The 122,548-nt window shown below is 55.9% G+C and overlaps 12 protein-coding genes, 1 long non-coding RNA gene and 1 other non-coding gene across 37 annotated transcripts; 9 read left to right on the forward strand and 5 right to left on the reverse strand.

Annotated features, from left to right (window-relative positions):
• Positions 1–1,740: 1,740 nt before the first annotated feature.
• On the reverse strand, positions 1,741–3,633 carry JUNB (JunB proto-oncogene, AP-1 transcription factor subunit). The gene has a single exon (XM_036422838.2). The coding sequence runs from the start codon at positions 3,323–3,325 to the stop codon at positions 2,276–2,278; it is 1,050 nt and encodes a 349-aa protein (XP_036278731.1). The 5' UTR covers positions 3,326–3,633; the 3' UTR covers positions 1,741–2,275.
• Positions 3,634–15,308: 11,675 nt separating this feature from the next.
• HOOK2 (hook microtubule tethering protein 2) lies at positions 15,309–27,970 on the forward strand. Of its 7 annotated transcripts, none has more exons than XM_036422777.2 (23): positions 15,309–15,485; positions 16,024–16,109; positions 16,183–16,255; positions 17,181–17,231; positions 17,329–17,461; positions 17,563–17,630; positions 17,962–18,024; positions 18,233–18,313; positions 18,410–18,570; positions 18,656–18,796; positions 20,160–20,361; positions 21,433–21,543; positions 21,642–21,729; positions 23,063–23,132; positions 23,721–23,858; positions 23,936–24,023; positions 24,112–24,117; positions 24,216–24,250; positions 26,707–26,789; positions 26,886–26,989; positions 27,183–27,293; positions 27,362–27,433; positions 27,513–27,970. In XM_036422777.2, the coding sequence occupies exons 1-23, from the start codon at positions 15,441–15,443 to the stop codon at positions 27,660–27,662; spliced, it is 2,160 nt and encodes a 719-aa protein (XP_036278670.1). In that variant the 5' UTR covers positions 15,309–15,440; the 3' UTR covers positions 27,663–27,970. The 7 variants fall into 7 exon arrangements, with proteins under 7 accessions (XP_036278670.1, XP_036278671.1, XP_036278674.1 ...); XM_036422778.2 differs by having other exon boundaries at positions 26,889–26,989; XM_036422779.2 differs by lacking the exon at positions 24,112–24,117 and having other exon boundaries at positions 15,310–15,485.
• Positions 27,971–31,008: 3,038 nt separating this feature from the next.
• On the reverse strand, positions 31,009–35,458 carry BEST2 (bestrophin 2). Its single transcript, XM_036422783.2, has 9 exons — positions 35,206–35,458; positions 34,980–35,074; positions 33,995–34,228; positions 33,734–33,888; positions 33,361–33,438; positions 33,058–33,210; positions 32,893–32,973; positions 32,551–32,705; positions 31,009–31,835 (listed from the first exon to the last, which is right to left on the reverse strand). Exons 1-9 carry the CDS (start codon positions 35,355–35,357, stop codon positions 31,412–31,414), a joined length of 1,527 nt encoding a protein of 508 aa, XP_036278676.1. The 5' UTR covers positions 35,358–35,458; the 3' UTR covers positions 31,009–31,411.
• Positions 35,459–38,851: 3,393 nt separating this feature from the next.
• GET3 (guided entry of tail-anchored proteins factor 3, ATPase) lies at positions 38,852–46,385 on the reverse strand. 2 transcript variants are annotated; one of them, XM_036422785.2, is made up of 7 exons: positions 46,193–46,385; positions 45,243–45,390; positions 40,903–41,051; positions 40,672–40,822; positions 39,885–39,992; positions 39,610–39,807; positions 38,852–39,244 (listed from the first exon to the last, which is right to left on the reverse strand). In XM_036422785.2, the coding sequence occupies exons 1-7, from the start codon at positions 46,351–46,353 to the stop codon at positions 39,185–39,187; spliced, it is 975 nt and encodes a 324-aa protein (XP_036278678.1). In that variant the 5' UTR covers positions 46,354–46,385; the 3' UTR covers positions 38,852–39,184. The 2 variants fall into 2 exon arrangements, with proteins under 2 accessions (XP_036278678.1, XP_036278677.1); XM_036422784.2 differs by having other exon boundaries at positions 38,852–39,201; positions 46,193–46,383.
• A 1,847-nt stretch (positions 46,386–48,232) lies between these two features.
• On the forward strand, positions 48,233–51,445 carry TRIR (telomerase RNA component interacting RNase). Of its 3 annotated transcripts, XM_036422786.2 has the most exons (3): positions 48,245–48,664; positions 50,646–50,723; positions 51,028–51,445. In XM_036422786.2, exons 1-3 carry the CDS (start codon positions 48,326–48,328, stop codon positions 51,133–51,135), a joined length of 525 nt encoding a protein of 174 aa, XP_036278679.1. In that variant the 5' UTR covers positions 48,245–48,325; the 3' UTR covers positions 51,136–51,445. The 3 variants fall into 3 exon arrangements, with proteins under 3 accessions (XP_045432023.1, XP_045432022.1, XP_036278679.1); XM_045576067.1 differs by lacking the exon at positions 51,028–51,445 and having other exon boundaries at positions 48,233–48,641; positions 50,646–50,722; XM_045576066.1 differs by lacking the exon at positions 51,028–51,445 and having other exon boundaries at positions 48,236–48,664; positions 50,510–50,665.
• A 3,489-nt stretch (positions 51,446–54,934) lies between these two features.
• Positions 54,935–72,128, forward strand: TNPO2 (transportin 2). 7 transcript variants are annotated; one of them, XM_036422879.2, is made up of 25 exons: positions 54,935–55,316; positions 56,774–56,885; positions 58,769–58,844; positions 58,930–59,079; positions 61,305–61,411; positions 61,503–61,636; positions 61,716–61,797; positions 61,871–61,993; positions 62,098–62,216; positions 63,212–63,272; positions 63,372–63,537; positions 63,734–63,886; positions 66,055–66,280; positions 66,472–66,643; positions 66,960–67,046; positions 67,123–67,230; positions 67,316–67,474; positions 67,961–68,048; positions 68,230–68,328; positions 68,828–68,923; positions 69,211–69,316; positions 69,584–69,683; positions 69,763–69,837; positions 69,947–70,073; positions 70,153–72,128. In XM_036422879.2, exons 2-24 carry the CDS (start codon positions 56,787–56,789, stop codon positions 70,052–70,054), a joined length of 2,694 nt encoding a protein of 897 aa, XP_036278772.1. In that variant the 5' UTR covers positions 54,935–55,316; positions 56,774–56,786; the 3' UTR covers positions 70,055–70,073; positions 70,153–72,128. The 7 variants fall into 7 exon arrangements, with proteins under 7 accessions (XP_036278772.1, XP_036278770.1, XP_036278773.1 ...); XM_036422877.2 differs by having other exon boundaries at positions 55,278–55,450; XM_036422880.2 differs by having other exon boundaries at positions 55,278–55,450; positions 69,241–69,316.
• LOC118710410 lies at positions 66,336–66,404 on the forward strand. Its single transcript, XR_004985403.1, has one exon. It is a non-coding gene; the product is annotated as a small nucleolar RNA SNORD41 (small nucleolar RNA).
• A 2,201-nt stretch (positions 72,129–74,329) lies between the features above and the next one.
• FBXW9 (F-box and WD repeat domain containing 9) lies at positions 74,330–79,486 on the forward strand. The gene is made up of 10 exons (XM_036422886.2): positions 74,330–74,887; positions 76,041–76,180; positions 76,259–76,384; positions 77,234–77,346; positions 77,448–77,539; positions 78,351–78,499; positions 78,580–78,693; positions 78,845–78,934; positions 79,021–79,086; positions 79,169–79,486. The coding sequence occupies exons 1-10, from the start codon at positions 74,479–74,481 to the stop codon at positions 79,241–79,243; spliced, it is 1,374 nt and encodes a 457-aa protein (XP_036278779.1). The 5' UTR covers positions 74,330–74,478; the 3' UTR covers positions 79,244–79,486.
• Positions 79,487–80,288: 802 nt separating this feature from the next.
• GNG14 (G protein subunit gamma 14) lies at positions 80,289–81,716 on the reverse strand. 2 transcript variants are annotated; one of them, XM_036422896.1, is made up of 3 exons: positions 81,672–81,716; positions 80,536–80,628; positions 80,289–80,454 (listed from the first exon to the last, which is right to left on the reverse strand). In XM_036422896.1, the coding sequence occupies exons 1-3, from the start codon at positions 81,702–81,704 to the stop codon at positions 80,329–80,331; spliced, it is 252 nt and encodes an 83-aa protein (XP_036278789.1). In that variant the 5' UTR covers positions 81,705–81,716; the 3' UTR covers positions 80,289–80,328. The 2 variants fall into 2 exon arrangements, with proteins under 2 accessions (XP_036278789.1, XP_045432029.1); XM_045576073.1 differs by lacking the exon at positions 81,672–81,716 and adding an exon at positions 80,773–81,652.
• Positions 81,717–87,152: 5,436 nt separating this feature from the next.
• DHPS (deoxyhypusine synthase) lies at positions 87,153–91,046 on the forward strand. Of its 7 annotated transcripts, none has more exons than XR_006740590.1 (9): positions 87,153–87,502; positions 88,067–88,231; positions 88,475–88,596; positions 88,680–88,776; positions 88,857–88,943; positions 89,411–89,556; positions 89,633–89,736; positions 90,643–90,726; positions 90,852–90,929. XR_006740590.1 is itself a non-coding variant. In XM_036422889.2 (9 exons), exons 1-8 carry the CDS (start codon positions 87,296–87,298, stop codon positions 90,754–90,756), a joined length of 1,044 nt encoding a protein of 347 aa, XP_036278782.1. In that variant the 5' UTR covers positions 87,156–87,295; the 3' UTR covers positions 90,757–90,787; positions 90,825–91,046. The 7 variants fall into 7 exon arrangements, 5 of the variants coding, with proteins under 5 accessions (XP_036278782.1, XP_036278781.1, XP_036278783.1 ...); XR_004985399.2 differs by having other exon boundaries at positions 87,155–87,502; positions 90,601–90,726; XM_036422889.2 differs by having other exon boundaries at positions 87,156–87,502; positions 89,451–89,556; positions 90,601–90,787; positions 90,825–91,046.
• Positions 90,954–95,248, reverse strand: WDR83 (WD repeat domain 83). The gene is made up of 9 exons (XM_036422894.2): positions 94,991–95,248; positions 94,787–94,907; positions 94,601–94,706; positions 94,271–94,319; positions 94,073–94,199; positions 92,938–93,005; positions 92,729–92,837; positions 92,531–92,645; positions 90,954–91,236 (listed from the first exon to the last, which is right to left on the reverse strand). Exons 1-9 carry the CDS (start codon positions 95,091–95,093, stop codon positions 91,087–91,089), a joined length of 948 nt encoding a protein of 315 aa, XP_036278787.1. The 5' UTR covers positions 95,094–95,248; the 3' UTR covers positions 90,954–91,086.
• An 82-nt stretch (positions 95,249–95,330) lies between these two features.
• Positions 95,331–96,741, forward strand: WDR83OS (WD repeat domain 83 opposite strand). The gene is made up of 4 exons (XM_036422895.2): positions 95,331–95,508; positions 95,623–95,728; positions 96,201–96,298; positions 96,374–96,741. The coding sequence occupies exons 1-4, from the start codon at positions 95,459–95,461 to the stop codon at positions 96,438–96,440; spliced, it is 321 nt and encodes a 106-aa protein (XP_036278788.1). The 5' UTR covers positions 95,331–95,458; the 3' UTR covers positions 96,441–96,741.
• A 4,977-nt stretch (positions 96,742–101,718) lies between these two features.
• MAN2B1 (mannosidase alpha class 2B member 1) lies at positions 101,719–117,030 on the forward strand. 2 transcript variants are annotated; one of them, XM_036422876.2, is made up of 24 exons: positions 101,719–101,926; positions 102,620–102,722; positions 102,897–103,070; positions 103,691–103,884; positions 104,311–104,443; positions 104,666–104,811; positions 105,228–105,344; positions 107,682–107,767; positions 107,852–107,972; positions 108,052–108,130; positions 108,333–108,442; positions 108,806–108,913; positions 109,170–109,286; positions 110,403–110,627; positions 112,075–112,172; positions 112,250–112,367; positions 113,440–113,558; positions 113,647–113,748; positions 113,927–114,014; positions 114,203–114,283; positions 114,965–115,198; positions 115,932–116,087; positions 116,195–116,297; positions 116,794–117,030. In XM_036422876.2, the coding sequence occupies exons 1-24, from the start codon at positions 101,768–101,770 to the stop codon at positions 116,901–116,903; spliced, it is 3,081 nt and encodes a 1,026-aa protein (XP_036278769.1). In that variant the 5' UTR covers positions 101,719–101,767; the 3' UTR covers positions 116,904–117,030. The 2 variants fall into 2 exon arrangements, with proteins under 2 accessions (XP_036278769.1, XP_036278768.1); XM_036422875.2 differs by having other exon boundaries at positions 101,720–101,926; positions 107,685–107,767.
• A 3,288-nt stretch (positions 117,031–120,318) lies between these two features.
• LOC118710406 lies at positions 120,319–121,322 on the forward strand. Its single transcript, XR_004985401.2, has 3 exons — positions 120,319–120,738; positions 120,835–120,838; positions 121,119–121,322. It is a non-coding gene; the product is annotated as an uncharacterized LOC118710406 (long non-coding RNA).
• The last annotated feature ends 1,226 nt before the right edge of the window (positions 121,323–122,548 follow it).

Raw genomic sequence — 122,548 nt, forward strand, 5'->3', positions numbered from 1 at the left:
AAACAACCACTGAATACACAAGTGGAACAGCACATCGGTGTTTCTTTCCCTTCCTAAAACTAAATTTAAAAACATTTTTTAAAGAAGTGGGAACTTGAGCTACGTGCTTGGTGAGCATGCTCTGCCCCACCCCCCCACCCCCTCTGAAGTTTGAAAGAGCTGCCTGTCAGCCCCTAGGGTGGAAGGTGAGGGTTCGGCTGGAAGGCAGGAGGCAGGAGCGAGGCAATTTTCCCAGGAGTGCAGTCTGATTCTGTATGTGTCCAGGCAAGTGACTTGGCCACCCTGAGCCCATATTTACTTCCACAGAACAGGACTGACAAGCTCGTTTAATCCAGACCCATTATTAATATTGCTGCCCAGCCCAATACCCACCAAAGTCACTAATCTCAGCCTTGGAATTTTATCTCCACTTCTCCCCAAGGCCCTGTGTGGTCTTCCCTGACCCCAGCTCCACCCTCCTGTTTATTCTATTCCAGGCGTACTGACTTCTTATTGTTCTTTAACAGGCTGGTCTTGTTCTGGCCGCAGGAACTGCATGTGTTCCTTCGACCCGGAATGCTGTTACCCAGGTTTTCTCAGGGCTGGGCTTCTTCAAATGCGGTCTCCTCAGAGGTCTATGTCCCCCGCCTGTCCTCCAAAGCAGCTCACCTACCCTGCTCCGCTTTCACCTGTGTCTTCTTTTCCTAGCACCTACCACCATCTGGGAATCATGTTTCCTTGTTTATTGTCCATCTGCCTGCTGTGGTCTAGACTGTGCCTCCAGGGCTGGGTTGTTCGGTACTTGAGATATGAATCAAGTGTCTGTTCTGTCCATCCAGCCCCTGTGGGCTGGTTTCTTTGCTGTCCTGAGTGCTTCCAGCTCCGAGGCTGGACCCACTCGTTACCCACATGCCCATCACAGCTGCGGGGTGGGGGGGTGGGGGGGGGTGGGGGACAGGAGCCCCGCGCCAGACCGATGGGGGCGCGCCGCGGCCTGGCCAGCCACCCTGGCAGGACCAGACTTGGCAGCCGCGCCGATCCTGGCCTGGCACCGAGAGGGGAAACTGGCAGGCGGGCGCCGCCCTTCCTGGCGGAGGTGAGGGGGGACCAGTGGCGGGGACGCGCGGGCAGGAGCACACCCCCACCCGGGTCAGGTCAGACAGCGTGGGCGCGGCGGGGCCCGGGCGCCGAGCCGGGGGAGGGAGGCTGCGGGGCGGCTCCCCGGACCCTGGAGCGCGGCCCACCCACCGCGGACGCCCTGGACTCAAGCCTGGGGCTTTCCGGGCCCGGGCAGCCGCCCGCCTGGGAAAATCCCGGCCTCCTTCCGGGCGCCGCGGCCCCTGCCCGGCAGAGCGGGGGAGGGGATTCCCGGAATCTGCCCGGAGACCGCGGGCGCGTCACTGGACAGAATGCGCCCAAATAAGGGCAGCGCTTCCGTTGCGTCAGCAGGGAAAGCCCCGGCGCGCGCGATTGGGTGGGGCCGCGCCTGCGCACTGCGGCGCCGCCCCGGGCATCCTGCCCCCAGGTGTCAGGCTGGACCGCGTCCTCGCCCTGGACCCTCCAGCCCACCCTCCCGGGGTCTGGGGCCGCGAACAGGGCAGGGCACCCTGGCTGGGCTGGGGTCCCCGAGATGCTGGGGCAGAGCTGGCGAGGTGACAGATGCCCAAGCGAACCACAAACAGCAGCAGCGGGGCGGGGGCATCCCAGTACTCTTCCTCCCTCCGCCCGCCCGGCTTGGAAAAAAAAAAAAGACAACAGAAATTAATAAAGAACCTCTTTTTTTCTTTTTTTACTTAAATAGATTCAATAAAAAGTCAGGACAACAAACACACACACACACACACACACAAACACATCTTAAAATAAACTCTTTAGAGATTAAGTGCGTGTTTCTTTCCCACAGTACAGTGCAGAGGGGGAGGGTGGGGGGCAGGGGTCCCCTCCCCAGTGTCCCCGCGGGCTTGAGTACCGGGCGGCGGCGGGGCCAGCTCCGCCGCGATCGCCCCCTCCTCCCCTCCCTGTTAAATACACAAATATATTATATTCAATATGAATCGAGTTCGTTTCCAGCAGAAAAAAAAATACAAAAAAAAAGTGGAAGGGGGGTTTGTAAACGTTGAGGTGGAAGGACTGGGCGCAGAGCGGGCAGGCAGGAGTCCAGTGTGATTTTCGGCGTTCCCATGGCCCGGGGCGGGTGCCCACCGCCTGCACCCTCACCCTCACCCCGTGGAAGGCTTTCGCCCAGCCGTCCAGGCTGGGAGGTGGGGGGTGGGATGTCCGTAGGGGGAAGGAATGCTCAGAAGGCGTGTCCCTTGACCCCTAAGAGCAGCTGGCAGCCGTTGCTGACATGGGTCATGACCTTCTGTTTGAGCTGAGCCACCTGCTCCCGGAGGAGGCCCGCGGTGCTCGAGAGCCCCGCGTTCTCGGCCTTGAGCGTCTTCACCTTGTCCTCCAGGCGCGCGATGCGCTCCAGCTTCCGCTTCCGGCACTTGGTGGCCGCCAGCCGGTTCCGCAGCCGCTTGCGCTCCACTTTGATGCGCTCCTGGTCTTCCATGTTGATGGGCGACACAGGCGGCGTGGCGTCGCGGCTGCGCGCCTCGGGCACGGTCTGCGGCTCCTCCTTGAAGGCGGAGGCGCCGCGGCCCAGGCCCAGCTGCGCCGGGTGGCCGCCGGCGAAGGGTGGCGCGTGGGGGAGGTAGCTGATGGTGGCCGTCGGGTACGAGCTGCTGGTCCCCACGGCGGCCCCGGCGGCCCCGGCGGGCGCAGAGGCGGGGGAGTAGCTGCTGAGGTTGGTGTAGACGGGAGGAGGCTCCGGGCCGGCGTAGACACCCCCGGGCCCCGCCGGGGCCCCTCCGCTGGCGCCCAGGGACACGTTGGGGGGCGTCACGTGGTTCATCTTGTGCAGGTCGTCCAGGGCTTTGACAAAACCGTCGGCGAAGCCCTCCTGCTCCTCGGTGACGCCGCCCCCGGCGCCTCCCGCGCCTCCGCCGCTGCCGCCCCCGCGGGGGTAGAAGTACTGTCCCGGGGGCGTGGGCGTCGTCGTGATCACGCCGTTGCTGTTGGGCACGATCAGGCGCTCCAGCTCGGAAGAGGCGAGCTTGAGGGACGCGCCCGAGTCCGCGCCCTGGCTGGAGAAGTAGCCGCCCCCGCCGCTGCCCTCCGGGCCCGGGCCCCGCGCCCCGGGCGCTTTCAGACCTCGGTAAGGGTCGGCCAGGTTGAGCGCCAGGCTGGGTTTCAGGAGTTTGTAGTCGTGGAGAGAGAGGCCGCCCGGGGCCCGGCCGTATCCCGCCGCCGCCGCTGCGTATGAGTCGTCGTGGTAGAAGGGCTGTTCCATTTTAGTGCACATCCGGGCGGCCCGGGCGGTGTAGGGAGGTCCCTGCGGGGCCGCCCCGGGCCTCGCCGCTGCAAGCGAGCGGCGCGCAGTCCTCGGCGGCGGGCTGGACCGGGTGTGGGGCAGCGCGCTCCGGGGCCGGCGCGGATCGGGGGAGGCCAGCCGGCTGCCGTGCGCGGGAGCTCCGTGCGGCTGGCTTCGCGAGCCCCTGCTCCTCTCCTCGTCCGGTGCGCTCGCCTCCTCGGTGTGGCTTCCCCCGGCTCCCGGTCTCCGCTGGCTCCGCCGCTGGCCCGCCGCGCTCCAGGTCCAGGCCGCCCCGGCAGCCCCGCGCCTTTATACGGCGATTGGCAGCCGCGGAAGCGCGCGCTGATTGGCCGCCGCGCGGCCCGCGCCCCCTCCCGCAGCGGAGCGTGGGGAAGGGGAGGAGGCGGCTCGCGTCACTGTCAGGAAGCGCGTGTCCTTGTAAACAGCGGCCACGGGCTGGGCGGTTTGGCGAGGCTGCAGGGGGAGGGGTTCAGGGGTCCTTGGGCGCCCAAGGAAGGGGTTGCTGGGAGGGTCTGAGGTACACAGGGAAGGGATCCGGGGAGGGTGATGAGGGACACGAGGAACTGATACAGAGCAAGTGTGTGTGTGTGTGTGTGTGTGTGTGTGTGTGTGTGTGTGTGTAGGGAGGACCCCAAGTTGGACACAGAAGGCCTGAGGGGCCGGTAGTATCCGAGAGGGGGTGGAGGGCTGTGACTACTACTCCGGGAGACCCCATAAAAGAGAGGGAAGGGTTAAGCAGGGGAAATGGGAGAGCGGTAAGGAGCCACCTGACTCAGGAATGAAGTGGGGGGTCCTGAGCACAGAGGGGCTGAAGGGCTGGCATTTTCACGGGAGGCACTGAACCGGGAAAAGTGCTGAGTGTGGGGAGGGGGAGATGGAGTCCACGGGAGAGGCAGAGGGTCTCCCGGAAATGGGAAGGATAATCTAGATGTGCTGAAAGTGAATGAGGGTCCTGGGGTGCACTGAGGGAAACATGTGGGGGACAAGGAGACACTGTCCCAGGTCAGGGTCCCTGGGGTCATTTGCGATGCCCGAAGGAGGGAGAATTAGGGGGGTCGGCGCACAGCTTCCGAGCTGAGATGACAATGACAGGAGGTCAGTCCCTGATGGAGACACCGTGAGGGAAGGAGGGTGGTTGAGGATCCTGAGGAATCCGACTACTGGGTCTTCCAGGACGGACGCCCACCGTGTGGGTGACCTCCAGGCGCCCGTATACTCGGTCCCCATCCCAAAGTCAATCCCCAGGAACCTTGGGCGTCAGCTCCTGGAGCCCGGACCCAGCCCGGAGGCCGGGGCGCGGCCGCCCTGCCCCACTCCTTCCTTAGAAACAGACCGGGAAGAGCTCCGGCAGGAAGTGTGGCAACAGCCCTGGGGGAAGGAGCCCGGCCCAGCCTCCGTCACTGGGTTCCTACGGGACCTGCACCCCGCCCTGGGCCGGGCGGGTTCCGCGCCTCGGAAGAGGAACCTGGGCTCGGACCCCAGCGCAGCTCGGGGTGTGCCGAACTGCCGGCCTCCGAGGCCTCCAGTCACCTTCCCCCGTCGGCAGTGGTTCAGCCCGCGGTGCCCACAGGGATCTCCGAGGCAGGCAGTTTGGGAACGATTCCATTAGCCTCACGGAGGGGCACGCACCGGGGAGCAGGTCCTCGTCGCCGTGGCAACACGCTGGGAGTCCGCACTCGGCTGGGGGGGCGGGGCGCTCCCCGGAGTCTCCCCACGACGCCCATATAAGGGCACAGGAAGGGGTGTGGCCAGCGCTGTCCCTGGGCCCCGAGCTGGGAGCTGGGAGCTGGGAGCCCGGGCATCTGCCAGGTCCCAGGGCGCGCCCGGGCCCCCGACGGCTAGTCCCAACCAGCCCCAGCCTCCGCCCCCGGGCCCAGCCACGGCCGCCTGGCCTGGCCCCACCTAGTCGCTATGGGGCTGTGTGTTGCCAGGCCCAGCCCGGCCCGACCTAGCCTGGCAGGTCCCCGCCTGCCCGCAGGCCTGGATCGGACTTCGCCCCTAGCCCGACTGGGCGCGGAGGGGCGGACCAACGCCTCCAGGCGTCCCTGGCGCCTGAGCGGGCTGGCGAGGCTGTCCCCTCCCTTGGGTGGGGTACCCATCCTTTCTGCCTGGAGATCTGGGGCCCCTCCACACAAGCACCCGTAAGGTCCGGGGTGCCCTCTCTCACACTCATGAACAAGGGCTCCTACTCCTGTTTAAGTCTGGGGGTTCAGTCAACTATCCAGCATACCTTGTGGGATCCATCTCTCCCCAGGTACCTCCTTCATCCGAAAGGATCTGAAAAGCCAAGGGAAGAATCTTGGTGAATGCAGAGGCCCTCTCCCAGTAAGGACTGGGAGAAGGTTTAGATGGTGAGGCTTCTAGTTAGAATTTAAGGTGGGACTTCACAACAGGTCAGACGTGACAGCCACTAGAACAAGAGGTGAGACGCTGAGTCTCTCTCTGAGAGAGACCTCTGTCTTCCTGAAGGATGGCAGTTTCTTTAGAGTGGAGAGATGCTGAGGGATGGGGCTCGCCAGCCTTTGAAGGGGAGGCACAGAACTCACCAAGGGTGGAGGAGAGAAGGAAAATGAAAGAGGCGAAAGAGAAACCGAGCTGTGTGGGGGCAGGGGGAAGTCCGACAGAGCCCTGGCTTTGGAGAGGAAGGTCCCCTAGAAGCTGGGGGCATCCCTGTCTTTGGTCTTTGGAGGCACTTGTGACCCCTGGGTGCCCCCACCCGCCTTCCCCCAGCTTGAGCGGCTCCCCTCCCCCGCCCCAGGCTCAAGGGAGATTCCAGTGGCCGCTGAGTCTGGCAGGCTGGCTGCCAAGGCCTGTGTCTCCCGCCCATGCTAATAACTGCAGCTGACATCTGGCCGGGGCCTGTGGGGGCGGCGCAGTGGGCAGGGTTAGGGGGCTGGGCAGGTCTGGCCAGAGGGTCTATCTCAGGAAGCCAACCTGCAGGTCCCACGGGCCAGGAGGCCACAGTGAGTCACGGCTGGCCAGTGCTGCGGCTGGCCAGGCCTGGGGAGGAATGGAGAGCCATGATCCTGGCCCAGATGGGGTCGCGATGAAAGGAAAGGCCCAGCAAAGAAAAGGGGGGGTGAACGGGGGTGGGGGTAAGGGCAAGGAGAGATGGCCAGAGAGACAAGCTGGGGGCAGGGTTAGCGCCGTGCAGGCAGACAGCAATGACACTTAAAACAGGCAGACAAGAGAAATAATAATTATCATTTTAATAGCTAACACTTACATGGCCCTTACCATGGGCCACTCTTCTAAGGGATTTAAGTAGAGTAACTAATTGTCTGCTTCCAGCCACCCAGCAAAATGCATGCTATGTACCCCCATTTAACAGATGAGAAGACTGAGGTACGGGATGGAAAAGAACTTGCCTCCTATTCCACAGCTAAAAGTGCTGGCGACGAGACATAACCTGAGCTGTCTGGCTCCAGAGCATTAGCCACTCTACTGTGGATAATCAGACCAACTGTATGCCAAGCTTTTCAGGCCCTTTCACGTAGGGTCTTCTTTATTCTGGACAGAAATGGGGGCGGGGGGTGCTGGTGGGAGGGGAGACAGGCCAGCATGTGGAGTGGGGTTGGGTGGCTCCATGCACTCTGCAAGGGTGTTTGAGCAGGGGGTGGGGAATGGGCCAGCCAGGGAGGGCGGGACCCAGCCCAGCTGGTACAGCCGGTTCCAGGCCCCTGCCAGTCTCACCCTTGTGGCCTGGGCACCGCCCCCTCATGCCGCCCCACTGGCGCCAAGGCCCCCAGGAGGAGGATAGCCCCCTCCCCCTCCTGCCTGGGTGCCCAGATGCAGCAGGGGACTGCCCAGCCCTTGGGCTCCAGACCAGCATCTGGAGGAGGACTCTGTGCCCAAGTTTCCCCCACACCCAGGGGCCCAGGGCCTGGGGTGGGGACAGGACAAGGGGGAAGTTCACATACCCCCACCCACGAGTCTCTGTGGGGCTTTCGACTTTGACACAAAGGACTTCTCCTTCCTATAAATAGTCTGGTGACCCCCGCCTCCCTTGACCCCGCTGACCAGTGGGGCCCTCACCAGGAAACTGGTCTGGGGGCTGCAAGTGAGTCAGCCCTGGGCAAACCAGGGCGAGAACCCACAAGTCATGGCACCCAACCTCCGGAGTCCCTGCCCCTGGGTGTGGACAGGCGGCCGGGCAGGAAGAGGCTGAGAATCACGAAGTCCTCCCCCAGGAACCCCTGGCCTGCCAGCTACCTCCCTCCCCACCTCTGGTGTGGGGGTCCCTCACCCCCTCTGCTGGAGAGGAAGCGGCTGGGTTTTCTTGGAAGCAGGAAGGAGAGGCTGTCTCCTCGGGCTGACTCAGCTGGGCATGAGGGGAGTTTCCCATAAAACTAAGTCTGTCTCTCCCCCCGGCACACACACACTGCTGGTGAGGTCTTTGGGGGCCTGGGCCTGGCTGAGACTCGGGGTGCCCCCTTTATAGGGGGTGTGCGAAGAAAAAAGGCCTCCGGCCCACCAGGAACGGGGCAGCTGAGCCAGGCCTCCCAGGAAGTGACAAATAGCAGGGAGGGAGGGAAGTAGGGGGTAACGTGTGGAGAGAGGAAGTTCAGGGATATCTGGGGGGAGGGGAGACAGACACAGACTGGGAAGCCCAGAGCTCCCGAGAGCCTCAGATGGTCCAAGATCATGTGTGTCGGCTGGTTGGCTGTGGGGCTGCATATGGCTGGCTTGTCAGGGTGTATGAGGCCTGTCTCCCCAGTGCATGTGTGTGTGTGTGTGTGTGTGTGTGTGTGTGTGTGTGTGTTGGCCCAACCCTGCAGGGCTGTGTAGGGCTGTCTGCTTTGGGGGTGGGGGGATTGTGGGGATGTGCGTATGGTCTATGGCAGAGGTTGCCAGCCTTTCAGACTTCACAGACCACCAGTGGCCCCTGGTCTATGGAATCAATTGCATATGGCTGGCCTGTACACAGAGTGGCCAGATTATTATGGCCTCTGAACGCATAATAATCTGGCCACTCAGTGTATAGCCTGTATAATAAAAGGCTAATATGCAAATTGCTCTCTCGACCAGGAGTTGGACCAGCAGGCAGGCCGGCCAACCGCCCATGTCCCCTCCCCCTGGCCAGGCTGGCCGGACCCCACCCATGCACTGGGCCTCTAATATATATACTGAGTGGCCAGATTATTAAGCGTTCAGAGATCATAATAATCTGGCCACTCACTGTATGCATGTGTTGTTTGGAGTTCATATAGCTAACTTATTCCTGTCTGGTGTGTATGTGTGTTTGTGTGTGTGAGGTCAATGGCTTGCCTGTGTGAGGTCTATGTGTGTGTGAGGTCTGTGGCTGGTGTGTGTGTGTGTGTGTGTGTGTGTGTGTGTGTTTGTCAGGGTGTCTCTGTGCCATTGTTTTTATGAATCTCATTGTAGCCTGTCTGGGGTGTGTGTGTGTGTGTGTGAGAGAGAGAGAGAGAGTTCTGTGGCTGGTCTGTGTGTGTTTCTATGTGAACTCTATGGCTGGTGTGTATGTATGTGTGCTAGCCAACAGGTTCTGTCAGGGTGTTTCTGTGCCAACATGTTTATGAATGTCTGACAGTGGCCTGTCTGCCTCTCTTTGCTTCATGTGTCTGTCCCGATCATATGTATAAATGTCAGTTTGTCTTCTCCCAATTGTCCCATCTGTCAGTGGGTCTGATTGAAAGATCAGTCAGAGGCCGAAAACCAGCTGACACAGAGGATCTATCACTGACATGTGCGTGTCACCAGTGAGGTAGTGTCTGTAAATTCTGGTGTCTTTTGGAGCCTTCCGAGTGTCAGTACACATTGCACAGGGGCTCTCTGTCAGTGTACATGTGTGTCCTCTCCATCCATCTCAACACAGGTTTATGTTTTTCCCTTTTGCTTCTGAGTATCTTTTTGGTGATCTTGCTAGTGTGTGAGTGCAGTGCACATGTGGCATTGTCTTGTGTGTCAGGTCTGCCTGTATCTGAACACCCCTTGTACAGCTGGTGCTGAAAGCGGCTGTCCCTCTCTCCCAGTCAGCATGCATGCATTGCCTGCTTATGTCTGACACACAGCCCTGTGTGTGTCTGTCCTGTGGGTCTCTGGCCTGTCACATTTGTCTCAGCGTGTGTGGGGACCATGCCACTGGATCAGCCAGGCTGAGTGCTCACCGGAATGTCTGTGCTTATGGTTAGTTATGCCCGTTTGCCTGTACGCCAAGTGGATTTATCCTTGTCACACATACCCTGCCTGCGTGCTTTCTGGCCTGTGGATGGCTCTGTGTGTTTGGCAGCATTTTAGTCTTGCTCCTGAGTCTGCCCTGCCACTGTGTCTGTGGGAGACAGCCGTTGCTAGGTCATCTTGCCCAGATGTGTGTCTGACCCTGTCACTGTGTCCCAGGTTGGCAGTCTCTCTGTGGCCAGGGGGATGTGTGTCTGGACTGGCTCTCTCAGGGTGACTGTATGTGGACACTCCTTGCCACCCCCCACAAGTCTGGCCTCCCTGGGCCATGTTTACTCTGCCCCTAGCTGACTTCTGCCCTGCCCTGGGAGGGACTGACCCTCCTGTCTGGTCTGTCCAGCCAGCAGTCCACAGGATGTTCCCTAGACGCTGCCTCCGCCAACATCCCTTCCCTCGGGCCACCCCTGGGTCAAGACCCAGGCGTCCAGGGCAGCGGGGGGGTGGGGCTGCAGCGTGGGGGCCTTGTGAAGGCACCAGAATGAGGGTGGGGGTAGGGAGGCGACAGGCCCAACAGGTTCTGCTTCATTCCTGTCCCGCCTCTCACTTCCTGGGTGCCTGCCCAGGGCAGGGGTGGACAGGATGAACCCCAAGGCCTCGGAGTGCCTGGGTGGGGCAAGGCCTGCCTGGCAAGGCCTTGCTCCTGCTACATACCCTGACACTCAGGCCTGAGGGACAAGAGGAGCCTGCGTCCTTCTGAGGGCCAAGACCCCTTCCTGCTCCGGTGCCCAGGTGCCCAGCTCTGGGTGCAAAATCTCCTCCATGGTTCGCCTCATCTCCATAACGCCGCTATGAGCTGGGCATAACTCTCCCCCGTTTCCAGGTGGGGAAACAGCCCTAGACAGCAACGAGCGCAGAGGCAGGATCTGAACCCAGTTCTCGGTATGCCAGCCAAGACTTCCAGCCAGCTCACCAACCGCCTTCCTTTTTTCTCTCTAAAAATGGTTCATACACGTCGAGCGAAGTATGAACCTGGGCCCCCAGGAGGCTCGGCTCAAGGGGGCATGCGCCCAGCTTGCTCTGAGTCAAAAGGGGCCCCTGGATGAAATGAATAAGAAAACGGCTTTAACCGTTTCAGCGCCATGAGAAGCTCTGCCAAAACTTCCTGTGGGCTGTGGGGGAAGGGCCCAGTGCTGGGTTCCCGGAGGCCTGGGGGGGTGGGTGGCTGCCAATTCAAGGGGGGGGGGGGGGAACATCTCTAGTGACCTTGGCTAGTGCCAGGCAGGGGATGGCATCGCCTCCCACCCCCATTAGAGGGGAACCCCCTTCCCCAGAACACGAGGTCCCCAGCATTTGGTTCTCAGCCCCCTTCCCTTTGAGGGGTCTCCGAGTCCACAGCCCCCCTCCCCAGGGGCCTGAGTCACACAAGGGGAAAGCCGAGAGGGATGAGTCATGGGGGCAGAAAAGGGGTAGCAAGGCCCGCTGCTGCGGCCAGGGGACCACCAGACTGGCCTGAGTCAGCAGGCCTGGGCCTCACTGACCCCAACCACCCCCTTCCCTGGAGGCTGGGAGCGGGAAGCGCGTGATCTGCAGGCAAGGGAGCTGGAGGAAGAGCAGGACTGGGGCTAGCGCCCATCTCGAGGAAAGCTCGGGTTCCCATGGCAACCGGAGGGGGGGGTCTCGGATCGACAGGGGTTCCTCCCCTCTCCCCCCTGGCAGGGACGGCCCCAGGCGCGGGGGGAGCCCCTGCGCGCTCGCCGAGGGGCCTCCGGTTTCAGGTCGGGCAGGAAGGGGTTAACGGCGGCCCCCTCCCGGACTTCACCGGCGCCCTGAGCCCCGAGGCCCGGGCGGGGCGGGCTGTGCCCCGCGCGCCCCGGCAGCCGCCCCCGCACGCGCACACTCAGCCGGCCCATCCCTGCTCCCCGCGCTCGCACGCACGCACGACCGCGTCGGGCTCCACGCACGCAGATCCCCGTGGTGTCTCACGTCACGCACGACGCACGCGCCCCCGCAGCCGGGGCGGGAGCCTTCCCAGCAGAGCGAGGCAGGATGCGGCGCGCCTGCCCCTGCGTGCGCACATCGCTCCCCACGGAGCGCTCGGGCCCGGTGACTTCAGCGCGGCGCGCTCCCCGCCAAGGTCACAGGCTTTCCGGGGGCCCCGCGTGGCGCAGGGGTACGGGGTCCACCCGCCAAAGCCTTTCCTGGCCCAGCCAGCCCTGCAGCGAACCGGATAGGGTCACACAGACGCAGGCGGAGACCCCGATAATGACACAGACATACCTGCCACCCACCGCTTGTGATGGGCACAGACAGGGCCATCTTCACACACAGGTGGCATATACAGGCACTCTGGCAAAGCCCCGCCATCACCATCAAACAACGTAAGGCATGTCCTAATTGTTTTGGTTCAGTGGATAGAGAGGCAGCCGGCGGACTGGAGGGTCCCTGGTTGGATTCCAGTCGGGGCACATGTCTGGGCTGCAGGCTTGATCCCCGCGGGGGGGGGGGGGGGGGGGGGCGGCGCGTGCGTGAGGCAGCCCATCAATGATTCTCTCTCATTATTGATGTTTCTATCTCTCTGAAATCAATAAAAATATATTTTAGCCGAAACTGGTTTTGCTTAGTGGAAGAGCGTCAGCCTGAGGGTTTGATTCTGGTCAAGGGCATGTACCTTGGTTGCCAGCACATCCCCAGTGGGGGGTGTGCAGGAAGCAGCTGATCAATGATTCTCTTTCATCGATGTTTCTAACTCTCTATCCCTCTCCTTTTCTGTAAAAAAAAAAAAATCAATAAAATATATTAAAAATAAAATTAAAATATATTTTAAAATATATTTTATTTGATTTTTTACAGAGAGGAAGGGAGAGGGATACAGAGTGAGAAACATCGATGAGAGAAACATCCATCAGCTGCCTCCTGCACACTCTCCACTGGGGATGTGCCCGCAACCAAGGTACATGCCTTTGACCAGAATTAAATCTGGGACCTTTCATTCCGCAGGCCGATGCTCCATCCACTGAGGCAAACCAGTCAGGGTAATAAAAATATATTTTTCAAAAAAGACAAGACAGCTCTGACTGTCACATACTTCTCACACAAAGGAAGACACAGGTATATAGACACAAAGCAAGGTCTCATTAGAGAGCATGTACCCCAGCCCCTGAGAGCCCCCCAATCCCACACACCACCAGATCACACACAGATAGCCTGTTGCATAAAATTCCCAGGGCTCCAAGACATACCAAGACACAGGCGGATTCAGACACACACCTATATGTACATACAGTCACAAACCCACCATCTCATACCTACAAAACGTGAGCATGCTTTCCATGGACTCAGACAGACAGACAGACATGCGGAGGGGGACAAGATGGAAGTTTCTGGAGGGATGTGCCTGGAGTGCAGAGGGCCAGTCAGAGTCCCCCATGGCATGTGGCATGATGTCCACCCCATAGCTGTAGTCAGCCTTGGGGGAGGGCACCATCCTCCAACGGTATGATCCCAGGGTCCCCATCCCAGCCTTGAAGGCTGGGTCTCTGCCCAGATGTGAAGGCTGGACGGTGCGGGCGGGGGTCCAGCTGTGGCCGCAGGGAGGGGTTGAGTCACCGGCTTCCCAGCAGTACTTCACAGGCTGGGCCCAGCTGTTCCTGGAAACAGGAGGGGGTGGGGTCCCCAAGAGTCCCTACCACGAAATGAGGGCTTTTGACTTCTTTCATTGATCCCCAACAGTACGACTCCCTGCATCCCTTTACTGCTCTTCTCTGACAACACTGGAGCGCTCCCTTTCACTCCAAACACGAGATTGCTGCTGCCCCAACATGGAGGGTTGTGGCTCCTCTCCCAAACGGATGGCACAGGGACCAGACCTTCCTTTAAATATGGGGACTCAGGTCACGTGGTATCTAGACCGCCCATACTATCACATCAGCATCAGGACAGTTCAAGATCATGCTCCAAATATCTGGATCCCCAGATTCCTCATACACGTCAAGATCTCTGTGGCTTTTGTGAACATTGGGGACCCCAGCCTACAGATATGGTGATTCTAGTTTGTCCCCAAACATCAGGCAACCAGGTCCTCTCACCAGTACGCCCACCCTCCGGCCCCCCTCCTAGTGCAGGAACAGCCCTAGTTCCTGACTCACCTTCCACTTCTACCCCCGGGGCCAGGACGGGCCCGTTTCCCCCATGGGTAGCATTCTCCCCTCCGGTGGGTGCGGGAAGCCGGAGCCCGCGGCGGCGGCGGTTCCCACGCCCGCCCGAAGGCCGCTCAGCCGGAAGCCAGCACAGCCTGCCGGCCCCTGTCCCCTTCCCCCTTCTCCCCCTCCCACCCCGCTCCCAGGGGCTGGAGGCTGAAAGCAACGTGGGAAGGGGATGCGGGGGTGCAGACGGGCCTCCGGGTGGGTGGGTGCGTGCGGCTGCGCACCCAGCGGCTGTGCCCGCGTGTCTGGGCGGAGGGGCTGTGGGTGCGAGGCGGCGTGGGGGCTGCGGTCAGCCCGCCGGACCCGCCCCGGCTGGGCTGGCGGAGCCGGACTCTGCGTCGGAGAGGCCAGGGTCCCTCCCCTCCGACCCGGACCCACCCCGCAGCAGAGCCCGCCCTCCCCTCCGGGCACAGCTAATGACCTCTAATTACTGCTCGCTAGGTCGCCGCCCTGCGGGAGGGGCTTTCGGAGAACTCGGGCGTCGGCGGGCGGCGCGGGCTTCGCCGCTCCCCCTGAAACCGGGTCCCCCCGGAGCCTCGGCTTCCTCGCCCGTGAACCGAGAATGAACACGCCGCTTTGCCATCTAGAGTGCTGGGGAGATTCCAGCCCCTCACATCTTCACAGCGCGAAGCGCAGGAAGCGTACACTGCAGGCGCTCAATGAACGGTGCTGCGATCTCATTGTTCCCTTTCCTTCCGTCCCCTCCCGCGGCCGCCTTCCTGGGGCCTGAGCGCCCCCTGGTGGGCGCGCGGACAGGGCGGCGCGGCCGGGGCTTTGAGGCCGGAGGACCCTGCGCGGAGCTCGGAGCTGGGGAGGCGAAGGCGCGGGGAGAGCTCCGGGGAGGACGGTTCCAGGCTGCGCCGGGGTGGTTGTCCACCACCGGGACACCCGTCTGGCTAAATCACCCTGTCCTCGACCCAGGACCACGTCCACGTGTCCTTACCTACCCCGGGGCAAGACTCCCGGGTCACCTCCACCGGGAAGACGGATCCCTTTAAGATGCTTTCCCAGTCCTAGCCGGTTTGGCTCAGTGGATAGAGCGTTCGCCTGCGGACTGAGGGGTCTCAGGTTTGATTCCCGTCAAGGGCATGTACCTTGGTTGCGGGCACATCCCCAGTGGGGGGTGTGCAGGAGGCAGCTGTTGGATGTTTCTCTCCCATCGATATTTCTAACTCTCTATCCCTCTCCCTTCCTCTCTGTGAAAAATCAATAATATATATTTTAAAGATGCTTTCCCAGCCCCCCTTTCCCTTTAACACCCCCCCCCTCCAAGTCCAAAGAATGGTAATGGCCTGCCCCTTCCCCGCGCAGAGAAAGGCTCGGATCGGAAGGGATTTAGAGAGAATTTCTTCCAGCCGAAGGAAGGGAGGGGGCGTGAGCCGCCTGGATGACAGGGTGCGTGGTTCTGCCTCCATGCTGAGGAGCGATCCTGAGGTCTCCGCTCCTCCTCGCTCCCCTAAGGAGCAGCGTGAGGCGGGAAGCGCAAGGTTGGCACAGACTGACCCCTAGTGGCGGGGCGGGCGCCCGACCGCTGCCCGGAACCAAGATGGCCGCCCCGGAGGCCTGAAAGGGCGCGGGAGGCGGTCACGTGCCGGGGGCGGGGCCTGGCGCCCAGGGGGCGGGGCGGGGCGGCGCTCTAGGCCGAGCGGGAGGTCGAGGTTGCGGGCTCTCGCTGGTGGCGGACCTGGCGGAGGCTGCGGTGGCCGGGCTCCGCGGCCGGCCGGGGTCGGATCCGATCGGGAGCCATGAGCGTGGACAAGGCCGAGCTATGTGTGCCTCTGTTCACCTGGGTGAGTCGGGGGTGGGGCCGGGGACAGGTGAGCGCCCGCTCTTCTCGCCCGGGGCCCGGCCTTGGTTCGGCTCACCTTGTCGTCCTGGGGCTGGGAGGAGGAGGGGGGTCGTCGGCTGGCTGGGCCGATGGACTCTGGCCTGAGCACCCGCCCCTGTCACGTGGAAGGTCTGCGTGGATCGAACAGGTGAAGTCCCGCCCCTTCACTACTGGGTCACGTGGGGCCAGGGCACAGGTGAGCTGGCCTCGTGACCCGTCGCCTGCGGGGAGCAGGTGATTTGATTCCGCCTTGGCCTCTGGGCCTGGTCCCGGGAGGTTGGAGGTTCTGAGGTGAAGTGAGGCCACGCCCCCTCCGGCCCCAGGTGAGCAGAGGCCACTCCTCCGAGGACCGTGCTTGCTGGAGCCACAGGCCAGCCCCTGTTCTACCGTTCAAGTTCAACTGTGTTTAGTTCCTGTTGACTGGAAAAGTCTGCAGAAGGGGATTGGTTCAGTGATCCCAGGTCCTGACGCTGCCTGTTGCGCTTTGCTCTTCCCCGCAGTTGCAAACGTTCCCGGTCCCATCCCCCTGTACCAGCCCGGAGGACCTGAGCAGTGGCCAGGCCATAGCCTATGTGCTGAACCAGATGTGAGTGAGGCCGAGGGGGAGGGAGGGTCCCAGAAAGGTCTCCCAGCAGCTCATTGCGCCTCCTCACCTCCAGAGACCCTACCTGGTTCAGCGAGGCCTGGCTCCAGCGCATCTCAGAAGACCCAGATCCCAGCTGGAGGCTGAAGGTGATCGGTGGACTCAACTGGGTTCAGACTGGTGAAGAGATAATCAGAGGAGGGTCAGCTAGACATATTTCCTGGGTGACGGACAGACAGACCTGGTTAGGAAGAGGAATAGATGTCTGGTGATGGGCCAACTTTATTCCACTCATCTATCCAGCAGGCCTGGGCATGCAGCAAGGAATAACAAAAACCTGCGTGCACAAACATAAATGTTGGCTTCCAACGGCAATGTGTTGTAGGAAGAGTGAGTGAGTGTTCTCAGGCCAGGAGTGAGAGCAGCTGGGGGTTGGTGGACAGTTACTCCAGGTAGGCTGATCTCCGTGTAACATTTGGAGGAATGGCATTCCAGGCTAGGGAACAGCCAACGCAAAGGCTCTGAGTTGGGACTAAGGTTGGTGTGATCGAGGAATGGTAGAGGAGACTGAACAGAAAGCAAAGGAACGGCATATGAGACCTTCGGGGGCCTGGAGGGCTGGGGCAGGGAGGCAGGATTCTAAGCACTGTGCACAGTCAAGGAAGGGTTTTTAGGAAAGGAAAGACACAACCTGGCTTGGGCTGGAAAAAGCTCCCCCTGACTGCTTCGAGAGGAATGGAAAATGGAAGCGGGGCTGGGGCTGATGCAGCAGTTCAGGGAAGAGATGACAGCGGCCAGGGCCTAAGGGTGGCGGGACGGATGGTGACGAGTGAGTGGATTCTGGGGACGTGTGAACAAGATGAGCAGGTGGTTAAAAAAGGCAGGCGGACCGACAGATCGGGCCTAGGAGAAGGGACATTCAGGCAGAGGACGAGGCCAAACGGGGTGAGATGACCAGGGATTGGCAGGGGAGGTGGGGAAAAAAGGACGGGGTAGATATATTCAGGGTGAGGACTGCCTGGCCCCTTCTGGGGGGCTCTGGAACCCTGGACACAATTCCCCATCTCTCCTCAGGTCAGCAACCTGAAGATAATCTTACAGAGCCTGATGGGGTACTCCCAGGATGTGAGTAACTGTAAAGGGATGCAGGGGGTGTATGGGGAGGAGGAGGAGAATCTGTGAGCCCCTGACACCCACCCACCCACCCTCCCGCTGTCCTCAGGTCCTAGGACATCCCATTTTGGAGCAGCACCTCCCAGATGTGAGCCTCATTGGCCAGTTCTCAGACCCTGGAGAGCTCGGCAAGCTGCTTCAGCTGGTGCTGGGCTGTGCCATCAGTTGCGAGAAAAAGCAGGGTATGGGGGTTAGGGGGTCCCTAGGGGAAAACCCAAGGAAGTCCTTCTTCCCCTCCCCCCAATCTCAGTCTCCTCAACCTTGACACCCCCCTCCCCCCCAGAGTACATCCAGAGAATCATGACACTGGAGGAATCGGTTCAGCATGTGGTGATGGAAGCCATCCAGGAGGTAGGAGGGGGTGCCCAGCGTGGCAAGGAGCTGCAGGGGAGGGGGCATCTTCAGGGCAGAGGCAGCTGGCCACGGGCTCTGCCCTGATGAGTCTGGCCTTTGCCTGTAAACTCAGCCGGCCAGATGTCCCTGTCTCCTCTCTTAAGTCTCCATCAAAGGGCCAGTCTTCTCTGTGTGCTGGACCATGGCAAGGGGCCTTCAGGGTGGGACCATAGGGAGAAATGGCTTTGGGGAGAGGAAGATGGAGAGGTTCTCAGGATGGGTCATGGAGGCCTTGAAGGCTGCCCTCGGAGGGCCCAGCTCATCTCAGTGCCACCCCATTTCCCTCCAGCTCATGACCAAAGACACCCCTGATGCCTTGTCACAGGAGACATACGGGAACTTTGACAACCAGGTAAGGGGCGGGGCACCTGGTTAGGTACCAACCCCATTACTATTCTCTGAGGGGTTTGTGTTTTAGCCCGAAAACCACCCCCATCCCTCAGGGCCCTAGCCTCTTTTCCTGGGTTCTTGAAACCCTCCTCTCGGCCCCTGCAGATCCCGGCCTCCTCCCCCCAGCCTCCTCCCCTCCATTCCTGAGTTCCCTGCGCCCCCCCCATCAGTCCCGCAGGTACTACTTCCTGAGCGAGGAGGCCGACGAGGGGGATGAGCTTCGGCAGCGCTGTCTGGACCTGGAGCGGCAGGTGGGGCTGAGGTGGGGACGGGTGCTCCTAGGGCGGGGTTCTCTGGCACAGCCCCCTTCTCCGCTCCAGCTCACTGCGCCTACCCCCTGCCCACAGCTGGTGCTCCTGTCGGAGGAGAAGCAGAGCCTGGCGCAGGAGAACGCAGTGCTGCGGCAGCGGGCCGGCCAGCCAGAGGGCGGAGTCCCCGTGGGCCTCACCGCCAAGAAGCTGCTGCTGCTGCAGTCCCAGCTGGAGCAGCTGCAGGAGGAGAACTTCAGGTGGGGCTGCTGGGGTTGGGGCCAGGCGGGTCAGGGGATTGGGGTGGATGCGGTCCCCTCACGTGCTCCTCCCCCCCCCCCCCAGGCTGGAGAGCAGCAGGGAGGAGGATCAGCTGCGACGTGTGGAGCTGGAGCGGGAGGTCACTGAGCTGCAGCAGCGGAACCAGGCCCTGACCAGCCTGGCCCAGGAGGCGCAGGCCCTGAAGGATGAGATGGATGAGCTGCGGTGAGTGGTGGGTCTCTGGGTCCCGGGGTCCCCACCCCACACCCCCATTGCCAGAGTGCCCCTCTGATGCCACAGCACCTCTGCAACCCTGAAATGCCCTGTGGACGCCCATAATGCCCTCTACACGCCATGCCATCCTAAGCCCCTCTGCACTCTGCATTGTTCTGGACTCCACCACGTCCTCTGGGTATCATCGAGCCCCCTGGACCCATGGTGTCTCCCAGGACCCGCCCAGGGTCCCCTGTTATCCCATGCCCTAGCACCCAGACCTCAAAGCATCCCTGTGATCACAGCAAGCTCAGGGCCCCCACAGTGCTCCCCAGATCCCACTACCTCATTCTAGGTCTTACCTTATTTTTAAATCAAAACATCAATTTTGAGAGAGAGAGAGAGAGAAAGAACATTGAAACATCAGTGTGTGTTTTTTAATTTAAATTTATTTTTATTTTATTTTATCTCTTTATTGATTATGTTATCACGTAATTGTCCTCATCCCCCAATTCCCATCCCAAACCCCTCCCCATGTATGCTCCCAGCTCCCTGTTGTCCATGACCACTGGTTAGGCTTATATGTATGCATACAAATCCTTTGGTAGATCTCTCCCTGAAACATCAGGTTTTGTTGTTCCACTCATTCATGCACTCACTGGTTGTCCTGCTGGGGATCAAACCCGAAACCTTGGCACATCGGGACGATGCTCTGCTTACTGAGCAGGGTTCCCCACCCAGGCCTCAGGATCCCATGGGGCCCTCCAGGACCCCACAGTGCAGTCATCTAGCCGCCCCTTGTAATTCCCGTTGTGCCCCGGTGACACGACTCTGTGTGACTCCGCAGCACCCTGGCAACCCCACAGCACTCCCCCCCTCCCTCAGCCTCACTGTGCCTTCTGTAACTCAAAGGGCTGCCCTGTGGCCCCAGGGCACTTCTGTGATATTCAAGTTCAAGGACCTTATAGTGCTCTGGTCCCAAGCTCTCCCATGGCCCCACCATCACCCCTGCGCCCCCAGCCTCCACATCAACCCCACAGTCACCTTCTGACTCCGGAGTATCGTTGGGGCTCCTGTCCCTCTGGGCCCCATCATTTTCCCTGTCACCCCACAGCCACTCTGTGTCCCCACACAGCGCCACCACTGAGCTTCCCTGATTATGACCCTGGCTAGCATTGACTCGTAGGCTCCCTTTACGTCCCCTAGCAACTCCCCACGGCACCAGGCGTGGGCTGACCATGATCTTCAAGACCCACCACCTCCAACTCAAATGCCCCCAGGCCTACACGATCCCTTCTGCCTCGAGGGCGTTGCACCCAAGCTAAAGCCTGACTTCAGATCCCAGCCACCTCTCCCGCTCGCCCCCTCCCCCCAGACAGTCCTCGGAGCGTGCGGGGCAGCTGGAGGCTACACTGAGCAGCTGCCGCAGCCGCCTGGGAGAGCTGCGGGAGCTGCGGAGGCAGGTGCGGCAGCTGGAGGAGCGCAACGCCGGCCACGCGGAGCGCACGCGGCAGCTGGAGGAGGAGCTGCGCCGAGCCGGCTCCCTGCGCGCGCAGCTGGAGGCGCAGCGACTGCAGGTGCGGCAGGGGCTGGGGTGCCCTGGAGCCCGTACCTGTATGTGGGCCCTCCCGGCTCACTTCATTCACTTTGGGGACCCTCTGGTGGTGCTGAGCCCCTGGAGATGAGTGGTCTCTATAGTTTATATACACCGAGCGGCCAGATTATGATGATCTCTGAACGCATAATAATCTGGCTGCTCAGTGTACATATGTATATATATTAGAGGCCCGGTGCATGAATTCATGCATGGGTAGGGGGGTCTGGCCAGCCTGGGGGGGCGGACATGGTCAGTTGGCTGGCCTGCCTGCTGATCGAACTCCTGGTCAAGGGGACAATTTGCATATTAGCCTTTTATTATATAGGCTATACACTGAATGGCCAGATTATTATACGTTCAGAGATCATAATAATCTGGCCACTCGGTGTATATGGTCATGCCCTTTAGGCAAGCCAGCTGATCTCTGGGTTTTAGTTAGGCCTTGCTCCTTATCCTAAGCTCAGCCCCTCCAGTTCTTTGAGGCTGGGTCCTCTGGCCCTGCCCCTTCACCTTAACACCTTAATTTTTTTTTTTTTTTTTAATTTCAGAGGGGAAGGGAGAGGGAGAGATAGAAACATCAATGATGAAAGAGAATCATTGATTGGCTGCCTGCTGCATGTCCCCACTGGGGATTGAGCTCAAAACCCAGGCATGTGCCCTGACTGGGAATCGAACTGTGGCCTCCTGGTTCAAAGGTTGACAATCAACCACTGAGCCAAACCGGGCACTTTTTTTTTTAATCCTCACCTGAGGACATTTTTTCTATTGCTTTTCAGATATAGTGGAAGGGAAGAAGGGAGCTGGGGAGAGAAACAGTGATGTGAGAGAGACACATTGACCAATTGCCTCCTGCACATGCCCCCGTGGGAGGCAGGGAGCAAATCGCAACCCGGTTAAGTGCCCTTGGCTGGGAGTCAAACCTGAGCCCCTTTAGTGCTGGGGCTGGTGCTCTAACCACTGAGCACACCAGCCAGGGCACTGCCCTTTTACCTTGAACTCAGTCCCTGCCCCTCTTCCCACTCTGCCATCCTCACACCTCCCCCCTGTGCAGGTTCAGGAATTGCAGAGCCAGCAGCAGGAGGAGGCCATGAAGGCTGAAAAGTGGCTCTTTGAGTGTCGCAACCTGGAGGAAAAGTATGAGTCGGTAACAAAGGAGAAAGAGGTGAGGCTGGGGTCCCACCACACAAGCCCCACCCTGCCCCTCAGGGGGTGGCCCACTAGAGTGGGCCCCAAGCGGTGTCTTGCACCCCTTCCCTCCAGCGGCTGTTGGCTGAGCGGGACTCGCTGCGGGAGGCCAATGAGGAGCTGCGATGCGCCCAGCTGCAGCCCCGGGGACCGAGCCAGGCTGGTGAGTTTGGGGCCCATCCCGGGATCCTGGGGTAGGTGTGGCCTGGCGTGCCGTCAGGGCAGCAGAAAAGGCAGAGCCTCAGGACCGGTGTAGGCTGGGAGCAGAGTTAGGTCCTGCTGGAGAGACACCGGAGAGGCAGGGGAGAAGGGCCGACAGGAGGAGGGAGCTGTCCTCCTGAGCTCAGGGTGGGCCACACATCATGGCTCCTTGTCAGCTGGAGGTACTGGTGGGGGCTTATGTCAAGCCAGGCTTGTGTCTGCACTTGAGCCCTCAAAGGTGATTCTCAGCCCAGCTGGTCTGGGTCAATGAATAGAGCACTGGCCTGTGGACCGGAGGGTCCCAGGTTCAGTTCTGGTCACGGGCACGTATCTCGGTTGCAGGCTCCTCCCCAGCCCAGGCCCTGGTTGGGGCTCCTGCAGGAGGCAACCGATCCTAATTGATGTGTTTCTCTCACATCAGTATTTCTCTGTCTCCCCCTCTCTTTTTTCACTCTCTAAAAATCAACGGGAAAATATCCTTAAGTTAGGATTTAAAAAACCAACAAAAAAAGATGATTCTTGGCCCTAACCGGTTTGGCTCAGTGGCTAGAGTAGGGGTGTCGAACTCAATCAGAGAAGGGGCCAAAATCTAAAATCCAGCCTAAATCGCGGGCCGAATGGTTTACTTAACAGTCATAAACTGTCATTGTGATGGAAACACAGCGGAGTGCAGTGATGACAGCGCGGTGCGGGCCACATTGCAAGGCCTGGCGGGACGGATTTGGCCCGCGGGCCTTGTGTTTGACACATGTGGGCTAGAGCATCAGCCTGTGGACTGAAGGGTCCCAGATTTGATTCCAGTCAAGGACATGTACCTTGGTTGCGGGCACTTCCCCAGTAGGGGGTGTGCAGGAGGCAGCTGATCGATGTTTCTCTCCCTTCGATGTTTCTAGCTCTCTATCCTTCTCCCTCTCTGTAAAAAAGCAATAAAATATATTAAAAAAAAAAAAAAAAAAAAGAGAGAGACTGGTTTGGCTCAATGGATAGAGCGTCGGCTTGGGGACTGAAGAGACCCGGGTTCGATTCCGGTCGGGGCATGTGCCTTGGTTGCGGGCATATCCCCGGTGGGGGGTGTGCGGGAGGCAGCTGATCGGTGACTCTCTCCCATCGATGTTTCTGGCTTTCTGTCTCTCTCCCTTCCTCTCTGTACAAAATCAATAAAATATATTTTATATATATATATATATATATATATATATATATATATATATATATATATATATATATAAAGATGATTCTTGGAAAGAGGAGTGGAGGCTGTCCAGCTCCTTGAAAACCTTTCTCACATCCTCCAGACCCCTCGCTGGATCCCACCTCACCGGCCGTGGAAAACTTGGCAGCAGAGATCCTTCCTGCAGAGCTCAGGTATCCTGGAGTCACTCAGAATTCTGGCCACACCCTGGCCTGCCAGGGCCTGCCCACAGCCCCGTCCCCAGTGCAGGCACCTGCCATAACCCCGCCAGCTCAGTTCCCAAGTCCTACCTGGACTCCTAGGCCCACCCAATCCTACTTCTGCCCTTACCTTTCTGGGGCTCTGGCGTGTCTCCCCAGGATCCATCCTCGGTGCACAGAGTAGGTCCAACCCACCTGGCTCCACTAGCCACACAAAGATCCTGTGCCCCTGCCCTGCCCATATTGGGTTCTGCTCCCAGGGCACAGTCCTGTCCTCAATGTAGCTCCTGCTAATTCAGTGCCCTGTGCCTGTCCAGGTGCGCTCTCCCATCCCAGCTCTTTCCATTCCCGCCTCTGCCTTCCTCACAGCCCCTTCCCTAAGTGTACAGACCAGTTCCTGGATCCCCTCCCTCACCCGCATCGCCCCTAGGCCCAGCTCCTGGCCCAGCCCACTTTGGTCTAGGCCTGCGCTAGGGTCTGATTGGGCTCCTCCCCAGGGCCCTGTCCCTTTCCTGGTCCCCTCCAGCAGCATTCACTCCCTGGGGTCTGTCTGGTCTGCAGGGAGGCGCTCCTGCAGCTTCAAGGAGAGAACAGGCGCCTGTGCCAGCAGGAGGCGGCCGACCGGGAGCGGCAGGAGGAGCTGCAGCGCCACCTGGAGGAGGCCAACCGTGCGCGCCACCAGCTGGAGACGCAGAACCGGTGAGGACGCGGTGGAAGGGGCGGAGGCGGCGGCGGAGACCTGCAGCGCAGGCACTGAGCCACCACCTTCCCCGCAGGCTAAACCAGCAGCAGTTGTTGGACCTGCGGGTCCAGGTGGAGGGCCTACAGAAGGCCCTGAAGGAGCAGGAGGCCAAGACCGAGAACGTGAGCGCCCACCTTCCTGCCTGGCCCTCCCTCCTATCCCCTAATAACCCTCTTTTCTTTCCCACCTGCTGCCCGATGCCCCATGCAGTCCATTGTGAGTACCATGGGCCCCGGGGTGACACCTCTATCCTCACCCCAGAAAAGCGTTGGGACTTCTGGACCCCACTCACCCCTGCCTCTTCTCTTCCGCAGCCCGCCCTGCTGAAGAGGAAGCTGGAGGAACACCTGTGAGTCCCAAAGGGAGGGCTCTCCCAGTGGTGGGGGAGCGGGGCAACGGTGTGGAGGGAGGGGAGGTGTCGTGGAGAGTCATTTGTGAGGCGAACCAGTCAGCGGGAACACAGATTGAAAGTTCAGGTCTAGCGGGGCAGCAGTAAAGACTGTTTTGGGGGAGCAGTGGAGAAACCACAGAGAGAATTTCACCAAAGTAGTCTCACTTTGCTGGAAGTGATTGTCTTCTTTTACTTTTTTTTTTTTTAAATATATATTTTATTGATTTTGTACAGAGAGGAAGGGAGAGAGATAGAGAGCTAGAAACATCGATGAGAGAGAGTCATCGATCAGCTGCCTCTTGCACACCCCCCACTGGGGATATGCCCGCAACCAAGGTACATGCCCTTGACCAGAATCGAACCCGGGTCCCTTCAGTCCCCAAGCCGACGCTCTATCCATTGAGCCAAACCGGTCTCAGCTTCTTTTACTTTTTACAGCATTTAAAAAACTATTTTAAATAATGATCACATTTATAGTTTAAAAACCAAAATGTATACCTCCAGTGTCCCCTCCTCCCCGCTCCCTCCACCATTGACTCAGTTTCCACCCCATTCTACGCCCATTCCTATTAGTTTATTATGGAAATCCCTCCAGAGAATCTTTTCCTTTTTCTTCAGTTACAATTTGCATTCAGTATTATTGTGTATTAGTTTTAGGCGTACAGGATAGTGGTTAGACAATCATTTATTTTATAAAGTGTTTCCCCCTCAAGACTTTTTTTAAAAAAAGTATATTTTATTGATTTTTTACAGAGAGGAAGGGAGAGAGATAGAGAGTTGGAAACATCGATGAGAGAGAATCATCGATCAGCTGCCTCTTGCACACCCCCAACTGGGTGTGTGCTCACAACCAAGATACATGCCCTTGACCGGAATCAAACCCGGTACCCCTCAGTCCGCAGACCGATGCTCTAGCCACTGAGCCAAACTGGTTTCGGCCCCCTCAAGACTTTTAAAGCAAATATAAACAATATGAATATTGATTTTAATTCTCAGTCCGTATTTACACAAAGGTAGTATTAATATAATATGTGCTAGTCTATACTTGCTTTTCCTATTTACGATGACAGAGAAATTTCTCCAAATAAATAATCATTATTTTTTATAAATATAGCAGCCTGGTCCTGGCCAGGTGGCTCAGTTGATCGGAATGTCATCCTGTGCACCAACAGGTTTTGGGTTCGGTTCCTGGTCAGGACATGTATGGGAGGCAGCTAAATCTCCCTTCTCTCTCTCTCTCTCCCACTTCCCCTCTTCTTTCTCTCTTTCTGAACTCAACAAGCATATCCTTGGATAGGGATAAATATATATATGGCGGCCTGTGTAAGCGGGGGTCCATGGGAAACCTGGCCTTACTGAAAATGACTTGGGTGGTGGCTTTCTCAGCTCTGACCAAGGATAGAAGGTAGCTGAGGCTCGCCCGGAGCACAGAAAAAGTTATTTCCTTACCGAGTCTGGATACTTGGAGGCATTAGAGCTTAATTCTCCTATAAAATTCTGGGTCAGAAGGGCTGGTCTGTAGCATTTTTTGTGAATATCAGAGTGTATTTAATTTGTTCTTTCTAGGTATTTACAATTTCAAGCAAAGCAACAAGTGTGAAACCTTGCATAGACATTGTTCCACCTGTGTGCAGCTATATCACAGAAGTGGAACTGAGACTCAGAGGGCACACACCTTTGTGATTTTAGTAGATGTAACTGTTAGATGTGCACGTCCAGTGCACAATAACAGTGTTACCTACAGGGAATGCTATTAAGTCTTTTGTGTTTTTGCTACTGGTGGAAATTAACCTAGGTACAACTTATAGTTAGCATTTCATTTTCTTACAAGAGATTTGCATTGTAGAAAGATCTTTGGCTGTTGGGTGGAGAATGGAACTGAGGGGTTGAGAGTAGAACAGACTGGCAATGGGTAGTGGTGGCTGGATCAGAATGTGAACTGTGGCCGAAACCGGTTTGGCTCAGTGGATAGAGCATCAGCCTGCGGACTGAAAGGTCCCAGGTTCGATTCCAGTCAAGGGCATGTACCTTGGTTTCGGGCACATCCCCGGGGGGGGGGGGGGGTAATGCAGGAGGCAGCTGATTGATGATTCTCTCTCATCAATGTTTCTGACTCTCTATCCCTCTCTCTTCCTCTCTGTGAAAAATCAATAAAATATATTAAAAAAAGAAAAAGAAAAGAATGTGAGCTGTGACATAGGAGAAGTGGACCGATGGGGGGGGCTGGTCTACGGGCTACCTGACTAGGGGTCTGGGGGGTTGTGGTTCTGGTGGCAGAGGAGGCCCTGGGGCCAGAGCACACAGCCGCTGTGCTCGGGAGGCAGGCAGAGAGGCCTCTGCAGCGAGGCAGGGACACCGCCAGCCAGCTGGGAATGCCTCGGCCACCACCACTGCCGCTTGTCCCCCGCCCACAGGCAGAAGCTGCACGAAGCGGATCTGGAGCTGCAGCGGAAGCGCGAGTACATCGAGGAGCTGGAGCCGCCCGCCGACGGCAGCAGTGAGCCGCGCTCCGCAGCCGGGCGGGCGGGCGGGCGGGCGGGCGGGGGGAGACCTGGGCTTGGCGGGGATCTCAGGGGCCACTTTGTTCCCCCAGCAGGCCGGCGAATCGAGGAGCTTCAGGACAGCCTGCAGAAGAAGGAGGCGGACCTGCGGGCCATGGAGGAGCGGTACCGCCGCTATGTGGACAAGGCGCGCACGGTGAGGGTGCTGAGTGGTGTCCAGCCTGCTGCCTCCCACAGTCTGCACATCTCTGCCCCCACCCCCATGCCTGTCATACCCCATTGTGGCACAGACTTACACCACAGCCATGAGCTGTCACACTCAACACTCCAATGGGTCCAACAACCTGTGAAGCCAAGGTCACCTTGGCTGTATCTGTCCCAACCCCTAGGTCATACAGACTCTGGAACCAAAGCAGCGGCCACCAGGGGGCGTGCTTCCGGAACTCCATTCCTTGAGGACACAGCTCCGGGAGCGGGAAGTCCGAATCAGGCACCTGGAGGTGGGTGCCCTCATCCCTCGTCACTGCCCCCAGCATAGCCAGGCCCTTGACTGTTGCCTCCTTGGCAGATGGACTTTGAGAAGAATCGAAGTCAGCGGGAGCAGGAAGAGAAGTTGCTCATCAGCGCCTGGTATAACATGGTGAGTGCACCGCACCAGCGCTGGAGTGTCGGGGGCATCCCCTGGGCTCATCGAATGCCAACCACACCCCTCTCTCCAGGGCATGGCCTTACAGCAGCGAGCAGGGGAAGAGCGGGCACCTGCACATGCTCAGTCGTTCCTGGCACAGCAGCGGCTGGCTACCAATGCTCGCCGTGGACCCCTGGGCCGCCTAGCGTACTTGAACATGCGCCCCATTGACAAGCATTGATGAACCTCGGGATCCTGCCCACCTGCCCACCCGCCCAGCCAGTCAGGGCTTAATCCTAGATCCCCCAATTCCCCCAGGGCTCAGCATCATGCCTGGGTCAGCTGCTTGAGAGCCTTGAGGCCATGACCTGTGCCTTTTGTTCTCGTTGGTGAGACAAGAGTACAGGCCAGGGTGGGAGGCAGGTATGGGTGTGTTCTTTCTAGCAATGTGATTCTTACCCTTAATATTCTCCCTGAAATTAATGAGCTGCCAGGGTACAGAGAGTGATTTTATATTTGAGAAGAAAAATAATAAAGACTTTCAATCTGTCCCGGCTGGACTCTGGGCACTGAGGTGAGGGAGAGACTATGGGCCCAGGACTCAGAGCACTGCTTTTAAGAAAGGCCTGGCTGTGGTCTCACTAAAGTGTGAATGACTGACAGTACCCAGTGAGAGGTGAGAGTCATATTTGCGTTTGTGTAACTGTGCACGTGTGGTGGGTTTTAAAGAAGCTTCAGACAAAAATCCCTGCTTTATGAAGCCATTATTTCCAATGAAATAAAGAAAGCAGACAATAAAGGAAATAGATAAAAGCTTTTTAAAATATATAATTTATTAATGTTTTACAGAGAGGAAGGGAGAGGGATAGAGAGTTAAACACATCAATGAGAGAGAAACTTCCATCAGCTGCCTCCTGTACATCCCTACTGGGGATGTGCCTGCAACCAAGATATATGCCCCTGACCAGAATTGAGCTTGGGACCCTTCAGTCCACAGGCCGACACTCTATCCACTGAGCCAAACCGGTTTCAGCTAGATAAAGGTTTTATGTGAGAAGTGTGATAGAGAAAAATAAAGCAGACAGAAGTGATAAGGATACAGGAGGTAGATTGCCATTAAAAGTTTTTTTTATAAGTATTTATTTGAGCCCTAGCTGATTTGGCTCAGTGGATAGAGAGTCAGCCTGCAGATGGAAGGATCCAGGGTTCCATTCCAGTCTAGAGCACATACTTTGGTGGCAGGTTCCCTGGTCCTGGAAGGGATGCATGCAAGAGGCAACCAATCGATGTGTCTTTCACATCATTGCTTTCTCTATCTCTCCCTCTCCCTTTCAATGGAAAAATATCCGTGGGTAAGGATTAACAACAACAGCAGTAATAATAATTTTTTAAAAATATATATTTTATTGATTTTTTTACAGAGAGGAAGAGAGAGGGATAGAAAGTTAGAAACATCGATGAGAGAGAATCATCAATCAGCTGCCTCTTGCACACCCCTACTGGGGATGTGCCCGCAACCAAGGTACATGCCCTTGACCGGAATCGAACCTGGGACCTTTCAGTCCGCAGACCGATGCTCTATTCATTGAGCCAAATCGGCTTCAGCAATAATAAATTATTTGAGGCAAATTGACAGTACGATGGGAAGCAAGATCTCAAATGCTCCAGGAAGTGGGGATTTTTAAAAAATATACTTCTTTTTAAAAAAATATCGTTTATTAATTTTTTTACAGAGAGGAAGAGAGAGGGATAGAGAGCTAGAAACATCAATGAGAGAGAATCATCAATCAGCTGCCTCTTGCACACCCCCTACTGGGGATGTGCCCGAAACCAAGGTACATGCCCTCAACCGGAATCGAACCCCGGGACCCTTTAGTCCGCAGGCCAATGCTCTATCCACTGAGCCAAACAAGCCAGGGCAAAAAAATATACTTCTTTTATTGATTTCAGAGAGGAAGGGAGAGGGAGAGATAGATAGGGAACATCAATGATGAGAGAGAACCATTGATTGGCTGCCTCCTGCACGCCCCCTTCTGGGGATCAAGCCTGCAACTCGGGCGTGTGCCCTTGGCCGGAATCCAACCCGGGACCCTTCAGTCCACAGGCTGATGCTCTATCCACCGAGCCAAACCGACTAGGGCAGGAAGTGGGGATTTTTAATTAAAGGCCAGCAAAAGAAGTCTGGCCAAAGAATTGATATAGTGTAAGCAGAAACCTGAAGGAGAGTAAAGAAGGGGCCATGTATTATAGGTCTCTGGGGAAGAGCAATCGAGCCAGAGCAAACACCATGTCCGAGGCCCTGAGATGAGGCCGTGCTGGATGGGATAGAGGGAGAGTGTGGAGTGAGTGAGGGAAGGGAGGAGACCAGGGCAGGGAGATTGTTCAGGGCCTGGTGAGCTGTGGAGAAGACTAGCTTTTATCCTAAGTGTGGTGGGAGTCGTGGAAGCGTGCTGTCTAATTTGGGCGTCCCTACGCTCCCCGGAGCTGCTGTAGGAGGAACTGACTGGGGAGGGTTAAGGCCAGAGCTGGGAGGCGAGGGCAGAGGTCGCTAGTCCAGCCGGGTGGGTGCATACCAGGGGTGGGGGCCCAGAGGAAGGAGAAATGGCTGGACTCTGGATACAGTTTGAAGACCAAGCCGATGAGATTTGCTGCTGGGCTAGTGTGGAGGAGGGTAAGAGAAAAGAGTTGAAGATGACTTCCGGTTCCAGCCTCATCGTCTGGAACAGGGGTCTTCAAACTACGGCCCGCGGGCCACATGCGGCCTGCAGAGGAGTCTGATCCAGCCCGCCAGGTTTTTTGGGCAGTGAGCGCAGCCGAGGTGTTACAGTAGGAATTAGTAGTTCATATAGTCCGGCCCTCCAGCTCTCTGAGGGACCGTGATCTGGCCCCACTTTAAAAAGTTTGAGGACCCCTGGGAAGGACAGAGCCAACGGAGAGAGGCTGGGAGCCAAAGGGGCGCTGGCTCTGGGACATGTTATGTCCTATTGTGTCCAAGATGCCCGAGAGACCCCTGACCTACGTGGAGACATTGAGCAGACAGTTGGACCTATGGGTCTGGACCAGTGGTCGGCAAACCGCAGCTCGAGAGCCACATGCGGCTCTTTGGCCCCTTGAGTGTGGCTCTTCCACAAAATACCACAGCCTGGGCGATTCTATTTTGAAGAAATGGCGTTAGAAGAAGTTTAAGTTTAAAAAATTTGGCTCTCCAAAGAAATTGCAATTGTTGTACTGTTGCTATTTGGCTCTGTTGACTAATGAGTTTGCTGACCCCTGGTCTGTGTGGACATTTAAATACAGAGGTCATCAGCACATGATTGAATTAAGACCAGGAGCACTAAAAGGGTCTCTGAGAATTTAGGGACGTGGCATAGAAAGGTTGCTTGTAGAGTCATAAGTCAAGGCTGGCAGTGGGAAGCTGTGGCCCTGGGACTGTGGCCGGTACTCAAATGGGTGAGTAAAGTCCTGTGCTCTGGTGGGGCCATTTCAGAGAGCAGACTTTGGAAAGATGTGGGCAGGGCATTTGAAATAACCTGGAAAATTGCTGAAAACAGACTTAGCATAACGCGTGGCAGGAGAAGACTAATACATTTGAGTAGAAACCACTGACATTTTATTGAGCACCTATTATGTACAAAGGCTTTAAGGCTGTTCTTTCATTCCCATCCTCGCCACTCAAAGAGGGAGGCACTCATATCTCCATTTTGTGGAAACAACACACAGAAAGAACCTTTCCAGGCAGTTGCGGGCGAGGGCACCGGCAGAAAGAATGAGCTGCTCTAAGCTGGAAAAATGCCTTTCCCCTTAGCCCAGGGCCTGCCCACAGGAGACACAGGCCAGACGAGAAGGCAGGCGCACAGGTAGCGGGAGCGGGTCTAAAGCCGGCAGATGACATTCTCGAGGGGCTTATGCAGACCCAGATGTCTGCATGGGTGCCCTGTGGGTCTTGCTTCCTGGTTCTTGGGGATCTGGGGCCCAAGGGTCTCAAGCGTCTCAAGCCAGATTCTCCTCTTCCTCGCCAATGGGGCTGGGCAGCCAGGGCGGAGCCGGCCCTCGGGGTGCGGTCATGGGCACTGCGGTGAAGGGCTCAGCGTCCGGCCCCGGGGCTGGCGGCTCCGGCCCGGCGTGGGGCTCGGGCTCCGGCTCTCGAAGCCCGGAGTCCAACAGCAGGTCCCCACAGTCACACTCCGGGGCTACGCCGTCGAGGGCGCTGGTGCCCGCGCAGCTGGCGGCTGTGGACGCCTCGGACACGCAGCTGTTCTTGCGGCGCATCAAGGACAGGCGCCGGCCCAGCAGGCTTCCCGCAGCCGTGCCCGGACCCACCGGCAGGAGGCGCTGCAAGAAGTCGCCATGCGCCTCGCCCAGCGGCACGTCCGCGCCGTCGGGCCGCTCAAACTGCATGTCCTCCTTGGCCAGCCTGTGGGACGGAGAGAGGGTCAGCACTGCTGCCTCGCCCCTCTCCGTGGTTGACAGAGGTGGGACCGAGGCCCACTGCCTTTCCTGGCTCCACTCACCCACATGACTCACTTGTCCCAAGAGATCGTGGCTGCTCACCCAAGTGCCAGGCCTTTTCCCCTGGCTCTGGCTCTGCTTCAGATTTAGGCCTCCAAGTGTGGCATCATACTGCTTCTGACCACCCACCCAATCCTCACACCTCTTAGCCCTTAGCTCTGACTTCAATTTAGTGGCCTGATCCCAGACCTCCCAATCACTATCCTCGTAGACTTTATTATTATTTTTTTTTTAAAGAAGCAATGGTTTATTTCTATCTCACTTTATATGTGTCTAGAAATTTGTGTGTGTGTGTTTTTAAGTATATTTTTATTTCAGAGAGGAAGAGAGAGGTAGAAACATCAGTGATGAGGGAATCATTGATGGGCTATCTCCTGCACACTGGACAGAGCCTGAAACCGGGTAATGTGCCCTTGGCCAGAATCGAACCTGGGACCCTTTGGTCCGCAGGCCGACACTCTATCTACTGAGCCAAACCAGCTAGGGCTATCCTCTTAGACTTTAGCTCTTAGCCCCAAATTTCCAGTTTAGCCATCCCACAGATCCCTGCCCCCTTCAATTAGTCCCCACAGTGCCCTAAGCCTAGCGTCCAGCAGGCCCCGCCCACCCCGCTGGCTCACGTGATGTCGAAGGTGGAGCCCTGGAAGGAGGGCTGCAGCCTCAGGAAGGCGGTGGCTGCGGTGTAGGGGGCCCGGGCCTCCGCTGCGTCCCAGTACAAGTCCCTCTCCAGCATGGCCAGGTCATCGTACATCTCGTCCACGGCCAGCATGGACACCTGCAGCCGGGGACACCGCGCTGGGTGGGGGAGCAGAGCACGGGCGCCCCCCGAGGCCTGGGCCCGCAGGAGTGTGATGCCAAGGAGAGAAGGATGGGTCAGAGGTGAGGCCTGGGCAAGCCGTGGCAGGGTGGACTGAGGCCAGGGCCACTTTGGGAGCCTGGGCATGGGCTCAAGGGAGTCTCACCTGGAAGTTGCGGTCGATCAGGAAATTGGTCTCAAAATCGTCGTCGTCCTCTCCAAAGGGGTTGATGAGCTGCTCTGCTACCTTAGCGGGGAGCAGGGAGGTAAGCAGAGACCTGAGAAGCCCTGCCCACCCCGCTCCCGGCGCCCAGGCTCAGGGCCCGGCCACCTTGAGCCAGCCGGCGTAGAAGAAGAACTGCAGCAGAGTGAAGACCGGCACGAACAGGTCAAGGTTGTGGTCTTTGTAGCCCTGCGCGGGGTCTAGGAACTGGCGACCGATGACGCAGGCCAGGAAGTAACTGTACACAGCGATGGTCACCACCTGGGGGCAGGCAGGGGCCAGGTCAGGGCTCCCCTGGCCTCGGGTTCTCGGAGATCAGGAGTCACCGGGATGGGGCCCTAGCTGGCCCTCCATCTCCCCTTGAGACCAGGTATCTGACGGAGGATCTACGCGGAGGCGCTGCGGGGTTACCTGGGTGTAGACCAGGGGTATGCTGATCCAGTCGTAGTGAAAGAGCATCGCACACTTGCCCCGAAACACGGTCAGCTCCTGGGGGCAGATGCAAGTTACGGGAGGCCTGATGCATGAGCTCACGCGTGGGGATGAGGTGTGGGTCCTTGGGATGGAGGTGAGTGGTCACTGTGTGCTTCTGGGAGCGCCAGGGAGAGTATTTGGTGGTGAGTATACCCCTGGGGTGCCACCCCCCTCCCCGTGAGATAGCTGTGCACCTGGGGGCTGCTAGGTCAGGGTGTTTGGAGTCAGCCCCGTGGGGAGGCGAGTACCACTCCGGGACGGGGTACCACTTCTCTGGCCTTTTGTATGAATGACCAGCCGGCCAGCCCACCTCCAGCAGCAGTTTGAGGGCGCCGTTGTCGCGGATGCGGCCCTCCCGCCGGGCCTGGGCCGCCAGGTTGGAGAACCAGACGCAGGGCACCCAGTACTTGTTGTAGGATGAGTTCAAGTTCTCAAACTTCTTGCGCTCCTCGCGGGTCATAAACCCTGGAGGGGAGAGACGGAGGAGGGGGTGGGGCGGGTCACTCATCCTTACCGGGTCACTGGCCCCGCCCTCCCTGGCCCCGCCCCGCCCCGCCCCGCCCCGCCTCACCCGCCTCCACCACGTGGTCCATGGTGGGGAAGCGCTTGAAGACGGCGGTGCTGACGGAGCGCAGGATGAGCACGGCCGAGAGCCCCGCGTAGCGCATGAGCGTGCGCCGGTAGAGGCGGCCGCGCTCGTCGCGCCCGTGCACCGTGCCGGACACGATGCACATGAGCGCGTCGGGCAGCGGCATGCACAGGTACTGGCTCCACCAGCGGTTCACCACCAGGTTCACGTAGAAGCCTGCGCAGAGCCGGGAGGGACGCTCGTGGGGACGCGGGCCAGGGGGGTGCGGGCCCAGGGTGTGGGGGGAGGAGGGACATGGAACCTGCATCGGCAACACCCCCGGCAGGCGGTCACCCTGGCCCCGCGGGGCCTCCTGGGTTCGGGGTCCAGCTCTGGGGTCACTCTGGCTACTCACTGGGAGTCCCCTGGATGGGGCCTGGGGTCTTAGTGTGCAGGCAGAGGCAAAGGGCCCACGGGCAGCCTGCACCGAGGTCACAGGTCGCCCCTGAGCCAGACCTATGAAGGGGGTGGGCACAGGGTCTATGTCCTGGCATAGGCTGGTAACCCCACCGTGTGGGCAGAGAACACGGAGAGGAGGCTGGGAGCCAGGCTTGCCAGAGAAATACCGCCGAGGCTGGACTGGAGAGGACAGATTGCTGCGATGTCCCTGGAGGAGGTTCCTGGGGCTGGACACGGGGAGGGAGGGGCACAGGTGTCTTATGCAGACACAGGCCAAGGCCCCGGGTGACCAGGGCTGAGCATGTGGGTGACATGAAATTTTCAAGGGGCACTGTGGCCAGGAGATACCCAAAGACGTAGATATCTAAAGGATGGGGAGGCGGGGCTGTGGGGCTGGATTGGAGGGGGGTCTCAGAGAGGCAGGAATGGGGGGGTCTGTGGGGCTGGGTTGGAGGGGGAGTCTCAGAGAGGCAGGAATGGTCTCTCGGGATGGGGGATCGGCACCGGGGACTCTGGAGCGCGGACGCACCGAGCACGAAGGAGACGGGGATGAGGCTGGCGTACTGGTCGCAGTAGATGACGAGCTTCTCGAAGTAGCGCTTGTGCCCCTCGGCCAGCACGAAGCTGCGGGCAGGGCACGGGGTCAGGGCGCGCTCCCTCCCCGGCGCACTCTCTCCCCGCTCCGGTCCCGCCCCGCCCCGCCTGCACCCCGGTCCCCGCACCCCGGCCCTTCCTCAGCCCAGCCGGCCCCTCACCGGTAGGCCGCGCTCAGCGCCATGTAGAGCCCCAGGAAGCAGAGCAGCTCCCGCCACAGCAGCTTGTAGATGCTGCCGCGCCACAGCAGCAGCAGCTGCGAGAAGCCGCCGAAGCGCGCGTTGGCCACGCGGGCCGTGTACGTGACGGTCATCGGGGCCGCCGGTCTGGCCGGAGGAGGTGGGACCGGACCGAACGCCCACCTGTGGCGGAGGAACCGGAGCGGGGGGTTGGGGGGACCGGAGGGAGGCTGGGGTCTACAGGGGGGGGAGAGGGGGAAAGTGTTCCTATGACTCAGTTCAACGTGTCCTCCCTGCCCAGCCACCTCCTGGTCCACCCTCCTCCTGGCCTTGCTCAGGCCCGTCGCTCGCTGCCCGTCCTCCCCAAGCTTCTCCGGCTGCCCACCCCCTTCTGGACTCCTGTTCCCCATCTTGTGCCCACCCCCTGAGGCTGTCTCCCCAGCCTCCAGTCTCAAACTTGAGTTAAGCGAGGTGCCTTCTATCCCATCTCATCCCATCCTCTTACCTGGGCTCCACCTACGGCTTCCCCTTCTCCCCGAGTCCCCAGTGCCTCCGTTTCTGGGTTCTCAGACTGCCCCACCCCATTTCTCTTTCTCAGATCCCACCTGGCCCACCCCCTCCCCCAGCTCCCAGTCTCTGCCCTTCCCCTGCACTGCACTCCCTTTCGGAGCCCTAGGAAGCCATCCAAGTTCCCTCCTGCTGCAGCCCCAACCCCCCCTCAAGCTGGCCTCTTCTCCCCACAGCTGCCCCAACTCTCACCCTACCCCCTTAATGATCTTTCCCCTCTTCTGGGTCTCCTTGATCTTCCCTCCCTTCATTCTCCAGCCTTCCAAGCTCTCCACTCCACACTTGGAGGATTCTGATGGGTTGCTGCCTGATTCCTGCCCACAAGCCCACCTGTCCTCGGGTCCCCTGTTCCCCTGGGCCCTTCTCACCTGGCGGCAGCGCAGGACTCACAGACGGGCAGGTGGCTTCAACGTTGGGTGTAGCTTAAGCCAGACCCTGGAGTGGGAAGGGGCTGAGCAATGGGCGTGGACAGTCCCTCCCTGGCCCACACCCCTGGGCTGCAGCCTCAGAAATTTGTAGAAGTCTGGCCAGTTTGTTACCTGGAGCAAGGGGAGAACAACCAGGCCTCCCGGCTCCTCCCTGGCTCTCTCCCTGGCAGTCACTGGCAGGTCCAAGGGATCTTGGACCCAGAGCTGGAGGAGGGGGCGGGGACTGTGTCCTTCCCCGTCTCTCTCTCTCTCTCTCTCTCTCTCTCTCTCTCTCTCTCTCTCTCTCTCACACACACACACACACACACAAACACACACTGCTCAGTGGTGTCGGTTCACTCCATAGTCACAACGATGTACCGTACTTAGAAACATACATCATAGACCCAGGCACAAATCAGCTTCCCTCAACACAGACACACCAGCTGAGTGCAGACCCCACACAGCCGCACACCAGCCCACAGAGGGTGGTAGCACACGCTTATTCCTGATTTTCCCTGCACCAAGATACACTTGTGGTCACACACGGATGTGGGAATGCCTGCCCTCTGCGCAGGTACACATTCTCCTGGGGCCTTAGATCCATCAGTGTTGCAAGGACACACTCACACAAGTCACCCCTCCTCAACAGTCCCAGACCCTCCACAGTCCCACCCAGACAGTCGTACCCATAACCCATGAAACACGCCTGCATTTGCACATGGATGGGACGCCCTCTCTGATGCCCCCTCAGTGTGGTGTGCACACACCCCTGTCCCCGCCACACGCACCTCAGATCTCAGACCCACTCAGCACTGTCGTGAACACACGAGCTTCGGGACAAGGATTTGTCCCCACATCTGGCGTGGGTGCAGGAGAGATGTTCCCCCTTCACAGACACACCTGCAAAGTGGACACTCCCAGCCTGGCGCAGCCGGCCTCCCATCCCTCTCCGCAAACACGCAGCCTGGCATGGGAGGGGCAAGAGCTCAGGTCCAGACCCCGGGCCCCTCCAGTCTACCTTGTGCGCTAGGAATGTGGACAGCTTTACGCGGCTCCACCCGGAAGCCCTGCCAGCCAGGACACCTTGTTCCAAGCCTGGCATATGCCTGCCCCGCCTGGGGTAATTAGGAACTGGCCCAGGCTGGCTACCCTCAAACCAGCTTCTCGCTGTCCAGCTGCCGGACAGCCCATAAAAGTGGATGCAGGTTGGCACTGCTAGCTGTTGGCTCCGGGTGGGTGGGGTGGGGGGCGGGGGACAGGCTCCAGGTTGGTGCAGCTCCATTCCTGACCAGAGGATGTATATTTATACAAACTGCAGCCAGCTTCTCCCCTCCCCGTGCACATCTCCCTCCTCCGGTTCACAGGGTCCCCACACACTTCTGACTGCTGGACACCCGCTGGGCTAGGGGCAGGTTGCCCAAGCTAGTTCACAGGCAATGTTGTAACAACGAATAGTAACATTTGTAAAGAGCTACTTATTTCACCTGAGTCCTTACAAGCAGGCTTATGAAGTCGGTCTTCGTCATTCCCACTATCTGGTAGGGAAACTGAGGCTCAAATGACGCCGCCCTTTGACGGCACAGCTGGGATTTGAACTCAGGTGGTTCAGCTGGGAGCCAGGGGTCTCTGCCACAGGCTGCAATACTGTTTGTTTACAAATGCCACCCCATCATGCCCACACCCGCTTGCGCACACCCAGTACAATGGAGCCCAGGTCACGTTTGGGCTTGTGGCTGGGCTCCCCTTACGTGCAAGCACACCCTCACACACCCAGACCCTGGGTGTGCACAATTTGAACACTTCCTGACTCATGCGTGGCCTCAGGTACCTCTTGTCCATCTCCTCCACCCCCACCCAGCGCTGGCTTGGAACCTGCAAACACGAGGTCATGCCAGCGCTGGGCCCCCAGGTGGGGATGAACGTGGCTGTCCAGGCAGCGGCAGAGTGAAGGGGTAAGGGGCCCACTGGATGCCTTCCAGGGAGCTGCGCCAGCTAACTCTTCAGGGGAACTTGTCCCGTGGCTCGGTGCCTGGCCACACTTGCCTCCGTTTTAGAGATGAAGCTCAAACTATAGGAAAACGTGAGGCCACCCAGTGAGATGGCTCCAAGTTAGGATAGGACTTTAGGGATGCCTTCGGCTCGAGTCCTCTACCATCATGTCACGTAACCTGTTCCTGGTTGTAGCTGTGCTGGGTGGAGCGGATTCCATCCCATGGGCGGGCGGGAAGGGGGTGGGGGGACATGCCAGGAATTGGGGGGTGGAGACTGTTAATCCCTAGTCTGGCCAGCCCAGCCTCTGCCCAGGGTGCCCACTAATTTCCAAACCAAACAGCAGGCAGTACTGGGCTGCTGCCTGCCTAATCCGCTCCCCCCACCCAAGGTTCTCCAATGGGCCTCCTGGTTCTCACACGTTGAGCCTCAAAGGAAGGGGGTATATGCCAATTCAGGCATTATGGCAGGGACACCCCTCCCCGTACAGGGCTTGAAAAAGCATCTCCTTATTGAAGACACCCACCTCCCAAAATTGCCATAATAAACATAATTTGTTAGTCTGTCGTGACTGCATCCCTCTAGCTGTGACGTGTCTGTGCAGTGTATACAACTGTTCATGGTGGCGCTGACTCTGAAATCCTTGTATCAATAACCACAGTAGTTTAAGATCATTTTATTGAGAAGTGAGAGGCGGGGAGAGGTGAGGGGTAGCTACAGCCACCCCAGCCCCACCAGGGGGAACAGACCCCCTCCCCGCCTCCCACCTCAAGTGGCTCCCCCTGGACCATGGGGGAGGGGGGCGGGGACTTTGTGCAAACTCTACCCCGGAGGGGTGGAGAGTGGGTGGAAATGGTAGCAGCTGGGGCTGGCAGCAGTGCTACTGGGTGCTGGGTGGCTTGTAGGGCTCCAGGAGGAGGGCAGAGAAGGTGTTGACCTTGTCTGCCCCCCGCACTTCATGAGGAAGCAGAGGCAGCTTCACAATGTGGAAGTCTTCATACAGGTCCTCCATCTGTGGCCGGGGCAGGGAGCAGAGGACATTGGTCAGGGGCTGGCTGCAGGCAGGGACAGAATGTGGGCAGATCCAAGGGGTTGAGACGGGGGCCTCCCAGGGTCAGTCTTCATAAGGTCACCGGTGGGAGTGGTGCCAGTGAGGTCAGAGTTCCCAGGGTTGGACCTCTGGCTCCGCAGGGTCAGGGTATCCAGGCCAGGCCAGCCATATTCCTTCATGGCCAGAATTAGGGGAAAGGGACTGAAGGAGGGGGGAAGAGCAGGAGGCCCGGGCAGAGGTCAGAGGGAGGACGGAGCAAAGGTTCGGAGCGCAGAATAAATGACTGGGGGTGCCATGGTTAGGATGGGCCGGGTCCCCCCTGCCAAGACCAGAGGTTTGAGGGCTGGGTGGACGGCTGGGCATGCACACCTGGTCCAGGTACTTGGCCTGGATCTTGTGGCGGGCCTCACACATCTTGCAGGGCTTCTCAGGGTCGGGGAAGACGAGCTGGTTGACAATGATGTTGTGCGTGTCTATCTTGCATTTGGCCAGCTCTTGGATCAGCCGCTCTGTCTCGTACAGAGACAGGAACTCGGCGATGCACACACAGATGAAAGTCGTCTGTTCCTGCAGGATGCGAGAGGACAGTGAGGGCCAGGCGCTGGCCCCGGAGCCTCTCCCTGTCTACGTGCACCGTGACTCACAGGATCCTTGAACTGCTCGCTGACAGAGCGGATGACAGGCAGCGTCTCTTCCAGCTTGGAGGCCAGCTGGTCTGCGTTCATATCCCCTAGGCCCAGCATGTTGCACATCTGGGGGGAGGACATGGGAGGGCTTGAGGCTTACCTGGGGCCATTATACCTGCTAACCACCTCCCAGTGGTTAAAAGCCTGGGCCCTTGAACAGATCACAGGGGCAAATCCCAGCTCTGCCTCCTTTGGGGGACGATAGCCAGGCGGCTTAACTGGAATGCTTAGTTTCCCCTTGGAGACTTTACCTCCAAGGGCTGGCATGCTAGATGAACTGAAACATGTCATGCTCAGAACAGTGCCTGGCACAAAGCGAGCGCTCTGCAAATGTGACTAATCTGGGACACAGGTACCCAAAGGGGGATCACACACACCACCGTGGAGGTGGGATGTGTGTAGAAGTGGGGCTGTCATGTGATCATGCCAATAACAACAGGGACACGTGCATGCTCTCCATTTGACAGACAAGGAAGGTGAGGCCCAGAGAGATGAAGTGACCTGCCTTAGGTCACATTAGAGGGCAAAACATTTGAACCTGGGCCGTCTGGCTCTGGAATATGTGCTTTTAAGCTGTCTGGGGTACAGAGGCAGGGACACCAAGTCCCCCATAATGAAGACCCCTCCCCCCAGTTGGGAACGGTGGACCCAGAGGGGTTGTGTGTGAGAAATGTCACTGCACATCTGGGGGCCTGGGGCCTGGCTCCCACTCAGGGGACACTGGATGCCCTGGGGCCCTGCCTGCCTGTGAGATGAAGGGGCTGATCTGGTTCTTGATCTGCATGAGGCGGCCTAGGCCCCGCTCCACGATGGTGGGGAAGTTGAGCAGCCTCAGCGTGTGACCCGTGGGCGCCGTGTCAAACACCACCACTGAGAAGTTCATGCCCTTCACCAGCCTGCGGGGAGATGAAGGTCAGGCCCACGCTGCTCCCTCTTCCACCCCGCTCCCAGGCAGCACTAGCCTGCTGGGCCTGACCTCATGACCTCTGCGTAGCTCATGGCCTCGTCAATGCCTGGGAAAGCGCTCATGGCCTCCTGCATCATCTTCTTGCCCATGCTCAACATGTTGTCCTCCTCGAAGAACTCGTCAGGCAGCTCTGCCACGCCGAGGCTGGGGTCAATCTCCTGGGGGAGGGCACACAAGGGATGGAGACTCAGGCTGCAGTATGCTACCCCGGGGCCTTCTCACCTGGGTGGGCACCAGAGCCAGGGCAGCCCTGCATCAGGTCCCATCAGGGAAGAGGCTGGGGAGACCCCCAAGGTGCCATGGCCCTCCCTCAGGCATTAAGGCCTTCCAATTGCACAAAGGATCACACAATTGTAAAAAACAGACGGAAAAGTGCAAACTGGGATCAGTGTCCACAGAGGAAAGCCAAAGCCCTCCGCAGGGCTTTCACCAGCTATTTCCCTACCCAGCCCGACTGCTTCCAGATTTTCTCTAACGTGTCTTCCTCACCATCTCACCTAACAGGGCAGACACAGTCCTTACTGTCCCGCCTTCCTTTCTGCTTAACAGCCAGCCTCCCTTCACATGATATGCTTATCACATTGCTCATCTGTCTCCCCACCCAGAATGTCGGCCCCACGAGGACACCAGGAGCTGCCCGCACACAGGATGTCCTCAGCACACATGTGGAATCCACAAAGATATGTATGACCATCCTTGGGGCCTCTGGCCAGCCCTGGACTCCATGCCTCCTTCTCTATCCTCCGCCTATGTCACCTCTGCTTGGTGACTTCACAGGTCCTGTGAAGAAGCCCCCTCGCTGGCCTCCGGGGTCCACCTCCCTGCCCAGAGCTTGTGTATCCACTGCCCCGCCTATCGCACCCAGTTACACCCTGGACGGGTTATTCACACTGGGTCACCTCTGAGCTCACATACCCCGCTCTCTGACCTGGGCCTTCTTGCCTCCCGCTCCAGTAATTATTATTTTATTTTATTTATTATTATTTTTTAAAATATATTTTATTGAGTTTTTATAGAGAGGAAAAGAGAGGGATAGAAAGCTAGAAACATCAATCAGCTGTCTCTTGCACACCTCCTACTGGGGATGTGCCCACAACCAAGGTACATGCCCTTGACCGGAATCGAACCTGGGACCCTTCAGTCTGCAGGTCGATGCTCTATCCACTGAGCCAAACCGGTTTCGGCAATTATTATTATTACTTTAGAATGTCTTTTTATTTATTTCAGATAGGAGGGAAAGGGAGAGAGATAGGAACACCAATGATGTGAGAGAATCATTGATCGGCTGCCTCCTGCATGCCCCACACTGGGGATGGAGTCTGCAACCCATGCATATGCCCTGACTGGGAATGAAACTGACTTCCTGGTTCATAGATGGTTGCTTAACCTCTAAGCTATGCCAGTCGGGCTATTATTTTTTAAATATGTTTTTAGTGATTTCAGAGAGGAAGGGAGAGATAGAGGAAACATTAATTAAGAGAATCATCTATTGGCTATCTCCTGCAAGCCCCCTACTGGGAATCAAGCTCGAAATCAGGGCATGTGCCCTGCCTGGCAATCAAACTGTGACCTCCTGGTTCATGGGTGAATGCTCCACCACTGAGCCATGCCAGCTGGGCCTGCTTCAGTTATTTAAACCTCTTTGGGCCCCTCATTCCCTCTCCCCTGGCCCCCGTTCACTGTCAGTGTCCCTCCTGCCCAGACTCCATAGGCTGTGTCTACAAACACTCCCCTTCCCTCTGTGGTTGGCAAAATCCTCATCCTGGTTATTCCTGGGTCTCTGGTGGCTACACAGAGGTGAACACGAGAGCACACCTCACAAATAACTCCCACACTGCTCCCCATTCCTAATCACAAACTCCAATGGGCACTCAACCGCCGGACAACCCACTGTTGCGAGTGTTTATGTCACATCTTATGCCTCCTCAACCCCCTTCTGTCCCATTTGCTCCTTGTTCTCTGCTGAGACTTTTGCCTCACCTGGGCCTCAGAGAGAAAGAAAAGCTGTTGGCTGTCAACGCCCTTATCCCCTCCCCCCAGGAAATGCCCCCGTCCCTCCACCTTGCCTCCGCAACCCTGGCCCTGGAGGAGCCCATGCAATAGGTCTATGTGCTGTGTGTAGCTCACTCCCACCCGAGGACAGTCCTCTGTCAGCATCCTCACTCCTTCCAACATTACTTGTCCCTCCCTGGTGAGGTATTTGCACTGACAAACATGCTCTAGCATCTCCTTTCTCAAAACAGCTCTCCTCAGCCCCCCTGTGTCTCCCTCTAGTGATGGCCCCATTTCTCAGCGGTCACTGTCTCCATTTCCTCAGCTCACTCATTCCAGACAGGCTTTGGCCCCCACTCACCAGTGGTCTCTCTAAAACTGATATACCTGCTGGAGCAGACCACCGCTTTCTGCCCAAATTCCTTAGTCCTCCCGGCACTCAGGAGACTATAACCTCCGGCTCTCCTCCCACCTCCCTGGTGACTCCTTCTTAGCCTCCTTTACTTCTGGACCCTAAATGCTGACCTGCCCCCAGGTTGTCTCCGGGCCTCTCTGTTCTCTCACATTCTCCTTTACTCACACAGCTTTAAATACCACCTTTGGGACAGTGACCCCCAAATCGTTATCAACTTCCTCTGAGCTCCAGGCTCACAGAGTTAAGCCACTGTCCTGGATTCACTGTGGTCAAAATAGAATTCTCGACTTGTCCCTTCTAAACCTGCTTCTCTCTAGTCTTCCTCATCCCAGCTGCTCAGGGGCCAACCAAGAGATGTATTTAGCCTTAGACAGTTTGGCTCAGTGGATAGAGTGTCAGCCTGTGGACTGAAGGGTGCCAGGTTCATTTCCGGTCAAAGGCACGTACCTCAATCACAGGCTTGATCCTCAGCCCCAATCAGGGAGTTTATGGGGGGCAACCAATTTATGAGAGAGCAACACATTAATGTTTCTCTTGTCACTCCCCCTCCCTCCCACCCTCTTTTAAAGTAAAAACTTATTTCTTTCTCTCACCCATTATAACCAAGCAGCTGTATTGCTTTATTTCCAAGAGACATCCCCAAACCAATCTTTCTCCCCCAACACGCTGCCTCCTTATCATTTCTTGTCTGGTCACTGCCCCAGGCTCCCTGTTAATTCCTTACTTCCAAACTCAATTTATAACCCACTAGAGGCCCGGTGGACTATATTTATTAGAAGGTATTCTTATTTATTTCAGAGAGGAAGGGAAAGGGAGAGAGATAGAAACATCAATGATGTGAGAGAATCATTGATCGGCTGCCTCCTGCATGCCCCACACTGGAGATGGAGTCCACAACTCATGCACATGCCCTGCCCAGGAATGGTACCATGACTTCCTGGTTCATAGGTGGGTTTGTGCATGGGAATGGGAAGGGGGGGTTGTTCTGTGCATGGGGGCGGGTAGGGGGGCGTGCACCCTCTCCAATCTGGGACCCTTTGGGTATGTCCAATAGCCGGTTTTAACTGGGCCCGATCTAATCTGGCAGTCAGACATCTCTCTCACAATCCAGGACTGCTGGCTCCTAGCCGCTCCCCTGTCTGTCTGCCTGCCTGCCTGATAGCCCTCTAACTTCTCCCCTGCCGGCCTGATTGATGCCTAACTTCTCCCCTGCCAGCCTGATCACTCCCAACTGCCCTCCCCTGCCAGAATGATGGACCCCAACTGCCCTCCCCTGCCAGACTGATGGCTCCCAATTGCCCTCCCATGCAGGCCTGGTCCCCACCAACTGCCCTTCCCTGCCGGCATGGTCCCCGTCCCCCCACATCTGCCCTCCCCTGCTGGCTTGTTCACCCCCAACTGTCCTTCCCTGCAGGCCATCCTGTGGAGGCCATCTTGTGACAACGTGAGGGCAGCCATCTTATGGCAGCGTCACCCGAGGGTGTTGTGCGAGGGCGTAAAGCCACCTAGGCTTTTATTATATGGGATTCTCCGCATGGCAGCCACAGGGACCTTGTCAAGGCTATGACATTGACCTGCTCAAAATGAACAGCTTCCTATTAAACTTGGATTCAAGGCCAAACTGCTCCCAGTCAGTGACCTACAAAATCCTACACCACATGGCTCTGATTGACCACTCCGATGTCTCCCTCCCCTTGCTCACTAAGCTCCAGTCACTCTGGCTTCCTTTCTGCTCCAAAGCATTCTTCAGTTGTTCCCCTGTGGGCATGTTGAAGGAGGAGTGAAACTGGAATGACAAAGGATGTAGACGGGGTGGTGGTGGGGTGAGGGTGGGATGGAGGGGGTGGGGGACGGACACTGTAGCCAATAGTACATACATGTCCACAGGAAAGGCCTGAATGGGCCTTGGCCAGAATGGGGAGCTGAGTCTTGCTCTACTCACCATGGCAAAGAGGTTGTCATAGCCTTTGACCTTGGTGGGCACCTTGGAGAACTTCTGGTCAAAAGCATCGGAAATGTTGTGGGCTGGGTCCGTGGAAATGATAAGAACACTCTCCCGTCCCTTGGATAGCTGGACTGCTAAGCTGCAGCTGGGCAAGGAAAAGGTCAAAAGGTAGGGAGAAAGGGGTCAGAGACTGCCCCCTAGGTCTGCATGGGGAGATGTGAGGCTCAGAAGCAGCAGCCCTGAGAATAGGGCTAAATGTGGGATCAATCCTCAATTTCTGAACAGGCACCTTCTCAGACCTTATCTAAGACCACGCTAGCTGGCTAGAGCGGCGAGGTTCAGTCTGGCCTGATGCCTGCTTCTTGTCTGCTGGCACAGAATGGCATGGTCCAGCTGCCCAGCCAGCATAACTACGGGGTCCCTTGCACCCCCTCAACGCTAAGCTAAGGGGTCCGTTGAACCTCCTACTACAATCGGAATGGTTCAGTCCCTGAATAATTTGCCCCAGGAACCCCTCCCTCTTCTACTGATCAGGTACCCTCTTTCCCTACGTTCACCACAACCCCAGCCCCACGTGGACACGGAATGGCAAGTTTCACCGGACTAGGGCCGTTTGTTCCGGTGCCCCTCCCCGGACTCTGAGCTCAGTGGGGTACGGCCCGGCAGACGGGGTCCTGTAAGTGCTCTCCCGGCCCCTGCGCGCTGGGTTCGGTGTGACTCGGCCCTGGAGCCCCTAACGGGAATGGTCCCACTCAGAGGGTGCCAGGCCTGCATTCAGGAGGCAGCTTCCACTTGCTCCCGGTAACTTCTGGAGAGGACCCCCCGGAGGACCCCGGCGCCCCTCCCGTGCCCGGCTCGGGGTGAGAGAACCGGCGCCTGGCCGTCCCCTTCGCCCAGTGGTTGGTACATCCCACCCGTCTGCCCGGCCCCCGCCGCGGCCTCCTCACCTGCAGGTGGTCTTGCCGACGCCGCCTTTGCCCCCGACGAAGATCCACTTCAGGCTGCGCTGCTCGATGATGTTGCTGAGCGTGGGTTCCAGCGGCTCCACATCAGGCGCATCCTCGAACTCCTCCGCTTCAGCCCCCCACCCGGCCACCCCTGCCGCCATCTTGAAACCGGCTCATGTGACCCGGCGGAGCGCACCACGCCACGCACCTGCGGGGGAAGTGCTCTGTCATGTCTCCGTCAGGACCAGCAGCCCCGAGAGAAGTCCCTCATACCCTGACATGTAGGCGCCATATTAGAAGCTCTGTGTCCAATGTCCTCCTTTTCCAAGGTTTACCCTGTGGACCTCTCCATTAGGTTTTCCCACAGATGCCCCTGCTTAATTAGCATATTGGTACGTCCCAGGGTACTCCCCTTCGCTGATTGGTCCCTGAGTCTTGCGGCGCTCTTCTCATTGGCTACTCTTTTCTGTTACTTTCACCAATCACTCGCAGGGGCCGGCCGTCTCCAACCTCTCCTTAGCAACCAGCCAAACACCCGGTCCGTACCCTTTCCCTGAGTTAGATCCCAGGTTCGCCCGCCCCGGGCTGACTCTTATCTATAGGCTCAACCTCATGCCGATCATTTCCCCCCAGTTCTCTAAACTGGGTCCCCAGATCGTCTCACACCTGGGCCCCTCACGCCAAGCAATCAGACACATTGATCAATTTGACTGAAGACGTGTCCTGAGGCTGCGAATGGGTTAGAGCACATGTGTCAAACACAAGGCCCGCGGGCCAAATCCGTCCCGCCAGGCCTTGCAATGTGGCCCGCACCTCGCTGTCATCACTGCACTCCGCTGCGTTTCCATCACAATGACAGTTTATGACTGTTCAGTAAACCATTCGGCCCGCGATTTAGGCTGGATTTTAGATTTTGGCCCCTTCTCTGATTGAGTTCGACACCCCTAGGTTAGAGAGAGAAGCCCTCCAGTTGTGTGCCAGGTCCGCAGATCCTCGCCCAGTGCCCCCAGAACCCCCATGCTGGGCAGATCAGAGCAGGGATCACACGTGTGCAACTGCGCCCCTTGTGTTTCCTATTCCCGAAAACCTTTTTGCAGTTTGCTCCCCATGGGAGGGGAGAGAGACCCCAGTTTAGCGAATTCCTAAACCTGTTGGATCTTGGCAATGGATAGGAATACAAGCTGTCCTTGGCAGACACGTGTGTGTGTGTGTTTAAGATATTTTATTCCTCCGGCCGGTGTGGTTCAGTTGGTTGAGACTCGTTCCATGTACTAAAAGGTCGCCGGTTCCATTCCCAGTCAGGGCACATGCCCAGGTAACGGGCTCTATCCCTGGTTGGATAGAGCTGGAGGCAGCTGATCATATCGATGTTTTTTCTCTCTCGCTTTTTCTCTAAAATTCATTTTAAAACATTTAACAATATTTTTATTGGTTTTTAGAGAGAGAGAGGGGAAGAAACATCGATGGCTTGCCTCCTGCAAGCCCCCTACCTACCGGAGGCTCCAGCCCCGCAATCCGGGTATGGGCCCTGACGGGAATGGACCTAACAACCTTTCCGGGGACGGGACTACGCTCAACCATCTGAGCCACACTGGCCAGGTCTTGGCAGACATTCTTGATAATAAGGACTCCCGTTTAGAAATCCCAAATTATACCGTGATTCTGAGATGGGAGCTCTATCCCAGGGACAGGTAATCAACCCAGCACAACCTCATTTCTAGTCCCGGATTTCCAGGCTAGATATGCTCTCTAGACTTAGATAGGGGCCTATGTTCCAAGGTGTCAGTTGAGCACCCAGCCTCAAAAGGGATCCCTCTCCTGAGATGATCTCTGGAGCCAAGAAGGGGATTCTAGCCACGGAAAGCTATACCCCTCAGTCTCAAGCGGAAACCTCATTCCTGAGAGCCGGCTACAACCATGACTCTGAAACACCCGCCCCAGCCTGAACGTACAAGCCCGCCGGCCAGTTCTTACCCCTCCTCCACTCCGCCCCCCAGGTTCCGCCCCCGCCGCTGACGCCTTTAAGGCCAGACCGCTCTTCCCGGCATGCACTGCGGGGACCCGACTAGCCCGGCGCCGAGCGCGGGCCGGAGCGGCCTTCCCGGGATCCTTCGCGCGGCACCTGGCGACAAAATGGCTGCCCGAGGGAGACGGGCGGAGCCTCCAGGCCGGGAGGCACCGGGCCCCGCGGCGGGCAGCGGCGGCGGGAGCCGATGGGCTGAGTCGGGGCCGGGGACATCGCCCGAGAGCGGGGACGAGGAGATGTCGGGCCCGGTGTCGGGCGGCGTGAACTTGTTCGCCAACGACGGCAGCTTCCTCGAACTGTTCAAGCGGAAGATGGAGGAGGAGCAGCGGCAGCGGCAGGAGGAGCCGCCTCCGGGCCCGCCGCGACCCGATCAGCCGGCCTCCGCCGCCGCCGGGGGTCCCGGGGATCCGAAGAGGAAGGGCGGCCCGGGCCCCACGCTCAGCTTCGTAAGGAGCCGCGGGGGCGGGGGAGGGCGCCAGGGCCTGCCTCGGCTGGGGGAATCGGGCCCGAGAAAGGGAATCGGCCCCGAGGAGGAGGGTTACATCCAGGTCTCTCGCTGAAGATGGGGAACCCGGATTCCCCACGAGAGAGGTTTGGGGGCGAAGGTAGAGCTTCCCCGTAGACTGCCCGTGAGAACCGGGAGCCGGGAGCGGGGAGACCAGGAGACCAGGATTCCTCTTCGAGGGGTGCCATAACTGTGGATACCAGGACCATCTCCCACTACTCGGAAAGGGAGCAAATGCAGATCTGGAGCCTAAGATGTGTGGAATAGAAACTCAAACCCTTACTGTGTGACCTTAGGAAATTTGCTTAGTTTCCCCGAGTTTCATTCGCCCAGTGTCCGTTTATTGAGCACCTTACCTCGTGATGGGCATTGTGCTAGGTGTTGGAACATGACAGACAAGATCGCTGCCTTCCTGGAGCGTCTGCGATGACCTGCCTTTATTGTTTGTGTTTGGAAAATGGACATCTCTTCTGATGTGATGAGAATTCAATGAGGCCATCCGGGAAAAGCATCAAGGGGCTTGTCCGATAGGAAGGGCTAAACCAGTTGTTCTCTTTTTACTTTTTAAAATAAAAAATAAAAAAAGATGTTTTTTTAAATTAGGAAAGGAGAGAGTTAGACAGACAGTGATTTGTTCCACTTATTTATGCATTCATTGGTTGATTCTTGTATGTGCCCTGACCCAAGATCAAACCCTAACCAATGAGTGACCCAGCCATGCTTAGCCCTCAATTGGAGATGATCTTCCTATTTAGGGAAGTGTGGAGACATTTTTGGTGTCAGAACTGGGGCAGAGGGAGCTGCTGACATCTGAGTCGAGACCAGGGACAGGGATGTTTCTCAACCTTGTTCAGACCCCGTCCTTGAACCCTCACTCCAAATTCCCCAGCAAAGAATGACCCAGCTCCAAAAGTCGTTAGTGCGAGATGAAGAAACTTTGGGTTAATTAAATGGCATCTCTATTGATGGTTCATTCTGAGCTTGCTTTGTCTCCGGTGTTGAGATCAAATCCCTATGGTGTGGGGAAAAAATACCAACACTTGAGAATAACGGACTGGGGGTCAAGTTTCTTCATCCACCCCACATGGGTGTGAGACTAGTCCCAGCTATGCAGGTCACTTAATGCCTGGCTGATGGGCGGAGAGATAGGATAATGGCTTTCAAGCATGTTGCTGTCTGGGGCACAGGGAGTATCCGTCAATGGGAGAAGATGGAGGACCAGGACAAGAGTCCGGAGTGAGGCTTCTGTTTGAGGAAGGGGAAATGTCAGGAGCTGGGTTGGTGTGAGAATTGCGGGAGCTGAGTGGGAGGAGCAGTCCCTGCCTTTGCATTCATTCATTGAGGGGCTGGTTCAGAGCACCCTCAAAGAGGCCGGGCAGGATGAGGTTCAGGGGAGGCAGTGTTGCTTGGTGGTTAGGATGCTGCTGTGTGGCTTGGACCCGCTGGACCCTAAGTCGGTCCCATTGTTTGCTGCCAACATGACCAAGGGTACAGGCCTCTCCTTCTCCAAAGTGTGTCCTTGTGTATAAAATTGGTGTGGCGGTAACTGTGAAAGTGACAGGAGGTGATACATGGCACAGGGCTTGGCATGCAGTGAGTGCTTAATGAAAGGAGCTGTTGTTGCCTGCGCGGTCACTGCTAGGGGAGGGTGAGGCTTCAGCATGGAGAGTGAGGACAGAGCCTGTCCCCACTGGGGTGGGGGTTCTTCTCGCCCCCTGGGATGGCATCCTGGGGGCCCAGGACAGGCGCTAAGAGTCGCGTGTGCTCCTTTCTGATTGCTGCGCAGGTTGGCCGGCTGGCGGAGCTGGGCGCGGCGTCAGGACGGGCCACCGGGCCGGGCTAGGAAGGTGTAGTGGGCCTCAGCGCCGCCAAGGGCGGGCCCGACTCCTGTAACCGTTGCAGTCTTCTGTCCCTTCACCCAGGTGGGCAAGCGCAGAGGCGGGAACAAACTAGCCCTCAAGACGGGAATAGTAGCCAAGAAGCAGAAGACGGAGGATGAGGTGAGCAGGCCGGGTTTGGGGGCGACCCATGCGGCCTTTCCTTAACAGCCTCAGCCCTGGCTAACCAGCCCTGTCCCTCCCTATCTAGCATCTGGACCTTGGATGTGGGGGTGCTGGGTGGGGGAGGAGGGCTTTCAACAAGGTCTCCAGATAACGTTTGACTCTGAATGTCTCTACCTCAAATCCAGGACCTCTGGGTGGTGACGCTGGGGTGGGTCAGCTGTCTCAGGACAGTCCTGACCCGTTCCTGGCCTCCCTGGTGTCCCCTTCCCAACTCCTGTGTGCCCCTGCCCCCTCCCCACAGGTATTAACAAGTAAAGGTGATGCGTGGGCCAAGTACATGGCAGAAGTGAAAAAGTACAAAGCCCACCAGTGCGGCGATGACGATAAAACTCGGCCCCTGGTGAAATGACCCCCTTCCCGTCTGCCTGGGACTCTGCGATGTACATAACTATTTAATGTGGCAGCAGCGGCGGCGGCAGCCCTCCCCCCAGGGACTTAAACACAGAAGGAAACCAAGATGCTTCCCGCAGCCGCGGGAGACCCTCCGGACTCTTTTTTACCTGAGCACTTGCCTCGTAAGACTTCATAGAACAGTGGTTTACTGTCCCCTGCCCCACCTCCTGGCTCTCTGGCTCTCTCTGTCTTCCTTTTCTCACCCTCTCCTTCCCCTTCCCCTAGCCATCACTTCTGGGAAGTAAAGAACTTGACTTAGTGCCGGAGCTGTGTGCTTGGTTTGCCTTCTTTGCTCCTTCCCCTGCTACACGTTACAGAGTCTGGGTCTAGCCTGGCAAGAGGGACTTTGGGGTCTGGGGAGGATGGGGGTAAGCCCCGTCAGTGGGCCTGGACGCTTCCCTAGACCCCTTTCCCCCCAGCCCTGACTGTATCCCCCACAGTGCTCCTGATGTCCAGTCCCATATGGCTGGGCCAAAGCTGTTACTCAGCAGACATTGAGGACCTATTCTGGGCCTGGGCTGGGGCCACAGCAATGGACAGAGCAGATGATGCTTGCCCTGCCCTCATGGGAGGAAACAGACAAAAAGGGGGAGCCATTTGGGGAGGTGCCTGTGACCTACGGGTAGAGGCTGGGGGAGGGTGTCTATTTTCATTGACATCTGATCAGGGACCTGAGCGAGGGAGGAAGTGAGTTCTAGGTGGAGGGATCAGCCAGTAAAGAGTGTAGAGACAGGCCAGAGAGTGCCTGGCCCTTATGGGGAGCTTTGAAGAGGCCCATATGACAAGCCAGGTGAGTGAGAAAGGTAAGTGGATTACATAGAGAGCCTTGTGTGTGAGGGTGGAAACTTGGGGCTTCATTCTTAGTGAGAAGAAGCCTTGGGGGGTTTTGAGCCAAGGAGTAACACTGTTTTATATTAACAGGAGACCCCGCCCGGGTGTATATATGATCAGGAAAAGGAGTACAGAGTAAAGGAGCACATGGGCTTGTTTGTCCCATCTTGCAGGCATGACTATTGACATGTTAGGGGACAGGGTGTCCTAAAGGAAGTCTTATTTCCCCAGTGCCCCTCTAATGCCTGCTGGCCCCTTTGTTAATACTGGTGGGTGATTTTTATGATGCCCTTGCCTTCAAACCTCACAGACCTGGGGTTCCCCAACATGGCCCAGATACTGAGCAGCTCAGCACTCCAGTCTATCTATCCATGGCCAGGTTCCCGTAACCCTTCCATCAGGGGAAGACCAGGACTTGGAGGATCATGGTGGTCACTGTGAGGCAGAGGGAGGAAGGACATAGCTGTGGTCTTTCCTGGGAGAGGGCAGAGGTGGCACTTGCTGGCTTCAGACTGCCAGAATCCAGCCTGTGGGAGTTGAGGTGGAGCACCAGAACAGACAAAAGTCCCTGTCCTAGTGGAGCTAACATTCTAGTTGGGGAAAACTGATGAGAAACAAACATAGGACACATCAGATAGTAACACATTTGGGGTGGGATATGAAAGGGGGACTGATAAGAGTGGCAGAGATGGCGATTTCAAGTAGGTCATGGGTGGCCTGCCTCCCCGAGGTGGCGGCATTTGTCCCGAGTTCTGAAGAAGGTGGGACTGACCGTGGAGTCTTCAGAAGTATTCCAGGTGGAAGGAATGCAGGTACAAAAACTCAAGCTGAAACCACCCCTGACTTGAAGGGAGCAAGCAAACTTGGACCAGGAGACATGCCCTCTCTCATTTTCTGCTAACACACAGTAAAGTCATTTTTTATTTTGTTTATAATCCTCACCTAAGGATATTTTGCCATTGATTTGTAGAGTGGGAGGGGGACATGAAGTGAGTGCCTCCTGTAGGTGACTGATCAGGGCCTGGTCTGGGAAGGAGCCTGCAATTGAGCTACATGCCCTTGACCAAAACCGAACCCAGACCCTTCAGTCTACAGGCCAACACTCTATCCCCTGAGCCAAACCATGTGGGGCTGGTTTATTTTTTACATTGACACACTGATTTCCTTCCTACTTTGGGATGCTGAGCTGACCTAGGTGTGACTAGAGCAGGGAGGGGACATAGCCCATGGAGCCACCCCTACAGCCATGGGCATTGGTTGGATCTTTAAAAAGAAACACGTGGGAGAAGTAGGTCGCCTCTGCAGCAGCTCTATTCCCAAGTGTCCAGCGGCAGGAGAAGCTGATGGAGTCCTGGCACCTCCCTTACCGGTGCTCACCAGCTCTGACCTGGGGAAAGTCTGAAGGGGGAGGACAATAAAATTGCAGGTTATGGTGAGTCAAATAGTTTGGCTTCAAACTACTCTGATGCCTGTTAGCTGTTTGATCTTGGGTAAGTCACAGCCTTTCTGTGGTTCAGGTTTTTCATCAATAAAATAGGTGTAAAATGCAGAACCATCTCTAGAGTCAGGTTCTAATGTTCGTGTAGTCAATGATAACCCTGACGTTTCCAGCAGCTGTCATTGCTTTCCTGGGTGAAGCAACTGGCTTGTGTCTGGTGGTCGTGTTTGAGAAATGCTGACCTTTATTTTTATTTTTAATATATTTTATTGATTTTTTTACAGAGAGGAAGGGAGAGAGGTAGAGAGCTAGAAACATCGATGAGAGAGAAACATCGATCAGCTGCCTCCTGCACACTCCCCACTGGGGATGTGTCTGCAACCAAGGTACATGCCCTTGACCGGAATCAAACCTGGGACCCTTAAGTCTGCAGGCTGACGCTTTATCCACTGAGCCAAACCGGTTTTGGCGAAATGCTGATCTTTAAATGCTGGCTCTGATGAGATGCACAGGCAGAGAGGCTATTGTAAAGTGATAGGCGTTTGCCATCTCAGATTCATGGTTGGACATCCGCTCCTTGAGTGTCTTTTTGCCCTAGAGCTGCTAGATGAAGTAAGTTTGTCATGCACATGGCTGTGGTGAGAATTACACTTAGAAACTGCCTGACTGTAGTAGGTGCTTAAGAAATGGGGTGGGTAGTCCCAGTTCAGCACCCAAATCCACCAGTTGGGGAGAGGAAACTTACCAGTACTGCGGACCATACAGGTAGCAGGGGCCACTTTATTCTGCCCCAATCCCCTCTCCCCCGAGGCTTGTGCAGAGTCTCTGGAAACTACGTGTTAAAAAGGAGGTGAAACCCTAACAAAATTCCTGCATCTCTTAACTCGCTCCCCACCTGACCCTTTTTCTGGGGCAATCCCCAACCCCGAGCAGAAAATTCCACCGGTCGTATTCTCTCCGGTAACCTATACCCACCGTGCCAGCCCCTCAACCTCACTCTTCTGTTTAATGCCCATCTCCAGGGCTCCACAGACCCCCAGGTGTTGAGTCTCAGCTGGAGCCACCAGCCGCGGGTGCCGGGAGGGAATCGCAGTTCCAGAAACTTGCCGGCGCTGTGGGAGGCCACTGAGCACGCGTAGACAGCGGCTCCTCGCACGTGTCTCTCAGCCGGGTATCGGTCCAGCTTAGCCCGCTGGGGTGGGAGCCCAGGCTGCTTCCCCAAGCCAGTGTTTATTTTATTAATTTATTCGTTAAAATTTTTATATCCTTATTTTTTTCATATCCCTGTAAAAACTGTTACACTGTAATTTAATCTGGGGAGTATATAATGTAGCAGAGTAGCAGAGGCGTCTAAGGGAACTCAGCCTGTCTCCGGCACTCCCTTTGTCTGGCTTTCTTCCCCCCCCCCCCCCCCGCTCTGGCCCCCCCCGCCCGGGGTATAAAGTCCACCCCCGGCTGTTCCCTCTCTAGTCTACTCTCAACTTGAGCACATTGTCCTCCTACCAAGCACCCTGTGGATGGGGAGAGGGAGGCACAGTTACATTCTTAGAGGAGGGGGTGACAGGCACAGCAGCTGGCTCTGGCGGAGCGGCCCCGGTGCCTACCACACAGCCAAGGTCCCCGGGTTCCACCAAACTTAGCCGGAGCGTCCACGTGAGAGCCGCTGAGGAGAACGAGACGATGGGAGGACCGGCCGGCCAGAGAGGCCCAGAGAGGCGCTCGATCTTTGGTCACGTGACCCGGCTCGGCGGGGCCTGGGTCTCCCGGGTGCCAGGCCACGTGCGACAGCTGCTCCTCCCGATTGGCTTGGTTGGGCCGATTTGAACGGCTTACGGGAGCCGCCGCGGCTCATGTAGGGCTGCGATTGTGTATGTACGAGTGTGTGGTTCTTTTTTTTTTTTTTTTTTTTTTTTTTTTAATTCCCTCGCTTTGGTTCCCTCCTTCCGCGCGAGTCTCACGAGAAGCCACAGCACAAGGCGCCGCCGCCGCTGCCTCGGGCCGGGTAAGTGGGCCTCACCCGGAACCGGACCTGCTCGGCTCCAGCCGCTGCTGACCCGCGTCAGGGTCTGTGCCTGCGCCGCGTGCTGCCCGGGCGTCAGCCCCGCGCCTGACCCGTAGAGGCCGCGAACCTTGGGGTCCTCGGGGTGGGCCCGATTCTCGAGGCAGCAGGAACGGGTTGTGGGGGGAGGGGGAAACCGAGCCGGGCTCAGGGGGTGGGGCCTCGGAGCCCGGTGCGCTCTCGGTGCCGAGAATCCGGCCAGTGGGGCGCCTAGGGTCGGGCTGGAGATCCTCTGATTGGGGGACGCCGCGAGGATCGGGTGTGTGCGGGGTGGGGGTGCTCTTTCGGTGGGGCTTGGTTGGGTCTGGTTGGGAGAGGCCGCATGGAAAAGCTGGGGGCTCTTTTTGGGCTCTGATACGGGGGAGCGGGCGTGTCGTCAGACTTCGGCCTGGAGGGCTTTTCTGGGTCTGACTACCAGGCGTCTCTAGGATCCGTTGCGGGTAGTGCCCCGGGGGTTGTTCGGCCAGGCCTAAGTGGGGGGAATCCGCGGGGATCCGACCGACCAAGGGGGTTTCCGGCTCGAGATGGTGTGGGGGCTTGTCCAAACTTGATTGGGGGAAGCCGCAGAGATCCGTCGGCAGGAGATACTGCTGACTGGGGCGGAGGGCGGGAATGGGGGAAAGGCTTGGCCAGACTCGACTGGGGGAAAGGGACAGGAACCTGCCTGCTTCTGTCGCAGGGTGGGCATACTTGACTGGCTCTCTTTCGGAGAGGCAAGCGGGCCTGGTTAAGGGGAATCGCAGGTCCTTCTAGGCCTGAAACGGGAGTCTGGTATCCGGCTGAGCTTGGATTAGGGGAGGCGGCAGGGATCGTGAGTATCGGAGCGCCTGGGGATGGTGCACCCAGGGAGGCTCAGGGACCAGACCTCAGCAGAGGAGGCGTCAGGATGTGGCGGAGCTTGAGGTCTCAATTTCGGGAGAAGGGAGCTCTGCTTGCACTGGGGAGACCACGGGGCCGGAGGTTATGGAGGTCTGGGGCAGGATACCTGGTTGGAGAAGTGGCTGGACCCTCCAAACTTAAGGGCCTGCATTGGGGGCAGCAGCATCCGCTGCCCCCTGCCCCCAAGGTTCTGTCTGTCAGACACACACACACACTTAGGTTGACTGTATTGGCAGCAGCATCTTCTACACTTGATCTTAGCCAAAAGGCCGAGAAGCGATGGCAGCAGCATCTTCTGATTACACTTCTGCTGCCAACCCTTCGGGTCCCAGTCCGGTGTCACACAGCTCCGGTGGCCAGCCCTGACCCTATCCCCTGTCCCCGCAGCTTGCCTTGCACCATGGACTGGCAGCCAGACGAGCAGGGTCTGCAGCAGGTCCTACAGCTGCTTAAAGACTCGCAGTCACCCAATACAGCCACGCAGCGAATCGTGCAGGATGTATCCTTCCTTCTGGGCCTGGGGGAACTGGGCAGACATCTCTGCATCCCCTGAAGGCCGCAGGGGATGGGCCCCATCCTAGTCCCCAGACTTTCTGCTGGCCTTGGCAGAGAATTAAGGGTTAGAATTTTTGGGTCCCATTTCCAGAAGAAATGTGACTCTGGGGTTGGGGGGATGACACACCTCTAGTTGGGATTCAACTTTTGTTTAGGTTTATGATTAAAATTTTTGTTTCGATTGGTTGTTTAAAATACTTTTTTAAAAAGTTAAACTTGAGCCGAAACCCGTTTGGCTCAGTGGATAGAGCGTTGGCCTGCAGACTAAAAGGTCCCGGGTTTAATTCCGGTCAAGGGCATGTACATTGGTTGCGGGCACATCCCCGGTGGGGGGTGTGCAAGAGGCACCTGATCGATGATTCTCTCTCATCGATGTTTCTAGCTCTCTATCTCTCTCTCTTCCTCTCTGTAAAAAGTCAATAAAATATATTTAAAAAAGAAGTTAGCTGAAACTGGTTTGGCTCAGTGGTAGAGCGTCGGTCTGCGGACTGAAAGGTCCCAGGTTCGATTCCTGTCAAGGGCATGTACATTGGTTGTGGGCACATCCCCGGTGGGGGGTGTGCAAGAGGCAGCTGATCGATGATTCTCTCTCATCGATGTTTCTAGCTCTCTATCTCTCTCCCTTCTCTGTAAAAAATCAATAAAATATATTTTAAAAAAATAAATAAAAAAAGAAGTTAAATTTGAAAAAAAAATATTTTTTTGTTGATTTCAGAGAGGAAGGGAGAGAGAAACATCAATGATGAGAGAGAATCATTGATCACCTACCTCCTGCACATCCCCCACTGGGGAGAGCCTATAACCCAGGCATATGCCCTGACTGGGAATCAAACTGTGACCTGGTTTATAGGTCAACACTCAACCACTGAGCCATGCCTGCCGGGCCTATAAACTAAAATACTTAAACCATTGGCAAGTTTCCCTTTTTGCTGTTGTTGTTAATACTGACCTGTGGGTATTTTTCCATTCATTTTTGGAGAGAGTGAAAGGAGGGAAGGGAGGAGGCTGAGGAAGAGGTTGATTGGCTGCCTCCCTCACCAGGGTAGGGATCGAACCTTGCAACCCATGTGTGTGCCCTTGACTGGGAATCAAACCTGTCTGTGTGCTGGCCAACACACTCTTCTTTTCTTAACATGTTTTTATTGATTTCACAGAGAGAGAGAGAAGCATTAGTGATGAGAAAAATCATTGGTTGGCTGCCTGCTGCATGCCTCCTAGTGTGGATCAAGCCTGGAACCCAGGCATGTGCCATTGATAGGAACTGAACCCGACCCTTCTCCACAGGCCGATTCTATCCACTGAGCCAAACCTGCCAGGCAGTGCTCTCACTTCTGAGCCACACTGGCCAGGGGTTGGATCTCGGATTCCTCCTCCTTCTTCTTTTTTCTTTCTTTTTTTTTTTTTTTTTTTAAGCAGACAACATTGGATTGCTAGTAAGCAGAGCTGCGTAGCAGCTGCCATCTTCACACACAGCCAGGTCTGCTAATCCTTTCCTGCTCTGGCCATAAGCATGGTGGGGAGCTCAGGGATGCTCCCTCACCTCCAGGATGAACTTGACATGCCTGAAATACTGCGTTGTTCTAGGCCTGGGGATTGACAAATGGCTGCCTGGTCCCAGAAGTCAGAGGCTCTGTCAGCTACATAGTTGTAATTAAGGTGACCAGATCGTCCCTCTTTTGGCGGGACAGTCCTGATTTCTAACAATTTTTCCTGCGTCCCTTGGCATTTTAAAAAAAGTCCCGATTTTTGGAATCTTTCCAAAAATAATGTAAGGGGACCCCACCCTGGGAAGGCCCTCATCTCCCAAGTTCCTTAACAACCTGACAGAAACTCAAACAACTGAACCAGTTTCCCGACTTCAACAACTACCTGATCTTCGTCCTGACCAGACTCAAGTCCGAAGGTATGATGCCCTGGATGCCCCTCCGTGCAGGCTAGACCCCTACTCTCTCCCCTGTGGTCCCTGAGCTGCAGCTCTCATCCCCCAGATGAGCCTACTCGCTCTCTCAGCGGCCTCATCCTCAAGAACAATGTGAAGGCGCATTACCAGAGCTTCCCGCCGCCCGTGGCGGACTTCATCAAACAGGAGTGTCTCAACAACATCGGAGACGCCTCGTCCCTCATCCGAGCCACCATAGGTAAGGGGATGGGGGGTAGCAGGAGTCAGTCTGTGATGCTCTCAGCCAAGAAGCATCTCAAAATGTTAAGGCTATTGATTCATGGACGGTAGAACTATCACTGTTGCCATTTTGCAGATGAGGAAACTGAGGCACAGAGAGGTTAAGGGACTTGTCTGGTAAGTAACAGAGCTCAGAGGTGACCATTGCAGGTCCGTGCTCTGAACCACTCCTTCCTGAAATAGCCATTCTTGCTTCAGAGGCAGTCATCCAAGGTGGAGAATTTTGTGTAAGGTCATGAGGGCTTAGCAGATTAAAATCAGAGCTTCCTATCATTAACGATTAGCTTTGCTTGCAGACTCCTGATTCCTAGAAGGCTGCCTGAGGGAGTTAACAGAAGGAAGACCACAATTTTCCTTCAGATAAAAGGCTTTATCTCAAGCCTTTTTACTGTTGATAAATACATCCCTACTATTTGTCACTGACTTACATTTCTCCCCAGTTTTATTGAGGTTAGTTGACAAATGTAGTTGACTTACATTTTTGTTTCTTTAAAATCTTTGTCAACTCTTAAAACTTGCTTTTAGAAGGGTGTTATATGGTATGTAACTATTTTAAGTGAAAAGACATGTGCTAAGGGAAGGTAGTCTTAAAATGAGATAAAGACAGGAAAATAGTGTTAAATTTGAGATAGATGCTGAGGTCTACCACAAGATCAGCCCTTGCTTTTGTTGAGAGATCCATAGCCCCAATAATAAACCTTCATGTATGTCGGCAGAAGGATCTGAATTTACCAAGTGCATTCTGGGTGTCAGGCTCTGCTCTGAATAGTTGATTTAAGTCACTGAAGTTTCCCAAAAGCCCTAGTAGGCTGGTGGTCTTTGTCCTCATTGGGGCACAGAAAGGTTAGGTGATGTGGCCAACGTCACACAGACAGGGATGGGACTGGGACTGGGACTGCACACAGTGTACCTCGGCAGAGCTGTAAGCCAGGGTCATCTGGAGTGCTGGCACTCCCAGCAGCTTCCTCTAGGAAACACTGCCACCTCCTGGCTGTAAATATTATCTCTGCACTGACATCACCCACACTCAGCCCAGCTGCCAAACTCCTGTACTGCCTTCATACTTCATTCAGATGCCTACTGCAGGTTGTACGCGGGTTTCTAGTGAGCAGTACAAGCTCTCAGGAAGCCATGTGGCCCTGTTGCACCTGCTCCCTGCCCCTCCCTGCCCTCACCTCCTGCTCAGGCCCTGTGGTTCCTTATCTGTCTGTAATCTCCAGGCATGCCCCTGCCCCCAGGCCTTTCCCTGCCTCCAGGCCTTTGCACCTGCCATTCTCTGCCTGGGATGCTCTTTACCCAGGGACCTGGATGCTTCTCCCTCATTTCCTTCAGGACTTTGCTCAGATATCAAGATGTCACTTGGAGGAGGCTCTGGACACCCAGTTTTTTTGTTTGTTTGTTTTTTTTAAAATATATTTTATTGATTTTTTACAGCTAGGAAGGGAGAGGGACAGAGAGTAGAAACATCGATGAGAGAGAAACATCGATCAGCTGCCACCTGCACACTCCCTACTGGGGATGTGCCCGCAACCAAGGTACATGCCCTTGACCAGAATGGAACCCGGGACCTTTCAGTCTGCAGGCCAATGCTCTATCCACTGAGGCAAAACTGGTTTTGGCTTTTTTTTTTTTTTTTTTTTATAGAGAGGAAGGGAGAGGAATAGAGAGTTAGAAATATCGATGGGAGAGAAACATTGATCAGTTGCCTCCTGCGCACCCCCCCACTGGGGATACGCCCGCAACCAAGGTACATGCCCTTTACAGAATCGAACCTGGGACCCTTCAGTCCACAGACTAATGCTCTGTCCACTGAGCCAAACTGGTTTCGGCTGGACACCCAGTTTTAAGTTGCTACCCTTGTCCTCAGCACTTGCTAGCCATCTTCTCTCCTTTATTTCCCCCTTTAGCGCTTGGCATGTAGCCTCCCAGGTTTCTTTGCATGTTTATGTTGACCTTGCAGCCTCTCTCACTAGACAGTCAGCTCCTGTGGGCAGGGACTTTGTGTTTAGTTCTGTGCTGCATCCCAAGACCTAGAACAGAGCTGATTCACAGTAAGGCTCAGAGGCTCTCTAAAGGTGTGAGGGGGGCTCCCAGGGAGAGCACCCTAAGAGTGGCAGGGAGAACGGGTGCCGAGCAAGCCCACCCGCACCCAGCCTGAGGCAGCGTCCTTTCCTGGCCGCCCAGGCATTCTCATCACCACCATCGCTTCCAAGGGTGAGCTGCAGATGTGGCCTGAGCTGCTGCCCCAGCTGTGCAACCTGCTCAACTCGGAGGATTACAACACGTGTGAGGTAGGCCACAGGCCATGCCGGCCCCCCCACCCCTCACCCCAGTGGGAACCGGGACCTAGACCTGCATCCATGTATGTTCCTCGCCATTCAGGGAGCCTTTGGAGCCCTGCAGAAGATCTGTGAAGACTCGTCCGAGCTCCTGGACAGCGATGCCCTCAACAGGCCCCTCAACATCATGATCCCCAAGTTCCTGCAGTTCTTCAAGCACTGCAGCCCCAAGATCCGGTGGGTGCGCCTCCCCAGGGCTCTGCAGGGGGCCTGGCGTAGGCAGGGCGGGGATGACCACATACCCACTCCCTGCCAGGTCCCATGCCATCGCCTGTGTGAACCAGTTCATCATGGACCGGGCCCAGGCGCTGATGGACAACATTGACACTTTCATTGAGGTGGGCTGCCGGGCTGGGGTGAGCAGGGTGAGGGCCAGGCTCCCAGCTGCGGCTGACCCTACCTTCCCCGCAGCACCTGTTTGCCCTGGCGGTGGACGATGACCCTGAGGTGCGGAAGAACGTGTGCCGCGCCCTGGTGATGCTGCTGGAAGTGCGAATCGACAGGCTCATCCCCCACATGCACAGCATCATCCAGGTGTGCACACCGAGGCCAGCCTGGTGGGCGCTGTGGAGCTGGGGCACAGCGGGTATCACCCCTAGCTAGGCGGGCCTTCAGCTTTTCTCACCCCACTCCCCCAGTACATGCTGCAGAGGACCCAGGACCACGATGAGAATGTGGCCCTTGAGGCCTGTGAGTTCTGGCTGACGCTGGCCGAACAGCCCATCTGCAAGGACGTCCTGGCCTCCCATCTGGTTCAGTGAGTGTCTCTCCTGTGTAGTGTCCCACCCCCACCTCCACCCCTCCTGTTTCAGTTTACTTTCTATACCTGCACACGTTTTTTGTTTGGTTTCTGTTGATTTCAGAGGGGAAGGGAGAGGGAGAGAGAGAGAGAAGTATCAATGATGAAAGCGAATCATTGATTGGCTGCCTCCTGCTTGTCCCCTATTTGGGATCCAGCCCACACACATGGATGTGCCCTGATCAGGAATGGACCTGTGACCTCCTGGTTAATAGGTTGATGCTTAACCACTGAGCGACACTGGCTGGGTGCCTGCATATATTTTGCAAGTGATATGAATGTAGCTTTAGTGACTTAAAGGTTAGGTAAGTTATAGGCGGAATAAATGAGAAATCAAGAGAGGCTTTAGGCCTGGTTGGGTCCCGGTGCTCAAAGGATGTGAAAGGCATCTGTCTAGTCTCAGATCTACTTCCTCTCCATTGGCTTTGTTCTCAGGCATGACCTTCCCTCCTGGCTGTGGCCTTCTACAGCTTTACAGCTTAGGAACCTCTGAAAAAAGAATTCCCTCTTGACCACTCTCTCCAGCAAAACTCCTAGGGTCAGCTCGGATCACTCACCTATCCCCAAGTCAGCGAAGACTAACCAAAGTTTCCAATCCCAAGGTACATGGGCACCAGCTGATGGCGCTGGCTGCCTTGCCTGTTTGCTTCCCTCACCTGCCCCATCCCAGGGGAGTTCCTGGTGATTGAGCCACATGTCCCTGCCTTAGGTGAACCAGGGGTCAGGCACTGTTCTAAGCTTCTCCGTGTATTCAGAGGCGTCCAGGTCTGGGTCAGGAGCCTTCCTGTGGAGCCAGGAGTGGTGTCAGCTCTGTGCCTGTTGGGGTAGCTCCCATTAAGGGAAATGAATGGATGCGGGGCCGTACAGTCTGCCCTTGACACTCCCATCTGTATCTCTGCTTCCTCCTTGCCCAGGGCACCTTGCCTCCCAGTGAATAGCCTTTCTCCCCACAGGTTGATCCCTATCCTGGTGAATGGGATGAAGTACTCGGAAATCGACATTATCCTGCTCAAGGTCAGCCGGGCTGACCACCGGGCACAGGCAGGTGGGTGAGGGCGGTGGGGGATTGGGGCTGAGGCTCTGGAGGTGCTCAGTGGCTTGTCTGGCCCACAGGGAGATGTGGAAGAGGACGAGGCAGTCCCCGACAGCGAGCAGGACATTAAGCCACGCTTCCACAAGTCACGCACCGTGACACTGCCCCATGAGGCCGAGCGGCCTGACGGCTCTGAGGATGCTGAGGATGACGACGATGATGATGCTTTATCTGACTGGAATCTGAGTGTGTGGCCCGGGCAGGAGGGGTAGTGGCGTGCTGGGGTGGTGGGGTGGTGGAGCTGGGAGGAGAGGAGAAGCTTACTTGGAGCAGATCGTGAAGTTGATCCTAATCGTGATCTCTGATCTGGGGGTATGGCTGAGGAGGCCCTGCCTGATGGGCTTCCCTGAGCCTGCTCCCCCAATTTCCCTTCCTGTCCCAGGAAAGTGCTCGGCGGCTGCATTGGATGTCTTGGCCAATGTCTTCCGGGAGGAACTATTGCCCCACCTCCTTCCTCTGCTCAAGGGCCTCCTCTTTCACCCTGAATGGGTGGTCAAGGAGTCGGGCATCCTGGTGCTGGGCGCCATCGCTGAAGGTGAGAGCCCTTGCTGTCCTGACTGCCTGACCTCTGACCCTAGGCGGAGCTGCCTGGGGGTAAGGAGTGGTAATGGACTTCACCCCTGAGTTCTCTCCGGAGGCCTGCTCAGCACCTCCAGACAGATCTGGGATTTGAATCTTCCCCTCAGCCTATGAACCTGAAGGGAACCCCAAACCCTGAAATGCAAGCCCTCTCCTTAATTCTCATGGACAGGCAGTTCTATGAGGTCCTAAGCATAATTATAGCTACAACAATAATAAGTCCCATGACAGGCAGCCTGTTCTATGGGCTCAGTCCGACCTGATGAGATGGGATTCGTAGATGGGGAAGCTAAGGTACAGAGGGATGTACATCACCTCCCCACTTACCCAGGGTGCAGCTGAGCCTCCAACCTGCCCCCTGGCTGCGGGGCTGGCCAGCCAGAAGGAGGAGTGTGCTGGGTGGTGTTTCTCCAGATTTCACACCGGGGACCGATACTGATGGGCTCTCGAGCGCCCTCTGTCCTGATGGAATGTACAGCTTGAGTGAACCAGAGGGCTTTGCGGGTCTGTTACGGGCACCACTGTGACCGCCTCAGTGTCCAGGCCTGTCCTAGGCAATAAGTTCAGCCCTCACTGGTGTGGCTCAGTGGACAGAGCGCTGGCCTGCGGACTGAAGGGTCCCGGGTTCGATTCCAGTGCAGGGCACATGCCTGGTTGTGGGCTGGATCCCCAGGGGGGCACACGCAGAAGGCAGCTTATCAGTGATTCTCTCATCATTGATGTTTCTATCTCTCTCTCCCCCTCCCTCTCTGGAATCAATAAAAATTTTTAAAAATTAAAAAGTTCAGGAGCTGCCGGGACCGATTTGGCTCAATGGATAGAGCGTCGGCTTGGGGACTGAAGGGACCCAGGTTCGATTCCGGTCAAGGGCATGTACCTTGGTTGCGGGCATGTCCCCGGTGGGGGATGTGCAAAAGGCAGCTGATTGATGACTCTCTCTCATCGATGTTTCTGACTCTCTATCTCTCTCCCTTCCTCTCTGTACAAAATCAATAAAATATATTTAATAAATAAATAAATAAATAAATAAATAAAAAGTTCAGGAGCTTTCACCTAGGAGAGCTTTCAAAATTTATTTAAGGAGAGGTTCCCTCATATTAGGTACTCTACATATTCATGAAAAAGAACTGGAGAAACTAAGCCAGTAAAAACAGGTCTCTTGTCTTAGATTATTAGGGGGTATGTTATTATTTATGTTCTCTAATTAAAAGACTTATTTGCCACTGAGTCACACTGGCTCAGTGGTTGAGGGTTGACCTCTGATCCACAAGGTCAGGGCACATTTGATTTTTTACAGAGAGGAAGAGAGAGGGATGAGAGTTAGAAACATCAATAAGAGAATCATCGATCAGCTGCCTCTTGCACACCCCCTACTGGGGATGTGCCCACAACCAAGGTACATGCCCTTGACTGGAATCGAACCTGGGACCTTTCAGTCCGCAGGCTGACGCTCTATCCATTGAGCCAAACCGGTTTCGGCCATTGGTTGATTCTTTTTGTTGTTGTTAATCCTCATCTGAGGATATTTTTCCATTGATTTTTATAGAGGGTGGAAGGAAGGGAAGGAGGATGAGGGGAGAGAGAGAAATTTCCATGTGAGAGAGACATCAATTGGTTGCCTCTTGCACCCACCCTAACCGGGGCTGGGAATTCAACCTACAATCCAGGTACCGGTATGTGCCCTTGATTGTGAATCGAACCTATAACCTTTGGTGCACGGACTGACTCTTAACCATTGAGTCACACGGCCCAGGGCCCTTGGTTGATTCTTGTATGTGCTCTGACGGGAGATGGATCCCATAACCTTGGCATATTAGGATGCTGCTCTAACCAACTGACCTACCGGGTCAGGGTTCTGATCTACCCTGTTTCCCCGAAAATAAGACAGTGTCTTATATTAATTTTTTCTCCCAAAGTTGTGCTCGGTCTTATTTTCAGGGGATGTCTTATCTTTCCACGTGCTAGGTCTTATTTTCGGAGGATGTTTTATTTTTGGGGAAACACGGTAGTTATTTAACCTCTGAGCCTCTGTTTCTCCATTTAACAGGTTGGGCTGATCCTCTCCCCTGAGTGGGTGTGGCTGGGCTCAACTGGACTCAGGAATGTCCCTGTGCTGACTTACAGGCTGTATGCAGGGGATGGTACCCTACCTCCCTGAGCTGATCCCACACCTCATCCAGTGCCTGTCAGACAAGAAGGCCCTGGTTCGCTCCATTGCCTGCTGGACGCTGAGTCGCTACGCCCACTGGGTGGTCAGCCAGCCGCCAGACATGCACCTCAAGCCTCTGATGACGGAACTGCTCAAGCGCATCCTGGATGGCAACAAAAGGGTGCAGGAGGCAGCCTGCAGGTGACCCCTGGCCCCTGGCCCCACAGTCCTTCCCCCTGCGCCGCTGGTTGCCATCCGGGAAGTGATGACACTCATTACCGCTGATACACGCTGATTTCTCACGTATTCGTACTGGCTGATCCCGGGTGCTCCACCTGCCTCTGGCCCAGCCCCGGCCTGTGGATGCCCACTGAGCCCGTTCTCCCTTCTAGTGCCTTTGCCACCCTGGAGGAGGAGGCCTGCACAGAGCTGGTGCCCTACCTCAGCTACATCCTGGACACTCTTGTCTTTGCCTTTGGCAAGTATCAGCATAAGAACCTGCTCATCCTCTATGATGCCATCGGCACCCTGGCTGACTCCGTGGGCCACCATCTCAACCAGCCGGTGAGGCTCCACAGCACCTCCCTCTCCCCGATTCCTTGTTTACCTCTGGCTCCCAGGGACCTGGCGGTGACCCCGTGTTGCACGCCAGGGACATGGCCATGACCTGGACAGGTAGACAGAGAGACCTGGCCCCTGCCCTCGCCCTTTCCCTGTCTAGTGGGGGAAACACACAGTTATGAGACAGTGTGGTAAGTGCTGTGCTGGGGAGCTCAGGGGCCTGCACAGGAGGCTGAGCCAGGCTCCTGAAGGGGCAGCGGTGGGTAGTCGGGGCTTGGGGTGGTTCCCAGAGAGCCCCAACTTCCTGCTGCCCTTCCAGGAATACATCCAGAAGCTGATGCCGCCGCTCATCCAGAAGTGGAACGAGCTCAAGGATGAAGACAAGGACCTCTTTCCTCTGCTGGAGGTGGGTGGGCTTCCGGCTCCTCCCACAGTCCTGCCCGCCCCACCTGAGCTCACCTCTCCTGCCTTCCTCCCACCAGTGTCTGTCGTCTGTGGCCACTGCCCTGCAGAGCGGCTTCCTGCCCTACTGCGAGCCTGTGTACCAGCGCTGCGTCACCCTGGTGCAGAAGACACTGGCCCAGGCCATGGTGAGCACCCGCCCGCCCGCTCCTCCGCGGCTGCTCCCGCCCTGGCCTCCCGCCCTCACCTTCCTGCCTGCCCCACTGTGCCCAGATGTACACCCAGCACCCCGAGCAGTACGAGGCTCCTGATAAGGACTTCATGATCGTGGCACTGGACCTGCTCAGCGGCCTGGCCGAGGGCCTGGGTGGCCATGTGGAGCAGCTGGTGGCCCGCAGCAACATCATGACCCTGCTCTTCCAGTGCATGCAGGTGGGTGCGCACCCTCCGCAGACCTCTCACAGCCATGACACCGAGCAGCCCGTCTGGGCCACCCTGAGGGGTCGGAGTCCCCAAGGACATCAGGGAAAGGTGCCTGTTAAGAAACTTATAATTCTTTTAAAAAGGGATTTGATTAAGACCTGAGTAAGAACTCATTTTCAAAGCAACAATGTAGAAAACTTTAGAAGTAGAAAATAGAAAACGTGAAAGCACAGCCCCTTCACCCTCGCCCCCAGCCCATGTGTCAGCAGCTCCATGTGCCTTTCCTCCTGCAGCGCTGCCTGAGCCAGGCACTGGTTCACAAGGCCCCTGAGCCCTGGTGCATGCGGCCCCGCAGCCTCGGTGCTGGGAAGTGGATGGTTAGGCTGTGTTCCCGGGACTGCTCCCCTGGCTGCCCTGAGCTGAGGGATTAGTTGGGACCCCAGCTGGTTGGGGGGAGGGGAGCCAGGCCATACTGACCCTGCTCTGACCCTCCAGGACTCGATGCCCGAAGTTCGGCAGAGCTCCTTCGCCCTCCTCGGAGACCTCACCAAAGCCTGCTTCATCCATGTCAAGCCCTGTATTGGTACGACCCCCATCTCGTCCTCAGCTCACAACCCAGCCCTGGCCTCAGTGATGGAACAATGACTAGGGAGAACTGTGACCGAACTGGGATGTATTCGTACTGTCTGATGGGGCCTGCCCAGCCGGGTCCGGGAGCTCACCCCGCAGGTCCTCCTGCTCAGCACCCCTCTTTCCCCCACCAGCTGAGTTCATGCCCATCCTGGGCACCAACCTGAACCCCGAGTTCATCTCCGTCTGCAACAATGCCACCTGGGCCATTGGCGAGATCTGCATGCAGATGGGTGAGTGCCCTGCAGGTGGGCGGGCCCTGCCCCTCCCCATTGGCCTGGAGCCTGGCTCTGAGTGACAGGTCCCCTTGAGAGGGCGCTGGTGCTCCTGAGGAAGGCTCCCATGGCCATGGACAAGAGGGTACCTCTGAGCATTTTCATCTGAGGCGGGCCGAATGGCTGAAATGCCATCTGTGATTGGCTTCTGTTAAGAGGCAGGACAGGAGTCTTATTCTAATTGGACAGTTTGCCACCTCCCCACCCCAAATCAGTTGGCTAGGATTGGTAGGGAGACTGTGAGCTTCCCCTCTCCCCGCAAAGGTGTTCATCAGTGCCTCCAGGGAGCTCCTGGGGTTGAGGGTGTAGCTCCGCCTCTGCTGGCGATGGGTCCTGGCCCAGGAGCCAGCTGAAGTGTTTGCTCGGGCGCTGGGTGTGACTGGCTAGTGTCCAGAGGCAGCTGGAGTGTTGGCGTGGGTGGGCGGGCTGTGCGTGGCTCTGACTGCCTGGTCCCCAGGGGCAGAGATGCAGCCCTACGTGCAGATGGTCCTCAACAACCTGGTGGAGATCATTAACCGGCCCAACACGCCCAAGACACTCCTGGAGAACACAGGTGGGCGCCAGGCCTGGGCTGCCGCCGCCCCGCTCCCCTCCGCGAGGCGGGCTTCTCGGCTGGGAGTGCAGTTAAGTGGCCTTGGGAAAGAGCCAGGGAAGGCATCTGGAAGGACCTGGAAGGGGTTCTGGGAGGTGAGGCAAGTCTCCAGGGAAGACCCAAGCTGGGCCAAGCTCCAGGCCCTGGCGGCTGGCAGGAGTTATTCCCCCGTGGCCTGTGGGCGGGGCTCGGTGCCCGGTGCCAGAGGCCCCCCCCAAGTACTGTCCCGGGGCCACTCGGGGTTGCAGGTCGCCTGACGAGTCCCTCTGCCATTCCAGCCATTACCATCGGCCGCTTGGGCTACGTGTGCCCACAGGAGGTGGCACCCATGCTGCAGCAGTTCATCCGGCCGTGGTGTGTGCTCATCTGTGGGGCCTGCTGTGTGGTGGGCCGGGCGGCAGAGTGGGTGGGACAGGCCCAGTCCGTCCCCTTGCCTGTGACCACCCTGCCCTGCTCACCCTCAGCTGCATGTCCCACCCCATCACCCTCTGACCCCCTGCTTCCTCCATGCCCCGTAGACACATGGCCTCCCCCAGCCCTCCCAACCCCCCACTGCTCCTGTGGATGCCCCTTCTGCCCCACCCCTGCCAGCTGATTCCCCCCTGCTCACCTTCCCCACAGGTGCACATCCCTCAGGAACATCAGGGACAATGAGGAGAAGGACTCGGCCTTCCGAGGCATCTGCATGATGATAGGCGTCAACCCCGGGGGCGTCGTGCAGGTTGGGGCGGCTGGGCTCTGAGGGAAGGCACTGGGGCTGGGCTCGGGCGGCCCCTCACATGGGATCCGTCACATTTCAGGACTTTATTTTCTTCTGCGATGCTGTAGCCTCCTGGGTGAGCCCTAAGGATGACCTTCGGGACATGTTTTATAAGGTGAGGCTCCTGCTTCGCCCTGTGGAGTCCCCGGAGGCGGCGGGGGGAAGGCTCTCTGGGGGGAGCCCGAGTTCATCTGCTCTGGTCTGGGTGTCCCCCCATTCCACAGATTCTCCATGGCTTCAAAGACCAAGTTGGGGAGGAAAACTGGCAGCAGTTCTCAGAGCAGTTCCCGCCGCTGCTCAAGGAGAGGTTGGCTGCCTTCTACGGGGTCTAGAGGAGCAGTGAGACTGCCGGTGAGGAGGCTGCACGCAGGGGCTGGGGCTGCCCCCCGGGCTGAGGGAGCGCAGGCCCTGATTCCTCCTCTCCCCGCAGGTTTCTGTCTGCGTCGTCATCAGAGGGGTGGCTGGGGAGCACACCGCGTCCAGAAGTTGCTGTGCCCTGGTCGAGGGGGGTTAGGGAGGAGTGAGTGGGACCCAAATCCAGATGCCTTCCCTGCGCATCTACCTGCCATGCCTGGCCGGTGTGGCCAGCCAGTGGTGGGCGGGTGGGTGGGGCGTCCACGCTCACCCTACAAATGGGAGGGGGTGGGACTTCTTGGCAGCAAGGGCCCCTTTCTCTAAGTAAGGTCACCATAGGCAGCCCACAGGGCCAGCCACGTGGGAGGGAAGAATCAGTACGGCCGACTGAATCCAGCTTAGGATGAGGCAGGGGAAAGCAGGCAGGGAGGGGGGGTCCCTGTAGAGATGCGTACACACACGTACACACGTGGCTACACGCATGTGTGGGCGCTGCAGCCAGCTAGCCTTGGTCAGCTGCCCCACCATTTCCCTGACTGCATGGAGACAGTAGAATTAGTGAACCCGAGTTAACCCATGAGGCCTTCCGTGTAACCTGCATCTAGAGTTTAAGACGCTTCAGCCGTGTTACCAGAATTGATGATGATTGGGGAGGGCTGGGTGGGTTGGGGTCCTTTGCTGGGAACTCCGGGCAGGATAAGACGATGGTCACCTTGGGGCTGCCCTGTCAGCACACACACACTTTGGACCTGCTCAGCGCACTTCCTGCCAGCTCTGTGGCAGCCGCAGCCACCCTGTCCCTCTCCTTGTCTCATCCCAGTCAGAATAGAGAGGGGACCACTGAGTGTGGCCAGGGCTGGCCAGAGGTCTCCCTTTCTCCCTCCCTTGTGCTCCAGTGACATGAACACACTGGGCTGGGGCCTTTTTCTGGAAGAGAGCGTCAGTGGCCAGAGCTGCTGACCTCTCCCCCTGCCTCTCTACATAAGCAGGTCCATTTAAAGGGCAATCTATTTCTCTGCTCCTGAGAGCACTCAAGTTCCAGGCCCAAGTTTTTAAAATAAGGGCTGGGCATTTAATTGATGTTGATGAGACAAAAGCTTATGCTTTACCAGCTAAAAGGAAAGCAAGGGCTTGGAGGAGGGGCAGTGAGGCCCTGAGTCTTCCTGTTCATCCCTGTTCCCAGTGGCCCCGAAAGCCCACCAGGTTGGGGCGGTGATTCTAGGAATCCTGGGATTGGCCAGGGATGTGGTCACGGCGAGAGGGGATGTCCTGGAACCAGAGGGGATGTGATTCCGAGTCGGCTACAAATGAAGCTGAGCCCTGCAGCTCCCCTAAGGTTTTCTTCTCTCTCCTCCCCAGCTTTTTCCTTTAGGGGCGCATTTAGGAGCTTTGGGGGTCTGACAATTCCTGCATCTCGGGGCCTGCTCCATCCATCCCATGGGGTTCTTGGACCCCACCCCCACCATGGTCCTGTGTCTCCTCAGACAGGCCAGGCCCTGCCTCTATTCCAAGGGGCACTTGGTGCACATTCCATAAACTCAGCTGGTTCCCCCTCCCCCTTTAAAATCCAGCAGGTCTCTGGAAGCCATTTGTAAAAAAGAAAAAAGAAAAAAAATTTAATACCATTTAAGTTCCTGGTAATTCCAATTCTGTGGAGCATCCTCTGCTGGGTCTCGGGGTGTGTGGATTGGATTGGCTGGCTGCTGGGTTGAGAAACTCCTCCACCCAGGATGAGGGGCTCCAGTTGCCTTCAGGGAAGTGGGAGTCTGGTTCATTGTCTTATTTTTTTTTTTAACTATTTAATTTTAATTTATTTTTGGTTGATTTTTGCACAACGAAGTTGTAGCTTCTCAACCTCGCCTGCCCTGGGCTGTGGACCCTGACGGCCTCATCCACAGTCTCCCTGTGTCCCTCCTTCCCCTGCCCCTCTTCCTCCTGCGGGCTCCAGGGTCTGTCCATTCGTTACTGTGCTGTGCTGGGGAGTGGCGCCGAGGTGGCGTGAGATTCCACTTGTGTAGAACTTTGTTGAGTAAAGATCAGTTTCTTGTGAAACCGTGGTCTCCACCTGGTCTCCTGTGTCCTCTTGAAGGGAACTGGGAAGCTTTATAAATGGGAGAGCACAAGATTCAGGAAGTAATTGGAGTGGGGGAAGGAACTAAGCAATAACAGGCATACTATTTCTTGGGAGCCTCAGCTTTCCTGGGGAATGGTTAGGTTAAACGTGAAAGGTAAAGGTTGAATGTAATAACGATACATGGGAGTGCATTCTCTCAGCCATAATTACAGCCACTAAAGGGGAACCATATATACAGCTTGGGTTCAAGATCCCCCTCCTGCCTTAGACTAAACTGAGTGGCAAGCACAAAGCCTTGCAGGGCTGTCGTCATTGGCTAACTTCCACACTGGATAACTGGGCATGTGTTATACAAAGTGCCCGAGGTCCCAGGAAACTTCAGTGTCATGTTCATAGATTCCAAAGAAAGAACCCGGAGGACTGGCTGTGAAAGGCATGGGTTTATTAGGACTTCCATGCGCACCTGTGGTGGCCAACCAGTGAAGATTGAACTGCTAAGTCCCATCAGCCTGTCCACGGGCAGCACCAGGGGCGGCTGGTGGTGCTTTATAGAGGGCAAAAAAATTGAGGGGACCTGTCCATCTGAGATCAAAACAATAGCTGTTTACAATTCAGGCTCACATCTAAAAGCAGCTTCTCTTTGGCTGTTCTTAGAAGAAGAAAAAAGACACAACATTTTATTGATTTTTTACAGAGAGAAAAGGGAGAGGGATAGAGAGTTAGAAACATGGATCAGCTGCCTCCTGCACACCCACCACTGGGGATGTGCCCACAGCCAAAGTACATGCCCTTGAACTGAATTGAACCTGAGACCCTTCAGTCCCCAGACCAATGCCCCACCCACTGAGCCAAATGGGCTAGGGCTCCCTTTGGCTGTTCTTAGACCGAGTTGCTGGCCAAGTTCCCGAGGCCTCACAGTCCTCTTACAGATGGCTTCACTGTATTTCCCACAGGGCGGCAGGGGGAGCTGGGATGTGGGGAGGGGCCCATGTTCCCATTTACCATATGGCAAATTAGAAATTTTTGTAGAAAGCTCAGCCCAGCAGCAGGCCTGTGGGAGAAAGGTAAAATAGCATTAGTTACTAAGGCAAATGAGAAATTGCTCAGCTCTGGAGATGGGCAAGCCTTAGAATAAAATGTGGCGACTTCAGTATGGCCCAAGGATCACCTGCATCAACCTGGGGGAAATGCTGACACACCCGACATGAACTCAAATGTATACATCTTAGTGAGGGAAATAGAATATAAACAAGGAAACAGTGACATGTCCCATGGAGAAAAATACAGCGGGAGGGGAGAGAACAGTGGGGAAGATGGTCGCACCCTTACAGTAGGTACTCTGGGAAGATAAAGTTTGAACAAAGAGCTTTGTGCCTATGAGGAGTCTGGCGGAGGGTACCAGTGTTACGTGTTAGCACTGCCTGGCTCAGAGGCTTCCAGTCAGGTGCTGTTTTTATCAGTATGATTCAGAGTACTGTTCCACCGAAGCCTCTGCAGTGTAACAGCCGGTGTTTGTAGCTACGGAAACCCGGAAAAGGGGCTTCCCTTTTCTAATCTTGGTGTCACCTGTGAAAGGTGCCTTCCAGAGGGCCGCGTTTTTCAAACCGGAGTCCGCTGGCCTGCATCGGCACCACCAGAGGTGCTTGTTTCAAAAACGCAGGAACCTTCAAAGGACTTATATGTAATGCATATAAGAATAACCAACGGCCCCCTTTCCCTTCCTCTCTGTAAAAAAAATCAATAAAATATATATATTTTAAGATAACCAACGGATGCAAAACATTGGGGGGTGAGGGCATGTATGGAGGGAGGTGGGGGGCAATGGTAAAATATGTACACATATAATACCTTAATTTAAAAAATGAAGAGGAGCCAAAACCGGTTTGGCTCAGTGGATAGAGCGTCGGCCTGCGGACTGAAAGGTCCCAGGTTCGATTCCAGTCAAGGGCATGTACCTTGGTTGCGGGCACATCCCCAGTAGTGGGTGTGCAAGAGGCAGCTGATCGATGATTCTCATCGATGTTTCTAAGTCTCCCTCTCTCCGTCTCTGTAAAAAATCAATAAAATATATTAAATAAAAAATGAAGAGGGGGGAGGAAAAAACCCTGCAGGAACCAGAAATCTGCGTTCCCCAGTCCGGTGCAGCTCCAGAACGAGAACCCGGGAGCGAGGAGGTTGACGGTGTCCCGTCAGTTTCACGTGAACCGCTCACTTCCGGTCGGCGCCTTGACGTCATCGGGCGGGGCCGAAAGTGCCCTCGCGCTGCCTAGGAGACAGGACGCGGGGGGCCTGCGGCTGACAGGGCACCGGCCGCGCCCACTCGTCGCCATGGAGCTGCCCCCGGGGCCGCGCGACGATCCCAACGCCTGGGACGATGACTCGGACCCGGAGCCGGAGCCTGACCCAGACGCGCAGGCCGAGGCTTATGTGGCGCGTGTGCTCAGCCCACCGAATCTAGGACTGGCGCCCCTGCGCGACCCTCCGCCGTCCGCGTCCGCCCGCTCCCCCGGCGCCCCGGGGCCGCGGGCCGCGCCCAAGGGCCGCGCCGTGGGGGTGCCGGGCCTGCTGAGCCTCCCCCCGGAGCTGCTGCTCGAGATTTGCGCCTACCTGGACGCGCGCCTCGTGCTCCACGTCCTGCCGCGCGTGTGCCACGCGCTGCGCGACCTTGTGCGTGACCATGTCACCTGGAGGCTCCGCGCGCAGCGCCGCGTACGCGCACCCTATCCAGTGGTGGAAGGTGCGCACGCGGGGGGCCAGGGACGCCGGCCCAGGGAGGGTGTGTCTGGGATGCCGTGAGTACGGCCCCTACGGCAGACTTCCTGGCTGTCCTAGCTGAGGTAGTTACTGGTGGTGCCAAGGTCCCTGGATCCTGAGTGGACCGTGAGGCAGACATTTGGGGTCCTGAAGCTGTAGAAACCTGTCTGGGGGTGCGGGTCCTGTGAACTCAGGATCCAGTGATCATCAGGCTTGAGTTCTGGTGGTGGTACAAAGGCCCTGATTCCTGGCTGGGGGTTGACATGGGGACTTGAAAGGCTCAGATTGTAGGAATCTGCTTGGGGTTCAGGGTAAACCCAAGAATTTTCAGGTTCTGGGTCAAGATGCTTAGGCAGCAACTACGGATCCCTTAGCCCTGGCCTAGAGGCAGGGACTCTTTAACCTGCAACTCTTGAGCCTAAGGTAGGGTTTGGGGGGTTAGGAATCTCTGATGCCAAGATCACAGATCCTCAGGCCCAGGGCCTAGCCTGGGATCTTAAGTAGGGGCTGGTGGTCATCACCCCCGCCCTGAGGTCATCGGTCCCTCGGGGATAAGACAGCTTGGTGGCCTTGAAGTGATGGGATGCTCCCGAGTAGCTTGATAAACAGAGATGCCTGGGCTCCATCCATGTCACTGAATCTCTGCACCCAGGGCGTGGGTTCTGCATCTTGACAACTCTCCCAGGTTTGTAGTTTGGGAAGAAACACTCTCCTGGGTCTGGTTTGGATGGCTGAGGCAGAAAGTCCTGACTCCTGTGCCCAGGCCGAAGGATTGGGGTCAGACCTCAGTCCAGGGTGAGGAAGGACCTTCATGTCCTGAGGCTGCTCTCTCCCAGACATGGGTTGGGGGACTGAGGCCCGAGAAGGTGGTCTTGAGACTCCACTCCCCCCGTTTCTGGAAACAGAGGTGACCTGCGGGAGGGGAGAGAACAGTGGGCACCTGCTTCGAAGGTGGGTGAGGCAGTGGTTCCAAAGCTAGAGCCTGGGCCTCCTTGGAGTGGGGGAGGGAACCCAGATGGAGGGTTTCTCCCAGTCTGGTGCTGGCTGGCTCCCTGGGAACCAGGGGGAGGCTTGGATAACCGGCGTGGGTAGCAGAGTCCCTGCCCACCAGAGACGCCCCTTATGGTGCCCCACAGAGGAGGACTTTGACTGGCCGGCGGCCTGCATTGAGCTGGAGCAGCACCTGTCCCGCTGGGCGGAGGACGGGCGCTGGGCCGAGTACTTCTGCCTGGCTGACGGGCACTTTGCTTCCATTGACTCGGTGCTGCTGTTCCAGGTGAGATGGGGTTCGGCGAGAGGCCAGGCCGGGGTGGGCCAGGGTGACCCCAACAGTACCACCTCACTCCCCTCCCAGGGCGGGGCCTTCTGTCTGTCGGGCTCCCGGGATCGCAATGTCAACCTGTGGGACCTGCGGCAGCTTGGGGTGGAGCCCAGCCGGGTTCTGGTCAAGGCCCTCGGCACCCAGAACAGCACCCACAAGGTAAGGAAGGCTCCAGGCAGCATGAGGCCTAGGTAGGGTGGGGTGACCAAGTGGTTTTAGCACCAGACCTGACAGATGACAGTCTTACTCTGCTACTGTTAGTGTGATTTTGGGTGTGATGTATGACTTCTCGGGGCCTCGGTTTCTACTTCTGTCCCGGGTCCGTGAGGATGAGTGAAATGAACAGCCATTAAGAGCTTCACTCAGACTCGCATACACAGTAGGTACTCACTAGATGTCAGCTATGCCTTGAGAGGCCCAGGGGAGGCTGTTAGGAGGCTGTCCTTGGGGATCTGATAGATCTAGGCTGGTGGCCAGGAGCTTGGTCTCCGAGCCGGGCTGCTGGGTTCCATTCCTCATTCTGCTATTTCCTGGCGGTGTGACCTTGGGCGAGGAACTCAACCTGTCTGTGCCCTCAGTTTTCTCATTTGTAGAATGGGAGACCTGACAATATTCTCAGAGGGTCTGGTGAGGAATAAATCAGCCATCAGCCAGCACTCTGTGGATTATCCCCTGGGACGGGGACTGTTTTTATGCCCATTTTCCCAACGAGGGAACTGACGGAGCAGACGTAATTTACCCAAGCCATGGAATGGAGAGGCCCTGTATTTAATCTCATTGTCATGTGGCCTCAAACCATCGCAGGTTCCGAGTCTCCGCAGAACTTGGTTTGGGACTATTGTTGGGTGAGGGGGTATGCGTACCCTGAGCTCTGCAAGGGGTCAGACCTGCAGACCTCAGCTCCGACCTCTGCTATTGCTCTGGGTTCTTGGGTTGGTTGTCTTCCTCCTCTGGCCTTCCACCTGATTTATCTGAAATGAGGACTGTCGTTTGGATCTGGTCCTGCAGGGTTGGGTGTGGTCGCTGGCAGCGCTGGATCACCGAGTGTGCTCCGGTTCCTGGGACAGCACGGTGAAGCTCTGGGACATGGCAGCTGACGGGCAGCAGTTTGGTGAGATAAAGTATGAGGGGTGTTGAGGAGGGGCCGGGGCGGGGGGTGGAGGGGCGCGCGGGGCAGGGCCCTGCCTGGCCGCAGCCCAGCCTCGTGCTCTGTTTGTCCCAGGGGCAAGGCAGCTGTGCTGTGCCTTTCCTACCAGCCTGACATCCTGGTGACTGGCACCTATGACAAGAAGGTGACCGTCTACGACCCCAGAGGTGGGCCAGGGGCCTGGACTGGGGAGAACAGGGCTGCCTGGGGGTCCCAGGGTCACGCTGGGGACGGAGGGAGGCACTGGGGCTTCACAGCCTGGCTGGGTGACAGTCCCCTAGGCCGCTGTTAACCGCCCAGAATGGCCCGGCGTGGAGTAAAGGACATGGAGGGTACCCAGCGGAGGGCCTCTGAGCCGGAATCCCGTGGAGGGGGGGGGGCAGGCGGCCCCCGAGAATCCTGGCTCTCCCACTCCCTGGCTGTACGACCCCAGTCAAGCTTGAACTTCAGTTTTCTTACCTGTAAAATCAGATAACAACTCGAGCCCTTTAGGGTTAATGGGAGGAGATGATAATAAGAACACTGATGGATTGTTTGTTTCATAAAACCCCTAGAACAAACCTTGCCTGGCACATAAGCCTTTTCGGTCATTTTGTTATTCTTACGTTGTTGAATTAAAGGGCCGGCGCACCTCATCCAGGCAGAGCTGAGCGGGGGTAGGGGTGGTGGGTACTCTGCTGGCATTAGTTGGCATTTTATGCTGGGACTTGCCCGTCTGCTCTGTCCTGGGAGCAGATGGGACAGGAGGAGAGATGCAGGACAGGAGATGGGGGTGGCACAGGCCTGGGGGTCTGGGAGGCCTGGATTCCACTGGAGCTGGAGAGGAAAGACAGGTGATTTGTAGGATAGGGCGTGGGGGCTGGAAGCTGACGGAGGGTTTCACCATAGACCACAGAGGCCCTGCATCCTGGGGTTGGCTTGGGGGTGCCTCTGAGGGGCGCTGATGTCGCCTTCCTCCTCGGCCCATCACCCACACAGTGGGCCCAGTGCTGCTGAAGAGCCGGCGGCTGCACTCGAGCGCGGTGCTGGCGCTGCTGGCGGACGACCGGCACATCATCTCGGGCAGCGAGGACCACACGCTCGTGGTGTTCGACCGCCGCGCCAACAGCGTCCTGCAGCGGCTCCAGGTGAGCCCTCCCCGGCGCCCCCCGGGAGCCGGGCCGCGGCACGGCCCGCCTGAGCTGCTCCGTCCCCTGTCCCCCCGCAGCTGGACTCCTACCTGCTCTGCATGTCCTACCAAGAGCCCCAGCTCTGGGCCGGCGACAACCACGGTCTGCTGCACGTCTTCGCCAACCGGGACGGCTGCTTCCAACTCGTCCGGGTCTGCCAGGGCCTTTGCCCCTGTTCCCCCTTCTCCTTCCCGAGCCTCCGCTTCCCCCTACACCCCCCCCACACCCCCCGCCGTGGCGACGGCAGCTAGCCTAGCCTGCGGAGAGCCTTGCCTGAGCGTCCCCTGTCCCTCCTCCCTGCAGTCCTTCGACGTGGGCCACAGGTCTCAGATCACGGGGATCAAACACTCGCTGGGGGCCTTGTACACCACGTCCACGGATAAGACCATCCGGGTGAGGCCCCAGGACAAGCTCCCTCCCACTCCGCCCCCGCCGCTGGGGGGCGCCCCTCCTGACTTTTGTCTGTTGCCCGTCACCAGGTACACGTGCCCACAGACCCGCCAAGGACCATCTGCACCCGCAGCCACGACAACGTGCTGAATGGGGTAAGGCCCTGTGCCACGTGCCCTGCCCCCCACGCCCTGCCGGCTGCCCGGAGCGCCCCTGAGTCTTCGTGTCCCTGACCAGATCTGTGCTGAGGGCAACCTGGTGGTGGCCGCCTCCGGGGGCCTGTCGCTGGAAGTCTGGAGGCTCCAGGCCTGAGCAGGCAGACGTGGATGTGGATGTGAAATCGACTGGCTGGCGGGCCGGTTCAAGGCCTCTGTTCTCGGTTGCGGGGGGGCCCTCCCCTTTTCTGGTGCTGCCCTGGGGCACAAGGACTCCAGGCCACTGTTGGACAGCGTCCCTGGTCTGTGCTCCACGTTCCCGCCCACCCTCGGGGCCTGTTTACAATTGGACGCCTGCCTTCCCTCAGGAGCGAAGGGGAAATAAACCTCATGTACTGGTGCCGTGGCCTGGAGTGGTGCCTGCGTGGGGCTAGGGTGCTGGGAGGCCCCCAAACTCAATCACCATCCACCCAGCCACCCTGGCCTCTGCTGCGTATATGTGGGTGCGCCTGTGTCCACCCAAGTGCATTCCTGGGACCATGTGTGTCTGTGCATCCCCACGGAGCGAGTTAGCTGGCTGTGTGTGATGTCTCTGTGACCGCATCTGTGGCTGTCCGCATGGCCATGAGGGTGCACGTGCGAGAGGAAGAGAGAGATTCTGGAGGACGTGGGCACCTGTCTGTATGATGACAGCTCTGTGTGTGTGTGTGTGTGTGTGTGTATTATGTGTATGTATCAGTGTGCAGTGGCATGTAGACAGGAACTGCCCCCGGATGTGTTTGTGCAGAGGGAGAGGGGACCTGCTAAGGCTAGCCCAGTGGTTGGCAAACTCATTAGTCAACAGAGCCAAATATCAACAGTACAACGACTGAAATTTCTTTTGATCCAAAATTTTTAAACTTAAACTATATAGGTAGGTACATTGTTATTAACGTAATTAGGGTCCTCCTAAGCCGGCCTTTGCTAAAAACTCAAGGGGCCAAAGAGCCGCATGTGGCTCGCGAGCCACAGTTTGCCGACCACCGGGTTAGCCCATAGGTGCGGGCAGGAAATGGTGAGAACAGAGTGTGCTCTTCCGTCCGGAGGCCAGGGGGTGTGCCCCTGTGGCAGTGATCCCGGAGAGGGCCGGGCGGGGGCTGGGCCAGTGCCCCTGTAATCCCGCAGCTCCCACTGCCCCCCCCTGCAGCTCACCGAGCCCCGAGGAGCATCACTTCAGGTTTATTGAGGCCCTCGGGGCCGGTGTCATAGGATGGCGCAGGGCTTCTTCTCCTTGAAGGGGTTGGTGGCCGCCGGGATGCCCACCAGGAACGGGTCGCTCTTGGCCTGCTCCGTGCAGAACTGCAGCAGGTCCGTGGCTGCCTTGGACACCTGCAGGCCAGCCCAGTCAGCCAGACCGTGGCCGTCCCTCCGTCCCCTCGCCCAGACCTGCCCGCCTGGCCTCGGCCTCACCTTGATGCGATCGAGGCCAGCCTCCATCCTCAGCTGCTCCACGGCCCGGCGGGCCTGCCCGATGTCGCAGCCGAAGGCCTCCCTGCTGGACATCTGGGGGAGGGGGAGAAGGGCCATAGGCAGCAGGCTGAACCCCAGACCTGGAGTCCTAGGGCCACCGAGAGTCCCCGCACCCCTTCTGGCCTCCCCTGAGAACTGGGGTGGGGTGGACGCTCCCCACCCATCAGAACCACTTACCTCAGCTGAGGACTCTGGCCGACTCCTGGCTGCTCAGGTCTCCTGTGGCCCTGCTCTGCCTCTCTCCCGCCTCCCTGCTCCCCACTTGGCCGCTCCAGTCCCCTCCTCTCTGACCCCCGCAGAGACTTTGAAGCCAGGACACCCACGGAGTGAAATGTCACTAGTGACAGCAGCAGCAGCTGCCTCAGCCAGGGGACTCCTTGCCCCAGGAGGCCTGGTGGGCACCCTGTGGTCATGCATTACCTCGGTAGAGGGAGTGTGTGGCCCTGGTCTCTCACTGACTGCTTAATTCCTGCTAACTGGCCCCAGCACCCCTCTTTGCAGCCTCTGTACCCCAATGTGCAGTGTCCCCAGGCGCGGGTGCATCCCTGCCTCTCCTCTCCATCTGCACTCACTGCCCCGGGATCCACCACATGGATGGCTCAGCCCACTGGCTTATGCTGATGGCTTCCTGTGCCCCAACCCAGCCCTTCCCTGACCTCGGTCCACCTGGGGACCCTCCAGCCTCCTTGGTCCCTCCCCCCATCTCTCTGGTGTCTCTCACTACCTAGGCCAGTGCTGGGTTCTGGATTGCCTTCTCCCCAGATTACCTTCTGCTCCCAGATTCACCACCATCCACCACACTGCCGTGGCCCAATCTCCAACTCCTTTATTCCTCTCTTTCCAGTACCCCCACTTCTAATCCTTTCTCAAGTGCCAGCCAGTGAACCTTCCAATTAGGTCCTGAATCCGGTCACTTCTCTCCACTGCCATGGGTCCCATCTCCATCCTTGCTCACTTGGACCAGTGCATCCTGGTCCACCCCCACCCCCACCCTCACCCCTACCCCCACCACTGTTCTCAAGGCAGCCAGTGGGAAATGTTAAAAAAATAAATCAGAGTAACATGGATGAACCAACCTTGAGGGCATTATGCTGAGTGAAACCAGCCATTCACAATCGGACACATGATTCCATTCATATGAAGTCCCTAGACCTGTGGTTGGCAAACTGCAGCTCAAGAGCCATATGCGGCTCTTTGGCCCCTTGAGTGCGGCTCTTCCACAAAATGCCAATGCCTGGTATTTTGAAGAAGTGGCATTAGAAGTTTAAAAAATGTGGCTCTAAAAAGGAATTTCAATTGTATTGTTGATATTTGGATCTGTTGACTAATGAGTTTGCCAACCACTGCCCTAGAGAAATCAAATTTATAGAGACAGAACATAAAATGGTAGGTACTAGGGGCTAGGGTAAGGGAATGGTGTTTTATTTGGACAGAGTTTGGGAAGATAAAGAAGTTCTGAAGATGGATAGTGCTTGCAATTGTTTGCATAACCATGTGATGTGCTTAATGCTGCTGACCTATACACTAAAAATGGTTAAGATGGTGAATCTTATTTTTAGTCTCTCACTTCCTTTTTAAAAAAAAGATTTTAAATTGATTTGGGGAGAGAGAGGAAAGGAGAGGGAGAGGGAAACACTGATTTAAGAGTGAAATATCAGTTGGCTGCCTCCTGCCTGCCCCCTACTGGGGATAGAGCCTGGAAACCTGGGCGTGTGCTTTGACCAGGAATTGAACCGGCAACCTTGTGGTGAATGGGATGACACGCAACCAACTGCCACAATGGCCAGGGCGCTCACTTCCTTTTTAAAACTCTCCAGTGGTTTCTCAGCCTCTCAGAATAAAACCCACCCTTCTTACTACAGCCCATAGTGTCCTGCCTGGTCTGGCACCTCCTGCCCACTCTGAATCCATTTATCAACTTCTTCCTCCTTCATCCTTCATGGACCACACTGATGCCCTTGTATCCATTCATTCATTCATTCATTCACTATCTTTGCTGAGATCCCAATGTGTCCAGCACTGCTTAGGGTAAGGGGATCAGCAGTGGAACCAGACAAAATGCTGCGTTCATGGAGCTGTCGTTCTGGTCAGAGACAGGCAACACCAAACACAATATGTTTGTGTGCTCTGAAAGACAACACAAGTAAGGTAGGGGCAAGACTGGGTACTTGGGGCAGGCCTCCTGGAGGAAGTACTTATTTTTAAATATTTTTTTTTATTGATTGATTGCTTTTAGAGAGAGAGAGGGAGGGAGGGAGAAACATTGATTTTTTTTGATCCACTAATTGATGCATTCGATTCTCATATGTGCTCTGACTGGGGATCAAACCCACAACCGTGGCTCATAGGGACAACCCTCTAACCTAACCACCTGAGCTACCCAGCTAGGGCTGGAAGTGACATTTTCTTTTCTTTTCTTTCCCTCCTTCCTTTCTTTCTTCCTTCCTTTCTTTCTTTCTTTCTTTCTTTCTTTTTTTGAGTAACAAGAATGTTTATTAACGGGGGTGGGGTGGGGAGTGAGGGTAAATGAAGGCATATGTGGGGGTTGGGGGGCAGGGGAGGCTAGGGGGAGGTCAAGGGGGAATAATGAGACATATATACTACTATTTGTAATGCTTCAAACAATTAAAAAAACAAACAGCCGAAACTGGTTTGGCTCAGTGGATAGAGCGTCGGCCTGCAGACTGAAAGGTCCCAGGTTTGATTCCGGTCAAGGGCATGTACCTTGGTTGTGGGCACATCCCCGGTAGGGGGTGTACAAGAGGCAGCTGATTGATGAATCTCTCATATCGATGTTTCTAAATCTCTATCCCTCTCTTCCTCTCTGTAAAAAATCAATAAAATATATTAAAAAATAAGAAATAAATTTAAAAAAACCAAATAAAAAGAAAGTTTATTAACTGGCTCCTACATAAAGTCCCAGTCCTGGAAGCCGTCAACAGACTCCATGGCCTCCATTAACCTTAAGGTCACTGACCCTTTTTCTTCTGTCAGAATCATTGATTTCACAGGGTGAGGTATGTCTGGCCCTGCCAAGGCATTAGGGGTGAGTTAATTAAATGTTTGATTAAATATGGCAGCTAATTTTTAAATTGATAGCATTGTATGGCCCACGAATGATGTTCTAAATATACAAATGGCCTTTGGCATAAAAAGGTTCCCCACCCCTGGTTTAAGGAACCAGATCCAAGCAGAGGAGTGATGGCAGAAGGCTGAGCTGTTCTCTATCCCTGGGGCTGCCCCAAACCCTCTCTAGTCATCGCTGAGCCAATCTAGTTCAAGGGCAGCTGTGATCCTTGTCCTTGAACGGGAAAGACCCAGAACAGACCAAGCCCGAGTCTGACCCACAGATCCATTTCTCACTGGGGCAGTGGCAGAGCTGAGGTCAGTTCCTTATAGTCCTCATTCAAAGGGAGATGTCGCCTGTCTTTGCCTGCGTTTTGGCGCCTTTTCTACTCAAGAAGCTGTCTAGCTTCTTGCTGAGTTTCAGCTCCTTGAACTTCTCAGCTAGGACCCACTGCAGTGTTCAGATTCCTTCAGGAAGTATGGACGACGCCCTGCTGGGCCTGAGCCTGACGCTCCTGCGTCGGAGCCAGGCGCGGCCCTGCTGCCGCTTGCGTTCCTGCTGGGCCATCTCTTGCTGCTCCATTCATTGAAGCAGTCATGCTTCTCCCCTGAACAGCGCTTCTTCAACTGCCTTTTCACAAGCTCCACGGTGGGAAATGGCTGTGGCGGTTAGCATGCTGTAAACGTCAGCTGAAATTCTGTGCCAGGCATTACTCTAAGGAGGTTCGCATACGTTAACTCAGTAACACGGTGAGATAGGAGTTATTATTTCATTTTATGATTAGAAAACTGAAGCAAAGTCAAGTTGAGTAGCTTGCCAATGGTAAGCTACCGTGTTTCCCCGAAAATAAGACATCCTCCGAAAATACGACCTAGCGTATGGAAAGATAAGACATCCCCTGAAAATTAGACCTAGCGCAACTTTGGGAGAAAAATTAATATAAGACACTGTCTTATTTTCGGGGAAACAGGGTAGTTTACTACTGATGAGCCAGGATTTGAATATAAGCACCACATTAGGGAGAATTAACTCTGTCCACCACTACGAACCCAGTTCCCTCTAACCTGTGCCCTAGTTTCCCAACCCCAGAAACCGGTGCCCCAGCCTCATGCGGCACACCTCTTTCTCTCTGGCTCGGATGCCATTCAGGAATTGATAAATTTTGTCAAACTCTTCAGGATTATATTCCCTGACAAATCATCAAAGCGGGGGGCCCGGGCTACCTTCTGACTGATGGGGACAATGTGACCCAAAAATGGCACCCGGACCTTGGCTGGCATTCCCAGAGGCCTGTGCCTCTCTGCAGCACGTGCGTTTGGGACAGGAGGTCTGGAGCCTGGCTTCTTAGTGCTGCTTCCAGCCACCAATTGTTTGTATGTCTTAGTCCCACTTGGCTCTGCAAATGACACGTTAGATGTGCTCTTCCACAGGCCCCCGCCTTCATCTCCGCTATTCCTGACCTCTTGGGGAGAGCTTGCGGCCGGCCCGGTGTGGAACCTTGCTCTCGGCCTGGAAGTGACATTTTCAAAAACATTTTATTTATTTTTTATAAAGGGAGGGGAGCACAGAGAGAGAGAGAGACTTGTTGTTCTACTTATTATTTTTTAAAAATATATTTTACTGATTTTTTCAGAGAGGGAGAGGGATAGAGAGCCAGAATCATCGATGAGAGAGAAACATCGACCAGCTGCCTCCTGCACACCCCCTTACCGGGGATGTGCCCGCAACCAATGTACAATACATGCCCTTGCCCGGAATCGAACTCTGGACCTTTCAGTCCACAGTCCAATGCTCTATCCACTGAGCCAAACCGGTTTCGGCTATTTATGCATTTATTGATTGATTCTTCTATGTGCCCTGACTTGGGATCAAACCCGCAACCTTGTGTATTGGAAATATGTTCTAATCAACAGCCACCTGGCTAGGGTGGAAGCGACATATAAAAAAATATATTTTATTGATTTTTTTTTTACAGAGTGGAAGGGAGAGGGAAAGAGAGATACCAACATTGATGAGCTGAAACCGGTTTGGCTCAGTGGATAGAGCGTCGGCCTCCAGACTGAAGGGTCCCGGGTTCGATTCCCGTCAAGGGCATGTGCCTTCGTTGCGGGCACGTCCCTTGTAGGGGGTGTGCGGGGGGAGCCTGGTCGATGTTTCTCCTCCATTGATGTTTCTGGCTCTCTATCTCTCTCCCTTCCTCTCTGTAAAAAAATCAATAAAATATTATATATGAAAAAAAAAAACATTGATGAGAGAGAGGGAAAGATGGATCAGCTGCCTCCTGCAACACCTCTTACTGGGGATGTGCCCGCAACCAAGGTACATGCCCTTGACCAGAATCGAACCTGGGATCCTTCAGTCTGCAGACCAATGCTCTATCCACTGAGCCAAACCGGTCTCAGCTCACTACTGACTTTTAAAATATATATATTTTATTGATTTCTTACAGAGAGGAAGGGAGGGATAGAGTTAGAAACATCGATGACAGAGAAATATCGATCAGCTGCCTCCTGCATACCCCCCTGCTGGGGATGTGCCTGCAACCAAGATACATGCTCCTTTGACTAAAATCAAACCTGAGACCCTTCAGTCTGCTGGCCAACACTCTATTCACTGAGCCAAACCGGTTAGGGCTCTCATCATTGGTATTTCTCTCACTCTCTCTCTCTCCCTTCCTCTCTGAAATCAATTTTTTAAAAAAGTGACCTCCTTGGTGTCCTTCCTCAACCACCTGCCCCTCCAAGGCCACCAGACCCTTCATCCACCCCCATGCAAAGGCTCCTGCATCATCCAGTTGAAATCCTGAATAGCACTTAGCACTATTGTTAACTTTCTATCTCACCACACAAACTGCGGGCCCTAGAAGGGCAGGGTCTGCACCATATTCACTGCTTAATCTGACCCAGCACAGACGCCATAAATGTAGAGAGTTTATGTTTCTTTGTTCACTGATGCTTCTCTCTATCTCTATCTCCACAAATGACCCAACCAGACCCTGTGCACAGTTAGACCCACGAGAAACAGTCCCCACCCTGGAGGGTCTCAGTCTTGCTGGAGGGAAAGAGATGTCAGTCCGGAATCCCAGGGGAAGGTCAGGGCAGGCTTCCCAGAAGAGATGACGATGACAGAGGGGGCTTCCTGGGGAAGACTAGAGGGTTATGCAGCATGTGGAGGCTTCTGGAGACTTTCGAGGTACGGACAAGGATCAATATCCTATTTGATAAGAAATGCTCAGTAGCAGAAACTGTCTGAGAGTTCCCGATGACTTGAATTTTGTCCAAAGGAACGTTTAAGAAGCCTTTCTCTCACTCCAGGGGACGGCAAGGAAAGGACAAGCGCCCCGCAATTCCTTGGCTCTCCAGCAGGCGGCGATAAAAATAGAGTCCTTCCTCATTTTCGCGTCGCGAAAGGAAATAACGGCTCTAAGCGGCTTCCGTATTTCACAACAGGCCACGCCCCGGACCAGAGGCTTCGAAGACGGTCATGTGACTAAACCTCTTCCGGTCTGTCCTTCCAGTTTTTTTCCGCGCCTGTTTCCTGTGCTCTCGTGGAGAGGCGCGCGCCGGGCACCGCGTCTGCGGCCACCGGAGGCCTGGCGAGGGCCTGCGCTGGTGCGAGCGCGGCGGCGGGAGCATGGAGGGCGCCCCGGAAGGGGAGGCGCCGGCGGCGGCGCTGGCCGCGGTGCTGAAGCACAGCTCGGCGCTGCCGCCCGAGAGCGCCCAGGTCCGCGGCTACGACTTCAACCGCGGCGTGGACTACCGCGCGGTGCTGGAAGCCTTCGGCACCACCGGCTTCCAGGCTACCAACTTCGGCCGCGCGGTGCATCAGATCAACGCCATGGTGAGGCGGGGCGGGGCTTCCAGTTCAGAGGGCGTGGCCTCTGGTAGCGCCAACGCAGTGCACTTCCTGGAGAGGGCGGGGCTTACCCGAGAGAGGGGCGTGTCTCTCGCGGGGGCGGCCCAGTAGTTGGAGAGACGTGGGCCTTACCGGGGACTGGAGTTTGTGGGTTAAGGAGGGGAAGTTGCTCCCCAGCAGCGACATCCTAACATCAATAAGGGGGCGGGGACTGATTCTAGAGGGTGGTTTAGTCTTTGTGTTCGGAAATGGAAGGAGCCCAGGGCTAGACCGTGCCCTGGAAGGAGGGATTGGAACAGCCTGTCTGGGCAGGGCCTTGGATTTGCTCCTCCCAGGGGAAAGGAGTGAGGCAAAGCGTGAGGGGGGGTGTGCCCCAGAGCCAACCAGTGGAAGGGGCGGAGTGCGCTCCCTCCCCTCCTTCCTGGTGTAAGTGGTCCTCTTTCTCCGAGTGGGCAGGGCTTGGGAGCGGAGTGTAATTCTGAAAGCCACTGGGGTGCTTGGGCTGGAGTTTGGGTTCAGAGGTTAATTTGACCCCTCCGTTACACACAGATAGAGAAGAAGCTGGAGCCTCTGCCGCAGGATGAAGACCAGCACGAAGACCTGACCCAGAGCCGCCGCCCACTCACTGGCTGCACCATTTTCCTGGGCTACACGTCCAACCTCATCAGTTCAGGCATCCGTGAGACCATCCGTTATCTGGTACAGCACAACATGGTGAGGAGCTGATGGGCTGGGCTGAGGCCTTGATCTCTCTGGGTCTCAGTGGGCAATAAGATTACTGGTCATTTTAGTAAGAGGGAGATATGGGTCAGTTTTGAGCAGAGGGACGGGATTGAGTTTTGTTTTGCAGCAGACATTCCTGTGAAGTTACTAGATGAGGGTTGGGAGTTTGGAGCCCTGCCCAGAATGTGGGCAGGGTCCTCCTGTCTGGGCCAACCTCGTTGCATGTGGCTGCAGGTGGATGTCTTGGTTACCACGGCTGGGGGCGTGGAGGAGGATCTCATCAAGTGCCTGGCACCCACATACCTGGGCGAGTTCAGCCTCAGGGGGAAGGAGCTACGCGAGAACGGGATTAACAGGTGGGAGGGGCCTAAGCGGTGTTGGGCAGGGGAGCTGGACCGAGGGTCCTGGGGCCTGATGCCTTTCTGCCTCCTGTCTCCAGGATTGGGAACCTGCTGGTGCCCAATGACAATTACTGCAAGTTTGAGGACTGGCTGATGCCCATTCTGGACCAGATGGTGCTGGAGCAGAACACAGAGGTGGGGCTGGAACAGCCTGGGGGGCTGGCATGGTGGCAGAAGGGGAGGCACCATTGGCTGGAGCTGATGTCCCCTCCCAGGGTGTGAAGTGGACGCCTTCCAAGATGATTGCCCGCCTCGGCAAGGAGATCAACAACCCGGAGTCGGTGTATTACTGGGCCCAGAAGGTGAGGAGCTGGACCTGTCTCACCTTCAGTCGCCTAGGGAGTCAGTGCTGTTCTCATCACCTGCACTCTTCGATGAGGGATTTCAGACACAGGCTAGACAGCTTTTCTGAGGTCACACAGCTACTGAGTGTGGTCCTCCTATCCTGGCTCTACTCCTGCACCACCTGGGAGCAGTTGGGGCAGTGCTCAGCAACCCCCCCGGGGCCTGTCATAGGGCCCACTGCCCCTCAGAGGCTATCAGGTTCAGCAATGGGAAAAATAATACAACCTACTATTTCTTATGTCCTGGGCATGTTCCAGTGTTTTACGTGGGTTTTCTTATAAATGCTTCCTCATCTGTGAGGGAGGTACTGTTGTTACTGTCATTTTACAGTCAAGGAAACTGACGCCAGAAAAGTTAAGCACCATGCCCAGAATCAGGCAGAGAGGGAATGCTGCCAGAATGGGGACCCACCTGTCCCCCCCAGGATCTGACTCCTGCTGCTGTCCTGTCCTGCACTCCCCCAGAACCACATCCCCGTATTGAGCCCGGCCCTCACAGACGGCTCGCTGGGCGACATGATCTTTTTCCATTCCTACAAGAACCCGGGCCTGGTCTTGGACATCGTGGAGGGTGAGGTGCCGGGGCCAGAGGAGTGGGGGAGGAGGGCTGGCTGGGTCTGGGGCCTGATCATCGTGCTCTCCCCCAGACCTGAGGCTCATCAACACACAGGCCATCTTTGCCAAGCGCTCTGGCATGATCATCCTGGGCGGGGGTGTGGTCAAGCACCACATCGCCAATGCCAACCTCATGGTGAGTGGGGATGGAGCACCTGGTCCCTGGTGTGGGGTGGCACTTGGGTCTGCCATGTAGAGATATGTGTGCTAGGCTAGGCCCCGTGCTGGAGACAACATGCCAGGATCCCTGCCTTCCTGGGACTGATGTTTTAGTGGGGGAGACAGGCAGTAAGTTAGGTGGCAGTCATTGCCATGGAGAAAAACGAGGGGCGACAAGGTGGTAACACAAAGGTACAATGTTCCAAAAAGGGAAGCCTGTGACAGGAGTAGAGCAAATTTAAATGTCTCCCTTGAGCCATGTGGTTGCTCTGAAGAGGTCCCAGCAGAGGGAACAGCCAGTGTAAAGGCTCTGAGGTGGCTGAATGAATTAAGGAACAGCTAGGAGGCCTGTGAAGGGGAGAGTGGCAGGTGAGAGCCGAGACTTGCAGGGCCTTGAGGGCTGTGACTCAGGTGCTCACAGGTGCCCTCTGGTGGCTGCAGGGGGAACAACTAGGACCAGGACTGGCCAGGATAGGAACCAAGGCAGGAAAGAAGTGGTTGGGTTCAGAGGTCTTCTGAAGATAGAGTTGGTGGCAGATGTGAGAGGGTTATTGCTATCATTTTCCCAGTAACTCTCCAACCCCTAACTGCCCAGCATTGATGTAGGACCCCTTCCTTGCAGAGAGGGGCCACCAAGAGGCCCTCCTTTATCTACCGTGTTTCCCCGAAAATAAGACCTAGTGCAACTTTGGGAGAAAAAATTAATATAAGACACTGTCTTATTTTCGGGGAAACAGGGTAGGACACATAGCTCAGCCTCTCTAGCTGCAGTGCCCTGTGTGTCTGACTTCTGTGACTGGCTAACTCTGTCCCGTCTCCTCTCCCCCTCTCCCCCTCCCAGCGGAATGGCGCTGACTATGCCGTCTACATCAACACGGCCCAGGAGTTTGATGGCTCTGACTCTGGTGCTCGGCCGGACGAAGCTGTCTCTTGGGGCAAGATAAAGGTGGATGCAGAGCCTGTCAAGGTGAGGGCCAGCCAGCCTGCTGGGATGTAGGGTCTCCCAAGCTGTAGCTTTGGGTCCCATGCTCACAGTGCTCTTCCCCGAGTCTGACGCCCAGAAAAGTTACACACCATGGGTCCCCTCCACAGGTCTATGCTGATGCCTCCCTCGTCTTCCCCTTGCTTGTGGCTGAAACGTTTGCCCAGAAGGTAGATGCCTTCACGCCTGAGAAGAACAAAGACTGACAGCTGTGGCCCTCCCCTATTTATTTGTTTTCAGACTTGCCCCCTCCCCCGCTCCCCGGTCAGCAGCCCACCAGGAATAAATGGTCTCGGTGGTCCAGAGTCTGCATCTGTGTCCGTAGCGGTGGAGGGTCCCCTGGCCTCAGCCTGTGCCGCTCTCGGGCTCGTAGGCCTCTTCCCGCCAGCAGTGGATGCTGCCCCCCGTGGCCGCCAGCAGGCAGGGCTCTGTCGGGTGGTAGGCCAGTGACTGCACCACACCAGGGCCCACCTGCAGGGCCAGGGCCAGGGCACCCTGTGGAACAAGGGGGCGGGGAGCAGTTATCAGTGAGCCTCCCATCCCCTGACCTTCAGCCACCTGCTTCTAATGGCTTTCCAGTCACTGCAAAACTAGTCTGCCCCAAAATGAGCCCCTCAGTGCCTGTCCTTCCAGCTGTTCAAGCCCAAACCTTGGGAGTCTTTTTCACGCCTCTCATCCCTTTATCTGTAGTTGCCATCTGATGGTCCGTAAGGTCCAAAAGGTTGGCGACTGCTGCTTCAGACTACATTCAGAGGCCACCGCCCCGCTCTGAGCCGGCGATGCCCGGCTCTAAGCTGCCCTCCCCCCTCCGCCATGGGGCTCTACACGTCTACTTGGCAGCGTCAGTGCTTGCACTTTATCAACCCAGACACAGCGGCTCCACGTACAGTTTCTCAAGGAGGCCATGGTTCCTCTGTCCCTCCCTCCCTCCCTCCCTCCCTCCCTCCCTTTCTTTCTTTCATTATTGATTTTTACAGAGAGGAAGGGAGAGAGATAGAGAGCTAGAAATGTCGATGAGAGAGAAACATCGACCAGCTGCCTCTTGCACACCCCCTATCGGGGATGTGCCCGCAACCAACGTACATGCCCCTGACCAGAATCGAACCCGGGACCTTTCAGTCCGCAGACCGACGTTCTACCACTGAGCCAAACCGGTTTTGGCTGTCCCCTTTTTGCTCTATCAGATCCTCAAGTAGGCAGAATATTGGCTCTTAGTCCCCTGAGTGAGAGCTGGCACCTCAAGTTCCAAAGGTCCTCCAGTTCCCTCCATCCTCTTAGGGGACTTCCTTCCCCTGGCCACGCCCCAGCACCCACTCTTCTTCCATGAGACTCTAGCCCTGGAACCCCTCAGCCAGCCTGTCTGCTCTCAGCCTGATGCCACCAGGCTGGGACACATCAGAACAGGGCTCACAGGGCTGTAGCTAGAAACCACAGGGATGCTCAGGAGTAGCTCAGGTTTCCTGAACAGCTACAACCTCATCTCCTCCAGGGTTAGATGTCGCCACTGGTTCCCCCACCCTCAGGGTCAGTCCCAGTGGCTCAGCCTGGCATTGGCAGCCCTGCCTGAGGTGGCTCCTGCTGCCGCCACTGCCATCCTGAAGTGCTGCTATTTCCTGACGAAAGCGTGCCACACTTTCCAGCCTTAACACATACGGTTCCCTTTGCTGGAATGCCCTTCCTGCCCTCTCACTCCCAGCCACTGTTCTGACAGCGCTCCCTCTTCCAGGTCTGGGGATGACTGAGTAAAGACAAAGGGGGGACAGTGCAGTGTTGGGGTGGAGAGGCTCACCTCCACAAGGTCCCAAAAGAACACCTTCCCGTCCTCGGAGCAGCTGACGACATGCGTGTCACGCTCGCTCAGGCAGCAGTCCAGCTTGTACTCTTGGTTCTTATGGCCTGTGTACCTGGGGGTGGATGGGATCAGTGGGGCTTGGGCCTTACCGGGGGCAGAGGTGGGGAGAGGGGCCCCACAACCCCAAGAACTCACTCCCCTAGCAGCTCCCCCGTGTCCTTGTCTAGAAGCCTCAACGTGGAATCCAGGCTGGACACCAGGGTGCACTGGCCATCCCGGCTGAAGCAGGTGCAAGTGATGGGGCCTGGGGGGAGGGGAGACGTGGATAGGCAGGTGGGCTGAGGCCCCTTTGGCCGCCTCTGCCTCCGCCTCCCCTGCCTGGCCCACAGCCCGGCCATACTCACTGCCCACGTAGTCTGAGAAGAGCTGTCCCATCCTCAGGTCGTAGCGCCTGACGCGGCCATCCACGGAGCTACAAGAGAGGGTGGATCCAGTTAAAGTTCCAGCTGGGGCCAGTGGCGCCATGGCTCCAGGTAATCTCTACCTGGCCAGGGCCCTAAGGACAAGGCTCAGCCTGTCCTTTCTATGCACCCCTCCCCGTCACACTCCCTTCTCAGGGCTAGCCAGTTTTCTCAGAGGTTAAAGTGTTGATCTTTGAACTAAAGGGTCGAGGGTTCCATTCTGAATCAAGGGCTCATTCCTCAGTTGTAGTTCCCAGCCCTGGTAGGGGTGAGTCAGGGGGTAACCAGTAGATGTCTCTCTCTCACATCGATGTTTTTTTCTGTTTTTCTTCCCTCCCACCCTCTCTAAAAATCAACGAAAAAATGGCCTTGGGTGAGGATTAACAAAAAAAGAAAACATGCACTGAAGTGAATTCATGAATGGGATTCTGAGGCACTGGCTTTGAGACCCAGACCCAGACACCAATCAGGACTACTCAATTCGTTTCTGATAGGCACGGAGCGTCCTCTCTCGGCCGGATTCTATAGCAGGAAGGGGTGGCTTGGGACACAGCTGACCAAGCCAGGAGAAATTCCTGGAGCCTTGCTGGCTCAGGGTCATAGAGGAAGTCCTTCCCAAGGTGCCATCTGACCTGGGACTTGAAGGAGGAGAAGGAGCCAACCTTGTGGGAAGATGGGTGGGAACAGCCAGTCAGCAGGCTGGACAGTCCAAACTCCCCCCACGGTGGGAATGGCGCTCTTGGGCTGTGGCAACCCTTGAGCAGCTCTGCGTGGGAATTTTTTCTTTTCAAAATAACTCTGTAGGCAGAAAATTTTCCCTTATTTCCCTGTCTTATTCACAGCTGCATGCTCATTGCCTAAAAAAGGGGCCTGTGTGAGGTGCTCAAAAACAATTGCAATAAGTAGGCAGAGGAAGAACAGTTGCAAAGCATGCTTGGCATGTTTACCTGAAAGGAGGCTGGGAATGCACAGAAGCTGAGAGGTCAGGGTCTTGGGAGGCATGGTGAGGAGAGCGGATTTTAAGCACAGGGACAGCTCTGACACACAGGGGGAGGGGCAATGATCTAGCTCCACTCACCCTGCTAGGACCTCATGGTCCGACACCTTCACACTGGATACACCATCCTTGGCTTCGTCCAGCTTCTGCACGGGGTCCGGCCTCCGAGAACGGCAGTCCCAGCAGCGGATAGTGGAATCAATAGAGCCTGTGAGGCCGGCATGAAGGTGAGGTCAGGTCTGGGGGGCAGGGGCTCCCCTGCCTAGGCCACATACTCACCTGACAGGATGACTGTGGCCTCTTCATTAAACTGCACCGTGTTCACCTTCTGAGAAACAGTAAGTACCTCTCAGAGGGGGCTGGTCTTTGAAGAATTGGGATAAAGACAGGGTTCCCAGTGTGGGTTAAAGTGAGGACAAAAGCTAGGGGTAGGGGAGGTGAAACGTTTTGAGGATACTGCACGGAAGGGGCCTGGTGAATGCGCTGTCGTGTGTGTGTGTGTGTGTGTGTGTGTGTGTGTGTGGGAAGGGGAACTGTCACCCCTGCACACTAATGCGGGTCCCCTCCGCGATCCATGCTCTAATGAGTCTTCTTTCTGCTCGTACTCACCCCTGCGTGACCCCGGAATTTCCGCACGACCTGCCCAGATGCCACATCCCACAGCACCACCGCCTTGTCCCCGCCGCCGGAGCAGAGGTTGCTGTTGTCAAAGGACCTAGAGGGCGGGGGAGGGAAAGTCAGCATCGACCTGGGATCCCCGCCTCCATGCCCCTCTCCCGGCCGGCCCCGGCTCACCCGGCCGCGTCCAGCACCTCGTAGCCGTGGCCGCTGTAGGTCCGCAGCAGCGTCCCCCGCAGCGGGTTCCACAGCTTCAGGGTCTTGTCGCTGCCGCACGTCAGGCAGTAGTTGCCATCCACTTGGGGAGACCAGGCGGGGGTTACCGGGCTGCTGACCTCCAGGGGCCAGGGGCCGGCTCGGAACGAAGAGGAGGGCGCTCACCATTAAACCGCACGGCTCGCACCGCTCCCTGCCCGCAGTCCAGCGTCTTCAGCCGCTTCTGCGGCAGCACCGGGCCGCGCGGCTTCGGCTCCGGGAAAGACATGGCTCCGGGACGCCTTCCTCGCCGCCCCACGTCGGTCGGCACACAAGTTCCGCGCTTCTCTCGCTCGGTGCAACCTTACTATGGTCCCGACGGTCTACTTCCGGTTCACCACTTCCGGTTCACCACTTCCGGACCCAAAGTTTCGGCTTTTTGGAGGTGATGTTGGGAAATACCATCACTGCAGGCTGCCTCCAGGTTCCAGGTTTCTCCCGCCATTCCCTGCCCCCTTCTCTCCGTCCCCCCCCCTTCCCCCGCGCTAGGTACGGGAGCGTGAGGGCTGCGGGTGCGACCGTAAAAAGCGCCCCCGGTTCCCACGCCGGAAGAGGCAATTCCGGCCCCGGAAGAGGGGCGTCCTCCGACTCGCAATGTCCACGAACAACATGTCGGACCCACGGAGGCCGAACAAAGTGCTGAGGTAAGGACCCCAGTGTCCTGGGAACGAGGCCCGGACTGTGGGTCGGGGCGCAGGGAAGCACTTGTCCATCCGGGGGCGGGACGTGAGTGCCCCTGACCCTCCGTCCCGCCGCAGGTACAAGCCTCCGCCGAGCGAGTGTAACCCGGCCTTGGACGACCCGACGCCGGACTACATGAACCTGCTCGGCATGATCTTCAGCATGTGCGGCCTCATGCTCAAGGTGGGCAGGGCTGCCTGTCCCAGCCGGACTACGAGGCCAGGGGCGGATTCGCAATGAAGAGGGGGCGGGGCTGGAGTGACGTCGGACGGAGGAAGCCAAAGCCTTGGGGAAAGTCAGGAATCCGGGTCAGGGTGGGGATGTGGGAGGTTGGTGTGAGGGTGGGGCCAGGTTGTAAAGCAGCTTGGAGGGGATGGTGGAGAAAGGGAGGGGTCATTAGCATGATGGATAGGCTATGTTGAAGTCTAGTCTTTGTAGGTCTGAGGGTGGGGTCAGAGGCACTGGGGTGGACAGGGAGTAGGGCCCAAAACTCTGTACCTGGAGTAGGCTATGGGTGTATGGGACTGAGAGACTCCTGGGGTTAGGGGGCAAGGTTTAAGCTGCCCCACTTGAAACCAGTGGGTTGGAACCAGTGCCTGGGAATGCCCCTTGTCTGCCACCGACCTAACCCACCCGTCTACCTACCTTTCCCCAGCTGAAGTGGTGCGCTTGGGTTGCTGTCTACTGCTCCTTCATCAGCTTCGCCAACTCCCGGAGCTCTGAGGACACTAAGCAGATGATGAGTAGCTTCATGTGAGGCCGGGCCTAAGAGAGGGGAGGGAGGACCCAAGCCTTCCCATCTTGACTGACACCTTTCTCCCGTCTCAGGCTGTCCATCTCTGCCGTGGTGATGTCATATCTTCAGAACCCTCAGCCCATGACACCCCCTTGGTGACTGATGTCAGCCTAGAGGGGTCACATCCTGGACCTCTCTATTCACCTCCCTCCAGGGCTGGTCCCTAGCTGCTCAGCCTCCTGCCCTGGAGGAGGTGGTCGCAGGGCCTCCAGCTGGATGGAAGGAAATTAGACCTTTCCCTGGGGTCCCACTGCTACTGGGGCAGCGAGGGGAGGACCCTCAATGTACTCCTGCCTGCCTTCCCCACCCTGGGTGCTGCTGGGGGAGAGCTGTCCATGTTTCTAGGGATAAACACTTATTTTCTTGTTGGAACCAGTTTGTAATAAAGATTTGCATTCTGGCTGTTCTCCGAGACCTCTCCTTCTGTGCATTGTGGATGGTCTCCTAGAAGGGCTCCAGTTCCTCCACTAACTCAGGCCTGGGTGAGGCCCCTCTGGATCTTTCTGCTTCACTTGCTCACTCACAACCTTCATGCCTTAAGGCAGCTGCCGGAGGCGGGCCAGTGACCCTCGCCTCTGGCAACTCAGCAGGTAGCCCTGCTAACCTGAGGAATCTGGGCTTTGATTTTATTTTTGTTCTTATTAATCTTCGCCCCAGGATATTTTCCCATTGATCTTTTGAGAGAGTAGAAGGGAAAAGGAGAGACACAGAGAGAGAGAGAAATATCAGTGTGAGATGGGGGGGACAAGCCTGCAATCAAGGTACGTGCCCTTAACTGGAATTGAAACTGGGCCCCCTCAGTCCACAGGCCAATGCTCCATCCACTGAGCCAAACCAGTTAGGGCAGGACTTTGATTTTCTTATCAAAGGAGTGAGAGAATGTCATTGAACTGGATGTACTGATAGGGAGTCAGAAAGGCATGAAAGACTGTCTTCTCCCAGAGCGGAAGAGGTTCTTCCATGACTTGACTGCTCTGACCCTGAGAGCCAACCAGGACCAGAACTGGGAGATTGCTTAGTAAACCTCCCCCACCCCCAAAAGACCTTTCTGATTGTACTTGATGTGCATTCTGACACAAATCACCCCGCTTTTGCCTCTTGCTTTGTGCCAGTTCCTGGAACAGATTGTCCTGACATGTTCAAGCATGTGAAGTAATTTCCCATACTTAGTAGCATTCACATATCCTATATAATAAAAGCCTAATATGCAAAGTGTCCGCTTGTCCGGTCAGCCTTTCAACCAATTGAAGCATAATACACTAATGATATGCTAATGATGCCCAGCGGCTCACTATGCTATGTGCAGTGACCATCGGGGCGGATGCTCCAATGGGTACGTTAGCTTGCTGCTGGGGTCTGGTCAGTCAGGACTGAGCAAGATGGGCCGAACATGCCCTTCCCTGCTGGCCAACCTTCTGCTGGTGGGGTCCCTTGGCTTGGCCTGTGCCCTCACAATCTGAGACCCCTTGGGGGATGTCAGAGAGCTGATTTTGGCCTGATCCTGCAGGCCAGGCCTCTAGTTAGTATATATGACTATTACTCCCTTTACCCTGTACAGTTCTTTGGCACCTACCAAGCAGCATGGGGATCAATTTCTTTTAATTTTAATTTTTATATTTTATTGATTTTTCACAGGAAGAGAGAGGGATAGTTATAAACATCAATGAGAGAGAATCATCAATCAGCTGCCTCTTGCACACCCCCCAAGGGGGATGTACCCACAACCAAGGTACATGCCCCTGACTGGGATCCAACCCGGGACCTTTCAGTCCGCAGGCCGACGCTCTATCCACTGAGCCAAACTGGTCTCGGCAGCATGGGGATCAATTTCAACTGGCAGCCACTCAAGACACACCTGTATGTCAGTTTCCCTTTAAGATCTATTATTAGAGAGGAGTGGCAGCTTTCTTTGGTCTTTCCCCACCCTCTGCTTAGGGAGGTAGGTTTTCAGTCTTGGGGCTTTTCCCTGGATGTGTGTGCACTAACAATTGCAAGCCAGCCGGGACCGGTTTGGCTCAATGGATAGAGCGTTGGCTTGGGGACTGAAGGGTCCCGGGTTCGATTCCAGTCAAGGGCATGTACCTTGGTTGCGGGCATATCCCCAGTAGGGGGTGTGCAAGAGGCAGCTGATCGATGACTCTCTCTCATCGATGTTTCTAACTCTCTATCTCTCTCCCTTTCTCTCTGTATAAAAATCAATAAAATATATTTAAAAACAAAACAAAACAATTGCAAGCCAGCCAGAAGACCAAAGAAATGGGCTTTGGTGAAGGGGTCGACCTGGTCATTGACCTCTGTGTGGGGAGAGGTGAGCTGTATGTGAGACACAAGTGGACTGCACATGAGAGTGGGGACACTCTGAACATTCTGGCTGGTCTCGTACTTTTGTAAAGAGCTGCACTGTGGCAAGGCAGGAAATTTATGGCTACAACTGTAGGCTGGTCACAGATGCCCGCCTAGAGACAAAAGACAGGGTTAGAAAGAAGAACTGAAACTAGAAAAAGATGTTAGAATGTCTACACCTCTGTTAGCATAGGGACTGGCAGGTAAAGGCGAGTGGGCGGGCAGGAAGCTCCTTTTTAAAAAATACATATTTTTTATTGATTTAGCAGAGAAGAAGGTAGAGGGATAGAGAGCTAGAAACATCAATGAGAGAGAAACATCGACCAGCTGCCTCCTGCACACCCCTTTCTGGGGATGTGCCCACAACCAATGTACATGCCCCTGACTGGAATCGAACCTCGGACCCCTCAGTCCGCAGACCGGACACTATTCACTGAGCCAAACCGGTTTTGGCAGGAAGCTCCTTTGAACAGATTGCACCTCTTTTATTTATTTATTTTTATACATTTTATTGATTTTTTTACAGAGAGGAAGGAAGAGGGATAGAGAGTTACATCGATCAGCTGCCTCCTGCACATCCCCTACTGGGGATGTGCCCGCAACCAAGGTACATGCCCTTGACCTGAATCGGATCTGGGACCTTTCAGTCCGCAGGCCTACGCTCTATCCACTGAGCCAAACTGGCTAGGGCAGAAAACACAGATATTTACATTACAACTCATAACAGTAACAAAATTACAGTTATGTGTGACAGTTGGCCTAGCCAGCCCAAGAGAGATAAGGACTCTGGAGACAGACCAGACCAGAGTAGAAAATTTTAAAAGATAAAGTCAGTTGAAACTCAGTGCCTGGAATTCCTCTGTAGTGAAACATGCAGACCTCCCTTTAGATCTGGCTAGGAGATTGGCGCCAGCAAAACCCGCAGCATCCTGCACTGCTGTTTGGAGTCAGAACAGACATTTTGCTTGAGGCAGAACAGGCCAGGTTGTGCAAACCGCCTAAGGAACAGCTAAGGACGGCCAGTTCTTTGTCCTGAGGGGCCAATCAGGGAGTGACAGACCAACAATGGGATGGGAGGGGAAAAAGAGATATAAAAAGAGGGATTGCCCCTCCATCGGGGCTCTCACCTGGGTGTTTGCCGGCTGCTGCGTCAGCCAAGGTTTGAGCCCGGATTCGAATCTGTAATAAACTCTTGCATGCTTAAATCAAATTGGCTCCGGTGCTTCATCTCTTGGGGACTCGCTTTGTAACATTATGAAGTAGCAATGAAAATAATTTTATGGTTGGGGGGGTCACCACAACATGAGGAACTGTATTAAAGGGTTGCAGCATTAGAAAGGTTGAGAACCGCTAATCTCTTAAGTGGCCTCAGGGCAAGGTGTTTTCCAATAGGGTGTGTCCACTGTCTTCCTCCCAGGCCGGGCAGATGTCTATGTGGGAAAGTTGCCCTCTGCTGTGTGAGGGAATGACTCAGCCCAGGAAATGGGCTGTCTGCCTTCTCAGCTCTATCACCTGCATCCTCAGTCCTGGGTTCTGCTCTCACAGCTCCAGTGCCCTTCACCGTCTCCCTGCTGGAGCACAATGTGGGTGGCTTCACAGGGAATTTTGTGCATTGGCCCTTTAAGAGGGTGCCTAATGTTCAGCTGTTACTCCCTGGCAGACAGCACCCTGCTGCTTTTCACAGCACCTCCTCAGTGTTGGTGCTCTCTACTAGGGCACCCAGCTTGTGGATTAGACCCCAGAGTTCTCAGTGACAACCCCTCACAGCTGAGACGTCTCTCAGGAACTTCAGTTGCTGTCTGTGGGCGCTGCCCTTCCGTGCCTCCGCCCCTCCTCCTAATCTCTATGTGGTCTCCACGTTCGGTCCTTGGGTTTCAGGGTTCTCTCCTGCAAGTCTTCCATTGATTATTCGGGAAGTTTTTCTATATTTTAGTTGTAATTTCTATAATTTAGTTTGTTCCTGGGAGCATGCCCACGCAGCATCCACTTACTCTGTCGCCATTTTTAATCTCCTAAAATCACAATCTTTAAAATATATATATATATTTTATTGATTTAAAAAATATATTTTATTGATTTTTCACAGAGAGGAAGAGAGAGGGATAGAGAGTTAGAGACATCGATGAGAGAGAATCATCGATCAGCTGCCTCTTGCACACCCTCCACTGGGAATTTGCCCGCAACCAAGGTACATGCCCTTGCCTGGAATCGAACCCGGGACCTTTCAGTCCGCAGGCCGACGCTCTATCCACTGAGCCAAACCGATCTCAGCTAAAATCACAATCTTAATGCTATACAAGTTGCCCCTCTTTTTTCTATTAATAATAAAAATATTTTTTAAAAAATCAAACAGAGTTCTAGCTGATGCTCTATCCACTGAGCCAAACCTGGTAGCATTCAACCCTCTCCCCTTACCCTATATAATTCGTTGGCACCTGTCAAGCGGTTCAGGGACCCATTTCCTCTTAGTTAAGTTTCCCTTAATAAGCTCCATTAATTATTAGACTAGTGGGAAGACTCTTTGGTTTTCCCCTTTTCCCCTGCCCTCCGCTATGGAGATACAGTTTCAGCCTTGGGGCTTTTTCCTGGAGCTGCATGTACTAACTTCTCCCAAGGAGGCTGGATGTCTGTCTCCCATCCCCAGCGCTCCAAGGACAGTTCCTTTACCCAACGTCTCCATTCCCATTGGACAGAACAGGGCCCTCATCAAACACTCCCTGCTCCGAGCCCCAAGGCTAATGTAACGCCGGAGGGCCCCAGGCACACTGTCCACCTCCCAGGCAACCCGGCGCTGGCGGGAAAACCCTTGACCTCTGGACTCTCAGGGACCAAGGGGGTCCCCCAGGCCACCCGAAGGCGGCGAAACGTCCACGGCTCTTCAGCCAAAGCGAGGGTGGGACGCGCCAGTGCCCCTAGCAGTATCCAGGACCACGGCCTCAACCAATCACAGGCCGAGTGGCGCCCTAGCCCCGCCCCTCCAAGCTCCCATTGGCTAGGCGGCAATCCGGGGGGCGGGGCCTCCGCTGGGCTTGGGCGAGCCGGGAACTGGCTGTGGGCAGTGGCGCGGAGGCGGCGGAGCAGCCATGGGAGCCGACGCGCGGCCTTCGGGGGAGCGCGCCGCCGGCGGCCGGGGCGCAGCGCGGCCCTGGACCAGCTCCCGCGCACGGTGCCCAGCGCTCCCGCTGCTTCCCTTCCTTGTTGTGTTTCTGGCTGCGCCCAGCGTTCGGGCCGCGGGATACGAGGTGAGCGGAAATGTCCATAAGCCAGAGAGGGAAGCCCCGAGCGGGGTCCGGAGGGGCGGGTGGGGCGGGTGGGGCGGGTGGGTCTGCCCTGGGGTGCCCTGGTTGATATGGTTGCCGGTGGGACTGAGTGCTGCCGGTACCTGCTGTCCTGCGCCCGCGGATCAGCTTGACTGGACTTTGCATGCATTGATCCGAGACTGGGTGTGTGTGTGTGTGTGTGTGTGTGTGTGTGTGTGTGTGTGTGGCGGGTGCTGGTTGAGACCTGGAGCTCCAGCCAGCCGGCCTGGAGCTCCAGCCTGGCTCTTGCACTTCCTGTCTGCGTGACGGTCACTGCACTTCGCTGATCTCTGCGCTCTCATCTGAAAACTGGAGGTAATAGTGTCCCTGTCCCGCGTGGTGGTTGCTTGGCATTCATAAATGCTTCATAAATATTAGCTACTGCTATTATTCTCCCAGGGGGTGAATGAGGCCGCCCTGAGGACTGTGCCACTAGGGAGAGCTGTTATCTGTCAGTGCAACTATGTGTGTGTGTGTGTGTCCTCCCTGGGAGTGCCTGTCCCAAGCTCTCCGAGCTACTCATCTCCAGATCAGGACTTCCCTCGTGCCCCCCACCCCTACGCCCACCCCAGCCCGCCTCTTAGCTTTGGGGTAGGCGACAGGGTGTGTGAGTGTGCGTTTGGGGTCCCCGTGCAGACATGCCCCACCGTGAAGCCAAACATGCTCAACGTGCACCTGGTGGCCCACACGCACGATGACGTGGGCTGGCTCAAGACAGTGGACCAGTACTTTTATGGCAGTGAGTAGAGGTGGGGACTGACGCCTGGGACTCCCGGGACCCCTCCGAGCTCTTCACATCCTCTCTGGGCCCTGGGTATGAGGGTGGGGGCAGTGCCCAGCGTGGGGTCCCGTGTCTAGGAATGTCCCCCTTTGACCTGCTCGTCCCTGATTGCTTTGACCCCTGTGTCCACAGTCCACAATAATGTCCAACATGCGGGCGTCCAGTACATCCTGGACTCTGTCATCTGTTCCCTGCTGGCGGACCCCGCCCGTCGCTTCGTCTATGTGGAGATGGCCTTCTTCTCCCGGTGGTGGCATCAGCAGACAAAGGCAACACAGGATGTTGTGCGGGACCTGGTGCGCCAGGGTGAGCTGCCCCGAGGAAGTGGAAAGAGGAAGCCCAGCCTAGCTTATGTTTTTGCCACCCTGCCTCTGAGATTTTGTCATGCTGCGTGCAGACCCACTGTGCATGTGATCTGCCTGCCTGGAAGTTCTCTTTTTTGTAGAACTCTTAAAAAAAAAAAAAATATATATATATATATATATATATATCTTTTATTGATTTTTTACAGAGAGGAAAGGAGAGGGATAGAGAATTAGAAACATCTATGAGAGAAACATCGATCAGCTGCCTCCTGCACACCCCCTACTGGGGATGTGCTCACATTCAAGGTACATGCACTTGACCAGAATCGAACCTGGGACCCCTTAGTCTGCAGTCCGGCGCTCTATCCACTGAGCTGAACCGGTTACGGCTCTTTGTAGAACTCTTATGCATCCTGCAAGGCCCCATCTCCAATAGACCCTCTGGGAAGCCTGCCATGCGGGAGGCCCTCTGTTCCATATCTGGCTAGACTGGCCTGGGAGAGACCTCTCCTCCTCCAGGCCAGGGCATGCAGGCAGGTCTTCTCACCCCCTGCATTTTGCCAACCCCAGCCGCACTCCTGGCCCTGACCGCCTGCCTGGATTTTGCCCCTCCTGGCACAGGGCGTCTGGAGTTTGCCAACGGTGGCTGGGTGATGAATGACGAGGCGTCCACGCACTACGGAGCCATCATAGACCAGATGACTCTGGGCCTCCGCTTCCTTGAGGACACGTTTGGCAACGACGGGCGCCCCCGTGTGGCCTGGCACATCGACCCCTTTGGCCACTCTCGGGAGCAGGCCTCCCTGTTTGCGCAGGTACTTTCCCTGCCTCCCTTGGACCTTCCCCTTCATTGCTTTGACTCTTCCTCCCACCACTCAATCCTCTCTAACTTGGGACTTGTCCCTCTAACTTCTTGAGACGCTGCCCCAGCCCAGGCTGACCATCCCCTCTAGCTGCCGACTCCCCCTCTCCTGGTCCTGCCCCATTTGCTGGGATCCTGGCTGCTCCCCAAGCCAGGTGGCGGGTGGAGGCCTGGCCTGTTTTGCTAGAGGCTTCTGGAAGCCAAGACCCCTTCCATCCTCAGCCTAGAGAGAGTGTCAGAGAGAGGAAGGGAGAGGGAAAGAAGCATAGACCTGCCTTTTTCTGTGCTCTGACCCACCCCTTTCCTGCGGGGGGGCTGGAGGGTGGTGGTGAGAAGGCCTCGCACTCAGTCATCCTGTCCTAACCCCCTCCACTCCCAGATGGGCTTTGATGGCTTCTTCTTCGGGCGCCTGGATTACCAAGACAAATTGGTGCGGAAGGCAAAGCTTGAGATGGAGCAGGTGTGGCGGGGCAGTGCCAGCCTGAAGCCCCCCGCCGCCGACCTCTTCACCGGTAAGGGGGTGGGTGGGTGGGGGCAGGGCCGCCTCCAAAGGCATGGCTTCACACTCTGCTGTCATCCTCCTGAAGTTTTTAATGATTCACCAGCAAGGCCTCAGCCCTTTGCGCAGGGCCCCTGCAAATTCTGAAGTCCGACTTGGGTGGGGCGTGGCAGACTATGAGTCCAGGGCAGGCCCGGGGGTGCTGGGCTACCCCCTGAGTCAAGTGTGGCCACAGGCGTGCTCCCCAACATGTACAACCCGCCGGACAACCTGTGCTGGGACGTCCTGTGTGCTGACAAACCCATCGTGGATGACCGCCGCAGCCCCGAGTACAACGCTGAAAACCTGGTTGCTTACTTCCTAAAGCTAGCCAAAGACCAGGTAACCCCGGTGTCCAGAACCTGGAAAACAGGGGTGCATAATGCATCAAGCCCTTCTCACGCCCAGGGATTGGTTCCCTAACACCTCCTCGTACCCTCAGAGGAAGGGGATAGTCTCTTCACCTCGCCGTGTCCTCCTCCTGGGTTTGCGTGCTCCTGATTAGGAGCCTGTGGGGCCCTTCCCCACCACACACACTCACGTGGTCATGAAACAGCACGGCAGGCCCAAGGGAACTTACTCGACAACTTGTGGCTATTTCTGTCCATGTCCCTGTGTTCCCATGTGACACACTGCTGCACACCTCTCTCCCCGTGCTACTGTGCATTCACGATTGGCCACATATGTATACCAAGACACAGCTGTGCAAGGGGTGGCCAGGACACTGTGGCCTGAGGACACCCCCACTCTGTCTGCAGAGCCAGTTCTACCGCACCAACCACACGGTGATGACCATGGGTTCGGACTTCCAATATGAGAATGCCGACATGTGGTTCAAGAACCTTGACAAGCTCATCCAGCTGGTCAATGCCCAGGTGAGTGTGTCCACCCTGTGTGCACATGCATGCTTCCATCCCTGGTCCTTGGGTTAAGGGGAGTAGCTGTGGGTGCTCCCTTAGTTTTCTTTTGCTCCCATAAGGAGAGCTACTCACCTGAAAGGTAGCAGCTCCAAACAACAGAAATATCTTATCTTGTAAGATATTTATCTTATCTTATAGTTCTACAGGTCAGAAGTTCGACACTCGTCTCCTGGGGCTAAAATCAACGTGTCGGAAGGGCTGCGTTCCTTCTGGAAGCTCTAGGGGAAAGTTTCCTTGCCTCGTTCATCTTCTGGAGGCCACCCACATTCCTTGGCTCATGGCACCCTCCCTCCGTCTTAAAGTCTGACCCTGCTTCCGCTGCCACATCTCTTTCTCTCACTCTTTCTTCTTCCACTTTCCTCTTCCACGTTTAAAGACCCTAGTGATTACATGGGGGTCACCCAGATAATCTAGGATAATATCTGTTTTAAGTTCATCTGATTAGCAACTTAATTCTGCCTGCAAACATAATTCCTGTTTGCCATGTGACAGGTATCAGGGTTGGCCATTTTCAGATGTATTGGTGTGGCTCTTGCAGTTGGCCTGTGGCTCGTGGCTGTTGGCTGTGTGGGCAGGCAGTCACGCTGCTGTCGCACAGAATCTGTCTCCCTTCTTCCATCTAAGATGCTCCTTCCCATCACTTTCATCCTCAGAGTTGTCTGCCAGCACAATCTCCATGTCTTCAACTTCCACTTGCTCCCTGAACAGCTGTTTCCCCAAAACACCAAGAACCTTCCCGAAGACATTTCTCAGTCTTCCCCATGTCCCCGAGGAGCCTGGATCACTTCCTTCTGCACATACCATGCTCCTGGGCTATCAGGACATCACCCTTCCTTGGTTTTTCTCCTGCCACTGACGGCTTCTTTGACCTCTCCTTTCTACCGGAGGTGGGAATCTCTCAGTTCAAATCCTGGCTCTGCCACTAACGGGCTCTGTGACCTTCAGAAACGTTTAGCACTCAGTGCCTCCCCGTATTCTTACCTAGAAAAAGGGCATAGAAATGGTTCTTACCTGATAAGGCTGTGTATGAGGGCTTAATGACTTCATTTACACAGGTCAGTTAGAACAGTGCTAGGTAAAATAACAAGTATTATGGTTTTTGTTTATTATTTTTTGAGGCTGAGAACATTCTGCTTCTCCTTTAAGATCCAATGTCTCCTATTCCAGGAAGCCTTCACAAACCCCAGGCAGAGCTCTTGCTCTTCCAAGGTCCTCACACCATTTCACACATACCTGTCACGTCCAGGCTGACTGTAACCAACTGACTATCTCAGTCTCTCTCCTGCACTTGGCTGTGAATCCCTCGAGAGCGGGGCCGGCCTGTGGTTCTGTATTGCGCCAGCCGTCCTGAGCACCAAGTTGAAGAATCGAGTGGTTGCTGAGCGAATACAGTGTGTGTGTGGGTCTGTGTATGTAACGGTGTATAGGACAGTGCTGAAGAAGTGTAGATGTGTGTCCGCACATCAAGGCCTGTGGTCTCATGCACTTCCCTTCAAGTGAGTGAATAAGCATCTACTTGTGTACCAGGTACTGGCACAAACATCCTTTCCTCATGGAAGATGTCACCTTCTTAAAAAAAAAAAATGTTTTTATTGATTGATTTGAGAGGAAGAGAGAGAGAAAGAGAAGGGCGGGAAACATTGATTTGTTGTTCCACTTATTGATGCATTCATAAGTTGAGTCTTTTTTTTTAATTAAATTATTATCTGTGTACATATTTTAACATTGCCCCCCCCCACATACCCTCCCTTCCCAGAGCATTAGCTGAGTCTTTTTTTTTTTAATTGTTATTAAATTATTATCTTTGATTAGTTGAGTCTTGTATGTGTCCTGAATGGGGATTGAACCCACAACCTTGGCATATTGAGATGACACACTAACCAACCGAGCTTGTTCCTCTACCTCCCTCAGCTGAAAGTGAGCTTCTATTCATTATGACAATTGTGGCATTTAGCAATAACATGACAGTGTTGAGAAATGATTATTCCTGCCCTATATGTCAGATTTAATTTTTCCATGAGAGTTTTTAATAATGTAATTGAAATTATTTAAAAGTTCAGTAATATTTCAGATTTATTCTTGCACCACTGAAATTCTTTCCAGGCTGGTAATATTTAGGTTTGGCCAAAATACATGTTCACACTTGGTTATTGGTTGGCATTCGAAATGTGTGTTAAGGGAATCTGAACCCACAGGGTGCATAAATGTGTGTATGTGTTGCCCACCTGTGGGCCCGCGCCCTCAGGAAGTTGCAGACTCCAGAGGGCTCACACATGCAACACCTTCCCCCAGCAGCAGGCCAATGGGAGCCGTGTCAATGTTCTCTACTCCACTCCGGCCTGCTACCTCTGGGAGCTGAACAAGGCCAAGCTCACCTGGTATTTGGGGGGCCTGGGGAGCTTGAGGGGGGTTCGCGTGCCCTGTGGGTAGTGACTTTGCCCGCAATGCCCCTGCCGCTGCAGGTCGGTGAAACAGGATGACTTCTTCCCCTATGCCGATGGCCCCCACATGTTCTGGACTGGCTACTTCACCAGCCGGCCGGCCCTCAAACGCTACGAGCGCCTCAGCTACAACTTCCTGCAGGTGAGTGGGTGCCAGACGCATGGGGGCAGGCCAGGGGTCCCAGCCGGCCCCATGCCTCAACATACCCCCTGCCTCCTAGGTGTGCAACCAGCTGGAGGCACTGGCAGGTCCAGCGGCCAACAGGGGACCTTATGGCGCCGGAGACAGTGCACCCCTCAGTAGGTGTATGGTTGGTGAGGGGGTTGGGGGTGGAAGCCAAGCTGGACAGGAGACCATGGCCACATCCTCGAGTCCCTTCTGAAAGCCCCTGAGAACCCTGGCGCCCTGCACGTGACCCTTCGCATCTCCCTGAGATCAGGGCTCAGAGCCCTGCACAGGCCCCGCCCAGCTCACCACTCGCTCACCACCCTCTGCCCGCAGATGAGGCCATGGCTGTGCTCCAGCACCACGATGCGGTCAGTGGGACCTCCAAGCAACACGTGGCCGATGACTACGCTCGCCAGCTGGCCGCTGGCTGGACACCCTGTGAGGTGCTTGGGTCAGGGTCTGGGGAATAAGGGCGGAGACAGGGAGGGCGTGGCCAAAGCAGTGGGGTGGGGTCTGGAAGGGCTTGTGGGGCGGGGCTTGTGGCAGGAGAGGCATAGGTAAGAGTGGGGCAGGACAGGGCAGCAGGGCGGAGCCTATAAGAGCTAGTGGGGCGGGGCCTGGGATGAGGAGTCTTGAATGGGGCGAGGCCTGGAAGAGCTACTGGGGTGGAGGGTGGGGGTAGGGGTGGGGGTGCGGAGACAGAATGGGGCAGGGCCCAGAAGGGCTTGTAGGGCGGGGCCTGGGTGGGACGAGGAAGCTCCCCGTGGGCTTGCGGAGTGGACCCATGCCTTCGTGTTCCTCCCCAGGTTCTCCTGAGCAATGCCCTGGCGCGGCTCAGCGGCTCCAAGGAGATGTTCACCTTCTGCCACAATCTCAACACCAGCCTGTGTCCGCTCAGCCAGACTGCAAAGAGCGTGAGCCCCGCTTGGGCTGGGTGGGCTGGGCTGGGCTGGGCTGGGGTGGGGACGGGGCCGGAAGGCAGGTCTAGTGGGTGGGATGAGAGTGGTGGGACTGATGTCCCTGGGGGCCAGGTCACGTGGGCCACAGTCTCGCTGGGGCAGGATGGAGACCACCTAGGGCTTTGGGTCACCAGGGTCATGGCAGCGCATCGGGGATGGGTTTGGGAAAGGTCTGCAGTGGCTCATGCGCACTCTGGTCCGCCCACCCCAGTTCCAGGTGATCGTTTACAACCCTTTGGCGCGGAAAGTCAATCGGATGGTGCGGCTTCCGGTCAGCAAACACGTTTTCCTCGTGAAGGATCCCAGTGGTGCAGTTGTGCCCAGCGATGTGAGCTCATTTAATGAATATTCTTCCCACAAATACCCTCCTCCAATGACTCCCTCCCCTCCTGGGCGTTTCTCCCTTACCTCCATGGACGTCTCCTCTCTCGGATGCCCTGCCTTCTTGGATACTTGTCTTCATGGATACCTGCCCCCCACCCCCATGAATACCTCTCCTCCAGGACTTTCTCTTCCTCCTCTGAATCTGCCCCCTCTGCCCCTTCTGCCCTTTAATATCACATTCTATGGGAATATTCCTCCCCTGTAGCTCCCTCTTTTTAATATCTCCCCATGAAATATTTTTCTTTTAAAAAAATATGTTTTTATTGATTTCAGAGAGGAAAGGAGAGAGAGAGTGAGAGAGAGAAACATCAATGATGAGAGAGAATCATTGATTGGCTGCCTTCTGCATGCCTCCTACTAGGGATCTAGCCTGAAACCCAGGCCTGTGCCCTTGACTGGAATGGAACCCCGGACCCTTCGGTCTGCAGGCTGACGCTCTATCCGCTGAGCCAGACCAGCTGGGGCGGAAATATTTCTCTATTTATGGATATTCCTCTCATCCCAGAAGGCCTCTTCCCACGAACCCTTCCTCCCCCAGGAATCTTGTTTTTCCCTCACTCCTCTGCCTCAAAGATCCCTTCCCCCACTCACTTCCTCACAACTCCCCCCCCCCCCCCCCCCCAGTCTCTTTACTCTCCTTGGGGGTTGTTTTCTATCTACTAAACCTTCTCTGCAATCTTTTTATTTTTATTCATTTCATAGGGAAGGAAGAGGGAGATATAGAAACATCCATGATGAGAGAGAATCATGGGTCAGCTGCCTCCTGCAAGTCCCCCACTGGAGATGGAGCCCACAACCCGGGCACGTGCCCCTGACTGGAATCGAACCCGGGACCTTTCAGTCCACAGGCCGACGCTCTATCCACTGAGCGAAACCGGCTAGGGCTCCTCTGCAGTCTTGAACTCAGAATTCCTCTCCACCCTCATTAACCCGCCCCACACCTCCATTTCTTCTTCTCGTCCTGGGCTCCTCCCCCTTCTGGAGCGTGGCCCTCCCTGTTAACGCCTCTGTATGCGTACGCACAGCCTCTTGACTCAGACTCCCTTCTTCCTGTCCCGAGGTGGTGACAATGCCCAGCTCCAATGTCCAGGAGCTGCTTTTCTCAGCCTCCGTGCCTGCCCTCGGCTTCAGCATCTACTCAGTATCCCAGGTGCCTGGCTGGAGGTCACGGCCTCGCCCCCCCGAGTCCAGATTCCAGAAGTCCTTATCTTGGATCAAGTCCTCTTTTCATGTCAGGTCATTACTTGTCAAGCCCTCGTCCCACGATTTGACCATCCAAAATGAGGTGAGAACCCATTCAGATCCCCTACTCTGAGATGTCACAGTGAGCTGCATTGACTCTGGGTCAGCAGGCCCTGGGTTCATGGTCTAATGTCCCCCCCCCCCCCACTGTGTGTCTCCGCGTGAGTGACTGCCTTCCTTGGAGTCTCAATGTTCCCTACCGGGGCTGTTTTGGGGGACTGATTGATTATGGGTGGCACTTGACAGATACGGCAAAGCTGATGGTGGTAGGGGCCTGCAAATTAAGTGAAGGTGTGTCAAAGACCGGAGGGAGGAAGCCGTGTGGCCACTTGGAGGACATTTTGGGGGAAGTGGAATCCAGGCAGACAAAAGCGCTAAAACAAATGAAAATATATGAATTTTTTTTAAAATATATTTTATTGATATTTTACAGAGAGGAAGGGAGAGAGATAGAGAGCCAGAAACGTCGATGAGAGAGAAACATCGACCAGCTGCCTCCTACACACCCCCCACCGGGGATGCGCCCGCAACCAATGCACATGCCCCTGACCGGAATCGAACCCGGGACCTCTCAGTCCGCAGACCGACGCTCTACCACTGAGCCAAACCGGTTTCGGCTGAATTTTCTTTTTTTTGTGTGTGTTAATCCTCACCTGAAGATATTTTCCCCCCATTGATCTTAGAGAGAGTGGAAGGGAGGGGGAGAGACGGAGAGAGAATCACCGATGTGAGAGAGACACATTGATGGTTGCCTCCCCGATGTGCCCAGGCCCAGGGATCCCGCCTGCAACTGATGTATGTGCCCTAGACCGGAATCAAACCCAGGACCCTTCAGTCCGAGGGCCAATACTCTAGCCACTGAGCCAAATCGGCGAGGGCTTCATGGGTCTTCAGAAGTCTGCTTGACCTTGGCACTGTGATTCTTTCTTTCTTTCTTTTTTAAATATATTTTATTGATTTTTCACAGAGAGGAAGAGAGAGGGATAAAGTCAGAAACATTGATGAGAGAGAGACACCGATCAGCTGTCTCTTGCACATCCCCTACTGGGGATGTGCCCGCAACCAAGGTACATTGACCGGGATCGAACCTGGGACCCTTCAGTCCACAGGCCGACACTCTATCCACTGAGCCAAACCGGTCTCAGCAGCACTGTGATTCTTATCAGTTACACTAGCTGTTCTGGGTCCTCAGCAGACCAGCTAAAGATTGGATGTAGGGGTCGCAGTGACCTCCGGCAGCTATGGGGAGACCAGGAATTGCTCAGCAGCACTCACTCGTCCAGGAATGCCTTGGAGAGGGTCAGGAAGGGCAGACTGATGATAAGGTCGAAGGTGGGGCTATCAGGATTTGCCAGTAGGGTCAGGAGTGAGGACTGAGCAAGAGAGAGGAGGGAAGAATGACTCTAGGGTGTTCCTCCTGAGCCCCAGGAAGGAAATTGCCCTTGGCTGAAGGGATGGTCATTAACATCTGTCCACCCTCTTCTGCCCAGTACATCTCGGCCAGGTTTGACCCTGACACGGGGCTCTTGATGGAGATGAAGAATCTGGAGCAGGACCTCCTGCTGCCTGTTCGCCAGGCCTTCTACTGGTGAGGGATGACTACCAGGCCGGGAGGGGCTGGGAGGAGAGCTGGGGTCTCCTGACACGTACCTTTCCCGGCCCCAGGTACAACGCCAGTACAGGAAACCAACTAAGCTCCCAGGCCTCAGGTGCCTACATCTTCAGACCCAACCAACAGAAACCACTGTTCGTCAGCCAGTGGGCTCAAACCCGCGTGGTGAAGGTCCGGGGCCAGGACTGATGAGTGGGCATTTGGGTTATGTGTGTGGACGTGTGTGTGCAGCCTGGGAGGGTGGTATGCAGTGTGCGGGGTGGGAGTGGGGGAGAGGGCGGGCTAAGACTGAGGGGAAGATTGGAAATCCTCCCACAGGGCTGGTATTCACCAGCTTTTATGTGGCGTACAAAGGCATTCACATCGGCTGCGGGGGTCAGTAGAATACTCATTAGTAGCTTCTGAAACTGTGTGTGGAGTGAATGGGGAGAAATAGGCAGAGTTTCTTGAAGAGTTCACCAAGGATCTGCACTAGGACAGGATTCTATTTGGGGTGGATATTGGAGAGTTCACACTTGGATAGGGCTTGGGTGGGTCTCCCTCGGTGGGTAGCTGAGCAAGCGTCTGGTTGGGACCCGGAGCTTCTTGTGGACATTTCCTGTCAGGATGGGAATGGGGCAGGAAATGGTAAGACTCACCTTTGACGTGAAGGTTAGGATATAGTTTTACTGTCGTAACAGAATCACCCAAATTAACTGCCTAAAACGAGACAGGATCTTTCCATGGGACAGGAAGTCTGGCTGCATCATCCAGGGTGGATGGGTTGGTTCCGCAGGCATCCAGGCCCATATTCTATTTCATTGCTTTGCCTTCCTCAGCCTTCAGCTTCTACCTCAGAACCCAAGATGGCTGCTCAAGCCCCAGCCATTACATTTGCACTTGAGCTAGTGGGAGGGGCAAGAAATGTTGTCACACCACATTAGTCACTTTGCTGCGTTGGGAAGAGCACAGCCACTGATAGCCTCAGAGAAGGCTGGACGATACGGTCTTTATCTAAGGCAGCCACATGCCCAGCTAGAATCCTATTCTGAGGAGGAGGATGGGGTAGCAAGCAAGAAGGAATTGGCATTGACTGTGGCGGGAAGTATGGGCCTCACACCTGGGCAGATGAGGCCGGTAGGTTGTGTTCTCGTGCTCTTAGTGGGGTTGACCCTGATGTGGGCGTTTGTGAGGTTCACGGCAGGGGAGGACATTTGTAGGGTTCCCCTCCACTCACGCTCACACTTGCCCACTGTGCCTGCAGACGGCCTTGGTGCAGGAGGTGCACCAGAACTTCTCGGCCTGGTGTTCCCAGGTGGTTCGCCTGTACCCGGGACAGCGGCACCTGGAGCTGGAGTGGACGGTGGGGCCCATACCCGTGGGGTGAGTGGCACGCCTGGACCTCTGGGGCGGGGCCAGGGCAGGGTGAGGGTAGGCCTGCCTCACAGTTTTGCTATCCCGTTGGGTCTAGTGATAACTGGGGGAAGGAAGTCATCAGTCGTTTTGACACCTCGCTGGAGACAAAGGGACTCTTCTTCACCGACAGCAATGGCCGGGAGATCCTGGAGAGGAGGTGGGGTGACTGGGGGCACCCAGGAGTGGACTGTGGTGTGTGGGGGCACCTGCCGATCCTATGAGTGTGGGTGGGAGAGTCTTGTGGGGGAGTGAGGAGTGGGTGAGTCTGGGGAAGGGAGTTGGGGAAGGGGAGCCAGAACACAGGTCTGACCAAACTCCTCCCCTCCCCTCCCCAGGCGGGATTATCGTCCCACCTGGCAGCTGAACCAGACTGAGCCAGTGGCAGGAAACTACTATCCAGTCAACAGCCGCATTTACATTACGGTACCCCCTCCCCACCCCTTCCCTTGTCCTGCTCCCCACTTTTCCAGACACGTCTCCTCTATGGTGTCCCCCCTCATTCTTAGCATCTCCCTGCTGCCATTGGCCGTGTCCACCAGGCCCTGTGCTGCCCGCCTGGGGCCCGGGCTGGCTGGCAGTGTGCTTCCTCACTCTCAGCCTCTTGCCCCCAGGATGGGAACATGCAGCTGACAGTGCTGACCGATCGCTCCCAGGGGGGCAGCAGCTTGAGCGATGGCTCCATGGAGCTCATGGTGAGTGGTCCCAGCCCCATCTAAGCCAGGCTTCTCCCACCAGTGCCCCCCAACCCCCGGGCCCTGCTGGGCCTTGAAGCCAGGTTCTCTTCCAGTTCTCTGCTAGTTGCACCCTTCTGTTTGGGGTCCCACCAAGCTGAGACCAACATTCCTATGTAAGAAGGTTACTCCTCTTTTATATATATATATTTTATTGATTTTTCACAGAGAGGAAGGGAGAGGGATAGATAGTAAGAAACATCGATGAGAGAGAATCATTGACCAGCTGCCTCCTGCACACCCCCTACTGGGGATGTGCCTGCAACCAAGGTACATGCCCTTGACCGGAATTGAATCCGGGACCTTTGAGTCTGCAGACCAACGCTTTATCCATTGAGCCAAACCAGTTTCGGCAACTCCTTTTTTTTGAGGGTGAGATTGAGGGGTAGGGTTAGGGTGAGCTATTCCATATTTTTTATTCAATCTCTCCAATTCCTGCCCTGCTCTACCCAGGCTTCCTTTAGGTCTCTACCTCCCTCTCTTCTGGTAGATAGGATTACCTCATCTGCTGGGGTCCCCCATACCATACCTTCATTCTCATCTGATCACCCCAGTGTTCACTTTACCTGGAAGGTCCCACAATTTCTGGCCCTGAGATAGGCCAGAGGAGCCTCCACCCTCTTTTGGCCACTTTCCCCGCAGGTGCACCGAAGGCTGCTGCGAGACGACAATCGCGGAGTTGGGGAGCCACTGCTGGAGTCAGAGAATACGGGGTTGTGGGTCCGAGGGCGGCACCTCGTGCTGCTGGACAAGGCCCGGACCGCGGCCGTAGGGCACCGGTTGCAGGCAGAAAAGGAGCTCTTGGCCCCGCAGCTTGTGCTGGCCAGTGGCGGCGGCGGCACCCCCTACCACCTAGCGGTCTCCCCGCGCAAGCAGGTGAGGGCTGGGGGGCCTGCAGAAAGAGAGGAGCCGGATGAAGCCCGAGGTGGGGGCAGATCTCTCTCGGCTGTCAGGACCCACGGCGCTGGCCCCCAACTCTTCCCGGGGAGGCCATGCTCTAGCTAGCGTCCAGTCGCAGCGTAGTCCCACCCCTCGGGCACTGGGTTCACACCCTCCGCTGCACCCCTGCTCCCTCACCTTACCTCCTCCGGCTCCGCCCCGCTCCTCGCCAGCCCCGCCCTCTCTGGGGTCTCAGGCCAGATCAGTTGGACTGTCCTCCAGCCCAGCTCTGCCCCATCCGCTCCTTAGCTCAGCCTTTCTGTTTCTGGTTGGGCCCCATCCGTCCCACGTTAAATCCTGCCCTGGACCACGGCTAATCCCTTCCCCTCACTAAGCCCCGCCCCTCACGTCGGGTCCTCGCCTTCTGGCTCTGCTCAGCCCCGCCGCTCCGGCTCAGCTCCGGCCCGGCCCCGGCTCAGCCCCGCCCCTCCGGCTCAGCCCCGCCCTCCGGCTCGGCCCCGCCCCCGGATCAGCCCCGCCCCTCCGGCTCAGCCCCGCCGCTCCGGCTCAGCCCCGCCCCTCCGGCTCAGCCCCGCCCCTCCGGCTCGGCCCCGCCCTCGACTCAGCCCCGCCCCTCAGACTCGGCCCCGCCCCTCCGGCTCGGCCCCGCCCCTCCGGCTCGGTCCCGCCCTCGGCTCAGCCCCTCCCGCTCCTTCCTCCCCTCCCTCAGTTCTCGGGATTGCGGCGGGAGCTGCCGCCCAATGTGCACCTGCTCACACTAGCCCGCTGGGGCCCGGAAATGCTGCTGCTGCGCTTGGAGCACCAGTTCGCCCTCGGGGAGGACATGGTCGGCAACTTGAGCAGTCCGGTTACCTTGGACTTGAGGGTGAGGAGGGCAGAGGTGGGAAGAAACAGGAGAGAAGCCAGAGCAGGGAGAGGGGAAACTTCCCGTGGACCCTCCCCCGCTCAGCGCCGCCCATCCGCTGCCTGCAGGACCTGTTCTCCGCCTTCACCATCACCGACCTTAAGGAGACCACGCTGGCTGCCAACCAGCTCCGGGCCAAGGCCTCCAGGCTCCAGTGGACACCGAACACGGGTGAGGGCTTGCCCCTGGGGTTGGGAGCTGGGGGCTGTGTGGGCGGTGTGGGAGGGTTGGCCAAGACCCACTGCAGCTCCAGGGTCTGTGGTGGTGCTCAGATCCAGGCTGGGGGTACAAGGCTCTTAAATTAAGTACAGCAAACTAGTGGTGGGTCTTCGGTGTCTGAGGTTGGAGTGCAGTCCCAAGAACAAGACCCGAGTCTCTGTCAGTGTCTAGTTTGGGAGGTGGGGCTTTTCATCCACCTTGGGGTTTGCTTGACAATCCTGGAGGTGGGACTTGAGGGTGTGAAGGCAGTGGCCAGGCATTGGGAGGGATTTGGGGACCTGGGGGTGGTATCCGGGGCCTGGGAAGCAATCGAAGAGTCTGGTAGTGAGGCCCTCGCGACGGATTTGAGGGTACATGGCTTTGTCCAGGCCCAGGGGAGGGAGCACAAGGGTGAGGAAGGGAGGCAGAGTGAGTCTGCGCCCCTCACTCCTCCCCTGCACCTCTCCAGGCCCCACACTCGAGCCCTCTCCCTCCCGGCTGGACCCTGCCGGCATCACACTGCAGCCCATGGAAATCCGCACATTCCTGGCCTCCGTCCGATGGGAAGAGGAAAGCTAGACCTGCTGCGGGCAGGCTGCCCCCTTTCCAGCTGAGCCCCCTCCCCGCAGGGGTCAGGCCAGCTTCCTCTTCTCTTCTTGCTGCTGTTACACCAGTGAAAGCCATTAAAATGCCACAGCCAAGCCTTCGGTCAAGGTGTGACTGAAAATTTTTTTGAGGGTGATAGAATTTATGACCCAGAAAGGTCTCCAGACTTGAGCTGACCCTTGACCCGAGGCCTTGCAGAGAGGTCATGGCCTGGGTCCTTACACCAGACTCTACTGTTCACTGCCCCCCCTCTCCCCCCGCCCCCGCCTCATGGTCTACCACAGTGTTTCCCAACCTTCTCTCATGATGAGAATCACCTGGTGGAGTTGTTAAAACACAGATTCCTGAATCCCAACTAAGAAGTGCTAAACTAGAATTTTTGAGAACATATAGGTAAAATTGCATACCTAACTTAGTGCTCTGTATATAAAATCTGTCTTAGAGCACTAGTTAAGTATACAATTTTACCTATATGTTCCCAAAAATTCTAGTTTAGCACTTCTTAGTTGGGATCCGGGAATCTGTGTTTTAACAACTCCACCAGGTGATTCTCATCATGAGAGAAGGTTGGGAAACACTGGTCTACCACACCGCACACTCAGTGAACCAGACACACCTGGGGCCGCCTCAGCCTGGCCCTGAGGCGAGGAATCTGGGAGGGCCTGGGGGAGGAAGTGAGGAAGAGGATTAGGAAGTAGGTCCGACAGTAGGGACTAGGACCTGTGGGTATTGGAGTCGCAGACCTCTCAGGAAGCAGAGTCTGGCTTGCCCTCGTTCTGGTGTGCCCTGGGATCAATTTTGGAAGGAGACCTTGTGATGAAATAGGAGGTTTAGAGTAAAAATGAAGTGACTTTGGTGTGCAAGCCCCTTGAAGGCTCATCGAGGCCACGGCGGGGTGTGACTTAACTGGTCAAGAGGGCAGAGTTTAATTGGGGAAGGTCTGAGCTCAGCTGGGGAGGGCTGAACCAATAAGGAGGTGGGGCTGGAGCCCAGGCAAAGGCAGTGTCAGGTGGGGGTGGGATCCACCTGCAGCCCATGAGAGACCAGCATTGCACCCTCTCCCCAAGTTGGATTTGCCTTCAGAAAATATTTCTGAGGCCTCTTTGGGGCAGGATTGGGGGGTTGGAGAGGATAGGCCTGGGCTAGGAACATCTGGGCAGTGTGTCCCCTCTATTCCCACTTTGCTGAGAGTTTTTCTGATCAGCCATAGCCCTGAGCACGAATCCGTGCGCCAGTAGGTCACTGCCACTTTCCTGGAGCTCTCCGCCCGCTGCCCCACCCTCCTGTAGTTCCCGTTCCCCTCTCCCCCCTCATAGCTTGCTGCCCTCCCCCCTCCTGTAGCTCTGCTCCACCCTCCTGCAGATCCGTGATCTGGTGGTTCCCCGTTGGTCGTTACATCTCAGGGCGTAACAGATAACTAGCATATTCCTCTCTTATTATATAGGACTTTATCTGCTGGACTTTATCAAATGCTTGTTCTGCACCTGTTGATATGATCTTGTGACCTGTGTTTTTTTTTTTTAAATTTAAATTATTGTTTAAAGCATTACATAAGTCTCCTTTCCCCCTCATTGACCTCTCTCCGGCTGCCCCCCCCCCCCCCTCACTCCAGCACATGTGTCCATTGGTTATGCTCTTATGCATGCATACAAGTCCTTTGGTTGACATCTTACAGAATCAGACTTTGAACAAGGCTGATTCTTAAATTTTTATGGAAATGTGAAGGGTCAACGATAATGAGGATATATCTAAAGAAGCTAGGAGAGGAGATGTATCCTGTCACATATCAGAATTTGTGATGAGCCCTAGTTGATTTGGCTCAGTAGATAAAACCTGTGGACTGAAGGGTCTCAGGTTCGATTCCAGTCAGGGGCATGTGCCTGGGTTACGGTCTTGATTCCCATTAAGGGACGTGCAGGAGGCAGCCAATCAATGATATTCTCTCATCATTGATGTTTCTATTACCTCTTCCCCTCTCTCTTCCTCTCTGAAATCAATAAAGATATATTAAAAAAATTATGATGAAATTACAGCAATTAAGATCATGTGGCCCTAGCTGGTTTGGCTCAGTGGATAGAGTGCTGGCCTGCAGACTGAAGGGTTCCAGGTTTGATTCCAGTCAAGGACACATGCCCAGGTTGTGGGCTTGAGCCCCAGTAGTGGGCATGCAGGAGGCAGCTGATCAATGATTCTCATCATTGATGTTTCTCTCTCTCTTCCTCTCTGAAATCAATAAAAATATATTTAAAAAAAAAGATCATGTGGTTTTTATCCTTTAATTTGTGTATGTGGTATATCACATTTATGTTTTATGGATATTCTGCCAACCTTGCACCCCTATAATAAATCCCACTTGATTATGCTGTATGATCTTTTATTAAAAAACTAGAGGCCCGTTGCATGACGAGATTTGTGCAATAGGTCTTCCTTCCCTGGGATCCATGCTTTTGCTCCTGCAGGAGTCTGCTGCCTTTGCTGCAGACTCCAGCCAGAGTCTGCCTTCTTCATCTTCGCCGCAGCCTCTGGAGTCTGCAGTCTTGTCTTCACTCTGGCGCTGGAGTGCTGCTCCTGCAGATCCCCTTACTCCCCACCCTCCCTCTCATAGCAGGAGTCCTGCCCCTCCTGGCCACTCCGTGCCAGGAGCAGCTGGGCAGCCACCATCTTTGGTCTTCTAATTTGCATATTCCCTCCTGATTGGCTGGTGGGCGTAGTGGAGGTTCAGTCAATTTACATGTTTGTCTATTAAGTAAGATAAATTTTTATTGATTTCAGAGATGAAGGGAGAGAGATAGAAACATCAATGATGAGAGAGAATCATTGATCGGCTGCCTCCTACATGCTCCACATGGGATGGAGCCTGCAATTGGGCCTGTGCCCTGACCAGGAATTGAATGGTGACTTCCTGGTTCATAGGACTATGTTCAACCACTGAGGATATTTTCCCATTGATTTTTAGAGAGAGTGGAAGAGAGAGGGAAAGACAGAAACACTGATATGAGAGAAACACATTGATTGGTTGCCTCCTGCACTCACCCTGACCAGGGCCCTGGGCTGGGGAAGAGCCTGCGACCAAAGTATGTTCCCTTGGCTAGAATCGAACCTGGGACCCTTTGTTCTGCAAGACAATACTCTATCCACTGAGCCAAACTGTCTAGGGTGGGATTTATCCGTCTCTTCCAGATTGTCCAATTTGTTGGTGTTTGGTTGTTCATAATATTTTCTTACAATCCTTTGTATTTCTTTGGTGTCAATTGTTACTCCTCTTTTATATCTGATTTTATTTGGGGCTTCTTTTTTTCTTGATGAGTTTGGTTAAAGGTTTGCCAATCTTGTTTATCTTTTCAAAGAACCAGCTCTTGGTTTCATTACTGATCTTTTGTATTGCTTTTTAGGCCATATTTCATTTCTATTCTGACCTTTATTATTTCCTTCCTTCTACTCACTGTGGGCTTTGTTTATTCTTTTTCAAGTTCCTTTAAGTATAAAACTACATTGTTCATTTGAGCTTTTTCTTGTTTCTTGAGGTTGGCCTGTAAGGCTATGAAGTTTCCTCTTAGGACTGCTTTCCCTCTGTCCGACAGATTTTGGGTTGTTGTGTTCATTGATTTCAAGATATTTTATTTTTTATTTTTTCCTTGATTTCCTTAACACATTCATTGTTTAGTAACATATTGTTCAGCATCCGTGTCTTTGTGCTTTTCAGTTTTCTTCTTGTGATTGATTTCAAGTTTCATAGCAGTTATCGTCAGAGAAAGATGCTTGATATTTCAATTTTAAACTTACTGAGACTTGTTTTGTGTCCTAACATGTAGTCTGTGCTGTGCCAGCACAGCCAAGGGTTCGGCGAGCCTGAGCAGGGGTGACGAAGGATGGAGAAATAATAAAGAGAAAAAGCTGGGTCTAGGTGGGTCTTCTGTGTCTGGCTGAGGCCACAGAACAGATCCAGATTGCAAGCTGATGCTTTATTTTATGGTCAGGGGTAAACAAGGTAGCTTACAATGTTCTTGTAAGAACATTGTTTTGGCAGCACTTGCTGCCCCTCCCATAGCCCACTAGCTACCCAGGAAAGATCCAGGGAGCAGTTACAAGATTATGTTTAGAGGACTGTACCCTCCAAGCTGGGACTTGTTTGTGATTTTGCCAGCAGGTCAGTCTGAGGCTTAACCCTATAACTGCTTCCTACAGTAGTCTATCCTAGAAAAAATTCCATGTGTATTTGAAAAGAATGCATAGTCTTCTGCTTTGGGGTGGAATGCTCTGAAGATATCAATTAAATCCATATGATCCCATTGTCATTTAAGGCCACCATCTCTCTCTCTTTTTTAAAATATATTTTATTGATTTTTTTATAGCGAGGAAGGGAGAGGGATAGTTAGAAATGTCGATGAGAGAGAATCATCGACCAGCTGCCTCCTGCACCCCCCCACTGGGGATGTGCCTGCAACCAATGTACATGCCCTTGACCAGAATCGAACATGGGACCCTTCAGTCCGATCCTCACTCTATCCACTGAGCCAAACCGGTTCTGCAAGGCCACCGTCCCTTTTTGATTTTTCTGTCTGGAAGATACACAGAATGGCCAGATTATGATCTCTGAACATATAATAATCTGACCACTCAGTGTAGACTCACCACAGAATTGGGATTTTAAAAAGGTTTTTCCACGTATAAGAACTGCATTGTGAGTAGTTAGAAAGTAGCAGAGGACTTACTAGCCAGAGGATGGGGGCCACTATCTCCTGGTCCCTTAGACTTCCCTTTATACATAAGTACACTGAGTGGCCAGATTATTATGCTTTCAGAGATCATAATAATCTGGCCACTCAGTGTATATACATTGATGTCAGTGGGGTGCTAAAATCTACTAGAACTGTATTACTGTCAGTCTCTACCTTATGTTCATCAAGATTTGCTTTACATAGTTAGGTGCTCCTATGTTGTGTGCATAAATGTTTACAAGGGTCATATCCTCTTGTTGGATTGATCCCTTTATCATTATGTACTGACTGGAGACCCGATGGATGAAATTCGTACAAGAGTCGGCCTTCCTTCCTCTGGCTGCTGGCACCATCTTCCCTCTGGCACCGGGGACCTGGGCTTCCCTCCATCCACTGCAGGCACCAGGGACGCAGGCAGCTCTGGCTTTGTCTGGAAGGTCATCCGGTAGGATATCCAGTCTAATTAGCGTATCATACTTTTACTATTACAGATAAATACACGATAGCCTTGGTTTTAAAGTCTATTCCCCCCCCCCCCCCCCCCCCAGATAATACATATTGCTTCTACAGCTTTTTTCCCTTTTCATTTGCATGAAATCTCTTTTCCAACCCTTTACTTTTAGTCTGTTTGTATCGTTTGTTTTGAGGTAGGTCTCTTGAAGACAGTATATATGTAGGTTTTGCTTTCTTAGTCATTTACATTTTCTAGTAAAGTGATTATTGATCCATGCTGTCTGCTAGTCTGTCACTTATTGAGTCTCTGGCTGTAGTCCTCAACAGGGCATAAACTCGATAGGGTGGGGCAAAATTCCAATGGGTGGGACTACTGCTTCCCCCAGGTTAATACTGCAGATGGGAAAGCTCTGAGAAAGGCTTCTACAGTATGGGGCAATGACTCAG

This window comes from Pipistrellus kuhlii, unplaced genomic scaffold, assembly GCF_014108245.1.
Source record: "Pipistrellus kuhlii isolate mPipKuh1 unplaced genomic scaffold, mPipKuh1.p scaffold_m20_p_73, whole genome shotgun sequence".
NCBI classification, from domain to species: Eukaryota; Metazoa; Chordata; class Mammalia; order Chiroptera; family Vespertilionidae; genus Pipistrellus; species Pipistrellus kuhlii.

Coding starts and splice junctions, on each gene's coding strand:
- JUNB (XM_036422838.2), bottom strand. CDS start 3,325: ATGTGCACTAAAATGGAACAGCCCTTCTACCACGACGACTCATACGCA.
- HOOK2 (XM_036422777.2), top strand. CDS start 15,441: ATGAGCGTGGACAAGGCCGAGCTATGTGTGCCTCTGTTCACCTGG. Junction 18,797..20,159: donor GATGAGATGGATGAGCTGCG/GTGAGTGGTGGG, acceptor CCCTCCCCCCAG/ACAGTCCTCGGAGCGTGCGG. Junction 20,362..21,432: donor TGGAGGCGCAGCGACTGCAG/GTGCGGCAGGGG, acceptor CCCCCTGTGCAG/GTTCAGGAATTGCAGAGCCA.
- BEST2 (XM_036422783.2), bottom strand. CDS start 35,357: ATGACCGTCACGTACACGGCCCGCGTGGCCAACGCGCGCTTCGGCGGC. Junction 33,211..33,360: donor TACCCCTGGTCTACACCCAG/GTAACCCCGCAG, acceptor GCCTGCCCCCAG/GTGGTGACCATCGCTGTGTA. Junction 31,836..32,550: donor GGCTCCACCTTCGACATCAC/GTGAGCCAGCGG, acceptor TCCGTCCCACAG/GCTGGCCAAGGAGGACATGC.
- GET3 (XM_036422784.2), bottom strand. CDS start 46,353: ATGGCGGCAGGGGTGGCCGGGTGGGGGGCTGAAGCGGAGGAGTTCGAG. Junction 41,052..45,242: donor ATGACAACCTCTTTGCCATG/GTGAGTAGAGCA, acceptor GCCCTCCCCCAG/GAGATTGACCCCAGCCTCGG. Junction 39,808..39,884: donor GCGAGCAGTTCAAGGATCCT/GTGAGTCACGGT, acceptor CGCATCCTGCAG/GAACAGACGACTTTCATCTG.
- TRIR (XM_036422786.2), top strand. CDS start 48,326: ATGGCTGCCCGAGGGAGACGGGCGGAGCCTCCAGGCCGGGAGGCACCG. Junction 48,665..50,645: donor CGGGCCCCACGCTCAGCTTC/GTAAGGAGCCGC, acceptor CCCTTCACCCAG/GTGGGCAAGCGCAGAGGCGG. Junction 50,724..51,027: donor AGCAGAAGACGGAGGATGAG/GTGAGCAGGCCG, acceptor CCCTCCCCACAG/GTATTAACAAGTAAAGGTGA.
- TNPO2 (XM_036422885.2), top strand. CDS start 56,787: ATGGACTGGCAGCCAGACGAGCAGGGTCTGCAGCAGGTCCTACAGCTG. Junction 63,273..63,371: donor TCGACATTATCCTGCTCAAG/GTCAGCCGGGCT, acceptor TCTGGCCCACAG/GGAGATGTGGAAGAGGACGA. Junction 66,644..66,959: donor GCCACCATCTCAACCAGCCG/GTGAGGCTCCAC, acceptor CTGCCCTTCCAG/GAATACATCCAGAAGCTGAT.
- FBXW9 (XM_036422886.2), top strand. CDS start 74,479: ATGGAGCTGCCCCCGGGGCCGCGCGACGATCCCAACGCCTGGGACGAT. Junction 76,181..76,258: donor ACTCGGTGCTGCTGTTCCAG/GTGAGATGGGGT, acceptor CTCCCCTCCCAG/GGCGGGGCCTTCTGTCTGTC. Junction 78,935..79,020: donor CCACGGATAAGACCATCCGG/GTGAGGCCCCAG, acceptor GCCCGTCACCAG/GTACACGTGCCCACAGACCC.
- GNG14 (XM_036422896.1), bottom strand. CDS start 81,704: ATGGCTGGTTTCACTCAGCATAATGCCCTCAAG. Junction 80,629..81,671: donor CTCAGCATAATGCCCTCAAG/GTTGGTTCATCC, acceptor CCCCTCCCCCAG/ATGTCCAGCAGGGAGGCCTT. Junction 80,455..80,535: donor CTGGCCTCGATCGCATCAAG/GTGAGGCCGAGG, acceptor GCTGGCCTGCAG/GTGTCCAAGGCAGCCACGGA.
- DHPS (XM_036422887.2), top strand. CDS start 87,296: ATGGAGGGCGCCCCGGAAGGGGAGGCGCCGGCGGCGGCGCTGGCCGCG. Junction 88,944..89,450: donor TGTATTACTGGGCCCAGAAG/GTGAGGAGCTGG, acceptor GCACTCCCCCAG/AACCACATCCCCGTATTGAG. Junction 90,727..90,851: donor TGGATGCAGAGCCTGTCAAG/GTGAGGGCCAGC, acceptor TCCCCTCCACAG/GTCTATGCTGATGCCTCCCT.
- WDR83 (XM_036422894.2), bottom strand. CDS start 95,093: ATGTCTTTCCCGGAGCCGAAGCCGCGCGGCCCGGTGCTGCCGCAGAAG. Junction 94,707..94,786: donor GAGGTGCTGGACGCGGCCGG/GTGAGCCGGGGC, acceptor CCCGCCCTCTAG/GTCCTTTGACAACAGCAACC. Junction 91,237..92,530: donor TCTTTTGGGACCTTGTGGAG/GTGAGCCTCTCC, acceptor CTTGTTCCACAG/GGTGCCCTGGCCCTGGCCCT.
- WDR83OS (XM_036422895.2), top strand. CDS start 95,459: ATGTCCACGAACAACATGTCGGACCCACGGAGGCCGAACAAAGTGCTG. Junction 95,509..95,622: donor AGGCCGAACAAAGTGCTGAG/GTAAGGACCCCA, acceptor GTCCCGCCGCAG/GTACAAGCCTCCGCCGAGCG. Junction 96,299..96,373: donor CAGATGATGAGTAGCTTCAT/GTGAGGCCGGGC, acceptor CTCCCGTCTCAG/GCTGTCCATCTCTGCCGTGG.
- MAN2B1 (XM_036422876.2), top strand. CDS start 101,768: ATGGGAGCCGACGCGCGGCCTTCGGGGGAGCGCGCCGCCGGCGGCCGG. Junction 107,768..107,851: donor AACAAGGCCAAGCTCACCTG/GTATTTGGGGGG, acceptor CTGCCGCTGCAG/GTCGGTGAAACAGGATGACT. Junction 113,559..113,646: donor GTGGGGCCCATACCCGTGGG/GTGAGTGGCACG, acceptor CGTTGGGTCTAG/TGATAACTGGGGGAAGGAAG.